The sequence below is a fragment of the Tiliqua scincoides genome, chromosome 5, assembly GCF_035046505.1.
Source record: "Tiliqua scincoides isolate rTilSci1 chromosome 5, rTilSci1.hap2, whole genome shotgun sequence".
Classification (NCBI taxonomy): Eukaryota; Metazoa; Chordata; class Lepidosauria; order Squamata; family Scincidae; genus Tiliqua; species Tiliqua scincoides.
The window spans coordinates 111,640,126-111,784,304 of NC_089825.1; the positions used below are offsets into that span (position 1 = coordinate 111,640,126).

The 144,179-nt window shown below is 44.6% G+C and overlaps 3 protein-coding genes across 4 annotated transcripts in view; 2 read left to right on the forward strand and 1 right to left on the reverse strand.

Annotated features, from left to right (window-relative positions):
* The first annotated feature begins 76,433 nt into the window (after window positions 1-76,433).
* On the forward strand, window positions 76,434-93,297 carry LOC136653181 (scavenger receptor cysteine-rich type 1 protein M130-like). Its single transcript, XM_066630090.1, has 5 exons — window positions 76,434-76,506; window positions 77,398-77,715; window positions 78,490-78,801; window positions 89,436-89,578; window positions 93,292-93,297. The coding sequence occupies exons 1-5, from the start codon at window positions 76,434-76,436 to the stop codon at window positions 93,295-93,297; spliced, it is 852 nt and encodes a 283-aa protein (XP_066486187.1).
* A 230-nt stretch (window positions 93,298-93,527) lies between these two features.
* On the forward strand, window positions 93,528-116,971 carry LOC136653182 (deleted in malignant brain tumors 1 protein-like). The gene is made up of 10 exons (XM_066630091.1): window positions 93,528-93,600; window positions 94,737-94,865; window positions 96,145-96,455; window positions 98,000-98,303; window positions 102,077-102,385; window positions 110,027-110,356; window positions 113,251-113,565; window positions 115,359-115,673; window positions 116,187-116,492; window positions 116,838-116,971. The coding sequence occupies exons 1-10, from the start codon at window positions 93,528-93,530 to the stop codon at window positions 116,969-116,971; spliced, it is 2,526 nt and encodes an 841-aa protein (XP_066486188.1).
* Window positions 116,972-128,377: 11,406 nt separating this feature from the next.
* The window catches only part of LOC136654143 (deleted in malignant brain tumors 1 protein-like), a 21,025-nt gene continuing 5,223 nt past the window's right edge, over window positions 128,378-144,179 (reverse strand). The window contains exons 3-10 of one of the 2 annotated variants that reach the window (XM_066631031.1): window positions 143,779-144,117; window positions 141,573-141,908; window positions 138,263-138,598; window positions 137,560-137,889; window positions 133,384-133,719; window positions 131,563-131,679; window positions 130,147-130,192; window positions 128,378-128,618 (exon numbers count right to left, since the gene is read on the reverse strand). In XM_066631031.1, the coding sequence (XP_066487128.1) occupies window positions 130,167-130,192; window positions 131,563-131,679; window positions 133,384-133,719; window positions 137,560-137,889; window positions 138,263-138,598; window positions 141,573-141,908; window positions 143,779-144,117 (1,820 nt within the window). In that variant the 3' untranslated portion in view covers window positions 128,378-128,618; window positions 130,147-130,166. The remainder of the gene's footprint in view (window positions 128,619-130,146; window positions 130,193-131,562; window positions 131,680-133,383; window positions 133,720-137,559; window positions 137,890-138,262; window positions 138,599-141,572; window positions 141,909-143,778; window positions 144,118-144,179) is intronic. The other variant, XM_066631032.1, reaches the window with a different exon arrangement.

Below are 144,179 nucleotides of genomic sequence, written 5' to 3' on the forward strand. Positions count from 1 at the left end.
TTAACTTGCAAATATCAGAGAATCAGTCCAGATAAGTATTAAAAAGATGCACACTGAACAACTTATATTCAAAGACCGAATGAAAAAGAGTGCCTTGTGGCACAAGGAATGTCAACAAACATCATGGAAGGTTGGATGAAAGAGGAAAGCATGTGGACGAAACTTGAACACAAACAAAATTGAAAATGACTGAAAGAACAAAGTAATGAAGGTCAAGTGGATGAAAGTTCACTTTGTACAAAACTACAGTGAATCTCCACAGCCTTTTGAGATTATTTTAAGAGATAGCAGAGACAGAAATTTTTAAATCATTCAAAGGCAATTATACTTTGCTTGCAAATTGCTGTTCATTACTTTTATAACCACAGCAACTGTTTTCAGTTTAAGAAACATGCAAAGTACATCTGCAGCAAACTCTGTTATTGGAATTTGCTGCATGCCTAATCTGCGAGTTTCTGTCTCACAGGTTTGAGGGCTCAGATAATAAGCAGTGTGAGAGTATTCCTTCCCTTCTTCTGTCTGATTGTGTCTCGTTCTGGTCGCCACACCTCAAAAAGGATATAGTGGAGATGGAAAAAGTGCAAAAGAGAGCAACCAAAATGATTACTGGGCTGGGGAATCTTCCCTATGAGGAAAGGCTACAGCGTTTGGGCCTCTTCAGTCTAGAAAAGAGGCGCCTGAGGGAGGACATGATTGAGACATACAAAATTATGCAGGGGATAGACAGAGTGAATAGAGAGATGCTCTCTCCCCTCTCATATAATACCAGAACCAGGGGACATCCATGAAAGTTGAGTATTGGGAGAGTTAGGACAGACAGAACAAAATATTTCTTTACCCAGCATGTAATTAGTTTGTGGAACAACTTGCCACAGGAAGCAGTGATGGCATCTTGCCTGGATGCCTTTAAGAGGGGATTGGACAAATTTATGGAGGAAAAGTTCATTACGGGTTCAAGTCGTAGTAGGTATGTATAAGCTCTGGGTTTTAGAGGCAAGCTGCCTCTGATTGCCAGACGCAGGGGAGGGCACCGGGATGCAGGTTGTGTCTGTTGTCTTGTGTGCTCCCTCGGGTGTTTGGTGGGCCACTGTGAGAAAGAGGAAGCTGGACTAGATGGGCCCTTGGCCTGATCCAGCGGGGCTCTTCTTATGATTTTCTCCTCCAGTGTAGAAGTGTCAGCATAACTTTTCTTTCTTTTCCTTGCTCTAGACAAGGGATGTCCAAACTATGGCCGGTGGGCCAGTTCCAATGTGCCAAGAAAATAATCTCTAGTGAGGTGCAGTAGTGGTGAAGCCGTATCACTCTACCCTGCCACCTCCCATCTTTACCCCCAATCTGTGCAGAAACTCACACTGGGCAGCTGCTTCCCCCTGGAAATTGGGGTGCAGAATCTTCTGGGGCAATTGTCAGCAGAAGCAGCTGCCCAGTACAAATCTCTGAACAGCTTGGGTGCAAAGGGCAGGGTGGAACAGTGAGACTTTGCAACTGCTGCACAGCACCTGAGTTGATTTTCTTGGCATACCACAGACCATAGTTTGGAGGCCCCTGGTCTAGACTAAATATTCCTTTCAGTATTTCTGCTTACAGTTTATATCCCAGAGCATTATAGTCCAGATTTATAATAGTACATTATCCTTTCAGATCCAAATCCTTCCCGATTTGTCAACATTTGACTGGAGCATTTTCAAATTACCATGAATGTCTCATCTCTTACAATTATGCAATTTGAAATTGTTTGCCAGAACACTGAAGCTGAGTAGTAAGAAAAACCTACAACAGTGAGGATTTGATGAATATTGCCAGCAGGAAAAGATGCTTTCAAATTCTTACAAATGTAGAAAAAACTGTGTATATGTGTGCGCATGTATGTGCATGTGTATATATAAATGAAAGAAGCAAAAAGCAGGGAAACAATGTTCTTACCTATTGCTCTTTCTAGATGATCACAGTCTGAAAACAGTGATAGCGATATATTATCAGAATTACTTATATACCAATCAATCATTTGCATAGTTTGTTACCCTGTCCTATACATATATATTTTCACTCTCTCTCACACACACACTCCCACTCCCACACATGCACGATGAATCAAAAAGCAATTTTCACCAAAGTGACTAAAGGAAAAGCCTGTGCATAGGAAAGAATAAGCTCTTCTTGCTTGTCAGCTAAAAGCATTTTATTCCGTATTAGCATAAAACACACAACATCTGGCAGGCACTGCACTGACCTAGCCAACTGTAGGGCAGATCAAAGATGTTATAAGAGGACTTGTTCTTTGCTCCAGCCCATTCTGTCCAGTTCTGCTGCTCTGCGTAATAGCTTTGAATGGCTCTGGAAAGTTTAGAAACTGACCCAGTTATCAGGTTGGTGTATCAACATCATCAACACATAGGGCTATGGGAGTGTAATATCCTTGGCGGACTCATAACGCCAACAACATTTATTGATTTTTAAAATATCTATCCCACTTTAGAGTCTACAAGATTCTCCAGCAAGGTAGTTTGAGTGCCCCCCCCCAAACCACAACATTTTTTTTTTTTTTCATTCCACAATTCCTGGAACTGCACCATGTACAATACTGTAGAAGACATTTACGTTTTAAAACTGTATTTACCATTTTTAATATCAAGCTTCTTCATCACTGCAATGAAAAAAGTCAACATTATTCATTTATCTATTGAACATATTCTGATGGTATTGCAGGTTGTTAAACAAGTGCTGCCTCCCCCCCCAAAAAAAACAAAAAAAAATGTACATTTATTTTCCCTCCAGATCATTCAGGACAACATACACAATGCTGTGACATCAGAACATGGGAATTTCCCCACCTCTCACCAGTAGCAGCAAACAGTGGGATGGGGCTAAGTGACATAGGCTACAATGCTATACACAGAGAGTCCCATTGAACACAATGGAACTTCCTTCTGAGTAGACATGCATAGGATTGTGCTGATGCTCACAATATGAGAACACAGGTAAGTTGCCTGAGGGGGGCGGGCGAGGGAGAGGGAGATTAAATGCATAATGGCTTGGATAGCTGCTGCTGCTGCACACACTGAATATATAGTGTAATTCCAGCTTGGGTCTAAAGGCCTAGTTTTCCTCCATAAACAGTAAACTGGTGTTTTGACTTCATTCTGCATGGAAGGACTTACATGATGAAATGAGGCCGTAAGGGGGGAAATAACCCAAATTCCTACAAATAAAAAACTAGTTAGAGCCTTTTTTTCACAGATGTTGAACCCTTTATTTTTAGGGACTGTTTTGTATGCAGAAGCATTTTCTCATATAGTCCCTTACTTGCAATTTGAAGTAGTACATGGTAGGGAGGAGCCAGTGCTTAGTAACAGAACACAGGTTTTGCATGCAGATCAGTCTCTGGCATCTCCAAGTAGGGCAGAGAAAACGCCCTGCTAGAGGCCTTGGAAGGGCTGCTGCCAGTCAGTGAGGATGCTATTGAGGTCAATGGACCATTGGTCTTACTCAGCAGAAAGCAACTTCCTATGTATAATCTAATGAAGTTTATCCCCATGCAGTGAGGGACTATTTCAAACACCAAACAGCTAACAATACAGTGAACTGCCTTTTCCTGATATATTATATGTAAGTAGTTCTCAAACATTTTAGCACAGGTCTTTAAAAAGACCCATTTTTAAAAATGACAATATGTTGGAACCCACTGGAAGTGACATCATCAAGCAGGAACAACCCCATACAACAAAATGGATTCAATCAATTAAGTTAAATAGTTAACCCGGTCCGGAAGCTACAACTAGTGCAGAATGCGGCAGCTCGGGTAGTTGCTGGGGGTCGGCGGTTTGACTCTGTCAAGCCGCTACTCCGGCAGCTGCACTGGCTGCCCATTTGTTTCCGGGTTGAATTCAAGGTGCTGGGTATGACCTTTAAAGCCCTAAACGGCTTGGGACCAGCATATTTGAGAGAGCACCTTCTTCTGTATAATCCGGTCCATTCTCTAAGGTCATCAGAAGGAGCCCTGTTGGTTGTGCCGTCATTGAGAGTGGTGAAGGGAATGGCGGCCAGAAACAGGGCCTTTTTGGTGGTGGCACCTGCACTATGGAATTCCCTCCCCTTTGAACTGAGAGCAGCTTCCTCATTATTAACGTTCCGGCGGCGCCTGAAGATTTTTTTATTCAGGAAAGACTGTGAGGCACCATAAGGGCTGTTATAATGTATAAGGGCTGTAAATGTATAAATTATGTCTTTTACTGTGTGCTTTTAATCTGGTGCTATGTATTTTATCTTGTTTTAATTGTTTTTAAGTGTTTTGTATTTTTAATGTTTATCTGTTTCCTTGTTTCCTTGTATTTTAACTTGATTGTTAGCCGCCTTGGGTGCCCTTCTCAGGCGGAATACAAATCTAATAAATTAATAAATAAATAAATTAATAAATACCATAGATACTTGAATATAAGACAAGAAATGTCTGCCCGTAAATCAACTGTAAATCATCACCTTGCCTTATCTGCGGGTCACTCAGGGGTTAGGGCTGCTCAGGCAACCAGGAGAAGCTCAGAGGACAGCAGGAGGAGAATGCAGAGATAATTAGAGAGCTATTAGTCTCCAGGGCAATGAGGCTGCAAAGTTGCAGTCAAAGTTAACCTTCTCCCTTCTCCTGAGAAAAAAGGTAAGCCAGGACTCAACACTTCCATTTTAATCATGCAAGCTTCCTTCTCTTTAGCAGGATCACACCCAACCCTTCTATAACCTCCTTCCATTATGCAAATGTTTGGCAGAGGTCTGGTTTTTTAAACACCAGGATGTCAACCTCATTTCCATCTGAAACAAAGTCTGAGGCTACAATTGTGCACCATTAGACTAACACCAGTGGAAAGCAATGGATCTACTTCTGAGTAAATCGGGCTGCAATTATGTGCAGCTGCACTTACAGACATTCCTTGTTGCTTGTCTCTCTGCTGTGAATTTAATTGCACACTCCCAGTCATGTGTGATAAGTTGTATATTTTATGTTGAGCTTCTGGCTTAATGTACCAGGCACCTTAAAAAAGGATTTGATTGATGGTTCTACTGGTATGTTGTTTACAGTGCACTTACTCTGACAGTGGTTATGAAGGTTGTGAAGACCAGAATTTAAAAAGTTAATGAATAAAAATGTATCTTATGATCTTTTACTATATTTTTAATAAATTAGAGACTGTACAGTTATTAGGTAACAATTACTGGAAGGTTATTTTTCAGGATCTGGCCCTGGGTAAAATCAGACAAAATTATAATCAGACATCCCCCCCCCCCCAGTTTAAAACCCCCTGACATATCATAGAAGTTTACATTATTTTTGGCTCAAAACCTGCTCTTGACTTATCTGTGAGATCAACTTATAGGTGAGTATCTATGGTGAGTGAATTGAAAGTTTACAATAACTATAAGTTTAAAAAATTATTTAAAACAAAGAACACTCCCAAGAAATTGCTGATTTGTTTTTTTAAAAAAAATTATCCAAACATCCCAAAGGCTGCAATCCTATCAACACTTATCCAGGAGTAAACCTCATTGACTATCATTGTTCAAAGCATATACATAGTAGCCTATTCAAAATTCAGTTCTGTAACATTTTCCCAAATGCAGTCACAATCCATGGTAGCATCCAGTCTAATATATCAAAAATAAAATACACATTTAAATGAATGGGGACCTACTTGAAATTGGCTTGCAACCCACCTAGTGGGACCCGACCTACAGGTGAGAAACACTGTAATATGTCACTGTTTCCATGTACAGAATATGTCACTGTCATACTCACTAGACTGAAATACATCCAGATAGCTCTCTGAAACAAAGTACAGCAAAATGACAAAAATTTATATCACATTAGTTTAGAATGATTTTGAGAAAAAAATAACAATGAAATTCATTGATTATTGTTTTCAAGGATTCATAAGGTTTGAACCATAAACTTTTTGGTTTTTCCCTTATTTGGTCACCAAAGGAAAGTGGGGCACATGAAGCACCAGTTGCTGGCAGCCTGAAGGGTATGGATTGGCCAGGTCTCATATAATGTCTGACATTTTGCCCTTGCAAATGACTTGTCAACTATAAGTAAGGGGAAAAAAACTATAATATCCAAGAACAGATCCAAGAACAGATATTTAAGATCAAGATGGCTTTATAGGATCATGGTGTCTAAAGCAATGTGTGATGAACAGGAAGGCTTCTATCTTTGTTGAAGCCTAAAATAGAACCAACTGAGCTCAGGTGTTCATGGTTCAATTCCTCCAGTATAAATTCTTTACTGCTCACATATTTCCACCCGGGCCAGAGGGCTTGGTGACACCTTTAGATGGCCCATCAGGAACATATTTGGGAAAATGTTATCTTGGTTACCACCTATGGCCTTTGCAATAAAAGGTCAAACATGTCCTCCTTGGCACTTCACTGAGTTCTGGGAATTCCTATAATTGGTGGGCAGTCCAATTCTGAGCTTCTTGGCACCCGCTGGAGCAGCAGTGACAAAGTGGCTACCACTGTATCCAGTGGGTGCCAGGAAGCAGTCGGAGGTCTGCTTTCGGTCGCCGCATCTCAAAAAAGACATAGTGGAAATGGAAAAGGTGCAAAAGAGAGTGACTAAGATGATTACGGGGCTGGGACACTTTCCTTATGAGGAAAGGCTATGGCATTTGGGTCTCTTCAGCCTAGAAAAGAGATGCCTGAGGGGGGACATGATTGAGACATACAAAATTATGCAGGGGATGGACAGAGTGGATAGGGAGATGCTCTTTACACTCTCACATAATACCAGAACCAGGGGACATCCACTAAAATTGAGTGTTGGGCGGGTTAGGACAGACAAAAGAAAATATTTCTTTACTCAGCGTGTGGTTGGTCTGTGGAACTCCTTGCCACAGGATATGGTGCTGGCGTCTACCCTAGACGCCTTTAAAAGGGGATTGGACAAGTTTCTGGAGGAAAAATCCATTATGGGTTACCAGCCATGATGTGTATGCGCAACCTCCTGATTTTAGAAATGGGTTATGTCAGAATGCCAGATGCAAGGGAGGGCACCAGGATGAGGTCTCTTGTTATCTGGTGTGCTCCCTGGGGCATTTGGTGGGCCGCTGTGAGATACAGGAAGCTGGACTAGATGGGCCTATGGCCTGATCCAGTGGGGCTGTTCTTATGTTCTTATGTTCCCCTGAGGAGAGCCCCAAGCTCCACAATGGCTATTTTGCCAGCATAGACTTGAGATTCTCTGTGTCGGGCTTTCTGGCTCGACAGGAAGTTCAACTTAGAGTGGAGCAAAAGTGATCCCACCCCCTCCTGCCCCATTCCTCCCCCACCTTGCCCTCCCCACTGGCCAGGTTGGGTTGCCACAGAATGTCTTCCCCTTGCAGGCCCCCAGAGTGAATGAGAAGGTGACACACAAGGAATGTAGTTACACTTTTATAATAGTGTGCATGGAGACCATTAACCAACTGCTGGCCTTAGTAAATATGTATCATTTAACTTTCATACATTTCTTCTGCGCAGCTAGCCAAATGCTGCTTACTTTGAGAAACATACAGCCCAATCCTAACCTGCCCTAGAGCAGGCAGGCTACCTGGCCTGCCCTGCATCCATAGCAGGGTTGGGGCCAATTGTGGCTCAGCCCAGGGCAAGGGGAATGCCTATCCCTTACCCTGGGTAAAGCTGCATCAGTCCCAATGGGGCTACTCAGATCTGTGCCACCTCAAGAGGTGGCACAGATCCAAGCAGCCTGGAGCTGTTCTGGGCTGCCCAGAAATGGGGTTAGGAACCAGCACATGTGCTGGATCCTGGCCCCATTCCCTGCTCTCCTGCAACACACCCAGGGGACCACTCACCGGCCTCCCTCCTTCCTCCCTGGAACACCTCTCTCCCACCCTCCCCATGCTCCCCTCAGACCTGTGCGCCAGCCTGATTTGGCTGGTGTGGGCTTACCTGTCCATCAGCCCCATGGGGCTTGGGCTGGCATTCAGAGGCTGGCGCACATCCATGAGCTGGCCTCCCTGTTCTCCCTATTGCATGAAAGTGCTTTACGGCACTTTCATGACTCTGTTGGGCAGGCGCAAGAGACTTGTGCTGGCCAAAGCCTTCCCTAGGATTGTGCCCACAACATAAATCAAATACAACATAAGACTTCTACAAACCCCATGCCTATGATTTCAGAAGTTTCCCAAAATAATATATTTATAAAACTTACCTTTCAGTTTATAAGTCACAAAAGCAATAAGGCACAGGTCAATCAATAAAATTATGATGAGGGGTGGAAGCCAAGGGTTGGTGGTAGGATAAAAAACATCTGAAAGACACATTGAAGTATCTGTGACGTTTTGCTTGAAAAATCCTCAAGTAGCAAAACAAATTTATCCAGAAATACTTCTGTTCCATGTCACAAGGTCTACTTTTCTCACTCAACCACAACCTTCCTAAGTGTATTAATTCATTTATTACACTTATACCCTATCTTTCTTGCCACAAGCGACTCAAGGCACACCAGAATCAGAAAAAAACAGCTCTTTAGAAGCAGAATGATCAGAATAATAAAACAGCATAAAAAGTCACTAAAATCAAACCACAGTCTACAACTGAAAATCTCACCCATACTACCCAACCACCACTAACCCACAGTCAAGCATCACCTTCTCCAGAAGCAGAATGAAAAATCCAGATTTTTTATACACCACCTGCAACCAATTGCAATCCTGGCCCCAGTGCCACCTGGGGATAGGACCACAGAACACCCCCCCCAGAAACTGTCACTCCCCCACTTACCGGTCACATCCAGAACCTCATGTGGGATCCTCTTGCCCTCTGAAAGCCTTCTCAGGTCTCCAGAGGGCCTTTATAAGTCCAGTTTTGTTGGAAAACCAGAAGTGATGTTTAATGGCCCTCTGGAGGCCTCAGAACACTTTCAGAGGCCTAGCAGTCACCATGTGAGGCCTCCCTGGTTGCCAGAAGGGTTCTGGAGACCAGACGGCGGCAATGGTGGGTGGAGGTGCCGCCCCCATAAGCCTCGCAAGTGTGGTGAACCTGGGCATTTCCTCCCCTGACTCTCCCTCCAAGGAGCACCAGTGCCTGAAAACACTATAGAGGAAGAGATAATAAGGCTTCTACAGGAAAGCATAAATCTAGGGTGAGATTCACAAAAGTGAGAAAAAACTGAGCAAGTGGGCAACCATATTTGCCTGCCTCTTAGCAGAGTGATGGGCGTGCCTACAGAAACACTGCAGAGGCACACCTGCAAACACAAGCAGCATATTGAACACATTCTTCATAGGATGCAACCCTTTGACTTGTTTTACTCACCTGAGATCAGGATTCTGGATTCCCTCTCTGACTGCAACACGCTGTTGATGATTTTGCAGGAGACTCCATTGTCACCTCCTGGCTCTATTGTTATGGAACTGGAGACTCTGAAGGCCCCTCCTGGTTCCTGCTCTGTGTTGGAGGAGTCTGCCTTCTCAGTCCGGTTTTCCCCTTCACTGTTCAACCAGAGAACTGGGGGTCTTGGGTACCAGCCCTGAGAGCGGCAGGTCAGGCCAATTCCCCCGTCCTGATAAAGCTCCAAGGCAATGGTGGGTTCTGCTCCATTGGCTGCTCAAAACCAAGAACACAACAATTTATTTTCTACTACTCCAGAGCAAACAGAGCCTATCTAGACCAGGGATGTCAAACCCATTTCACACAGGGGGCAAATAGCATTCATGATGCCTGCTGAGGGCCAGAAGTGGTGTCATTAAGCAGGAAATGAGGTCATGAAGCAGGCCATGAGCAGAAATCAGCACTTTTTTCCCCCTCACTTAGGATCTTACTAGCTGCAAAGAGGAGAAAATACATAAATCTTGATCAAATTTTCAAGATATGGGAGAGACCAATTTCATATGGGCCACCATTTCAAGCAGTGATAGCATAGCACAGCTCAGCAACTGGTGGGGATGGTGGGAGAGCCCAAGGGCCAGATAAATTGCTTTCAGGGGCCACATCAGGCCTCCCAGGTCTTATGTCAAACATGACACCCCTGATCTAGACTGTCCTCATTTGGACTAAGCACTGTGAACAAAACATAATTTGTCAATCTCTATATGATATATTTTGAGCAGTGGTACAGTTCAAAAGGTTGACTTTTACAGTACATTGTAAAGAGATCCAAGATAGTATAATGGTTATACACTTAGACCAGTATAGACCAGTATACTTAGATAGTATAATGCTTCTGAACTTAGACCGGGAAGATCCAGGTTCATATCCCCACTCAGCCATGAAGCTTCCTGGGTGACGTTGGGTGGATCACTCTCTCTCAGCATCTCCTACCTCACAGCGTTTTTGTGAGGGCAAAAGGAAGGAAAGAACTATGTACACCACCCTGAGCTCCTTGGAGAATGACAGGTCTAAAAATGTGAACAAATAAGATAAGGATGATGGCTATTATGAGTACCATCCATGCAAAGGCATGGATAAGTCTGCTTAGTAAATTAGGCCACTTCCAAACTGGTTGAGAAGGTCAGTGATGTCCACCTGCACTGGATCCGGTTTTTATTATTTCGTTGTTGTTGGTGTTCGTCCACATGCCAAAAGCATTCAAATTTGGCATGTATAACTAACATCAACAAGAAGATTCAATCGACAATTGAAGATCACTGAGGCATGCTAATTAAATATTTCTCTATTGTGAAGAACCCCTGGAGGCTGGGGATAAGAATAGGCTGTACTTGTACAGTTTGGCTGCACTTGTCGTAAGAGGCGACTAAACAGCCACCGGGTAGATGGGACTTGTTAGCCTGGGAAGGCAGCTCATCTGAGAGAAGGAAAACTCTGATCCCAAACCTCCACTGCCTTGTGGCTACATCCAGTTACGGAAAAGGCTTCAGGAGTCAACCTCGAGGCAAAATCCGGAGCCGGAGTCCCTGAGGCAGTTCATGGCTGAACACAGTCACGTTCTGGCAACTCCTGTGACACCGCTGGAACCAACTGTATTGGCTTCTGCCTTTCCATTGGACCATTTCAGCGACGTGGAGAGAGGGGATTTGCTGCATGGGTAACAGTCTATCCTCCATATCTACTTTACTTAGGCTTCGCGCACTGGAGAGGACACTCTGTTCCAGAACCACTATTCAGAGCGCGATACCATAGTCTTCCGAGACTGAAGGATGCCAATACATTTTGTGAAGTCAAAAGATTGAGAAATTAAAATGATTTTAAACCAGTATAACCTAGATGATATGACTTCCATCTAAGAACCCTGATAACTGAAAGGAAGGCTCATCCCTATCATAGAGCAACATCATTATAAAACCCGGGCTGGCAGCTGGTAGTACTACATGAAAAGTGGGGTTCAATGTTCTTCCAGTGCTTTACTACCCAGGTTTGGGGCTTCCTCTACTGTCTTCCTGCCATATATCACACCAGGGAGAATGCACACTGAGACTATGTCCTCTCAGGGCCCCTTGGTGCTGTCATTGTCTGGATGGTTTTAGGATACAAAAAAAAAAAAAATCAACTCACCTGTCAATTTCAGTTCAACAATTACTTCATCATACCACTCTCCAAGGTGGATCATGCAGGTGTATTTTCCTTGGTCAAAAAGCTGGCTGTTCCTCAGCTTCAGGGACATGTTGCCTTTATTAAGCTCATTATAGAAGAGTTCTGTTTGACCTTCATATCTCTTGTCCTGCGACTCTGGCTGCCTTCCCCCATAATAGGACTTTACATCAATTGCTTCTGAGGATTGAACCAATACCCACTGGAGAGTGATGCTGGTGCCTTCAGGTATTTTGGAACTTTTTAACTGGCATGGCAAGATTACATCTTTTCCAAGGAATCCAATGACAGGGTTCTTGGGTGGAATGATTGCAAACTGACCTTCAGGGAGTAACAAAGTCAAAGGTGATCAGAGGCAGATTTGTTATATATGCAAAAAGAGTTAATAGTTTTATAGCAAACCATGTCCTAAATTTGCCAGTGTACAACTTCCATTTTTACACACACATTGTGTTTGTGTACCATATTTTTCAAGTCATAAATTGATGGGAAGTATAAACTGAAAAAGCTAAAATTCTTGTTTTACTTTCCTCTGTAGATAAGTCAGTATGGACTATAACAGGGGTGCTGAAATTTTCAACTTTAGGGATGCTGGACCTTTAACAAGTGTATAGAAGAGAGAATTGCAGCAGGTGCAACTTGTCATCCCACAGATGACAAGCTACACCTGCTGAAATTCTCTCTTCTATACACTTGTTAAAGGTCCAGCATCCCTAAAGTTGAAAGTTTCAGCACCCCTGGACTATAACATGAGGGTACCTAGCTGCTAGACCATGCTAGTAGACCCCAGATACCATGATGACAATTGCAAGATGAAGCTAGAAAACATTGTATAGCATGAATCCTATCACTCTGACCACAGAGAAGTTGATGTTTCAAATAAGATGAGACACTAATCAACGGGCAAAAAGTCTTGTCTTATAACTTGAAAAATGATTATCACAGTAATTATCCTGTGAAAAGTGCACAGTACATTTTTCTGAATACTATTACTATTTCTAAATTGCCTAAATGAATGTGCATTTAACAGCTGACAAGTTAAAGATGAATATTTCTAAGAAAAACCTAGTTTCATAAGAAAAACTAATAAATTACGACTATTGTATTGGCAACCTTCAGTCTCGAAAGACTATGGTATCGCGCTCTGAAAGGTGGTTCTGGCACAGCGTCTAGTGTGGCTGAAAAGGCCAATCCGGGAGTGACAATCCCTTCCACACCGGGAGCAAGTGCAGTCTGTCCCTGGTCTGTCTCCCTGGCTATGGGCCTTCCTTCTTTGCCTCTTAGCCTCAGACTGTTGGCAAAGTGTCTCTTCAAGCTGGGAAAGGCCATGCTGCACAGCCTGCCTCCAAGCGGGCCGCTCAGAGGCCAGGGTTTCCCACTTGTTGAGGTCCATCCCTAAGGCCTTCAGATCCCTCTTGCAGATGTCCTTGTATCGCAGCTGTGGTCTACCTGTAGGGCGCTTTCCTTGCACGAGTTCTCCATAGAGGAGATCCTTTGGGATCCGGCCATCATCCATTCTCACGACATGACCAAGCCAACGCAGGCGTCTCTGTTTCATCAGTGAATACATGCTAGGGATTCCAGCACGTTCCAGAACTGTGTTGTTTGGAACTTTGTCCTGCCAGGTGATGCCGAGGATGCGTCGGAGGCAGCGCATGTGGAAAGCGCTCAGTTTCCTCTCCTGTTGTGAGCGAAGAGTCCATGACTCGCTGCAGTACAGAAGTGTACTCAGGACGCAAGCTCTGTAGACCTGGATCTTGGTATGTTCCGTCAGCTTCTTGTTGGACCAGACTCTCTTTGTGAGTCTGGAAAACGTGGTAGCTGCTTTACCGATGCGCTTGTTTAGCTCGGTATCGAGAGAATGAGTGTTGGAGATCGTTGAGCCAAGGTACACAAAGTCATGGACAACCTCCAGTTCATGCTCAGAGATTGTAATGCAGGGAGGTGAGTCCACATCCTGAACCATGACCTGTGTTTTCTTCAGGCTGATTGTCAGTCCAAAATCTTGGCAGGCCTTGCTAAAACGATGCCTGTGCTGGAGGAGCTTGACAGTGAACCAACCCTAGAAGAACTTCACGTGGCCCTGGACTCCCTTGCCTTTGGCAAGGCACCTGGAAAAGACAGCATCCCTGCTGAAGTCCTAAAATGCTGCAAAGAGATCATCGTCACTGAGCTGCATGAAATCCTCTGTCTCTGCTGGAGAGAAGGTGGAGTACCTCAAGACATGAGGGATGCAAACATCATCACGCTGTACAAGAACAAAGGTGACAGGGGTGACTGCAACAACTACCGCGGCATCTCTCTCCTTAGCGTTGTAGGAAAGCTGTTTGCCCGAGTTGTACTAAAGAGGCTCCAGGTACTTGCAGAGAGCGTCTATCCAGAATCGCAGTGTGGATTCCGAGCCAACAGGTCCACCACTGATATGGTATTCTCCCTTAGACAACTGCAGGAGAAATGCAGGGAACAACGACAGTCACTCTTTATAGCCTTCATAGATCTCATAAAGGCTTTCGACCTGGTCAGCAGAGACGGCCTCTTCAAGATTCTCCCCAAGATTGGATGTCCACCCAGGCTCCTCAGCATCATCAGATCTTTCCACAAGGACATGAAGGGCACTGTTGTCTTCGATGGCTCCACATCAGACCCTTTTGACATCCGAAGCGGAGTGAAGCAGGGCTGTGTTCTTGCACCAACCTTGTTTGGGATTTTCTTCGCTGTCCTGCTGAAGCAGGCCTTTGGAACTGCAACAGAAGGCATCTATCTCCGGACCAGATCAGACGGAAAGCTCTTCAACCTCTCCAGACTGAGAGCAAAATCCAAAGTCCAGCTGAAATGTCTGTGTGACTTCCTCTTTGCCGACGATGCAGCTGTCACTACCCACTCTGCCAAAGATCTCCAGCAGCTCATGGATCGTTTAAACTACGACTACTAACTATATTATATAAACTATACTATATAATCTAAACTATTATATCTACTAAAAACTAATAAAACATAAAATTATCCATCCAGAGTACTCCAGATGTTTTCCAGATGTCAGTAAAAATAAGAGGTAGAGTCAGTTTTTACATCTGTGATATCCAGATTTTGAAATGTAAAAATGGAAGTGCTCAGAACTGAAGCTTTGTTTAGTTTTAATTACACAAATGTCCATTAGAGTCAAGATTCTATCTGCAACTCGCCATTATACCAGTATTAGCCTTTATGCACAAAATCAAATCTCTACTGAGTGCTCCTGAGTGGTAAAATACACCACTCAAGAGCAAGCTGCATATTACAGCAAGCATGTGCTAGTCTCAGCCATGACCTTTCCTTGACCAGAACATATAAATTGGTCTGTAGTCAAAAGCCCTGGCTAGGAGCTTTATGGATCACAGATACCTTTATAAAATATCATCTAGTGAAGAGCAGTCATACATTTGTATACCATGCCTTGGCATCCATGGGGGTTCAGTTCCAGAAACCCCTGTGGATACCAAAACTCACAGATAATCAAATCTGCAGGTCAGGGCATGCTAACCCTCCAGACATGCTAACCCTCCAGCTGTGCTCTGGTCATGTTCAGAGGGACTTCTGAGGGCTGGGGAGAGTGCATGGCCAAAAATTGAGAGTGCATGGCCACTCTCAGAGACCTCAGAAAGCCTCCTGAGGGTCAAGGAGGCCAAGCACAGCTTCCTCGACTCTCAGAAGCCCCTCTCTGAATGGAGGATTACAGGTTGGGCAAATCCATGAGTTCAGGACCTGCTGTGAGGTAAAACCACAGGTCCTGGATTTGCGGATATGCAGGCACAACCATTATATGAAATAGTTTACTATATACAAATGAGGAATGAGTAGGGCTTCTTCCACACCTCCTCCCCCCCCCCCCCCATGGATAATGACATTTGTCTCAGCTGCTCCTTCCAAATTATTCAGGATTTGGGATCCTGGGATCCTGGGATCAGGATTCAGGATTCAAAGATTTGAGTCTTTGCCTGAAGCAGACATAAATATGTGCAATGATTTGCGTTTCCTCACAACAATCACTGGAGAGCAGCTCATGTCCTGAATTCCCTGCACAAAATTAACTTACCTGCCACATAGGAGATCTGCAGAACCATGAAGATGTAAACAGCAGATGAGGAACACATGGATCAAGAGATCAGAACAGGACTACCTCTACAACTATAGGAAAGAAAAAATGTATTTTTACTGCATTTAGCTAAAGGTAGTAGCTTACATCTTGTGAGTAAGACCAGGGAAAATTATAACTTCAATAGTAAATTACAATGCCTTAAACCATGGTTCTCAAACTGGTGGGTTGTGACTCACCAGTTTGTGTAAAGGTCCCCCCCATCCCTTTAAGTGGCAGGGGAAGGGGAGAGGCAGGGAAGCGATCCCCAGGATCGTGTCCCTATGGGGGGGGTGAAGGAGGGTGCTTTCACTTACATTTAAGTAGGTAGGGCCCCCCCTTAGCAACATGATCCTGGGGATCACGTCACTGCCCTAGCCCCTCCCCCACAAAGACTTACTGAGAGAACAAAGCTCCCTCAAAGTTTGAGAATCACTGCATTAAAAGTTATCTAAACAGCTAATGTATACAGGTGGCACCTTGGTATCCACTGATTTGACTCACCACTGATACCCAGGTCTGCCTTTAAATGCCTTGTAACAAGGAAAAAAAGAACACTCAAATCCGATTTCCTATCTTCACACTGTGAAACATAATAATTTCAATGCAATTATAATTTCATTCCATTAGATTCCATTATTCACCCTATCTAGTGACCGAATGTGGTACAGTTTTTATACCAATGCACTTTTGGAAAACAATAGAGAAGCAAGAAGCCTGGAAGTGGATCTTTAAAGCTATTTTTCCACTATTTTGGTATCCACTAATTTTTTTATAATCCACTAGGTGTTCTGGAACAGGAGTATAGCCATTGGCTATGTGGGCTTTGCAACCAGAGCAGTGTATGCTTTAATTCTTAAACTCTGTTTTACTGCCCTACATAACATAAGATTTTGTTACAGCAAAGAATTGGAAGTATATATGGAAACTGAACCAAGCAGAACTGTTTCCCAGCCAGAGCAAATTGTTTTCTGACAATTTTCTGACAGGAAATGGAAACTGCAGGAAACGTTGCAATACCTATAACCAAGTTTATGCTGCGAAGAAGGATCTCTGCCGCCACATTCCACAACCACTGTGGCTTTTATGGAACCAAATCAACACACTGCTTAAGAATGAGAAACAAGCATTCAATCAAATGCATTTCTGATGCTTGGATTCCATTTATTAACTTCCGGAAAACTCATGAACAAACATACAGTGTTTATACAGTTGTGCAACATGTTAACACCTCTCATTAATAGGTAAGTCTAATGCGCCTGTTTTCTTTTAAATACTAGTAACAGGAGTTTAAAACAAGGAAGATTCTCGGCTGAAAGTGTACGTTATTTGGACCACCCCCAAGAATCGTGATCAATTATTTGCATTCCCCTGAGGGTCACTCCTGAAATGGAGTCTTGAAGCACATTTGCTGTGGTGCCTTGAATGTTTCCACCTTGAGACACTAATTATGTGTCCTGAATGGTGTTAAGGAAAGATACCCTTTAATTAAATCACCAGTTTTAACACAACACATCCCCATATGTAGAATAACGAGCTGGATTTTTAAAAAAAACATGGAATCTTACCTGCCTAGCAAACTTCAAGACACCATTTAGCTGTTACAACTTGCTCCACCTTGTGGGTGACCTTTGTCCCTTTACAAGAGTAAGTTACTTAAGGCTTGTGGTTTCATTTTTCATCTCTATACAGAGACAGGCAAGAATAACTCTGTGCTCTGTAGTTCGTTGCGTGCCATGCCACACTTTTTTCTCTGATGTGGCATGGCACACAACTAACAGAGTTGCTTGTGTGTGATACAGGGATTTCTAGTGTAGTACAATTGTTGATGATTCATTTATTCAAACCCCGATTACATAGTTTAAGAGAGGGGGCAGAGGAGTGAGCCTTGAGTTCACAGATCCTCTCCCACTGTGCATATAGCATTCACTGGGACCCTGAGGAGGAAGCTGAAGGAGTGGGGCAGGGGCGTGCAGTCATTTGCAGCCTCATCTGATTTTGACTCCAAACCCTCCTCCCAGCACAGCTGTGTTCCAAGGACTGGAGAGGCCACATCACAGCAGATGTCACAGCATGTGTGTGAACATATGTGTGTGTGTGTGTGTGTGTATGTAAATGTTTATATATGTTCAGAGATGAGTATGACCTAACTCATCTCTGATGAGTGATATAGTAAAGTGATATAGTATAGTAAAGTGATATAGTAAAGATAGTGATATCTGGCATCCTTGGGACTGAAGAATTGTCAGATATTGTAAATTTTGGAATATTAGAACTAACCTCATAAATAACCCTCCCCTATTTGTGAACTACTCCTTTGAAAAGCAATATACAAATGTTATTTATATCTAATAATTTTTTTAAAAAAATGCACTACAATAAAACAAAAGTTACGCGTTACCACCCTCTTCACCATGATGTGGCATCCAGTTAGGAAGGTAGCTCATCTTGAACAGAATTGGAAAAGGGGAATATAGTTGGGCTGGCCCCTCCCTCAGGAAGGCATTTCAGCCCAAGATTATGGCTCTGCCTTTCACAGTGGTTTTTATATTTGCTGTTATTTGTTAAATAAAGTTGTGGCCAATTTTTATTCCATTTACTATACTACATTTTACTTCTTTATGGCCTCTGTAAATGTCTTAGATTATACGCCTGGCAAATGCAACTAGGATATTGTTGCAAGCAACAAACCAATTTTAAAAAAATTTTTTAGCAGGTATAATGAAGATACTAACTCAGCCAGTGGTGTATATCATGTAACAGGACTCAGTATGTGAGGTGAAATTTTTGAAGGAAGCGCACCAAATAGACAACAAAATAAAAGCTAAAGAAACTTTATTAATCAGTGATGTTACAGCGTTATAGCAGTCTGTCTCTTAACACGTAAGCAGTTGAGACAATGGAGTCCTTCTCTGAGCTGAAATTTCTTTTTTTCTTTTGAAATGTTATACCATAGCTATTTCATGTTATATATCTGTTTTATATTTATATAAAATATAACATATAAAATATTTATACAGAATATTATTCATTCCTCACAAGGTCTGACGAGTAACACTCCCACCCCTAGTTTGTAGCCACAACACTTAACAGAATTGTCCAGTTCAGCCTGCATAACTCCCAACTCATAGAATTTGGCTTCAGAAAAAATAATGTCCTTTTTAGGATTGTGAGACGTGTTTTGAAACAGTCTGCAAAAGCCAGGCAATTGTAAATGGTACTTCTTCCTAGGAAGTAAACACAAAGTATATTAAACAAGTTATATATGAGACAATAAAGAAAACCTTAGAGTATGGATGAAGTATTCTCAGTGTAGTATAGACCAGCACTGCATTTATGCTAGTGGACCATTGAACCACATTATTCACTTTTTTCATCATGATCAAATTGTGATGATAAAAGTAAAAAACGGATCCAAGCAGATAGTAAATTCTGGCTTCATGTTTAATTATTTGGCCTCAGTCAGTCAGTCAGTCACAGCCCAATCTGACGGAGTGTTGGGCTGCTAGCAGGAGAATGTTGCGACAGCAGAATGCACTTCTGCTGTCGCAAAATGGCTGCTGAGACTACATGGAGTGCTCCATCAGCAGCCATTTTGGGAGTGCTGCTGCAAGAGGCAGTGTCTGTTGCTGATTCTTGCTATGCCCTCTGGAGCAGGGATGGCAGGGGCAGGAGATGGGCAGGGATGGGCAAAATTTGGGAGAAAGGTGGGGCAGGAAGGCTTTAGAAGGAGGCGGACCCAGTGGCGATGATGCACACCATATGGTATCCCCTCTTTTAGCAGCCTCCTGCCCTTTTCTCCTTCCCATACATGTGCCAGCTATAGGGCTGGCGCAGGTCTGAAGAGACCCTTACCAAGGGGTAAGGGGAAATAATTCCCTGTTCCCCTGCAAAGTTTTCATTCCTCCTCGCACCGTTGGATTGGCTCATTTTCACACATTTTCATTGGTGGGGGGGGAGATAGGGTTAGGCTCTTAGAGTGGCACCTCACCCTATTCCATGGGTTCAGACATACAACATTTTGTTAGTCCTGTCCTCAAGAGGGTCACAGTCCTTGAGAGGAAAAGAAACTAATCTGAAGGAATAAAACTATCCAAATGAACTCAAAAGTAATATTGTAAATACAAAATTAAAGGAAAAAAGAAAAAGGAGCTTTGCGATTATTGAATTTATGGTCGCAATCCTAGACACACTTATGTGGGAACAGCTGTTGGCGCCAGCAGCCGATTACCCCCCTCCCTGCCTTGCAGCACCAGGCTTGCCACGATTGGCAATCGCGGCTGTGGGGAGGCGGGGCCAGAGCGCCAGACGGGAGCGCGCGCTCCTGCTGGGCTCAGTTCGCTCTCAGCCAGCAACCCCACCCGCCCTCCCATTAACCAGTCCGGGATTAGCTGGTTGCTTCATAAGGGCCGGGTAGGAATTTTTTGCAGTCATCCTGATTGGCTATGAGATGTCTGTTTTTTCGCCTACCTCAGACTGGCAAAGGGTGGTGCGGTTCTTTCACCCTGGGGTAGGTCTGGTCACTTTATGGTCAGGCAGGATACATGCGGGGCTGGGTAGGTAGGTTTCTGGCTCGGTGTCCATCCAAGGCAGCAGGGTGAGGGGTGAGCCTGAACCGCTCCCATGATGCCTGACCGGCTCCAGGAGGCAGGCAGGCAAACCCCTTGCCTGGACAGTCAGGCTGGTGAGGCTCTGTCGACTGGTCTGAAGTCCGGCTGCCTTGCCCCCTTTGGGGGGTGGCGTTGAAAGACCTAGGCTGGCAACTGACAGCTGGGGCCTCGAGCCAGGCGGTACACCCAAGAAGTTTGTAGGGGGAGGTAGATGGCTAGGACCGTTTCCCCCATATGGCCCCGCACGCTTGTGGTTATTGTTTATTGCCCTGCTGCAGTTTGAGATTCAATAAAGTGGCCCATTTGCATCCAAGCCGAAGTCTGGTCTCGTTATTTGCAGGTATGGGGGTAATAAATTCCCTTGAATACAAAGGGATTTATTTCTGAGTAGACATGAAGAGGATTGAGGTGTAACTGTGCCAAATTCTGTTTTGTGCTTTTATATCAGTACTAGTATAAATTCAGATTTTCAGAACTGATAAGATCCACATAGAATCCCAACATATTGATGAGCTGTGCATTAATTCACATTTGAGAACATGGTTTATACTAACCTTATGGTTCCCAGTAGCAGGATGAGCATCAAACGGCTTTTTTTAACAGATAACACTGGCATAGATTGGAACATTCATCTCGTTGACTTCTTGCTCCTTGAAACGAATCAAATTCAAAAGGCAAATGAAGTGTTTAATATGAACCTTGAATGCAAATTCAAGAATGTGGTGTGTGTACTGACCTCATGGAGCCCTGCAGCAGGCCCAGTTTCCTGTTTCCTCTTAAGGGAGACAAAGGCATAGACTGAAAATATCATCCCTCTGGCTTCCTGCTCCTTGAAATGAATCAAAAGCCAAATGAAATTTATCAGATGAAACTTTTTGAATACTGTGAAGCCCTTCAAAAGGTGCAAAGATACACAGAAAGGGTGAGCAGAATGTAAAATAGCAAGATATGTCAATGAATATAACTAGGATGCAATTATTCTGCTCATTTATTGTTCCAACATTTTAGTACCCCCTGGGTTTGTAGTAGTTTGACAGCGCCAGAGTTTTGGGTCTGATTATTGCCCCCCCCCCCAATTCAAATGTAAGGAATTAAGAGTGGATGGAAGTAGCGGATCACAAGGAGTGAGACAGGGGAGATGGAAGGGTTGGGTCAGCGTCCCTCACCAGCATGCAATTGGTTATCATTTAAAAATAAGAATACTGCTTCATGCTAGACAATTATGTTAGGCAATGAGTATGACTCATATTTGAGCTTGCCTGACTCACTGGATCATCATGCAACTGGTCCTCTAGGGAAAGAATAACAGAAAAGTCTCAGTTAGTGACAATTGTTATGATGAGAAATTTCATATTTAGGTTGCAATCATCAGGTAAAATCAGGAAGTACAATCCAGCCATGCTTAAGCATTTTAAGAATTAATCCTATCCTCAGCTGTCACCAGCATTGATGCAACCTCCACTAAATGTTCTGGCTGAGGAACATGGCATGACAGAGCAGTAAGTAAACAGAAATTTTTACCTAATCCTGCTGCATCATGGTCTAAAATGGGTCAAACTAGACCTGTGCCAATTCTGTGCCCTGCTAACTGGTTAAGAGGCACTTTTTCAAGTGGGTGCTCCTCTTTTATTTAGCAGGGGGAGAGTAACTGGCCCACCTCACCCCAGCACTGTCTGTTCTAGTGGCTGTCTGCTGGTGTTGCATCTTTTTAGATTGTGAGCCCTTTTGGGACAGGGAGCCATTAGATATTTGATATTCTCTGCAAACCGCTTTGTGAACTTTTTGTTGAAAATCGGTATATAAATACTGTTGTTGTTGTTGTTGTTGTTGTTGTTGTTTGGCTGGTGCAACTCTGAGTTCACCCAAGGAGGTGTGGTGAGGCTAGACAGAAGACTTAGGTTAGGATATTAGTGATGTTATTACCAAAACACCTCCTGCCCGACATATCCCTGCTGATCCTGATCTCTGGCCTGCTCCTCTCCCTTTCCAACCCACTGCCCGCCCGCGCGCCCCCATGCCACCTTATCACCACCAGGGGAGCTAGAGGAGTCACTGCCATACTGTTTGCAGCTGAGGTCCAGCAGCCTGAGATAGCATGTTGCATTTTGTCAGGCTACAAGTCAGGGTGTGCTGCAGAACATGTGTTCTAGCAGCACAATCCAATTATAGGATTGGGTGGTAATAGGATCACAGTGTTGGAGAGGACTTTCAGTGCCATCCAACCCCCTGCTTGAAATAGGAAACTCTTCCCTAGAATATCTCTAAAAGCTATTTCTGAAGCTTGAAGACCTCCCATAGCTTTCAAAAAGAGATCACTGAATGCCTTCTAGACCCTGTCCCAGCTTCGCAGCTCTTCTCTAAACACTTTCTAACTTGTCAGAATCCTTTGGAAATATGATGGCCAGAATATTTCAGAGGCAGTCCTATCACTGCTAAACAGAGTAGTACAATAGAAAGGGGGGAAAATGTCAGAATTAATGCTCCTGTAGTTACATTTTAAAATTGTATGGTTATGCCACAATCCCATTGATGTCTCAAGGCTTTTTTTTTTTTTTTGATGTTCCCGCAAGTACTGAATCTTTTATCCAGGTGCTACTGTTCAGCCTTTTTTCATCATTTTATATCTGTGTGTATTTTACTAGTCATTTTAACCTTTTGCTCTCTATCTGCTCATCTTTCCAGATTAGAAAATAATACGTTTATTTTATTAGATTTAGTTTTCTCACATTGATATCACAAGGTTGTTTGTCTTTTCACAAACCAACAAAAAAGCTTACAGGGTGAATGGGAAGAGTTTCTTTGTACATTATCCAGTACTGTCACGGAAAGTACCTGGATTAGCTCAGATAGGGTTACCTAAATATCCCTGATGAAAAATGTAATGAAGAAGATGACCGTTCATTTGATGAGGAATGTTTGATGATACTGTACCTTGATCCACACTGTGTCTCTGATTACTTCTGTTTAGATGAGTCACATAGGCTGCAGTTATAGGAAAAGTCAGTAAGCCATGACTGTGGTTGGAACTGGATTATTTTAGAGTCAGTTGCATAAACAAGATCAGAAGTAGGTCTGAAACATCTGATGAGGGCTCCACACATCCCACCGGATCCAAAGTCTCCATGTTGGGCTTGCCACCCCATATGGAGGCTTTTACCTCACTGTGGTGAATCAAGTAGCCCCATTGCAGGGCTACTGCGCTTACCTGGAGGAAGAGGACAAAAGTCCCCTTCTCCAGCGGTGCCGCCTGCAGCTGCCTGAGGCACGCAGGATGTGGCGGCAGCCATTTTTGGCGCCATTGCAGCCCCGCGCCCCAGGCAGCTCAGGATTGGGCCCTTAACGAGCAGCTTCAGAACAAATATTCGTTGAATACCCACTCTAGACGAGACGATAGTGGAGGTGGGCAGAGAGAGAGAATGACTATAGACCATCTGCTTACTTGACTGGTCTTCAGTTTCTGTATGTTGGATGGGTTGATGCTGCTCCCTGTGGAAAGTAAACATGATAGACCAATGAAACCTGAATTAAAATGAACATTGAGGGGGAAATCCCTCTCTCAAATTCTTACATTTAAATTTACATGTCAATATCTTCATTTCAACCCATTAGATCAGGAAGTTCTGTTCAGTAAACAGACAGGTGAAGGGAAGGTGAAGATTGCTACAGGATCAATGGAGGATGAACATTACTCATAAAATGGTCTAGAGGGTTGAGCCTCCATTTGCCTGAAGATAACATCCGAAGGTTGCCAGTTCGAGGCCACCGGCACCGTGCGACCTTGAAGCAGCTGACAAGCTGAGCTGAGGTATTCCATCTGCTCTGAGCGTGGGAGGATGGAGGCCAGAATGTGAAGCCACATCGGAATGAAACACCTGAATGTTGTGGTTTCTTGAAAGATAGAAACCTTCTTTCAAATTGTAAAAATCCCTACGGGGATTTAAATATCCTGCCTATGTAAACCGCCTTGAATAAAGCCCAAGGAGAAATCTGAGGACCAAGAAAGGTGGTATAGAAATACCTGTATTATTATTATTATTATTATTATTATTATTATTATAAAACATCTTACAGCCTAATATGGACTGTTTGGAGAAACAAGAGTGAAGCAAGTTACTACTTTTTGCATGAAGAGTGACACTGGAAACATATTTAAGTTGGAGAAACAACTGCTATGTATTGAATATCATTGCTCCTACCTTGTTATTTTCCATTTTATTACATCTGAGAGAGAGAGAGAGAGAGAGAGAGAGAGAGAGAGAGAGAGAGAGAGAATTTAATCATCTTAGATCTGCTTCTTGACCTGTCTTACTTGCTCTGGTGGGTCTTCAGCCATCCACCAAGAACATGAGAGGCTGTTCTAGCCTAGCCTCCCTGCCAGTGGCCCAGCAACAGAAACTACTTTGAGACTGCCATAAAACAACCTCCACCAGCACAATGTGGTATGCCAGTACCCAGCCGACATAGGATTGGACTGCTAGAGGCATTATGTATATAATGGATGGTTTAAAACGGTTGTATTTTTAAAAAAAAAATATTTACTGTTTTTCTTCAGCACGCAACATAGTGCAGCTAAGAGAAGGATAAAAGCTGTTGCACTTCCAAATCCTAATGGCAAAAGAAGAAAACACACATGGATCGACTCACTATAAACAACTGGATGAAAAAGACATGATGTTAAATGGAGAGCAAAATGGCAAGTCATTATTTGAGACAATAATAATGGGCATTTTCATATTAGCATCCTACTGTGTTATTGATATATGTTCCTCACAGTTCTGAGTAAAACTGAGGTTCAGGCCTGTCCTAAGTGCATTCATATTTCACTGAATGGTGAAGAGAGGTGGGTTTACTTTTAAGATCTCAAGGTCCTGAGAGTGTAGGATACAACCACCTTGTTGAAGTTCTTGCATGTGTAGCTCTGGCCAGTACCTGGATCTTCATATAATCTCCATCATGAGTTCCATGATAGAAAAAGACATGTGGCATAAAAATGTTATATTTATACAAAAACCTGTGGTTCTGATTAAGTGCAATACAGTCATACTTCATCCTCCTTTCAGACACAAGGTTGCTGATGAAAACTTACCACCATCATAATGAACTACTTAAGAAACTGACATGCTGATGGTGATATGCACCAAAGGTCTAAATTCAAAATCAAATTTGGTAGCATTTCTGCTACTGTAAAAATGGTCTTTAGCCATCCTAAAGGTCTGTTGATCACTATAGACCAGGCACGTCCATGAAAACCTACATTTGCTGTACTGTAGTAGCTTCTTATAATGAGATAGCATCCTAACAGAACAGACATATCCCTGCTTACTCTGCACAGGGTGTCCTTGTATAATATCAACCATTTTCAGTGAAATCATACAGCTTACAGCTATTGAACTGGAGTGCTGAAGAGCACTTTTCTCCTCCCTGAGCCTCTCACCCCACAATGGTTCTCCTCAGACCTGTGCCAGCTGTTTAGCTGGTTCAAGTCTTAGTAGAGAATCTGAAGAGGGAGACTCCTGCCAGACGGGATTGGATCCAGTGCATGCCATTGCCACCTTATGCCACCCCCTCCCACAGCCTCCCTCCCCTGTCTCTGCCCAGTTTTTCCCCTCCCCATGCCTGTTCCACCCTCTCCCACCCCCTCCTGCCTCCTGTGCTGGCTTACTTGCTCGAGAGGTTCAGAACATCCAGATTTTAGTAGACAATGATCACTTACCTAGAAACGCTATAATCTCTTTGGGACCTATAGATTGAATCCAAATGGTTGATATATTTTCATTTCTTATAATTTTGCTTGATATGTATCTAAGAATAGTCTCTTTTTCAACTCTACCTAAAGTATCTTCATCATTGTACCATCACTGCATAAGGGTGTCCTCATTCTTATGCTGTCTCTCAGGGATGCAGCAAAAATATTAGATTGAAAATTAAAAGATAACAAAGCAAAACACCTCCAGCCAAATATGGACTGTGTATTTTCAATGGGCTTCAGGAGCAAGGGAAGTCCAGATAAGCATCAGTTATCCCTTTACTCTATCATCGATAAAAACCTTGTGTACCTCTGCTCAGTGATATCACACCAACCCCAACCAATAGCTAACCACGCTTTCAAACAATAGGCTGGTGATACCCAAGTGTTAGCTTATATGAAGATTCACTTACCTAGCAATGTTGCACTATCTGTAGGACCTATGGATTGGATGCAAATGGTTGATATGTTTACATTTCTTACAACTTTGTGTTATACATAACTGAGAATTATTATTTTTTAATTCAATCTATTCAAAACTCATCATCAATGTTTTCCCATTGCATGGAGGTTTCTCACCTTCTTTTGATGACTTCATAGGCATGAAGCAAAAAGATTAGATTGTAAACTGAAAGGAAAACAACCCAGCATCTCTTGCCCATTAAGGACTATACATGCTCAGTGGATTCCAGGCGCAATGAATGTTAAGATCAGTTCTGCACCCTTTCCACTCCGTCATCTGTGAGCCTTCTCAGTGACATCACACTAATAGCTAAGAGAAATTTTCAAGCAAGATTCTGGTGATGCCCCAGCTTTAACTTATATGAAAAATCACTTACCCGCAGAAGCTGTATTATTTAGAGGACCTGTGGAATGGATGCAAATAATTGATATGTTTACGCATCTTACTAGTTTTGCTTCATATGCATTGAGAATTAGCTCATTTTATATTCTACCAATCCAAAGTATCATCATCTGTGGTGAATGTGACCCCTTCAATCTAGTGGAATGCCCTAGAATTCAATCTAGAATCCACTAGAATTCAATCTAGTGGTTGTACGTAGTGTGGAGTTGACTTCACTTAGGGCCCAACTGTATCCACCTTTCCAGCACCAATGCAGCCACAATGCAGTCTTGGAATGGGAATATATGTTCCCTTACTTTGAGGAGGCCTCTGCAACTGCCCCACAACCTCAGGATGCAGCACGTGACCCATGTGGCATATGAACCACAGATAACAAAAGCAGTTGTTTTCGAAGCCCATCTTTGCACCAAATGGAACTCATTAAAAAAAAATGCTCTGTCCATATATTGTTAAAAAATGCTTGTCTAATGTTAATTGTTTGATTGTGCCAGTGGAGGGACATAAGAAACCAAAAGTTCTCCATGTTAATAGGTTAAAACCTTATTATGAACATGTTGTTTCTGTCTTAACTTTAAGATTGGAGGAGGAGGAGGACAGGATTGATAGAGATCTTCTTGCAGAGACTAAGGAACCAGATGGGGTGGAAACAATGGAGTTGCCTGAGGATGTGACATGGAATCAACAAGTCCAGTTACGAGAAGTTTTACAGGAACATTCTGTTGTTTTTAATAACAAACCGGGCAGAACCACTCTTGTTGAACATTCTATTCATACTGGTCATAGTGCTCCTATTCAGACTAAGTGTCGTCCTTTTTCTGGGAAATTAAAGCAGATTTTAGAAAAAGAAATACAGGAGATGTTGGAATTAGATGTTATTGAGCCTGCAGCTAGTCCATGGTCTAGTGTCCCAGTAGTGGTTGGCAAGAAGGGGTTGGATGAGAATGGAGATCCACAGTTTAGAATCTGTGTTGATTTCCGTCCAATTAATAAGATAACAACATTTGATGCTCATCCCTTACCAAGAGTGGATGATCTTTTGGACCAAGTTAGTGGAGCTCAGTATATTTCTTGCCTGGACTTATCTAAAGGGTTTTGGCAAGTGCCACTAGCACAAGATAGTAAATGTAAAACTGCTTTCTCTACACCATTTGGACAATTCCAGTTTAAAGTTTTGCCTTTTGGACTTGCAAATTCTCCAGCGACATTTCAAAGGTTGATGAATTTAGTTTTGTGTGAATTTAGTACTTTTGCAATTGCTTATTTGGATGATATTTGTATATTTTCAAATTCATGGGAGGAACATTTGAAACATTTAGATTTGGTCCTCACAAAACTCCAGCAGGTGGGGCTTATGGTTAAGTTATCCAAGTGTCAGTTTGCTAAGTCATATGTAGATTTTTTGGGGTTTCGAGTAGGGAGAGGACAAATTCAACCATTGCAGGCTAAAGTTAAGAGTGTATTAGACTGGGAACATCCAAAAACTAAGAAAAATTTGTTAGCATTTTTTGGGCTTGTCGGGTTATTATAGGCGATTTGTACAGAATTATAGCCAGATTGCTGCTCCACTCACAGATTTAACAAGAAAGAATGCTCCTGAAAAACTTAAGTGGACTTTAGCTTGTCAGATAGCTTTTGATACTCTTAAGCAGTGTTTGGCTAGGGCACCTATTTTAACTGCACCAGATTATTCACAGCCTTTTATTTTACAGACTGATGCAAGTTCTTGTGGGCTGGGTGCAATTTTGGCCCAGTATGATCATCAAGGTCAACTTAAGCCTATTGTTTTTCTTTCTCGTAAATTGCTGAAGCGTGAACAAGCATATTCCACTGTGGAAAAGGAAACATTAGCTGTAGTTTGGGCAGTAATGAAGTTAAGCCATTTTCTTTTAGGCACCCATTTTCAAATCCAGAGTGATCATAGTCCCCTTCAGAGTTTGGAGCGTATGTCTTCTAACCAAAGGATTTTAAGATGGTCACTGATTTTACAAGATTATTCATTTTCTATCTCCCATATTCGGGGAGTTTTAAATTCTGTGGCCGATTCATTGTCACGGAGATGAGGTCCACAAGATGATTGACAGTCCTAGTATAGGCATAGTGCTGGCACTGTATCTTACAGGATAGTGAAATGTTTATGGTTTTAATTTTAATGTGGATCTCATTCCGTGGGTTGGAATAGTTCCAGTTTTGGCTGGAATCTCTTCCAACTTGGGAGGGGCGTGTCACGGGGTGGGGCAAGTCCCTTCCCCTTTAAGATGGGCTGGGTTAGGTGTAGGGTATTAACAACTAAGGAATAAAACCTGGGGTTGGGTGCCTGGAAAGGAGAGTGCAGGGGGAAGGAAGCTTACAGCTTGATAGTGGAAGCAATACTGAGATTTGTAAGTATAGTTTTAGCCTCTTTAAGATCTTTCTTGTTTTTAAAGCTATTGTGTTGCATATGGAAATGTTTTTATGGAGCAATTGAACTCCCTTAAGTTTAATAAAAATCTTTTATGTAAAACATTTGGTGCAGTAATTGACCAGGGCATGTATGATATTGGGACCTGGCTTGGAGTAAGCAAAAAATAAATAAGCATTGCTCTTGAGGGTGGTGGAGGGGGGTTGAGTCCTGGCTGGGTTGGTGTCTCCCCTGGTCCTTCCCTACCCCAAGGGCAATGTTTGTTACAGGGGCTTTCTGAAGTTCCAGTCACATCTGGGATGTCTGCAGGGCAGCAATCTGCACTGTGAGGCAAATCCATGGATGCCAAATCTGCAGATAAAGAGGTCTCACTTGTAGTTTTTAACCTCATAGCTGGTATCCACCTATCTTTGACCCCCTTCTCTGGGATACTGTAATAATTATTGGTTGAGCTGCCAGTACATTCCTCCATTTGTTTTTGGTTTTTTTTGTCCAGCTGATACCCTCAAACTTCCATAGGCCCTGAATGCCATTAAGCACAGATTCTTGTTGGGCCATTTTATGGATTCAGGTTAAGAAGTGAGATACGTCATTGAAGCCATACTCTATTACCATACTCTATTATCCTCTCATTCGTTCTGCTGGAAAAATGTGCACCAGAAAACAAAGCAATTAATTCTTCAAGAGTGTGTAAAGGCATATAGGCCTTGCTTGCCTTGGCCAAATTTGCGTTTATTCATAGCCATGCAAAACTGCTCTTGCATGACAGCAACTGCAGTCGGCCAAGAGGATCAGACACTAGTGCATCTAAGGTATGGTAGCTAGTGTACATGCCCTGGGTACTACTTGAAGGGGAGCACCACTGATCAACAGCTTCCCAGCAGACACTTGGCTTCTTCCAAGTTGCTGCCAAACTCCAAGCACAGTGCTGGCATTGGGGGGCCTGCAGTGGCTCAGCAGAAGCTGAAAGTTGGCCGGGAAGCTTCACCGCCCTCCTCCTAACCTGGGGTGACATCATTGCATCATGTGTTGTCACAGTGTCTTTGCCCCAGATGGCTCTGCTATTGGTCACGCCACTGGGACTGTATCCAATAGTATCAGTAGAGCAATAAGGGTACTCAGATTCTGCTCTAAATTTCAAACTCAATAAAGCCCAAAGGAGAGAGTCATACAATAAACTCATTTTGAGTACTACTAACATATTAGAATAGGAACTTGGTGCTTATTCACCAATAAAATGGTAATTTTCTGGGAAAAATAATGCTATTTTAGTTTCTTACCTGAAATGTGAAGGTTCTTTGTATCACTTGGAGAAGAATTAGTCACCTGATTTTCCACATTCTTATACTGGTACATGCAGGAAAAATTCCTTGCACTTGGTAACATTTTGTAAGGGTATTCATATGCAAATTTATTGTCTTCTTTCCCCCGAGAGGCCATTACTTCCCCATTGCCACAGAAAATAATACGGGTGAAAGTTACGTTTAGTGGTATTTTACATTTAACCAGAATTGTATCGCCTACATTGCTGGATGAGCTGTTCAGAAATATCTTGGGTGCAGTAAGATTCCCTGTGTAAAAGAGAAAACAAATCCCCCAAATTACATGCCATTTTGAATGTTTATGTCACTGTTATCACCTGTCTCCTAACCCAAACATGCAAAGTCAATAGAACTTTAACTGCAGCAATTTTCAATCTTTTTCATCTTAAGGCACACTAAGAAGGTGCTAAAATTATCAAGGCACACCATCAGGTTTTTTTACAATTGACAAGGCAAACTGCACTGCCAGTCAGAGGCTCACATCCCCAATGACCCTACTAATTTATGTCTCTCCCCCAAACCTCTGTGGCACGCCTGCAGACCATTCATGGCATAACAATGTGATGCAGCAAAATAATTGAAAATTACTGTTTTAAATGCTTTGAAAAATTTAGCAGAAGGTAATGGAATAGGAACCACTTAAATTCCATTCATTTCAATTGCACTTGGGTCAAGACTAGGGGTGGCCAGGGTTGAAGACCAAGGTAGAAAGGAGAATTTCAGCAGATGCAGTTTATCATCTCACAGATGACAAGCTGCACCTGCTGAAATTCCCTTCTCAACACAATTGTTGAGACTAGGAGCCCTAATGTTGAAACTTTGGCCAGCCCAGCCCAGCCCAGACCAAGCATGCAACAATCCACATGGAAATAAGCACTTCCCACAGAATAACTGCACATTTGAGTGCAAAACCCACATAGGTTTCCTTCTCTGTGAGACTTCCATGAGTTTTTTTGCTGTGAAATATCCAAAATACCATTTCCCCCACTTTTTCACCTCTTAATCCATGAATTTGGAGTCTTCTATGTGGGATTTTGAATATATGTTAGTTAGGATCAGACCATTAAGCAACTGTGTGATCAATTGCCCCAATAATGCATGAGATAAGGAGCATAAATCACAGGTGCCGAGGAGGAGGAGTCTAACAGCTGTGTACACATTTCCTCTCATTGCCTCCTCCAATCAAAATGTTCCATCTTCCTGCCTTTCTTCATGCATGGGAAGAGGGCAAAGATGTCTCCCTTTCTCTGGATATTTCCTTGAGGGATATTTCCTTTCCAAAACTCACATAGTTTTTTTATATTCATCAGTTTTGAGTCCTTGGAGGAGGCAAGCCATGGCCCTAGACTAGCTCCTAGCAGAGCCTTCTTTTGCCACATCTTACCATCTTCTTGTTTTTGGCTTTAAAGGGCAGCCATCTGCCCCCCTTGCTTGTGGCAAACAGGAGAGACAACAGCAAAAGTAGCTTTTGCTTGATCCTTTGCTGTCTGCTTGGGATCTGGGAGAGGAGAATAAAAAGGAAGCCAACAGCAAGTCTATCCTCTTGTGAGAAGGAGAGGGACCTTCTGTTTATATTGTGCTATGCATGCCTATTTACTTGTGAGTTCAGTTAGTTCAAACTCACTTGTGTTCAATGAGGAAAGTGTGAATACCATGGCAGCCCAGAGAGAGCAAGGAGGAGGTGACAGCACCTTTCATTAGACACCCATTAAAATTGAGTGTCGGGAGACTTAGAATATACATTTTAAAGAAAACCTTTCTTTACCCAGCATGTAATTAATCTGTGGAACTCCTTGCAACAGGATGTGGTGATGGCTTCCGGCCTGGATGCCTTTAAAAGGGGATTGGACAGATTTCTAGAAGAGAAGTCCGTCACAAGCCATGATGGGTATGTACAACCTCCTGGTTTTAGAAGAAGACCTCAGAAGACCAGACACAAGGGAGTGGCAACAGGATGCAGGTCTCTTTTGGTCTTGTGTGTGCCTTGAGGCATCTAATTGGCCACTGTGTGTTACAGGACTAGATGGGCCTTTGGCCTGATCCAGCAGGGTTCAGGTCTTATGTTCCCTTCCTCCCGTCCTCCATGTGCTCTTAGCTGTCTCCCTTCTCCTGCATGGTACGAGTGTGTGCATGTGCGCTCTCTCCCCAGTGCTTCTGTTTAACTTCTCCTTTCAAGAGACCCATCCTGATGTCTTTGATACATGCTCCAACAGAAAATAAAAAGCACATGAATCCTTCTGTCACAGGCAAGGACAAGATCTTTACTGCCCTCAAAATGGCAAACCCTCCAGGGAAGCTCCCACTATTTCAACTGACATGTGCTGTTGGGATACATGCAGACACAGGATGGATGCTGCTAGTGGATGGTTGGCTGTATGGGAGGAGGGACTGGCATGGCCTTTGCCACAAAGCAAGCCCTGAATTTCATTGGAGTCATGCCACTCTACCTTATATCCAGGGCCCTGTCACTCTACCGTAGTTAAGCAATTATATGCCTTTAAGAAACAAACTTCAAGAAATATCCTGGGCTACAAATCACTTTAGAGAACAGACCAGAATTTTGGTGGATTGACTTATCAAAGCAAAAAAACCAAAAAATAGTATAGCCTGCAACCCAAAACTACAACCTCCCAGAAGCTCTTAGGACTAATTGACAATTACAGTATGTCAAACATCATTAAGAAATGAATCAGGGCTTTTAGGGGTTCATGCAATTGATACTAAGGAGATTGAAAACACTGTTTAAACATGCCTGCTTCCTGTAGGCTGAATTACCAAGATGTTTCAGCCCAGTGCTGATTTCTGTAAATCCGTGTCTGAGAGGAGCAAGAGTACCAGAAACAGACCTCGTAGTCAGCCCTCTCCATGGAAGCAACAGCCTGCTCCCTTGTATTTTTAACTATATGTCAAAATGCCTGAGGATGGAATGTCTAGGTAGGCCCTCTTTGCAAATGAATTACTGTGTTGGTCTACTCTATGATTTTTGGGGACCGTGATCACTTTAAATAATAGAGATTTAAAATAGCTCGCAGTGCCGTGACATTGATCTTTGACTGAGTAACCACATGCATGTTCCTTACCACAAATTGAGAAGTGTTGCTTTCTGTCAACAAGAAGTGGACTGCACATTTGAAATACAATGGAAATAAAGCTTCAAGTCTATAGCAAAGCAAACTGTTGTGTGCAATAATCTGAAAGAAGACATAACTCCAGCATTAAAATCATAGCCAGATTGCTGGAAGTGAAATCTCTCCTTTTAAAGCAACACCATGTAACATATTTGGCTTTAAGCCATTTCTGCCCAATGTTGCATATACGAAGCAGGGACCAAATGTGTACACCTGTGGGTTGGGCAAAAATGGGTTAATCGGTGCTGCTTTTCATTCTGGGAAACCTTATAGCTGTAGGCTTCTCTAACGCAGGAAATATTTGGGAACAAACTGAAGAAATGAGGAATTTGATTTAGCTTGGGGGGAGTGTTGGGGTAGCAGAATATACAGGTGGGATCTTGGTATCTGCGAGGGAGCCGTTCTCAGACTCCCACGGATATAGAAAATAATGGATACCAAAATCCATGGTTTTGGCCCCTTTAAAGCCTTCGGAGGTGACCCGAGCTATGCTCTGATTGCCTCCAGAGGCTGTCTGAAGCCTATAGAGGCCACACATGTCTGCCTGTGGCCTCTTCGGGCTTCAGAATGGCCTGAATTCAAAAAATGAGATGTAAAATCCACTGATAAACAGGTTCCACATGTACTGAGTTCTCAAAATTTGAGAGGTGCCTCAAGGGAGTAAAAGGGAATGGAACACAGTTCTTATTTAACCTGGGCATTTGAAAAATCCTGCTTTATTGATGCTAGTTTTAGAATTTGTGTGTGTGTGTGTTTCTTTTACTTGAACTTGTATGCAGTGTTGATCTTTATCTTTTGAATTTTTTTAAATTTATATGTTCTTTTGTAAGTCACCATGAACGTTACTGAAGAAGCAAAATGTAAGTTAAGTAGACAAAATGGAGGAGACACTCACCTGTAGTGTAACAAATCTCTTGCTTTGTAAGATGAACCCCTTTACAAAAGAACACAACAGAGAGAGATTTTAGTAGCAAGGACATTTATTTCCAACCTAATAGAAAATCATTAACAATATGTGCTGTTTTATTCCAACAATTGATTATGCTAAACACTAAGTGCACATAATTTGATGGTAAGTGCTCACCATGTGTGGAAGGAAGGCTGATAGAGGATATGGGTTGATGGGAGGCAATTCTGTATGTGGGAGAAGCTTTGCTAGAGAGGGAGCAGGGGATTCAGTGGGTTACCAGATATTGCCCTCAACTTTTTCATAGAAACAAAGTTCATATGCAATGTGTTCATAATATAATATGAATTTTTTCTTCAATTTGTTCTTTCAGCAAATAAAATGAATCTATTGTGATTCATGCTGGCAAACCGAAGATTCACATTGTTGACAAGACGGTAGTCCAATGTATGGTGTGTGGCTGTGTGTGTTTTTAAAACTGATGGAAATAATAATAACCATGGTTCAACACACATTTAGGTGCACAAAACCACTGAATATGAAGGCCACAATTTAGTTAGCCATAATTAATTCCCATTCAAAGGAATGAAATTTGTCAGTTGTTCTGGAATCTTCAATTGGTACAAAATATGGCAGCCTACCAATTTGTTTCTAGGCTCAATTTAAGGTACGGATTATGACCTTTAAAGCCCAAAATGGTTCAGGACCTGGATATGTTAAAGACCATCTTCAATCATGTGTGCCTTTCTTCATGCTGTAGTCATCATCTGAAGGATTGCTCCAGGTGCCCAGGTATCCATTAGGAGTGATTGTGAGGAGCTCCAGAAGGATCTCTCCAGACTGGCAGAATGGGCAGCAAAATGGCAGACTGGCAGAATGGGCAGCAAAATGGCAGATGCGCTTCAATGTCAGTAAGTGTAAAGTCATGCACATTGGGGCAAAAAATCAAAACTTTAGATATAGGCTGATGGGTTCTGAGCTGTCTGTGACAGATCAGGAGAGAGATCTTGGGGTGGTGGTGGACAGGTCGATGAAAGTGTCGACCCAATGTGCGGCGGCAGTGAAGAAGGCCAATTCTATGCTTGGGATCATTAGGAAGGGTATTGAGAACAAAACGGTTAGTATTATAATGCCGTTGTACAAATCGATGGTAAGGCCACACCTGGAGTATTGTGTCCAGTTCTGGTCGCCGCATCTCAAAAAAGACATAGTGGAAATGGAAAAGGTGCAAAAGAGAGCGACTAAGATGATTACGGGGCTGGGGCACCTTCCTTATGAGGAAAGGCTACGGCGTTTGGGCCTCTTCAGCCTAGAAAAGAGACGCTTGAGGGGGGACATGATTGAGACATACAAAATTATGCAGGGGATGGACAGAGTGGATAGGGAGATGCTCTTTACACTCTCACATAATACCAGAACCAGGGGACATCCACTAAAATTGAGTGTTGGGCGGGTTAGGACAGACAAAAGAAAATATTTCTTTACTCAGCGTGTGGTCGGTCTGTGGAACTCCTTGCCACAGGATGTGGTGCTGGCGTCTAGCCTAGACGCCTTTAAAAGGGGATTGGACGAGTTTCTGGAGGAAAAATCCATTATGGGGTACAAGCCATGATGTGTATGCGCAACCTCCTGATTTTAGGAATGGGTTAAGTCAGAATGCCAGATGTAGGGGAGAGCACCAGGATGAGGTCTCTTGTTATCTGGTGTGCTCCCTGGGGCATTTGGTGGGCCGCTGTGAGATACAGGAAGCTGGACTAGATGGGCCTATGGCCTGATCCAGTGGGGCTGTTCTTATGTTCTTATGTTCTTATGTTCTTATGAGTAGGGCCTTCCTGCTGGTGCTCAGCTAGTGCCAGTGCTCCCTACTTGCCTGGTGCCGTCAACATGCTTTACAGCATGTTTACAACAGCCAGTGCTGACACTAGGTGAATTTAGGATTGGGCCCTAATTGTGACTAGGTTTGCAATGGATTGTGACCGTAGTATATTTATTCAGATTTCTTTATTTAGAGGTGTTTGTTTCTGGTGAGTAAAATAGGATTACAGTCTGAGTCTTACTGAACATAATCGGCTTAATTCTGAATTAGGTAAATCACACCATTTTCAAACACTTCTATATTTCCTAAGGCTAAAAAATAACACACATGCATGATTGTCAGATTCTAACACATTAGTTCCATGCATCCAAGAGGGCTTTTGGCATGGTTCTCAAACAGGTCATCACCTACCCCTTGCTACATACACAGCAGAGCACTTTAAAAAAAATTGTGGGAGTTTCATTAGCAGTTTATGATCCAGTACAGAAGTCTGCTGTCCAAATAATTTTTTTTTTTAAACCCTTAGGATTTGTAAGCACCTAAAATAGCTCTTGGTCCAAGCAGCATTAGTTTGTATATGTTAGGTTCTTCTTTCTGCCCTCTTTGGCTATTGTGACAAAAATGGGAGCAGAGGTATGGATGTGGGAGAAGGGGATGTTGATTGGTAGCAGAAGAATAAAGTTCATTCACAGTGACATTATCAGATTGCCAGGACTGTACCAGTTTAGGAAAGAAATTCAGTTTTTCTTTGAGAGGGGCTTGCTGTGGTAGACCAGCTGCACCTTTTTTCCTTTTCTTTTCTGACCTCTATGTAATTGCATTTTATTGTGCAACTGCATATATGAAGAAGAATTTGTTTATATTATTATTGTATTGGCAACCTTCAGTCTCGAAAGACTATGGTATCGTGCTCTGAAAGGTGGTTCTGGCACAGCGTCTAGTGTGGCTGAAAAGGCCAATCCGGGAGTGACAATCCCTTCCACACCGGGAGCAAGTGCAGTCTGTCCCTGGTCTGTCTCCCTGGCTATGGGCCTTCCTTCTTTGCCTCTTAGCCTCAGACTGTTGGCAAAGTGTCTCTTCAAACTGGGAAAGGCCATGCTGCACAGCCTGCCTCCAAGCGGGCCGCTCAGAGGCCAGGGTTTCCCACTTGTTGAGGTCCATCCCTAAGGCCTTCAGATCCCTCTTGCAGATGTCCTTGTATCGCAGCTGTGGTCTACCTGTAGGGCGCTTTCCTTGCACGAGTTCTCCATAGAGGAGATCCTTTGGGATCCGGCCATCATCCATTCTCACGACATGACCAAGCCAACGCAGGCGTCTCTGTTTCAGCAGTGAATACATGCTAGGGATTCCAGCACGTTCCAGGACTGTGTTGTTTGGAACTTTGTCCTGCCAGGTGATGCCGAGGATGCGTCGGAGGCAGCGCATGTGGAAAGCGCTCAGTTTCCTCTCCTGTTGTGAGCGAAGAGTCCATGACTCGCTGCAGTACAGAAGTGTACTCAGGACGCAAGCTCTGTAGACCTGGATCTTGGTATGTTCCGTCAGCTTCTTGTTGGACCAGACTCTCTTTGTGAGTCTGGAAAACGTGGTAGCTGCTTTACCGATGCGCTTGTTTAGCTCGGTATCGAGAGAATGTGTGTCGGAGATCGTTGAGCCAAGGTACACAAAGTCATGGACAACCTCCAGTTCATGCTCAGAGATTGTAATGCAGGGAGGTGAGTCCACATCCTGAACCATGACCTGTGTTTTCTTCAGGCTGATTGTCAGTCCAAAATCTTGGCAGGCCTTGCTAAAACGATCCATGAGCTGCTGGAGATCTTTGGCAGAGTGGGTAGTGACAGCTGCATCGTCGGCAAAGAGGAAGTCACGCAGACATTTCAGCTGGACTTTGCATTTTGCTCTCAGTCTGGAGAGGCCTTCCCAGCATCAGCCTTCCCAGCCTTCTCAGCCTTCCCAGCATCAAGATCACACGCAGTTATCATGGTGCTGCCTGCGACACTGACCACTCCCTGGTGTGCAGCAGAGTGAAACTGCAAACAAAGCGACTGTATCACACGAAAAAGGAAGGAAGACCTCGCATTGATACCAGCAAGACCCGGGATCAGAGAAAAGTGGAGGAATTTGCACAAGCGCTTGAGGAATCTCTTCCAGGCCCGGCCGACGCAAACGCATCCAACAGATGGGAACATTTCAAGAATACCGTTTACAACACCGCCTTGTCCATATTCGGCAAGAAGACCAACAAGGCGGCAGACTGGTTTGAAGCCCACTCTGAGGAGTTGACACCAGTCATTGAGGAAAAGAGGAGAGCTCAAGCAGCATACAAGGCCTGTCCCAGTGAGCGCAACCTGCAGGTCCTCCGAACTGCTCGCAGCAAAGTCCAACAGACTGCCAGGAGATGTGCTAACGACTACTGGCTCCAGCTCTGTTCCGAGATACAGATAGCAGCTGTCACGGGCAACATCAAGGGGATGTATGATGGTATCAAGCAGGCCCTAGGTCCAACACAGAAGAAAATTGCCCCTCTGAAGTCTGCCACAGGCGAGGTCATCCAGGATCGGGCGCAGCAGATGGAATGCTGGGTGCAGCACTACTCTGAGCTATATTCCAGAGAAAATGTAGTCACCGAAGAAGCACTGAACAACATTGAGTGCCTGCCTGTGCTGGAAGAGCTTGACAGTGAACCAACCCTAGAAGAACTTCACGTGGCCCTGGACTCCCTTGCCTTTGGCAAGGCACCTGGAAAAGACAGCATCCCTGCTGAAGTCCTAAAATGCTGCAAAGAGCTCATCGTCACTGAGCTGCATGAAATCCTCTGTCTCTGCTGGAGAGAAGGTGGAGTACCTCAAGACATGAGGGATGCAAACATCATCACGCTGTACAAGAACAAAGGTGACAGGGGTGACTGCAACAACTACCGCGGCATCTCTCTCCTTAGCGTTGTAGGAAAGCTGTTTGCCCGAGTTGTACTAAAGAGGCTCCAGGTACTTGCAGAGAGCGTCTATCCAGAATCGCAGTGTGGATTCCGAGCCAACAGGTCCACCACTGATATGGTATTCTCCCTTAGACAACTGCAGGAGAAATGCAGGGAACAACGACAGCCACTCTTTATAGCCTTCATAGATCTCACAAAGGCTTTCGACCTGGTCAGCAGAGACGGCCTCTTCAAGATTCTCCCCAAGATTGGATGTCCACCCAGGCTCCTCAGCATCATCAGATCTTTCCACAAGGACATGAAGGGCACTGTTGTCTTCGATGGCTCCACATCAGACCCTTTTGACATCCGAAGCGGAGTGAAGCAGGGCTGTGTTCTTGCACCAACCTTGTTTGGGATTTTCTTCGCTGTCCTGCTGAAGCAGGCCTTTGGAACTGCAACAGAAGGCATCTATCTCCGGACCAGATCAGACGGAAAGCTCTTATATTATTAACCACCATGATATTTATATGATGCCCTGTTAATTGTTAGTATACTTACAGCAGAGTCCCAGCAAATGAATCCTTAGAACAGCAGCCATGGTCCCTCACCCTCCAGACTCCTGAAGTTTCTGCTCCTCCAGAGGACTTGGGTTTAGGTAGAAAGGGAGCTGTTCAGAAGAATTCAGTTTGAAAATTTCAGCAGTTGATTGATGACCTCAATTTAGCTTGAGGGTTCTGTAGTTACAGTGAGACCAGAGCTGAACTGTACAGACTATCTAACAAAGAGAAACAAGTAAAAGAATAAGGATATGAAAGTGTAAGACATGACTCTAACCTGGAAGCAAACGTGAGAAGGCATAGTTACAAATACTTCTCCCCCAACCAGAAATTCTTCTGCCTGCCTGTTTCTCTCTTTAAATCTCCTTAATGACTCCATAGTCCATTGCAGTTTCCCTTATTGTATTATTAGATTGACAGCCCAATCCAACATAGGGCTGTGTGGCCTTTTATGACACCAGTGTTGTAAATGACTATACAGTGATCACTGGCCATTTTGAGTGCCACTACAAATGGCAGTGCTGGAGGTCTGCTGCTGCTGCTGGCTACCTCCGGGAGCAAAGGTTAGCCAGCAGTGGGAAGTGGTGGGGAGGGGGAGCAAAATAGCTGGTGCAGATCCAAGGAGACCCTGAAACGCCCCAGAACACCACCTCCCCTGCTGATGTACCTGGGTTGGTGTGGCCTGTGCTCTGCAGTGGGTTTTTTTTTTCTCTTTTCTTTTACAAACCTATTTCTGCATACTTTGAGAGTCTACTAAGCCCCCCTCCTGTATGTAGAAACCACTTACTTTTCTGTTGCTGACCCCGTTTTTGCTGACAACTGAAAAGTACTCAATGCCATTGGTCAGATAGATGAGCTGAGCTGAGATGTTCTTATGAAGCATGCAAAGTACATTATGGTGGTTAGAAACAGGTCTTAACATCAAAATGCACTCAACAGTTGTCTTAGTTTGTGCAATGTCAGGGAACACTCAAGGCAAAGTAAAGTAAGCCCAGCTGATTTCAACAGGAATGTTAGGCTGCAAGCCTATACACACTTTCCTGGGAGTAAGTTCAGTTGAACTCAGGGGAGTTTCTGGTAGTTCGTCATGCATAGACTTGAACTACCGCATACTGAAGTCACTCCTTTTGAAATCAGACTCACAGAGTTGGACTTGCAATGCTTAACTTTAGCTGAATTGTGCCTTAATTTTAAAAAATCGGTCTTTTAATTTACAGTGGGTCCTTAGTATGCATGGGGAGATCTGTTCCAGGACCCCCCCCCCCCGCAGAAACCACATTCAACGGATAATGACATTCGTGAGGAGGGAGCATACAGTGCTGCAATTACTTACATGGGGAGCAGCACCCAGTCTTCCAGTCGTTGTGTTGTGGCCCCCAGCCTCCTTGGAAGCCTCCCAGACGTGACTGGAAGGCACTTCTGGTTTGCACCAGCAAAATGAAAGTGCCTTCCAGTCGTGTTTGGGAGATCCTTTGAGGCCCTTCAGTCATGGGCCCAGTATCCATGGATATTCAAGTTCATGGATGCCAGGTCCACAGATAAGGAGGACTCCCTGTACTTCAACAGCGTTGGATGCCCAGTGCTTGTTGAAAGATGGAGAAGATACCAGACTTGACAAAAAGGATCCAAATTCTATTATGCTGCAAATGTTTTCTTATATATACCAACAACCACATTGGGTAACTGCTCAGAGCTAAGGAACACACAGTGTTTTCTCCCATCCACAATAGCCACAAAATAGCCGTGGTTAATCATTCTTTCTTGTGGCCTCAGTGCAGCCACAGGTATAGAGATCTGCATTTGGGCAGACCAATATTCAGAACTTTCTATAACTTTGTAGTATACTATACTACCCCTTCCCTCAAGTGGGGGGAATTCAATGCACTATGTGTGTCTTGAGAGCAAAAGAGAAGGTTGATGGTAGCTCTTTGTAGGATGGACTCCAGCCCCAGACTGAACTTGCTTCACACCCAGTTGGTCTGGTATCATAATATTGACTGGGGCTCTTCATAGCTACCTGTTTTCCACTCTCCAATTTGCTTCTGATTCAGATGCTAACTTTAAAAAAGTCATTCTCAAACTTTTAGTGCCGGGACCCACTTTTTAGAATAAGAATCTGTCAGGACCCACCAGAAGTGATGTCATGACCGGAAGTGACATCATCAAGCAGGAAAATTTTTAACAATCCCTGTGGGATTTTTAACAATCCTAGGCTGCAATCCTACCCACACTTATCCAGGAGTAAATCCCATTTACTATCATTGTTAAAAGCATATACAAAGTAGCTTGTTAGAAGTACAGATCTGTGACATTTCCCCAAGTACAGTTGCATACCATGGAGGCATCAAGTCTAATATATTTAAACTAAAATTTTGCAATGAATGGGGGCACACCTGAAATTGGCTCATGACCCACCTAGTGTTCCCGACCCACAGTTTGAGAGACACTGCTTTAAAAGATTAATTGGTAACTAGTTCAGCTGTTTGATCAAGTTTTCGACATGATGCAAGTTCCCTTATACAGACTGATGAGTGACAAAGGTTTACAATTGCGGTGTCATTCCTACAAAATGAATGTATGAGAAATATTCAACTTGAGAGGAAGTATATATTTGTAGATAAGCACATATGAATGCCACATCCTCTAGAATTCTGTCAACCTGACCACTGAGTGCACAGAATGAATTTCAGTTCCTACATATTCTTTCTATGTTGACTAGCAGAGCCAGAACAGAAAACAGATCAAGGGTGTATGTATGTGTGTTCTAGCAGAAAAAACCAGCAAGTCGAATTCTCTCTATATAAACATGTGGTGCAACTACACTTCGAATATTCTGTATATTTCTGGCCATAGCTATCTTATCACAAAAAGGATGTTGTAGATCTCCAAAATAATGCATAAGTATAGAAAGGCAACAGTAGGAGAAGCTGAAAGTTCTGTTGCTGGTTGGTTAGAGCTTTTTGATTGCTTCTCTGTAGAAGGAGGTTTCCTGTATTCCTCTGGCTGTGTCCTTGATACTGTATCCTTGATACTTGACTGTATCCTTGATACTTGACTACACTTCTCCTGACTACCTTTACAGCCTCTGTGTAGCAACTGTTACCCTGCACATGCCTGATCTCATCTGATTTCAGAAGCTAAGCAGCGTCAGGCCTGGTTAGTACTTGGATGGGAGACCGCCTGGCAATACCAGGTGCTGTAGGCTTATACCATAGTCTTTTGAGACTGAAGGTTGCCAACCAACCACTTACAGCCTCTGACCCTTCAGATTCCAAATCTACCAGATTCAGCACATGACTTTGGCCTGCCTTCTTGAGCATTCTATCCTATGGCAAAAATGAGAAATATTGCACTCAGTGAACACGGGTGCAGGTAAAACCTGCCCTTCATCTCAAAAATGGAATTCCTGATCTTTATTGACCTGAATCCCACAGGGATTTACCCCTCACCTTCCAGTGGTTTATTTTATTTTTCACATTTTTTACCACCTTTCCTCCAAGAATGCTCAGGGTGGTGTACATAGTTCCTTCCCTCACAACAACTCTGTGAGGTAGGTGGGGCTGAGAGTGACTGACCCAAAGTCTTCCAGGACGCTTGATGGCTGAGGGGGAATTTGAACCTGGATCTTCCTGGTCTAAATCTAGCTCCTGAACTGCTACATCACCTTTTCCTACACAATCATGGGTACTTCAAATTAGAAAAAGAATTCCGGTGGCACGTGAATTAACTTGCCACCTGCGTTTGCCCTGCTTCCACATGAGGCACAGGAGGGGCCAGCACCACAGCCTATTGGCTGGGGGCTAATTGAATCAGGGCCACCTGCAGGCTGCACGAGGGAGCCCGCTCAGTTGGGACCAGGCAGTGATCCCCCACCCGCCCACCCTTTGGCAGTCTGAGACTAGCTGGTTGCCAACTGGGGTCGGGTAGGAATTTTTTGCCATCAGCCTAATTGGCGTGTTGGTTGGTGGTTGGTGGTTCACCCTCACCAAAGGCTGCTGAAAAAACTCCACAGTCAGGGAATTAGAGAACAGGTCCTTTCATGGACTGAGAACTGGTTGAAGGCCAGGAAACAGGGAGTGGGTGTCAGTGGGCAATGGAGAGAAGTGAAAAGCGGTGTGCCCCAAGGATCTGTCCTGGGACCGGTGCTTTTCAACCTCTTCATAAATGACCTGGAGACAGGGGTGAGCAGTGAGGTGGCAAAGTTTGCAGATGACACCAAACTTTTCTGAGTGGTGAAGACCAGAAGTGATTGTGAGGAGCTCCAGAAGGTTCTCTCCAGACTGGCAGAATGGGCAACAAAATGGCAGATGCGCTTCAATGTCAGTAAGTGTAAAGTCATGCACATTGGGGCAAAAAATCAAAACTTTAGATATAGGCTGATGGGTTCTGAGCTCTCTGTGACAGATCAGGAGAGAGATCTTGGGGTGGTGGTGGACAGGTCAATGAAAGTGTCAACCCAGTGTGCTGCAGCAGTGAAGAAGGCCAATTCTATGCTTGGGATCATTAGGAAAGGTATTGAGAACAAAATGGCTAATATTATAATGCCATTGTATAAATCGATGGTAAGGCCACACCTGGAGTATTGTGTCTGGTTCTGGTCACCGCATCTCAAAAAAGACATAGTGGAAATGGAAAAGGTGCAAAAGAGAGCGACTAAGATGATTACGGGGCTGGGGCACCTTCCTTATGAGGAAAGGCTATGACGTTTGGGCCTCTTCAGCCTAGAAAAGAGGCGCCTGGGGGGGGACATGATTGAGACATACAAAATTATGCAGGGGATGGACAGAGTGGATAGAGAGATGCTCTTTACACTCTCACAGAACACCAGAACCAGGGGACATCCACTAAAGTTGAGTGTTGGGAGAGTTAGAACAGACAAAAGAAAATATTTCTTTATTCAGTGTGTGGTTGGTCTTTGGAACTCCTTGCCACGGGATGTGGTGGTGGTGTCTGGCCTGGATGCCTTTAAAAGGGGATTGGACAAGTTTCTGGAGGAAAAATCCATTACGGGTTACAAGCCATAATGTGAATGCGCAACCTCCTGATTTTAGAAATGGGCTATGTCAGAATGCCAGATGCAAGGGAGGGCACCAGGATGAGGTCTCTTGTTATCTGGTGTGCTCCCTGGGGCATTTGGTGGGCCGCTGTGAGATACAGGAAGCTGGACTAGATGGGCCTATGGCCTGATCCAGTGGGGCTGTTCTTATGTTCTTATAGAAATAGAAAACAGTAGAAACTAATCTAATCCAAATCTCTGTTGCAAGGTTCACATATAATTTCAATACAAGGACTTAACATTAAATGCCTGGATCTTCGATGTGATTTATGCCCATAAACACATAGTGCAATAAAGGACCATCGGGTATAGGTCTAGCCAAATGGGTGACCAGTGGCTTACTAAGGAAAGCAGTTACTTTGTTGGGGGAGTGGGCTCCTGAACTTCCCTTTACAATATGTCCCAGGGAAAGGTAGTACAACTCAGATGAAAGTTTAGTCACATATTGGGAAAGGCCCTTGGCCTGTGTGTTAATGCCAAATCTGATCACCTGTGTTTCACCCCATCCCCATTAGGAACCCCATTTAAAGTTGTGCCTACGAAGGTATTTTATTCACCCTCCTTTCCATGTGAGTGCTTTGATTAAGGGCAGTGTCCCACCACACTTTGTTAGGTTTCCAATGTCCTTTGATGTTGTTAAGGCGCTTGCAGGGTTTGCACAGCTTTGCAACAATTGTAACCGTTTTGGTGACTATTTGCCCTGGTCATTTCATCCTGCTGGGTTTTCCATTGACAGCCAATTATTCTAATTGGGCAGGATGCTCCCCTTTATATACTAGCTTTAGCAGGGTGTGGGCCTGTAGCTGAAATGGGCCCATAGATGTAGGAGGGGTTTGGACACCACAGCTCATTAGCTGGGTGGCTTTATATTATGGGTAGGAGAGGTTTAGATCTTTGTGAAAGGAGAGGATTTCTGTGCTGTGCTGCTTCTCAGGGGTTTATTTTTCTCATGGAACTCTGGGGAACAATATTTTAAAACTGCCCAGCAGTGGACCTTGCACACTGGTCTGTGCTGTCTCTCAGATTTATTCAAATTTATTCAAGTTATAAATTTAAATTTATATATTTCCTGGCCCTCAACACCCTGGCATGTATACAATGTGGCCCTTGTGCCAAAAAGTTTGGAGACCCCTTTTGTAGATCTCCAAAATAATGAATAAATATAGAAAGGCAACAGTAGGGGAGCTGGAAGTCCTGTTGGTTGGTTGGTTGGTTTGAGCTTTTGGGTTGCAGCTCAGTGGAAGTTTTCCATCCTGCATCCCTCTGGCTGTGTTCTTCCCTTGATACTTGACTACCCTTCTCCTGACTAACTTTTCAGCCTCCAACCCTTCAGATTCCCAGTCTACCGAATTCAGCACATGACTTTGACCTGCCTTCTTGAGCAGTCTATCCTATGGCAAAAATTAAAAATACTGCATTCAGTGACAACCTAGGAGTAGGTAAAAACTGCCCTTCATCTCAAAAGTGGAATTCCTGCTCTTTATTGACCTGGATCCCACAGGGATTTGCAGGGCCCAATCCTAACCAACTTTCCAATGCTGATGCAGCCACAATGCAGCCCTGAGGTAAATGTTCCCGTACCTTGAGGAGGCCTCCGTAACTAAAACAGCAGGATGCAACATATGCCCCATGAGCAAGGCTGCACCAGTCTTGGAAAGTTGGATAGGGTTGGGCCCTTACTCCCCACCAGCTGCCCTAGCGCACTTCATCCTTGTACACAACCATTCACAGATACTCCACCCTCAGAATGGGTGTTTTGTTAGTATAGTTCTTTTCTTCATTTGACACTTCCCTGATCAGTTAATATGTAACCTTAGTGCTTGCAATCTTTATTGCTCTCATTCTGCCTGATCAAGCTTCAAAACTTTATTTCATTACTTCTCTAGTATGCCAAGCTACATCTCACTTTAATTCTTTAGAGAACAATACAGACACCACACGTGATTTTCCTTTCAGTAGTTAATTTTATTTTTTACATTTTTTACCATTTTTCCTCCAAGGATGCTCAAGGTGGTGTACATAGTTCCTCTCCTCACAACCACCCTGTGAGGTAGGTGAGCCTGAGAGAATCTGACTGGCTCAAAGTCTCCCAGGAAGCTTCATGGCTGAGCAGGGATTTGAACCTGGATCATCAAGCTCTAAGTCCAACTCCTGAACCACTACACCACCTTTTTTTACACCAGGATGGTTACTTCAAATCACAGAAAAAGAAATGTTTTACTGTAATATTTGTTTGTCTCTTAAGAAGAATAAAAGCCAGGTCGTTGACTGTATGGGAGCTTGTTCATTTGTGAAGGAGAGGATGATGTCACCTGGAGAATGACTCCAGGCTCCTGGATACAGAGCACCACTGGGTCCTCACTTGTTCAGCGCTGTGTCATGTTCCCAGGGCTGGCTGGCTGAGTCACCTGGCACTGCTGCTCTCAGCTATTGTTGAGCCTCAAGCTTGCTTGTCCTCACTGCTTTCTCATGTACAGCCAAAGGAGGAGGAAGTATTGTGCACAGAAAAAGTAAACAGCAAGAATCCAAAGTTCTGCTCTTGGGGGGGGGGGAGGGTGTTTGCAGGTGCTGGAAGTAGAAGAAATCAGACTCAGAGAGATTTCAACTGTGACTAAGAGTGTGAGGCTAACTTAGCTGATGGCATAGTTCCCACGGGTACTGCTTCTAACACCATGATTGAAGTATGTTTGTTGCCAAAAACAAACAAACCTTTTGGACTACAGCTTACTGGATTGCATTACAACTACATGTCACCTGGGAAAAAATAATATTCAAGTCATACAGCATGGTAACTTGCGTTCATCACTTTCATTTTTTCCTGCTCATGTTTTAGGAGTTTCTGTGAACTCTTTCTTCCAACACCTCTTCAAATCTCGACTAAAAGGAGGAAACAAACAGCAAATGGAGATCTCATGTCATGGGCTGATCATTTTCTCCACTTGATTACTTCTCTCAGGAAAAGGTACATGGTTCCTTTAAAAAAAAATCTAAAGAATGTGTGAAACGACCATATTGTAAAAAGGGAAGGGAGGTTTGCATGGGTTTGTGTCATGTTGTCAGGTCACTTCACTGAAGATTTTGGACTTTGGGCTATTTCCTGAAAATGAACTCACACATTTCTTGGGGTTAAACTAAATCACTCCTCAGCTATAACTTTCTAGGCAACACCTGAGAATCACAAAAGTGAGCTATCAACATGAAATTTACAGAGTAGCTTTTCTTCAGGGTGCAAGTATGGTAGAAAATGAGGCTCCTTTTCATTGGTTCAACACTTCTTAGTTCAAAGTTTCTCAAATTGTGGGTTGGGATCCACTAGGTGGGTCATGAGCCAATTTCACTTGCTTAGCACCTAGCTCAGGTGCTACTGAAAATACAAAGCTGAAAATATAGGCTAAAGAGCTGCTGAGCAGGACAGGTTCCTGGTAGGAGAGAGGCATGGGGCTTTGCCCTGAATAGATGGGTAGATGGGATGATAGAAAGGGGGGGAGTGCTGTGTGGTTGGAGAAGAATCCAAGTCTTCATTCTGCTTTGACTTCCAAGCAGAAGTCTATGCAAAATTACTATGCAAAATAGCAGCACAAGCATACTGTGTAATGGGACCTTTGTCTGATTATGGCTTAGGTTTGAATCCTAAATTGATTAAGTCTCTTCCGGCCCAGACAGCACTTCCAGGTTAACGACTTCACTTTGGGTGAGTCTCGACAGATTATCATTCTAAAAAGTGGGCCCTGGTGCTAAAGAGTTTGAGAACCACTATCTTAGTTCAAGTGGAGGGTAATGTACATCTCTCCCATTGAAATCAATTGATCTTAGAAGAACTGGCATTTAACTGCATCATGTGCTAACATTTAAAAATCTGGTTTTGAATGTGCTCAAGTAGTTTTGAGTACCACTTGTTGAAAGTGGGAGAAAAAGTAAAAGGGGTGGTACATTTTGTAACTAACAGATGTGACAACTGAGTGAAGGATTTGTTTACAACCCTGAATGTTATTTTGGGCAGAACCAGGGTCTCTTCTTGTGATACAGATACCAGAGCAGAAAAATGCACATGGTATGTACACAGAGTAGCAACATTAAAATGTTAGATTCAGCTCTGATGCACATTCATCAGTATTTTTCCACTCTCCAGCTGGTTTCTGGTTTAGACAGGAACTTTAAAAAATTGAACAGTAACCAGTTCAACAAAACCAAACCAGCTGAAGTGGTGAAACACATTTATACAGACTGATTCACTGATTCCCATTTCCCATTGCACAGTAATTCCTGTGAATTGCATTAGCGCTAAATATTTCACTTGAGAAAAAAATATATTTGCCAGCATGCACTAATGCCACCTACTCAACAACTCTGTTGATCATTTTGCAGCCTTAAGTAGACAGAATGAATTTCAGTTCCCAAATCCTTTCTTCACTGACTCACTCACTTGCAAAACAGGAACAGAAAACATAGCTTTCTCTAACGGAGAAGACAATAAAAATACATATAAATATTAATCTTTTTTTGTATGTTCATAGGCAAATGTGAACCAAAATACTAAATAACATAATAACTGTGGGCCCAATCCTGTGCAGTGCATGCCAGCTCACCACTGGCGCACGTTGTTGCCAATGTGCCGTAAGACACGTTTGTGGCCATCAGCGCTGCTGATGGAGCGCTGCTGCTAGCTCAGCGCCGGCTGGTGCTGGGCTGGTGCTGGTGGACCACTGGAGCTCTGCCACTTGGTAGTTGTGAGGACTGCTGGGCAGCAGAGAGGTGTGTGGGGGCATGGGGGGAGGCAAGGAGAACTTCCAGGGCGGGAGGAGGTGGAGGGAAGGTGGGGAGAGGGCAGGGAGGAGGCATACTGGGGGGAGGGAGCATGATGGGAGGGAGGCAGGACCAGTGGAGCAAAGCTTCACTGAATCCTGAGCCTCCATGTCTGGAGGCTGTCGACACGCGTCAACACAGAGGCTCTTCATTCTATGCCGACACTTGGGTCATCATAGAATCGAGAAACCCCATTGGAGGGCTACTCGCCTTACTCAAGGGAAGGGGATGAAAGTCCCCTTCTCCTGAGGAGGCAGCAGTGGCTGCTTGGGACGCACAGGGTGCAGCAACAGCTATTTTCGGCACTGCTGCAGCCCCCATGCCGGGCAGCTCAGGACTGGGCTGTTATACAGTCTACTTGCATATTCACATACTTTAAAGTTAAAATACTTCATCACCTTTACAATGTCTTATGTATTTAGAGGTCCTTCGAAATGTGAGACTCTATTCCATGGCTTATTTAGCTTGTATAAATCTAGTCCTGGAATAGAGCCTACCCCACTGCCCCCTCACACTCATTCATTCTGTACTGACTAGAGGGTTGAAAATCCTCTAATCTCTTTTGCCTACCTCTCTAAGGTTGCGGAACAGAAGTGCCCTTTCTTATCCCATTCAAAGGACCCTCTTGAACTTCTGAACTTGAAATTCAGGCATCACATGATTTCAGTTTCATCTCAAGATCCTCTTTAAACCAGGTTCATCTTTCATTCATCTCTCTTTCACTGTCAGGGTTGTAAATGATGCATACACATGTAAACTGCCACTTTTCCCAGTATAATATATGGAAGCATTGCTTGGTAATGAATCTAGTCCTTGCTTCTGTATATTTTTTCCAAGGAAAACTATTATTTTAATGTACACGTGTCCTATCCCAATTTGTCCTATCCTGCCAACTATGCCAATTTGTCCCATCCAAATATCCCAACTCCCTTCTAATGCCCGCTTTTTGGCTAATTAACACCCTCCTTTTCCAAGAAACAGCTGTGGTGTGCAATGGAATGAACACAGAACTCCTTATCTGTTTGAGCAATTAACAAGAATTTATTGCTACAAACACAGACACTCCCTGCAAGTCCTCTTGTCCAGAGGCTTTCCCTCCCCAAAACTCCACTTAACTCAGGGGATAAAGATCTGAAGCCTCCAGTGCAAGTCCAATCCTGTCTCCAAAGCACAGTCCAGTCTTCCCAGTCCAGTCTTCTCAGTAGAGTTCATCCTCTCCAGCAGTGTTCTCTCCAGCAGAGTGTCTCCTCCAGCAGGGTCCTGGCAGTCCTCTCTTCTGTGTCCTCCAGCAGAGTCCTGGAAGTCCCGTTCTCCTGTAGGTCTGGGTCAGGTAGCGTCTCCCTCTGGGTCAGCTTCCAGCTGGGTCAGCATCCCGCTCTCCCTCTTGGCCAGCGTCCTGCTTCTTTGGTCCTTCTGAAGCTGCCTTTTATCCTTTGTGTGCCATTAAGTGCAAATGCAGCTCAGCTGTGAGCTACCTCCTTAGCTCATTCAAAGCCCCATCAAGGTCAAATGAAGCTCAGGTGTCCAACCAGGTCTCCATTGGCCTTGATTGATTACAGCTGTGGAGCCAGCCCTGCCCTTCCCCAAGCTGTCAACCAGCTGTCAAAACATGAAATCACTGTCAACACCACAGCATCCAACTGATGATCTTCTGATCTTCCATTACAACACGCACAAACTGCTATGAATGCCAAGGTTTATATATTTTGAGTACATATACCTAAACACAGACAGTTCCATGTGCAAGGCTGCCCTCTGAATTGGGCTGGCCCACTCTGATAAATGTATGATTGATGTAAGCAATTATAGCTAGGCAGCACCATATGAGTCAGTATCTCAGGCAGTAATAGCAGAGGTGGAACTAGGATCAAAACAGGAACTAGGATCAAACATGTACCATAGGTGCAATATGAACTGATACTGTCCCAATAATGTTATCATTGTTCATAAATTCAGGTGAAAAGTTAAAAGTGAATGTCAGAAATGAAATGATGGTGCCTCTATGTCAGATTTCTTTTTAACCCTCCTAAGATAGCTAAGGAGAGAAATAGATTGTGGGAGTGTTAAATTTAAATGGGAAGTAGGTTAAAAGGTCCGTTCTTTAACCTGAAATCAGTTGTATTGGTTGTGAACATTTACAGCACAAGTCGAACTATTTGCTTATCCTTAATCATGAGTGTCACCTCTTGACACTGTTATTGATATTTCAGATCAGAACTTTCTGAAGACATATGAGACAATATGGATCTCAAAATATGTCTCATTATTGGTTGCTTCTTTGCAATCCAGACACCACTCTCATTATCAGGTAAGCAACCAAGAACAACCTGAGGAAGGTACTCTGAATCACTTTTGGTGGGTCCTGACAGATTATCATTCTTAAAAAGTGGGTCCCAGGGATAAGACGTTTGAGAACCACTGTTTTACTTGATATGGAACTGACTCTGGGCCCATCTGATTGGAAAGCTACCTCTTCTACCACAGAGGTACACCTGGGCTTGGTTACAGGATTAGAGAACAACTATGTTGATTATGACAAATTTGCTTCTAAGAAAAAAGCCCACAGGAAGATTGTGCTCAGAAGAAAAACCCCACTGTCATAAATGTGCACGAGAAAAACACCCACATGGTAAAAATGCCAACATGGAAAATAGGCCGTGTGGAAAAATGTGCACATAGAAAAATTCTCATACTCACAATATTATAAAGTAATAACATAGTTCAAGAACAACAAACACTAACCCTAATCCTGACCACTTCACCTTTACATGAAAATTACTTCATGTATGCATTTTTTTCCATGTGGGCATTTGTGACAGTGGGGTTCTGTGAACAATTTTCCTGTGGGTTTTTTTTTCATGTGCACTTTTTTTCCTGGTTACCAAAGAATTCACAAATATTCCATTCATTTATTTGAAGCCCCAGCTGGCAAAGTGAGAGTCTTACCTTATGAGAATGGACAACTACAGCTCTCTGTGGATCCCACAGCTACAGGTAATTATTAATATTGCATTGCAGGAAAGCCAGAAGCCATATGGATTATTGTGTGTAATATTTAGTAAAAAAATTCTGCTTCCTTTTTTCTCAGATGGCATTTGTCACCACAAGGCTCTCCCAAATGAACTAGTTGTTTGTCAATACAGCAGTACCTTGACTTTCATCCACTTGACTTTGCTCTTTCATCCACTTTCACTTATAACCACATTTCAAATCTGTACACGTTCTTTCCTCTTTTGTCCAATTACCTCCAACCTTCCATGACATTTGTCAACATTCTTATATTTATTTTTCTTTTATTTTGGTTTTGCATGTATTCACATTGTTATATAGTCACAGTCACAGCACAATCCTGTACATTTGCAGGCCGATGTAGTGTGTGATGCACCAGTGCTTGCCATTGCAAAAGTGCCATAAAGCACTTTGCGATGACATAACAGTTGAGTGGGCCAGTGCAAAGGGACGCTCTGGACCACTCACAGCAGCACAGGGAGTAACACACACCATGGAAGGTAAGTTCTGCCCTGAACAGTGTGGAGGTGAAATAGAGCAGGGGGAGGGAAGGAAGGGAGTGTAACATGATGAGAAGATGGCAGGGATGGGGTGAAAGGGCAGTAACTAGGGTGGAGGATGGGCAGATCAGGCCCAAGATGGGGTGGGATCAGCGGTAGCCATGCATGTATATTCTATTCCCCCTTTCTTGGCCCAATCTGCCAGAGAGATCCACTCGGACTTGCACCAGCTATTTAGTTTGTTCAGCTCTGAGTAGATCCATTGTGCAGGCTGGGGCTTACTCCAAGGCAAGGGGACAAATGTCCCTTTATCTAGAGGAAACTCCAGCCTTCCAACCTCCTTTATAGGATACAGCATGGTGGGGGCAGAGGTTGGATAATCATCCAATTTTGACTTTCATCCATGCTCTGGTCCCCAACTAGATGAAAGCGCAAAGTATTGCTGTAATACAGAATAAATTGGATGGAAGGGAGTCATGCCCCATAGATCTGTTGAATGCATCATTGTTTATATGGATCAGCCATTTTCAGCCACTGTGCCATGGCACATTGGTGTGCCACGAGCGGTCCACAGGTGTGCCACAGGAATTTGGGGGAAGGTCATTTATTAGTATGGCCAATGGGGGATGTGAGCCTCCCACTGGCAGCATGGTGTGCCTTGTCAATTGTCAAAAACCTGATGGTGTGCCTTGACCATTTCAGTGCCTTGTCAGTGTGCCATGTGATAAAAAAGGTTGAAAATTGCTGATATAGATAGTCCTCACCAAGGAACAGAAGCTGCACCAAGTGGTGCAATGTGTGAGCCAAGCAAAGCCCAGGAGTTTAGCACACTGCTAGAACTTTGGGGACCAGTAAAACTAAACAAAACCTGGGCAATTCCCACAATAGGCACTCCCTTCCCTGTAGTGAAAAGCAGTGGTGTGGGAACATGACAAATTAGGCCATTCTGATAGGCCAATTTTGATGCAAAAGGAAAGAAAAGTATAACAATATTGCTCAGGCTTTTTTTCATTGTTTATTATTTCTCTTTTCCAGGCACCTGCAAACCAGATAATACTAAATGGATTATTCTTGGCATTTTATGTGCAGTTATCCTTGGCATTGTAATCTATTGCTTTTGGCCAGGTACTGTAAATATATGATTAAGGAGACAATCCTGACCTGAGGTTGGGACAGCGCAGGTCCCTTGCAGTGGCCCAGGGGGGTCCCAAACATGCTGTCAAGCACATTTGTGCCTCCTCGTGAGTTGGCTGGGCCGGTGCATGGAGCATGCAGGTCCATGGAGGCTGAATTCAGCCTCTGCGCCGACTCGGGGATGAAGCCTTGCATTGGCCGAACTCGTCCAATAAAAGGCTCTGGGGTGGGCAGTGAGGAGGTGGGGAGGAGGCAGGAGGGAGACATTCCGGGGAAGGAGGGAGGGTGGGCAGAGGGTGATCCCAGGTACAGGTGGGTGGGGAGAGGGAGGCGGGGCTGGGACCCAGCAGTTATGCCGGATCCCAACCCCGTTCCCCAAGCAGCACAGAGCAACTTCAAGCCGCTCCTCTCTCCTCGGACTTAGGCCACCTCAGGAGGAGGCACAAGTTCAAGGAGACCCATAGGGGCTGCAGTGGCTTACCTGGGGGTAAGGGGAAGAGCTTCCCTTTGCCTCCGGCTAAGTTACTTCGGCACCCTATCTTGCACTGTATCCAGCACAGTCCTCCTGGCCTGCCTGTTCCAGCTCAAGATAGGATTGCGCTGCACCTTATTTGAAGACCAGTTAATATAGTCAATAGAAATTACAAATGCATATTTATGGCATTCATTCTTTGTATTCCTTGGCAATGAAGGTATTGGCCATGATTTCCAAAAGAAATCAATGATTCTAGATATCTGATTATTTTCTTTAGACTATTGTTTAGGCATGACTGTATACAACTTCTGAGTTTTAGGGCCTGTCTGTAAATGCCAGATGAATGTGGCAACAAGATGCAGGTATTCCTAGAGGCATCTGGTGCGCCACACCGTGCCGTATACTATGGGCATGCTGCACTGCCAGATATCATGTTCCAGTGGCACAGCGTGATTTACAGCTGTATGGGGTACAGGAAACTGGACTAGATGGGCCCTTGGCCTGATCCAGCAGGACTCTTTTTAAGTTCTTATAGTCTGCTTTGCAAAACATTGGGAGTTCCTCAATACGAAAACTCAGATCTATTTTACAAAATATATTAGATTGTCAATCCTTGATTTGTTTCACTGCCACAAAGGAAGTGTGGGACTCGGCAAGGCCTCCAAGAGAAATTTCATTAGGTTTCCTTTGGGCCTCTTCCCAAAAGGGGAGAGGAGCGGTGAAAGAGGCTTTCAACTGCCCTCTTCCATGGTTCGTTCCCATGGGTATCTATATGTGAAAAACTTCAACAACAGAGAGAGTAATATTTGCCATCTGCTGGTCAAGTAGTTGTAATGACTGCTTCTAAAGTTCATATCACTCATAAGTGTGCATTGATTGTTCTAATCCTTTGCATCTTCCTCATTCAGGGAGGTACAAAGAGTGCAAGAGCGGACAGCCTGTAGAACAAGAAAGGATACTTCCAAATGGTAGGTGTTTGGTAGGGCAAGAAGGATGAAGGAATAGAACGGCTTTACTTCTTCTGGGGAGGTCTTAATTTTCTGAGTTTTAATTATCTAAGCTACATCCTTCATAAAATATTTTTCCATGCAACAGTAAAACCCAGCCATAATAAGCCTTGCAATAATGCAAATTTGAATAATATGCAATTGTCGATGGGCTCTCATCCTCTGCCAAGCCCCTGTTCTTAACAAAGAGCATAGTATTTAATACCATATTAACGTAACAAATAAAATCATAATGCAGAGTAAAATCTTAATATAGTGTTTAACGATGGATAAATCAACCTGCAAGTAGAAGGCATTTACTGTCCAAGAAAAAATGAAATGCTCTGGGACAGTTAAATAATGTAAGAATCAGCACATTATGATATGTGCAGGCCAATCCTATCTTGCTCTGGAACAGGCAGGCCAGGAGGCCTGCACTGTATTCAGCGCAAGACTGAGGCCTGAATTGGCTCAGCCAGGGAAACTCTTCCCCTTACCTCCAGATAAGCTACCACAGCTCCAGTGGGTCCTCTTGGACCTATGGCACTTCAGCTTACAGCTGCTCTGCACTGTTCAGAAAACGGGGTCGGAATCTGGCATAACTGCTGGGTCCCAGCCCCGCCTCCCTGGAACGCCCTCCCTGGAACTCCCTGGAACGCTCCGCGCCCACCCCCTGGAATGCCCTCCACCCTTCCTGCCTCCACCCCAGGAGGCTCGGCCGATGCAACCTTCCTGGTGCAAGCTGCCTCTGTGCACACCTGTGTGCACTGATGTGGCTTGCTCCCAAGGAGGCGCAAACATGCTTTAACCATGTCCTAGGCTGGTGCAAGGTTAGGATTGCGCCCTTAATTAATCTTGCAACAACATGACCTGTATTTTACACAACTGAATTCTTTGGACCCCACTTATTGCATTATGGCAGGGTTTTACTGTATTTCAAAAACGATGATGGATTTATCTGGGTTTGTTTTTATTTTGCAGAGGAACGTCAAAATCTCTTGGGTGTGTATATATGTTCACAGTGAGATATTCACCTTCAAAATATTCATATGTAACAAAAAGAAAAAAGCCTGAACTCCTGTTTCCTAGTATTGAGAAGGGAAAGTCACATTTCATATACACATGTTCACTCATGCATGACCAAAAGTATAACATATTAATGAAAAAGCTTCTCAAGGTACATAGAGCCTAACAAGGGTCCAGCCTTATTATACATGGATTTTTTATATATGGATTTGATTCAACATGAATGGCCTCTGCAAATGAGAAGGAATGTGCTGATCTCTGGAGAAGGTGAAAAATGCACCCCTTTAAAATCACAGTTTAAAAAACTGCTTTTTAGTGTTGCAGAGAGACAGTCTTGCAAGTGATTACAGGTATAACCTAAGTATCCACACATTTTTCTATCTCAAAGCTGATGAGAAGGGTCCTTTAAATTAAAGGAAAACAGTCATTTAATACTGCCAGAGAGGGCAGCCTGCTGACAATCCATCAGTCATTCTCTCTGCAGGCTTCACTCTTCCCTTCCCCCTGAGCACATGAAATAAGGCCAAATGGCAGTGATTATCACCTTCTCCGGTCTTTCCCCCTCTCTGGGGCTCCTGGTGAAGGGAGGGATTGCTGCCTCCTAGTGAAGCCTAAGCACTTGGAGAAAGACTGATGGCCTGTGTGCATTTCAAAAGGTCAGCAAGGCTGTTTTAAATCACCAGAGCAAAGAAACTTTGTTTTTTTAAATTGATTTGCTATAGGGCATTTTTTGCCCAATAATGAGGCTCAACCTGTAGTTGTTGGTACTTTTTTCAGTCCGACAATGTCCAGGATAAAAGGGACTGGTTATGGAGACAATTACCACACCCCCAATTGGGCATTTAGAAGCAGTTTGGACAGGGTGATGGCAGAATACAGGTTCTACTGATTTACATTTCCCACTTCAGCCCCAGTGTTTTCTGAAAATATAATCCTGAAAGATAGAGACTATCAGGAGCACATGGAGAAGAAACAGGATGGCAGAGGAAATGGGGGTTCCATGAAAATTAACCCCCTTCTTATTTGTTCTAGCACAATGTCTTCTGTTTACAGCACTAGTTGCAATGCAGTTCATTAGATAGGAGAACTGGCAGAAATGACGTTTCCATAATGCTACTAGCCTGCTTGCAGTGCAGTTAATTTAAAAATGACAAAATGGTGTCCCTTCCTTGAAATCTATTGTACGGAGGTTGCCATGTTGTAACCATAATCTGCACACACTGGAGGCCCCCATGTTTCTGGCAGCTTCCTCTATTCGTTCAAATAGAAAATAGGCAGAAGTTATGTCAGCCTGGTGATGGCCATCTTTTCTAGCTCTGAGCTTGCTTGAAGAAGTTCTAGCATGCCAAGCACCCCAGAACCTAAAAAAAGAAAAGAAAAGAATGCAACCTGAGCACACTGGAAGCTAAAAAAAATAAAACAGCTCTCTAGTGCTCTAGTGCTAGAAGCTAAAAAGAACACAGCCTATTATTCATAAGGCACTTAAAGCTGCTGGCTGCTGTGTAGTGATTCAGGAAGATACTACTAATATGCTTCAATTCAGATTTCAAAAGGTGGCATTTGGAAGAAAGAGCAGGAAGGGGGAAAGGATAAAAGGGTCAGTCAGGAAAAGCCAACAGGAGATCTGTCTCTGTCTCTTCCCTGGGAGTGAAGAGGACTCCATCAGTTCTTTTGCCATTCCCTTTTCCAAGAGCAACTTGGAGCACAATCCTAAGATCATGCTGGGCTGCTGTAAGGCACGTCTGTACCTCCTTTTGAGTTGGGGATGCTGGCGCAAGGACGCATGCCAGCCTCAACAGAGTGAGTTTGTGCCAGGAGCAGGCCACTGGTGTGGCAGTTTGGGGAGGATGTTTCGGGGGTATTCCAGGGCTTGGGGAGGACAGGCAGCAGTCAGGCGAATTGGGCCCAAGAGGGGATCGGACTGGCCTCCAGTACTTAGACCATATCCTAACCCCTTCCCAATCAACCGGCCTAACTCTGGGCTACTCGGATCTATGTCAGCTGTGGCTGGGGCAGTGTTTGGGGTAAGGATCAAATATCCCCTTGCCCTGAGTTGCACCACAGTGACCTCCAACCCTGCACTGGATACAGTGCATCCGGCCTGTTGGTATCCTCAGGAACACAGGCAAATTCTAAATATTTTATTCATATGAAATTCATACATTGTTGTGTACTTTTTTTCTTTTTCAGAAAAAAACATATCCCAGGAAGAATATGGTAAGTCACATAAAAACTGTCAATTGTAAAAACTGATTGACAATCTTGGAAAAATTGATCAACTGTCAGTGCATCCACTCAAACTTTTTCTAACCTACTCTGGAACTCTCATTTGTTTGGTAAACCCATTGTAGACTTTGAATTTCTTGCAGTTCATCATTTCATTTTTGCACATTTTTCTCCCTGTGAAACCTACTTGTTTTCCTTTTCAGAACAAATGAAGGAAGAAAGAGGTAAGTCTCAGACAATGTTTTATACTTCTCTAGGGACAATTAATTACAATCAAGCCTTGTAGTAAGTCTGCCCTTGGAGACTGCCCCAAGCTACAATTAGCAAAGAATACAGCAGCTACACTACTATCTGGGGTTGGGCATTGGGGACATCCTTTCCCAGTGCTTAAAATGCTACCCTGAATCCTTGTCCATTTCACAGTTCAAAGTTCTGATGCTTACCTCTACAGCTCTGCATAGCTTTGGACCATGGTACTTAAATGAACTGCTGCTCTCATTCCAATTTTTTCATGCAATGAGCGGCTTCTGCACGAGTAAATAAAATAAGCCTGACAGGCCTGGGACACAGGGGACCCCTTGGGTCACAGGAGGCAGCAGCAAGGGCACCTCAGGGCCTGATCTTAGCAATGTCAGCCTGGCCCAAGTGTCCTCAGTAGAGTTGTGGGGGAAGGGGACTACATTACCCAGGTCTTTCTTCCCACCACCTGCAACTCTCACAGCCCCAGGCTGCTTTAGCTCATGGGCTAGCCAGCATCTGCTCTAGCCAGTAACCTACCCAGCTCTGCCTTCACCCCTGGCTGGGCTGGGCTTTATGCAGGAGACCAGTCCCCTTAGGCTCCACCCCTTCCTTCCTGTGAGGGTTATAATGCTGGCCAACTGAGCCATCCTTCCCTTTTCTCACCTGTGCCTTTCACTCCTGCTCTACCTGCTAGTCAGACTGTAGGGACTTCTGCCCACACCCTTGCCCCTGGAGTAGACTAGGGTTGCGTTGTCCCTGCAGACCAGTAGGCAAGGAGGTAATGGTGAGCCCTGGAGCTTTGGGCAGTCTGCCGGAGGCCTGCCTAGCTGGTCAGGAACTGGCTTGGTCCTCCATGGCCCCAGGGAACAGGCTCAGGGAACAGGGAACATGGCTCAGGAACAGGCCAGGTTTGCCACTGAGTGCCCTGTCGTGGGTCACCGCAGCTTGCTCTCAGGAGTCCACAGGCCAGTCCTCTCTGGCTTCGCTACTGCTGTCCTGGTGGATGTGAGGGTCCGCCTGTGATAGTCCCATGGCTCTATTTCCCCTGTGAGCCTCAGGGGCTAACACAGGCTCCCTTCCCCCACTGCTGCTGCTGCCCAGCCTAGGGGCTGGCTTCTGGGTAGGTCTGCTTCCAGGTAAGTCAGGGGAACCCTGGCAAAGTCCAATTACAGATGGGAAGGGCAAGAAAAAGCAATAACAGGAGTCATTTGGTTCAGCAACTCCTGTACCACTGCTTGCAGCTACTATAGTCTCCCAGGGACCTTCTGTAGGGGCCTGACCTAGTGATCCTTGATGCTGCCCATGGTTACCTCAGCTGGACTTGGCTACCTTTGCAGCCAGGGCTCATTCATGCTGACTGAGCATGTGACTCTTAGGTGTAAAAGCAGCCCATCCCAGCTGAGTAGATTTCCATTGGGATTCTCCCTGCTTTGAGGTTATACTGCTTACCTTCGGAGCCAAAGATTGTACATGGGGATAGCTCTGTCAGTGTGTCAGATCTTCAGTTCAGTTGAAGAGAATCTCTCTTGCTTTCCCCCCACACATATCCTGGAGTGTCTCCTTGGTGTAGCTGCACTGGCTGCCTTTGCAGCCAAGAACTAAATGTCCTAAGATTATGTCAGTGTGCCTGATCCCACTGGCGGTCCTGGCCCCTGCGCTGCTCAAGACCAGGGCTTCAAGGTGCCACCCATACTGCCAAGCGCTGCTCCCCACCGTCTGGGGGTCTTTGGAGAATCGAGGAGGCCACATGCCTCCCTCCATCCTTTCAAATGTCTTCTGAGGCCTCCAGAAGTTCAAAAACCACTACTACTAGTTTTTTGCCTCCACAGCCCCCCAGGCAGGGGTGGGGGTGGCGGCAGGGTGTGAGGAAGGTGGTGACACCCATGGAGGTATTATGCCCTGGGATATTTGCCCCCCATTCAAGGAATGCCACTGCCTGATCCAAGAATAAAGCTACCCTGACAGTTCATGTTTTCAGTTCAGTTCAATCCGATGCCAGATTTGGCTGCCAGGTGGAGTGAGTTCACTTCTGCTGTTGTAAAATGGGTGTTAATGGCACACGCAGTGCTCAGTCAGTGGCCATTTTGCAAGTGCTGCTGCAAGAGGTGGAAATGATGCAACTCCACCGTTGGACCCCACCGTACCCACTGGAGTCATGGTGGAAAGAGAGGGGGAGAGATTGGGAGTACTGGGGGCATAACTGTGTGGGAAGGGAGAATGAACTGGTGTTGGGAGGATGTGGGAGTGGATGGATCTGGCAGCACTGGCACTCGCTTGATCCTATTCCCATCCGGTCCAAAGCTCCCCATCCCTTTTCTCTCCTCAGATATAGACCACCAAAAGTAGTGGTGTATGTCCAAGGAGACCCACAGATGGCCCTAAATGTTTTATACTTATCTCCCATTTGCCCTCAAGTCACCACTACCATCTCTGAATGCAGTGCATGCCTTTTTGGCATAGCTGCATTGGCGCAGCTGGCAGGGGATAGGATTGGGGTTTTAGTTTCTAAATTAATCTGGGGAAACTCAGGCCAGGTTCACTCATTTGTGTCCACATCTACAAGTGTATAAGTGGGAATGTCACATGTGTGTGTTGAATACTTCCAACCTACGTTCCTCAATGCAATGCCTGGGAATTGCATGCCATGGTCAGAATTTGGGCTTGGGATTTTTGTACCAGCATCATGGATGTTTGTGTACCATGAAATATGCTTTGTTCATTGCTATTGAACAGATTTCTTCAAAGTTCGTGGCTACAGAGGTAAGAATTACATTTTTTAAAATATGTTAAGATGAGCACTTGATATGGGAAAACTGCTTCTTCTGTTACCTTGTTTTCATGGGGCTCCTGATTGGGCCGAGTTGAGCTGCACCAGTCTCGCCCCCTCCCACCCCACTCTCTCCCTGCTACACCTCCTCCCTGCCCTCCCCCACCCTGGAATGCCTCCCCCCTGCCCTCCCCCCACCCCAGAACACCACCTCCCAACACCCCCACTCACCTCTCCAGTGCCTGGCAGTCTGGGCAAGTGCCAGTCAGCAGAACGCAGGCCCAGAACTGGGGCTGTTCCAGCACAGGCTTGCACTCCAGCGCTGGGCCCGCAGTAAGGCTTGCAAACAGGTTTGCAACAGTGTGCTGCGGCGGTAAGGCAGTGCACCAGGCTCAGGATCCAGCCCTTATCAATTTGTTTCAAGTTTTATAAATTATCTTCTATTATAGTTATGTAGAAGCTTAGTTTTTTTTTAAATTTTTCCTAATAAAGGATAAATAAACATTATGGGCAATGTATCTTAAAGGTATACAAATGAACATGGGTAGGGAAAGGGGCCTTGTGACTGCCTCTTACTTATGATATGCAGCAATGTGTTGCAATGTGTCACAAACAGCAGATGGGTTAGTAAACCCACGTCTGGTCTGTACCAGCTCACAGAATGGAAAAAATCACTTCATTTAGAAAACTGGCACGATAGCAAAGTTGTCTAAGCTAGAAACTTCTGCCCCGCTCTCGGACTTTCTATGTGAAGGCAAGGTTTTGTAAGGAGGAATATATTCAATTATGGGAATTCTTGCTTGCAAGCAGTCAAAAGTAGTAAAGTCCAGAAGCAGGTTTACCATTTTCTTTGCTGGTTGTGAGACCTAGATCCATGACAATTTGCCAAGAGATGCCCATCGCACATTTACAAATGCACATACATAAATGCACCTATACACTAAGCCACTGTACATTGCTCATGATTGCAATGGAAGCCTCATGGAGCTGGGGGTCCCATTCTCTCAGCACCAGCAAATTCCACTGCAATGGAAAAAAAATGAAAAATTTAACCCCTGCTAATTGGGTAAGAGGCACTTTTTCAAGTGGGTGCTCCTTTTTTAGCAGGGGGAGAGTAACTGGCCCACCTCACCCCAGCACTGTCTGTTCTAGTGGCTGTCTGCTGGCATCTTTTCCTTGGCATCTTTTTAGATTGTGAGCCCTTTTGGGACAGGGAGCCATTTAGTTATTTGATTTTTCTCTGTAAACCGCTCTGTGAACTTTTAGTTGAAAAGCGGTATATAAATACTGTTAATAATAATAATAATAATAAAATGCCTGTAACCACTGTATTGGAGAGAAAATGCCTGGATTAGGGCTAAATCTAAATGCTCCCTTATAAAATCTTATTAATGGCGGGGGGTACTTGCAAAAGAGTACACTTCCAGTAGCACTGAAGTAGCTCACAAAATTCACTCCTAATACTAACTCAAATGAAATACCTAAAAAAAAGTTAAAGACCTTTAAATAAACAAATAAATGTGAATGTTGTTTAGTGACTTTCCAATCAACGATGGACCACATATCTGTCATTGATCCCAACCCAAAGCATCCATAGCTGAGGGGAGCACAGCTTCCCTCACCTCCTGAGGCTTTTCTCAGTCTGGCAGAGCCCACATGCATCCACCCGAGGCCTCTGCAGGGCTCCAAATGGCCATTTTGGCAGGAAAAAAGCAACTTCTGATTTCTGGAGGGAAACTGGAAATGATGTTTTTATGCCTTATAAGGCATTCTGAGGGCATCAAAACAGTTGTTTTGAGCCCATAGAGGCTGCAGGTGGACACATGCAGCCCCTGTGGGGCTCAGAAAAGCCTCCGGAGGCAAGGCTACAGAGGCTAGAAACAGGTGATGTCGTTTAACCATGGCGTCACTTAACAACGGGGATCGGCGAATCCTTCTCCATCGTTAAGTAACATTTACCTGTGTTGCAAAATGGCATGTAACAACAGCAACACATCTGGTCCAGAAGGGATACTGTTATCTTGAAAGAGCAACAAAGGACACCCAATAAAATTGAACAGGTCAAGAGTTTTAAATATCTAGGGGTACACTTCCAACATAATTGATCTGGGTGCATCCATTGTAAATTGGTACAGGTCCAGCCTATTTACACACGGATTTTTTTATACATGGATTTGACTCAACACGAATGGCCCCTGCAAATGAGAAGGAATGTGCCGATCCCTGGAGAAGGGGAAAATGCACCCCTTTAAAATCAGTTTAAAAGACTGAACAGTCCTTTAACAATAATGAGAGAGAGAGAGAGAGAGAGAGAGAGAGAGAGAGAGAGAGAGAGCAGCTGGCTGACAATCCATCAATCCTTCTCTCTCCAGCGGCCCCTCCCTTTCCCCTGAGCACTGCCTCCCCCTCCCCCCCGCTGAGTGAAAGAAAGGTGATTGTTTTGCATTGGTGAAGGGAGAGGCTGAGTGAAGCTTTCTAAGCTCTTGGAGGAGGACTGGTTGATGAATTGTCTTCTTAATGACTCTTATGTTTGCGTCAATGGTCACCAAGGCTATTTTTAAATCAAAGAAACTTTGTTTTTTAAATTGATTTGCTATTGATTTGCTTGGAACGGAACCCAACGTGAATAAGTAGTCTCAACCTGTAGTTAACTTAGCCCATTCTACCTCCCAAGCTATTCTTAGGCTTTTCCACAGGAAAGGTAATTGTTTCATTCCCGTGGCATTCAAGATCTTTAATGCTAAGCCAGTTGCGCAATTATTATATGGTATTCCAATTTGGATCAGGGTAGCAAACCATGACTTGGAGTGACTCCAGGCAAAATTTGTTAGGGCAATTTTGGGGTTAGCTACGTGTGCTCCTTAAGCAGCCACAACTCCTGTTAACTAGAGCCTGGCTTTTATCCATTCTATATTGGTTGCACATACATTACAATTCGTCACCAGGAAGTCAGGTATATCTGATGCTTGGCAAGTTCAACTTTTCTACATGGTCACACTTTATAAGGAAGAAAATTGAGTCAATAGGGATCTCACTAGACCATCTGAACATGTGTTCATACTCCGAGGCCTATTGAAGGATCACAGTCAGACTGCTGGATATTGAATTTCAAAATCTTTATGAACTGTCACCCTGCACATGCCCAATCTTGTCTGATCTCAGAAGCTAAGCAGGGTCAGGCCTGGTTAGTACTTGGATGGGAGACCGCCTGGGAATACCGGGTGCTGTAGGCTTATACCATAGTCTTTCGAGACTGAAGGTTGCCAACCAACCATGAACTGAAAGGTTTGCTTGCCTTTAAATCATTCCATCCCATATCAGTTTGGGAAAATGGCAACCTACTTTCCTCACTGACAGACCCCAGAGAACGATGCCCCATAACTCTGGCAAGGTTCAATGTTATTCCTTCAAGGGTGACAGTTGGAAGATTATTATTATTATTAACAGTATTTATATACCGCTTTTCAACTAAAAGTTCACAAAGCGGTTTACAGAGAAAAATCAAATAACTGAATGGCTCCCTGTCCCAAAAGGGCTCACAATCTAAAAAGTCTGTTTTACAAAGTCTGGTTTTTACAAAATGTTTTACAAAGTCTGGTTTTTTTTCCTCATTATAACAATTCATGAATTTAACAGTCATGTCCATACTAAGCAGGGTTTTATTTAGATAATTAAGGTACTTTTGCATATCATCTCACTTTTTAAACTGTATTTCATTGTGAGTTGACAAACACACTCCACATGTTTGTGGAGTAATAACCTTTGTTAAAGTTATGAAGTGGGGAGTAAAATGAAAGTAGCACCCTCAGTTAACTTTATTCATTAATCAACAACCTTCACACAAGATTCCCTACCAAGATCGTCTTTGCCCTTGTAATGGGGGGGGGCAGTTGAATCTCTTTTACATGTACTCCTCTACTTTCCATGGCATAACAGTGCCCACTCCACCTATTTGATGCCCATCCTGGTTAATAGGGAGGGTCTTCCAGATATGATAAAGATAAAGCTTCTATTAAATGATTGCTCACCTGCGGAATTGAAAAAGGTTTCAAAATTTATGATGGTGGTGATAAAACAATATCTACTGAATGATGTTTCCAGTGTTAAAATCAAGAGGGTGGTAGTTTATCTCCAGCAGATGGTGGCAAGTAAAACCAAGAGATGGTATCAAACTGCCAGTATGTTTTATAAGGGGCAAATAAATTTGATTTATTTGGTTGTCATGTATTCCTTTGTATCATTTATTACAGGCTTGTATTCACTGTTGTTGTGTTTGTTATGTATGCCCATAAAGGTCTTGTGTGTGTGTCTGGGGGGGGGGGGGGACGGACCCATACGGTTCTCCCTCCATGCCTTTCAGTGAAGCTCTCGCTTTTTCTTTGCAGAGGATATTGTCTTAGATCCCAAGACAGCTCACCCAAGACTGGAAGTGTCTGAAGATGGGGACTCTGTGACAGACTCAGGAAATGTGTTAAGAGTTCCTAACAGTGAGGGGAGGTTTGACTCCCATATGTTTGTCCTGGGAAAAAAGGGTTTTTCCACAGGCAGCCATTACTGGGAAGTGGAGGTTGGCCAGAAAAAGAATTGGGACTTGGGTATTGCCTCTGAATCCGTTTCTCGAAAAGGAAAGATTACACTGGCCCCTCAGAATGGCTACTGGGTCATAGGGCTTGATGGAAGGAATGATTACTGGGCTCGGACAGACCCCTGGACCTGCCTCAAAGTGAGTGGAAAACCTACAAAAATAGGGATATTCCTGGATATATTGGATGCAGAGTTGTCTCTTTATGATGTCAACAGGAAGAGTAAATTGTACACTTTTACTATCCCTTGTCTTGGGACATTTTATCCCTTCTTCTCAATGGGCTCTGTGACTGCAGAACTAGATAGGCAGCCACTGAAAATTCTAAAGAAGCCAGAAGAGTGATTGTGGTTGAAGAACAAAAGGTTCCTGGGAAAAACCATAATTAATGAAAAACTTGAATTTAAAAAGAATGGCTTTGTCCTTATGCGGGCCACAGAATCCATTTGTGCCTCCAACATGAAGAGTAAGAACCAGCAATGAATACTGGATGCAAAAGGGACCTCAGCACAGCTTTGCATCACAGGCATTGAATGATATGGGAATAGTAAAACTGATTAATAAAATGTAGATAAAATGGCAACAATGTGAATTTTGCAGCCAAATGTCATCCGTGTTTACACAAAAATAAATCTGTTTGATTCATTAATTAAATTAAAAGAATTTTTACTTTCATGTTGATAAACAATATCAAACTGTGTTTCATTGTTTTATTCATGCTCTATATGGTTTTATTTAGCTGGTTCCAGATTCTCAGTTTATGTCTCACTCCCAGGGTGACCAGATACAATGGTAGACAGAGTACCTGTACCTTTAAACCATTGTATAGAAAAGGCAATGTTAGTAGGTGCAGCTTTTTAAACCCTTTCATGTTGAGCTGCACCTGCCAAAATTCCCTCTTCTATACAATGGTTAAAGGTATAGACACTCTGTCTTCAATTGTATCTAGTCACCTTGCTCACTCTCAGAAATGGTCTCTATGCTGAATATTCAAAAAACCTTAAATTTCAGATTTGATTTTTTCTGAGTATTTTTAAAAATAAATCTGATGAAAATGTCTAGAATGTACTTCTAAGTGATGATATGCTGATAGCTTTTTAAAAAGCCTACTTGTAGAATAATAGTCTTTCAACTGTGATTGCACGAGCAAATTATTATAATCCACACAATGAAGAACCATCAACTGATGATTGATCCATCCCATTTCCTCATAGACTAGGTTTTGAACAACTTCACTTAGTGTGGAGAAGCTTTAGCAGCTCCAGGTGGAGCAAAGTTTGGACAAGGGTCAGGTCCCACCTGGATGGATCATGTGAATTGCACTGGGAAAGAAGGCAGCCTAAGCAAGTGCCCAGCCGCAAAATCTTTGGGAGAAAATAACTGTGATCACAGTGCAGATGCCGGTGTAGAGTGAACTTCAGATGGTAACTGAACTTTAGAATTGAAAAAGGAGTTGAAAAATCATATACTCTGCTAGCTGCCCTAAGAATATTTTATGTTTCTAATTTAAAACGTATATACTGCCTTACTCTCAAATCCATCTGGGGACAACTAGTCCGCTCATAATATCTCTTGGACCTGAGTCTAATCAATGCAGCAGTTACCTTCATTGCTTCTGCTGAGTTGCTCCTCCAGAACAGCAGCATTAACTGGGAAGCCTTTAATATACGTATAAAACTTACACAGCGCATCTCGCTGTGACAGGCAATGTGTATTTACTGAAGTCCAGATTGCCTTTTGAGAAGGAATGGCACTGAGAGTTCCGAAGATGAAAGTCTAATGTGGCAGAATCTAAAGATAAGAGATAGGAATGCTGCATTATTTGTAAGGTAGTGGTAGAAGGAGGAGACTGTTGGAGGAGAAGAGAAGTGGGAGCCCAAGAGGTGAAAAGCTTAGGAGAAGAGAAAGGAATTCTCACTTGCATACTAACAGTCCCATTTTACCCAAGACAACCTTAATGTTCTGTGTCCCACCATGGATAAATCAAAATATCCAGGATGTCCAAAGAACGTGGAGTTTTTATTTACAGTATTTATTTATTTTATTTAAATAATGTTTTTATTTACAGAATGATCTGCCTTGCATTGGATCCTGGCATGTTTTCCATCTGGATTTCATTGGCTTCAGTGTCTAACTTTAACTCATGGGCTCAGCCTCCTATATCATTGGGTAGCACACTGGCCGCTCCTTGGTACATGAGGATAGAAGTGACCTTAATTCTGATTGGTGAACTATGGGAGGATAAGATAATAGATGAAATTGATACTGTGTCTGATTACTTGAGTTGTGGGTTTTTGGTGTTTTTTTCATGAATTTTGGTAAATAAAAAATTGAAAAAAGGCAAAAAGCAGTGTTATGTGTTTTTATTCCAAGTTATTTTAGTTTTTAAAAAAATTCTTGCTGTTAAAGTGTTCAGATAGTGTATGTGCACTAGGAAGGTGATATAGAGAATACATTCCAGAGCTTCTGGTGGTGTGTTGGAGGAAGCAAAGGGGGGCATGGAAAATAATGCAAATGACAGCTGCTTCAATATAAGGAGAGCAAGCAAAATAGCAAAAAAAAAAAAAAGCAGCAGCAAAATAATACAAATGTAAAACGTCCACACAGGGAACATAACAGAGGCATCGTCCAATATTTACAAGAGGGAATCCATAGGCAATTTTACCTGGCCGGCCCAGAATTATTTTAACACAAAGTGGTAGAAGCAACCTTTCATCACACAATCACAGCCTGTGTGCTTACTTGCACACAAGCACCCAGCACCTCACCTTCTTGCGCTTGGATATGAATAAGCCCCTGGGAGAGCAATGTTGCCTTCTGAAAATATGCAAGCTGAAGCCATCTAGTGATGGAAAGTGGTACTGCACCAATATGATGAATGAACTCATGATGCCTTGCTGGATCTTTCCAGCCTTCCGTCGGAAGGTCTACTGGGTCACAGGGCTTAATGGCAGGAATGATTACTGGGCTCAGATAGACCCTGCCTGGACCTCTCAAAGTGAATGGAAAACCTACAAAAAATCAGGAAGCATACAGGTACCATAGCATTTCTGCAGCTCCAGTATGGCTTTTGCTTTCAGTGCTGGATCACCTGCACCACTTTTTACAGGCCAAATTGTTGCAACTTTTTAGGACAGGAGAGTTAGAAATGCAGGTTATAAGCAATTGATTTTAAAGAAAGAAAGCCTGTGTAATGCTATGCCAGTGATTTTCAATCTTTTTCATCTCAGCATGCTGACAAGGTGCTAACATTGTCAAGGCACACCATCAGGCTTTTGGCAATTGACAAGGCCCATCATACTGCTGGTGGGGGCTCACATCCCCCAATGTCCCTACTAATAAATGATCCTTCCCCAAACTTCCATGGCACACCTGTGGACCATTTGCAACACACCAATGGGCCATGGCACACTGGTTGAAAATCACTGCCCTATGCGGTGAGCAGAGCCCTCTACTGGACACACAGGGCAGAAAAATATTTTGGCCCTGTGGCAAAAGGGCATCTGGTGGCTTACTAGGGATGGCAATTATTTAGGGGAGGAGCTATAAGAAACCCAAGGGGAAAGTTAATAACACCCAGGTGAAAGATTAGTCAAGTATTGTGAAATGCTCTTGGCCCTGTTATTACCACTCTGATCTCTTGTGTTCTGCCCGAGGTCCCCATCAGGGATCCCATTAAAGGCGGTGCCTAGGGAGGTATAATTTATTCCTTCTTTCCATGAGTCTGTTGATTAAAGGCGATTTTGTGCCACATTTTGGGCCGAATCCTATTCCTATCCAACTTTGCTGCACCTTGAGGAAACCCCATGACTGCCCCCCATAGGATGCAGTGCACACCCAGTTGTCATGTCTGCATCCTGTGTGTGTGTGTGGGGGGGCAGTCATGAGGTTTCCTCAAGGAAAGGGAATGGTTGTTCCTTAGGGCTGCAATATGACTGCATTGGCGCTGGAAAGTTAGATAAGATTGGGCCCTTTGTTGGGTTTGTCACATGCCCCTTGATGTGGTGGAGACATTTCCAATGTTTGTGTAACATATTGATGGAAGGCTTTGACTCTGAGCTATCTTTTTGGTTCTTGCCTGTTTGCCCTGTTTGGTCATTTCTGGCAGCTGGGTTTTCCACTGAGAACCATTACTAAGTGGGCACCATGAACACCTTTGCCCAAATTTTTTGGGGGGTGGTGGTGGATCCTTAGGTGAAATAGGGCCTTGGGCATAGGAGGACTTGGAACTGGCACATTATCTGGGTGTCTTTATACAATGGATAGGTGAGGTCCAGATTTTTGTGGCTGGCAGTCCTGATGTGGCTTTATTCACAGGTGCAGGGCAGACCATCGGCTATGCTTAAACCAGAGGCTTGGCCCTGTGTCTTACCAGAATGAGGTCAGCTAGAGGATGCTGTATTTTGTAAGTAGACCACATGAAGTGACTCTGGGACTTATCTGAGTGCTTCAACCTTGCTGGGAGGGGTGTTGTGCCAGAATGCAACCATGCTCAGCACATGTTCTTGTGATACTCAGGCCCCTGGTGAAACCATACCTAACTGGGTTATGCTTGTCAGAGAGCAGACTGTTGAAGGACATCAGAAGTTATAATGGATTTTTCTGGGATTCTGATCTGCAGTAAAAGATAGCAGCATGCGGTGAGTTGTCAAAAACAGAATTCCTTCCATGATTCCTGTTTCTGAATTGCATTGCATTGAGGGGTCAAGGTGGGGCAGCTCTTTACCACAGTACTTCTGGTACAAGGATGCCCAAAGGGATTCGAATTGTATTCCTTTCACAAAGGCACAGTCAGATCAGCAGCATGATGGGCAGTGGAAAGGTAAGTAATATGTGCATTCATGGGAAGGTCTCATGCACATAAGCACTATGAACATATCAGCCATTGCTATGATATGGATGGGCCTACAGACTAAGTGGTTTTAAGGGTGCAGTCTGGAGTGTCTATCCCTATAACAAGACAGTGAAGTTTTGTTCAGCATGGTATCCTGTGGTGTTGCAATGAAATCAGGCGAGTGGCCAAAATAAGCATGATTCTTCTCCACCCATTTAGTTTCCACCAGTCCCTTCCCTGGTGTTTGTTTCTCAACACTTTTGTTTATGACTTTGAACTACAAGAGTCATTGACCAGTATCAGGACAAGGTGCAGCCCTAGCACCCAAGCTATGCATGCTCCACAGAAGTGGAGAATCTGCTGCAACCTACCTGAGTCCCTGAAACCAGTGGCCACTGTTACTTTTCCCTCTTCTGTGCCACATCTAGGAAGGGAACCGAGAGAAATGACAGTGAATCTTTTTCTCCTGGCCTGCTTTTGGGGTGAGTGAGCCTCCTCTTCTTCTTTAAGCTGCATATAAGCAAATGTTGACCTTCCCCCCTTCCTACAACTCTTTCCATGGCTGTTGTGCCATAGTCAGTTTATCCAAAACCACACTGTTTGGTATTAGAGACTGCGGACAAAATTCAATCCAACATTCAAGCACTGAGGCAGCCACAATGCAGTCCCTTACCTTGAGGAAGCCTCTGTGACTCCCTCCCTCCCACCCACTGCAGGATGCAGTGCCCATCCTGTTGGTATGACTGTATCAAAGATGGGAAGTTGGATAGGTTTGGGCCCTGGATGAATAGGTGAACTGTGGCTCACTGTCTTAATTTCTGGGCAACCACATGCTGCCTTGTTGTTGCAGTTCTTGAACATAATTCTGGAGTAGGTGGGTTGTGATTTGATTCAGGAAGTCCTGTGCTTTGAAAATGATGAGTATTAACAAGGAAAGCTACTTTCATTTGGAGGAAGGTAAGAACTTTATGTGGCTGTGTGGGCCTTTGGGGGAGGAGGGGAGGCATTCGTTTTGGGGTGGGGGAGGGCAGGGGGGAGGAAGAACTGGCCTGGGAGGGGATGGGACCAGCAGAGCCCTGCTCCGCCAGATCTTATTCTCCATGTTGGGTTGAAAAAACCTGACACAGAGGTTCTCCTATCTGCACCAATGAGATCGCTTGTGCAGACAAGAGAAGCCCCATTGCAGGGCTTGAGGCTTTCCTCCGGGGAAGGATACAAAAGTCCCCTTCCCCTTGGAGACCTCCAGCTGCTTCCTGGTGCCTGAGGGATACTGTGGTTGCCATTTTGGCACTGCTGTTCCTCCAGGCATCTGGAGTCATAGGGTTGGGCTGTATGGTCCTTGCCGCTCTAACAGAGCCTGTTCGTGGGTAAGGGCCACAGGGAACAATTCCACAGACTGCCTCTTTGGGAGGTCCAGACAAAGAAGGCTTCCTGGCCATTGATCAACACTGACGGGAATTAAGTAAAGAAAACATGGACTTTGATCACTTCTACAGCAGTGGCCGCTACAATGTGTACAGGCGTAGAAGCAAAATACATTTCCTAATTTTCCTAAAACTTCACCTACTCCAGCAAGCTTCATAATAATAGCTTCTACTCCAAAATATCTCCCCTTTTAGGAGACCAGATGTGTAGCAGTGCACAACCCACCTGCTTTTAACAGCTGATAGTTGGTTATAAAGGGAAATTTGTAGTTATGCAAGAGTAAGAAAATCTGCAATTGAAGAATACTGTATAGAATTCTCTCTCTCCTATACTTCTGTTAAAGGTACAGGAGTCAGGTCTTCTTTGGTTCACTGTACTTTTCTGTCTCCCCTTATGCCACTTATTGCTGTCTCTTCACCAGTTTTGGGCTCTCTTCACATCCCTTTATCACTTTCTGTCATGTCACCTCGGCCCTCCCCCTCCAAGGCATTTACACTATTTCCTCCTCTGTATTTGTTAGGCATCTGGGCATACCTGCAAAGAAGGATTTCTGTTCCATCCCACCCAAACAAATGTCAGGTATCGGTGGGCACACAATACATGCATCCCTTGAAAATGTAACAGGCAGGCAGGCTGATAGAGCAGGAGGCAGCCCTTTGAGTATCCTGGCCCCAGATAGTTTGTAAACAGCTTTAAAGCTCAAAAGTGGCACTTTAAATTACACCCACATGCATAGTGGGAACCAGAGCAGCTACTGCAATAGCAGGGACCTTGAAGATCCGGTGACCCACACGCAGCAGCAATTGGACCTGGCATTCTGGAATACACATACCCCTGCAAATGAACAGATTATGAAGAATGGCAAAATGGAAAGTGGACTCCGTAGACTTCTAAAAGAAACTCTCCCAGTTTCTGTGTGGATGGATAACACCATTACTGATGAAGAGATCATTTCCGTGTCCACAGCCTGTACTGATACAAACGTAGTTTGAATTGGACCACCAATAGACAAGGTAGAAGTTGCCTAAAAACACACACACAAAAGAAAGTTATCAAATGCCTGCTGTAATAATGATTAGAAAACAGAATTTTGCAGATTTGGAAAAAGACATACAAGTGGATCCTATTTATCCACGTTAGTTCCATTCTGTGACTTGGCACGATTAACAAAAAAAAAGTGTTGTGCTAAATTCCATAGAGTTATGCAAATATACTGCAGCCTGACACTTTTGGATGGAAGGAAACTAAGGCAGCTGTTATCAATCCCCTCCCCTCCATACTCAGACCTCCCCATTGCCAGCTGTCCCGCTTCTTTCACGTAAGCCCCACTGTAGTCAATGGAGCTTACTCCCAGGAAAGTGTGGATCATCTTGCCTGAGTCAGCTGGAGCAGGAGAGGCTGCACCATCTCAGTGTGTGTGTGTGTGTGTGTGTGTGTGTGGGAGGGGGGAATTTGGCAAACACTCCCTGGGTTTTTTAAAGCAATCCCCTCTCCTCCTCCTCCTGCCTCAGCCCTCCTTGTTGCCAGCTGTCCCACTTCTTTCACAGGCGGGATGCTGACCTTTTGGGAGTCCAGTCCTATGTGTTTCTACTCAGAAGTAAGCCCCATTGCAGTCAATGGGGCTTACTCCCAGGAAAGTGTGGAGAGGATTGTAGGCTAAATCACATGCTTTGCTTGCTATGAAGGCTTGCTTGTGTCAGTGATTGCCTGCAGCACCTTGGGGGGGTGGGAATTCGGCAAACACTCCTGGAGTTTTTTAAAGCAATCCCCTCTGTTGCTACAGCACTTGCCCCTGTGTGTGTGTGTGTGTGTGTGTGTGTGTGTGTGTGTAAGAGAGGTCCACCTTGCTGTATGTGTTCTGGCTACAGAGGTTTTTGGTCCCCCCCTTCAGCCTCTGCCAGCTCAGGCGCTCCAGGTGTGTTACTGTTCCTTACTGTGTGTAAGGAACTGTTGTTACTGTGTGTACTGCAAGGGGAACCTCTTCCAGGGCTCCAGGGCTATTTCCCTGCCTGGGCGAGGCAGAGCCTTTTTGCAGTGTTTTGGGCTGCCTGGAAACAGAGCGCAGGGCAAAGGAGGCAAAGGTGTGTGTGACTTTCAGTTCCCCCACCCCATTCAAGTAGAGACAAAAAAAATCCGTGGATAAATAGGCTGCACCTGTACAAAATCATTAAAAAACACATTATATGATGAACCTGCATGTTATTGTAATGTGCAAATATAAATCATAAAATGAAAGTCCCGTAAAACATGCACACAAAGAATGATGAAGAAAAAGAAAACAAAACAAAATCACCATCCAATTGTGTTAGCGTGGTTCTTCACCCACAATTCTATATACAGTTAGCCCAATCCTAGCTTCTCCCCACCCCACTATAGGATGCAGGCACGCCAAAGCAGGCACTGCTGTATGATATAGGGGTGGAACGACCAAGGAAAGGCAATGGAAAATATTGTCCATTACCCCTCTGTAATCCCCTTGATCACCTATGGGTCTCCTCTGATGTGTGACAATGCGCTCCATTGCAACAGTGTCTCCAACCCTGTAATGTATTCTGCGGCTGGAATGCTAGTTCCTGTAGCAGAGCCTTCTTTGGATTGGGATGTTTGTCAAGTTGTTCCAATGCCACACCTTTCACACTGTTCACATACACCTCCAACACTGTATGTAGATGACTGTACGTTTTTTCTGAGTGATCAGATGTAATGAATGAGACATTACTGCATATACGTTTTATATTTAAGCAAGGTCATTGATGGTCCCTGGTTAATATAAAATGCTGAAATAGATGGGCTTGGGTCTGATCCGCCTCATTTTTCTTACTCTCCTTCACCTGTGCAACTTTAATTCTGCCCAGTTGGTATTATCCAGTTGAGAGGTTATCATTAGATTGATTCTCTTTATCCTGCATACTAAGCCACTACCTAACACTTGGTTTACCTCGGTGCAGTTTTTGGCTCGGATGCGTCAGCCGCAGGCCAAGTAGACATCAGGCTGGTGAATGGTCCACATCGCTGCACTGGGAGAGTGGAAGTGTTGCATAATGGGAATTGGGGCACTGTTTGTGATGATAAGTGGGGCATTGAGGAAGCCAGAGTGGTATGCCAACAACTGAGATGTGGAGAAGCAAGATCAGCCCCAGGTGAAGCCCACTTTGGAAAAGGAGATGGCCCCATCTGGTTGGATGAACTCGGATGCAATGGGACAGAATCAGACCTCATTCAATGCGCAACAATAGTTTGGGGGAAAAGTGACTGCAGTCATTCAGAGGATGCCGGCGTTGTGTGCTCAGGTAGGTTCTTGAATGAATGAGTTCATTTACACCTTATTTTTTACGTGGTTAGGATTGCTAGCTATGCTTTATACCAAAGGAAGTATCATGTGTTAGTGTCTGCACAGCAAACTACTGCTGGTCAGCCTAATCCTGAGCTGCCCAGCACGCTGGGCTGCAGCAGTGCTGAAAATGGCTGCAGCCGCATCCTGCGCACTCCAGTCGGCTGGTGGTGGCTCCTCAAGGGAAGGGGACTTTAAAGCGGGTAAAACGAGTAGCCCCAAGAAGCTCCACTAGTCCCGCCTCCCTCCTGCCCCACTCCCTCCCTCCAGAATGCCTCCTCCCCACTCTCCCCCCTGCCTGCCCTCCCCAGAATGTCTCCTTCCTGCCTTCCCCCACGCCTCCACCTACCTTTCCGCTACTTGGCAGTCTGCGCAACCACTGTGCGGCAGAGCTGTGATGCTCGCCCGGCGCACCAGCCTGCAGAGGCTGGAATAAGCCTCTGCGCCAACAGAGGCTCCAAGTCTTGCTTTGGCCGAGCTTGGCTGACACAAGACTCTGGGGTGGGCAGGGAGGAGGCAGCAAGGAGGTGTTCCAGGGTGGAGGGTTGGTGGGGCAGGAGGGAGGCGGGTGGGGAGCCGGATGTGGGGCTGGAATTCAGCAGTTATGCCGGATCCCGACCTCCATTCCCAAGTAGCTTGGAGCAGCTTCAAGCCGCTCCGCTCTCCTTGGACTCATGCCACCTCAGGAGGTGGCACAAGTCTGAGCAGACCCATAGGGGCCAGGGTGCCTTACCCAGAGAAAAGGGGAAAGTTTCCCCTAACCTTTGGCTGAGCCGCTTGTCTTGCCTGTTCCAGCACACGATAGGATTGCGCCCTTAATTATCTAATCTTTCCATCATCCTTTGAGGACCCACCAAAAATCAGGTCGTGACCCACCAGTGGGTACTAACCCATGGTTTCGGATCAACTGGCAAAAAGTATTGATCTCATTCAGCATTTAAAAGCTTCTGAGTGAATGCCCTTACATTATTCCTATGTTTTAAATCTCAGGAGGTTTCCTTTGAAGTGCTGCTACTTTAGCATAGGCTGTACTATGACAGTGATGTCATTCATTCAATAATCTTTCCCTCCCTCCCCCACTCCCCCTCCCTCAGCATCACTGAAGCTGGCAGGTGGTCCAACACCCTGCTCTGGCAGAGTTGAAGTGCTCCATAACCAACAGTGGGGAACAGTGTGTGACAGCGGCTGGGACTTAGCTGATGCCCGTGTTGCATGCAAGGAAGTGGGCTGTGGAGAGGCTTTAGCAGCTCCGCGTGGAGCTAAGTTTGGAGCCGGATCAGGTCCCACCTGGATGAATCAAGTGAACTGCACCGGGGAAGAAGACAGCCTCAGCAAGTGCCCAGCAGCACAATCTTTTGGAGAAAATAGCTGTGACCACAGTAAGGATGCCGGTGTTGAGTGTGCAGGTAATAGTTCTTGAACTGTAGAAATGATAATAGAGCTGTGAGGTCATGGAGTCTGCCCACTGCCCAAAGAATATTTTGTTTTGATTTAAAATTTATATATTGTTTTCTGTCCGTACCAAAAAAGGAAAAATAAACCAGTCAAAATAACCAATTAGAATTCCTTTTTACTCTGAAATTGCCTCCACCCCATTGTGCATATTTTACTAACTAAATCCACCATTCAGTTTACGTACCTTGCTGTTGTCCCCCCCACACAATTGAGACCATGGTGTTCTAGCTGCAGAGGGAAGGAGCATTGTCAATGTTATGTTACTCTCACATAACACCAGAACCAGGGGACATCCACTAAAATTGAGTGTTGGGAGAGTTAGAACAGACAAAAGAAAATATTTCTTTACTCAGCGTGTGGTTGGTCTGTGGAACTCTTTGCCACAAGATGTGGTGATGGCGACTGGCCTGGACACCTTTAAAAGGGGATTGGACAAGTTTCTGGAGGAAAAATCCATTATGGGGTACAAGCCATGATGTGTATGCGCAACCTCCTGATTTTAGAAATGGGCTATGTCAGAATGCCAATGCAAGGGAGGGCACCAGGATGAGGTCTCTTGTTATCTGGTGTGCCCCCTGGGGCATTTGGTGGGCTGCTGTGAGATACAGGAAACTGGACTAGATGGGCCTATGGCCTGATCCAGTGGGGCTGTTCTTATGTTCTTAGGAGGTAGACTGTGAAAATAGCTTCAGAAACATTCACTTTTTTGTTGGTGTTTTCATGCTTCTTAGAACTCCTTGAAATCAGATTATCAGATGGCTTCAATCGGTGCTCTGGGAGAGTTGAAATACTCCATGAGGACCGTTGGGGAACCGTATGTGATGATGGTTGGGACCTTGATGACGCTGAAGTGGTGTGCCGGTATCTTGGCTGTGGAACAGCCAAGGTTGCACGAGGTTCTAAGTTTGGAGGAGGATCTGGTCCCATCTGGCTGGATGAAGTTGATTGCAATGGGACAGAGAGTAGCATCAGCAAATGCAAAGCAAAATCCTGGGGGGACCAAGATTGCAACCACTCAGAAGATGCAGGAGTTATCTGTACAGGTAAGGTGCACTGGTGTAAATTTAGACATGAAAAACATACTGCTAAACCTTATGCATTGAATCATGAATAGCATCTCAGAGGCTGTTCTGCCAAGTTCTGCAAAGTCTGAGCTTTGCCTAGGGATCCTATGCCCACTTTAGAGCTAATTAGTTCCCCCAGCTTAACCACTGATAGATCTAGCTAGCAGAAGAACTACTTGTGCCCGAGCACTAGCAGGAAGGAGACCAGTAGGTGGCTTGCCTATATGTCTGCAGGGTCCCTCCTCCCAGTTCTTAAGGCAGCTGTCCTTCCAGGTACAACAGCAGCAGCTCAGCAGTCTGAGTAGTCTGTTAGTTAGTGAGCAATTATAGTTTGGTGAGTGTGGTGAAAGTTTTCTCTTGGATATTCCTAAAGCTTTCACAGAACCACATTTTCCAAGAGGAGGGAGCGAATCATCAATACAATATTTTGTTCAATCACTTTCAGGAAATGTTGGTCATTGCAGTGTGCCTAGTGTGCAGAGCAAGAGGCAAGTGTGCATAGGCTATTGCCTATGTTGTTGTAGATTTATTTCTTTTGGAATGGTCTCGTCTCTATAGCTACCTTGAATGAGTTGATCTGTATGCTTGCAATGCCCACAGAAATTGCATGATTTTGCCGCAAAGAGGGTGCTTCTCCTCCACCCCCCACATGAGCATGGCTTTCTCAGAGAAACCTTGGCACCCTTCAGAAACAAACCCCAAGAAAACATCTCAATGAATGTTACGTGAGAAGGACATGGAATGATGCTATCAAAATAACCAGGTTAGGCATCAGGACAGTCAACAGAGGATAATGGCCACATGTTGACTAGGCAAAGATGAGTATCCTTATTTCAGCTTCTACAGTACATCCTGCTCCTGCCATTCAAGGGTTATGCCTGTAATTTTTTTGGCAGCAACATGACAGAAGCCCAGGTAGGAAAATAAGGGGTTAATCTTTCCCCCTTCTCTTTATTCCATACTTTGTTATCAGTTCTGATAACTGAGCAAGATGGTCAGGAATCATTCTATGGTTTACTGCAGTGGTTCTCAAACTTTAGCACCAGTACCCACTTTTTAGAATGAGAATCTGTCAGGACCCACCAGAAGTGATGTCATGACCGGAAGTGACATAATCAAGCAGGGACATTTTTAACATCCTAGGCTGCAGTCCTACCCACACTTACCCAGGAGTAAGTCCCATGTACTATCATTGTTCAAAGCATATACATAGTAGCCTGCTAAAAGTACAGGTCTGTAACATTTCCCTAAACCCATGTCACAGACCATGGTAGCATCAAGTTCGACATATTAAAAATAAAATATTGAAATGAAAGGGGACCCACCCGAAATTGGCTTGTGATTCACCTAGTGGGTCCCAACCCACAGTTTGAGAAACACTGGTTTACTGCATGAATAAGCTTTAATGTTTAACTGTTTTTGTCCCTTCAGACATCCGTCTAGTGAATGGTTCAAGTCATTGCTCTGGGAGAATCGAGGTGTTGCACAATAAGGAGTGGGGAACTATCTGTGATGGTGACTGGGACATACATGATGCCCATGTTCTGTGCAGGGAACTGAACTGTGGAGAGGCAATAAGAGCCTCAGGTGGAGCACAATTTGGCCAGGGATCTGGTCCTATCTGGCTAGACAAAGTTAATTGCACAGGACAAGAAGCAACACTGAGTGAATGCCCAAAAGATCCCTGGGGAGTGCACAGCTGTGATCACAGCAGGGATGCCAGTGTGAAGTGCTCAGGTAATGTTTCGACACTATGTTCAAATTGGAGAGCCTTTTGTAGGACCCAGTTTCCAAGGGCACAGAGATCTGAAACACAATTGTCTTTCATTCCAATAACATTTTCTATTACATAAGAACATAACATAAGAACAGCCCCACTGGATCAGGCCATAGGCCCATCCAGTCCAGCTTCCTGTATCTCACATTGGCCCACCAAATGCCCCAGGGAGCACACCAGATAACAAGAGACCTCATCCTGGTGCCCTCCCTTGCATCTGGCCTTCTGACATAGCCCATTTCTAAAATCAGGAGGTTGCGCATACGCATCATGGCTTGTACCCCGTAATGGATTTTTCCTCCAGAAACTTGTCCAATCCCCTTTTAAAGGCGTCCAGGCTAGACGCCAGCACCACATCCTGTGGCAAGGAGTTCCACAGACCGACCACACGCTGAGTAAAGAAATATTTTCTTTTGTCTGTTCTAACTCTCCCAACACTCAATTTTAGTGGATGTCCCCTGGTTCTGGTGTTATGTGAGAGTGTAAAGAGCATCTCCCTATCCACTCTGTCCATCCCCTGCATAATTTTGTATGTCTCAGTCATGTCCCCCCTCAGGCATTTCTTTTCTAGGCTGAAGAGGCCCAAACGCCGTAGCCTTTCCTCATAAGGAAGGTGCCCCAGCCCCGTAATCATCTTAGTCGCTCTCTTTTGCACCTTTTCCATTTCCACTATGTCTTTTTTGAGATGCGGCGACCAGAACTGGACACAATACTCCAGGTGTGGCCTTACCATCGATTTGTACAACAGCATTATATATTATTTCTCTTACCATGTGAACTTCTGTTGAATAACAGAAGTAAAAAAAGACAAACTCCTTGATGAGTGGGAGCAGAACACCTTCTCCTATGCTATTACAGTAGTTGTTGCAGCAGGCCTGCACTTTCACTCCTTTCATTTTTGCAAATTGGGTTTCAGAGAAGTCAGGGGCGTCACTAGGGTTCGTGTCAACCAGTGCGGGATGCTAGCGCGTCACCCCCCCATGCAGTGGGCGGGGTAACACTCCAGGTGGTGGGCGTGCTGATGTACCATCACTCCGCCCCCACTGGTTTTTTGGCAGTACCTTTTGATAGAACAAAGATAGAACACATTCTGCAAGAAATTACACATTGATTGATATATAACATGATGGTATTATTCTTCCAAATTGTAATTTTAGTGATTTTGGTCATTAGTGGTGCAACACACACTCCCAGGTGTCAACTTACTAACACCTTATTGCAGCAGTTATCAAACTTTTAGCACTGGGACCCACTTTTTAGAATGACAATCTGTCAAAGTCCCACAAGAAGTGGGAAGTGGTGGGACCACATGGTGGAAGTGACATCATCAGGCAAATTAAATAAGTATAAATAATTAAAGTATAACAAATAATTAAATAAGCAGAAGCCAGCCCTGGTTCATCAAGTGAATTTCCTCTGTAGCCTGCCTGCAATAATACCCCTCCCTCCAAAAGCAGTAAGGTTTTCAGCCCTACGCAGTGACCAGTTTACTTTACAAACTTCTGTTTAAACCAGATCGCTGTCAGGATCCACCTGGCTTTGCAAGTCTCAAAAAAGTTCACTTTATCAGCTGAAGCCTCTGTTTTGATCCTTTTTACTATGGGGGAGGCTGCCTTCTGGAGCATTTGTTGAGCTCCAGTTCCATCAGATCAGGACCATTCTGGTGGCTTCACATTCCCCTCTGCCTGGCCTGACCACCAGCCAAGGCATGTTTGCTTACTCGTGAGTAAATGCAACCATGAGGCATAGTTTCACTTTCCATAGGGCTCAATACATTCATCTGTTTGGAGGGAGGGACTTACTTCTCAGGTGTTTCTGGGGGCTGCATTCATTGGATCAGGACCATTCTGGTGTTGTTGGATTCCTCTCAGCCTGCCCTTTCTGATGGACTAAGGCAAGTTTGCCTACTTGCGAGTAAACACATAATACGGTTTACTTTCACTTTCCATACAGATCCATACATTTTTTGTTCTCCAGTTTTTTGGCCATAACGTTTTATAGAAAGGAGATATTTCACTCTGGTTTCTTGTATTGCATTCTGCTCGAAATTCCACATCCAATGGTATAATATATGATGGGGTTACGCCTAACCACTGCGATTTTAGCGCGTCACCCCCAGTGCATGTCACCCCCCCCGTGCGTGTCACCCGGTGTGGCCTGCACACCCTGCACCTCCCTAGCAATGCCACTGAGAAAAGTATAAAATGAAAAACCAGTTCAGTGTGCTGGCTTCTTAGAGCTGAGCTGTGGCTTCAATGTATATTCCTTCCTTCCTTCCTTCCTTCCTTCCTTCCTTCCTTCCTTCCTTCCTTCCTTTAATTTCCATTTATTGTGGTATGTTTACAAAATGTTTGTCTAAAATTGGTGTAGATCTTTTCAGAAGTGACTGAGAAAACATACCCCAAATGAACTGAAATTATGTGTAGAGCAATCTTAACTTGCGCTGGAGTAGGCAGGCCAGCGGGCAGGCAGTAGGGCAGGGAGCGGAAGGCGGGACTGGAACCTGGCAGTTATGCCGGATCCTAGCCCCCGTTCCCGAGTGGAGCGGAGTGGCTTGGACTCACCTTGAACTTATGCCACCTCCTACGGTGGCTTACCTGGGGGTAAGGGGAAGAGTTTTCCCTAACCTCCGGCTGAGCCATTTTGGGTCCCTATCTTGCCCTGGATATAGCGCAGTCCACCTGGCCTGCTTGTTCCAGCGCGAGACAGGATTGCGCTATAAGATATGCACTATATAGGCTTTTGATCCATCAGATCATTCTTACTCTCCTTGACTTTAACAATGCGTTTTTTGATTGAATTTTGATTATGCAATTGAGGTATTATCCATTAATTACTTATTTCCCATTCTAACTCTCTATGCAATCTGGTTTTCTTACGTTCAGGCCAAGATGAAATCAGGCTTGTGAATGGCTCGAGTCACTGCAATGGAAGAGTTGAAGTGTTCCACAATGGGCAGTGGGGCACCATTTGTGATGATGATTGGGATTACAAGGATGCTGTAGTTGTATGCCAGCAGGTGGGCTGTGGAACTGCACGATCAGCCCTGACTTCAGCAGTATTTGGAAGTGGAACTGGCCCCATCTGGCTGGATGATGTTAGATGCAAAGGGACAGAATCAGCCCTCTATAAGTGCTCATCAGGTGTCTGGGGAGAAAGTAACTGCCATCATGGAGAAGATGCTGGTGTTGTGTGCTCAGGTAAGTTCACAAATACCTGAAATTAACTCACACTTTAATTTTTCACATGATTGGAGTTGCCAATAGTCCAGAAGGTAATCTGGCTTGGCTATTGCTAGAATCAGGAGGTTCAGGGCACAATCCTATTAATTTTCCAGCGCCGATGCAGCCACAACACAGCTGTGAACAAATGTTCCCTTACCTTGAGGAGGCCTCTGTGACTGCCCCCCCCCCCCCACACACACACTGCAAGAAGCAGAGCACACCCTGTTTTGGCACAGGTGCGTCAGTGCTGGAACGTTGGATAGGATTGGGATCTTAAGTTTCACAAGGCAGTGGGTCCTGCTAAATTCTTCACATCAAGCCGCTGCTAAAACAGGGTACAGAGGGGAAAAAAAACAACTTGTGAATTCTAATCTTCACGTCATCACAAGTTCAATTTCCCAAAAGCATTTCTTGAGATGGACATTTTCTGATGCATGTGCTTCCCTGTGTGGTGACAACTGGTTCTTTACCACATCAGAACAAGTGATGATTAGAGAACAAGATTCTTGGAGCTGTCAACTAAATCCAGATGGGGGCAATTTGTCTTTTAATGCCATCGCTTGGACCCGATTCTAATCAGTGCACTTGCACCCTCAATGCCTCTGCAGAGCTCTTCCTCTGGCATTGTCCAATTTGCGCTCCCCCCAAGCATTGCTTCTCTCTGTCTTTTAGCACAACCCTATGCACGTTTACTCAGAGATAAGTGCCATAGTGTTCAACTGGGCTCACTGCCAGGAAAGCGTGCATAGGATTGCAGCTTATGGCACAATCTTATACTTGCCCTGCGCCGGCATAGTGTGTGCTTTCACAAATGTGCTCTAAAGCATGTTGCAACAGCTCACCATGAGGAAGTGCTAGAAGGAAAGCCAGAGCCTTCCTGCTGGCGTCACTATAAGGATCCCTTCTGTAGGCTGCCAGTTTATAGGCTGATATTGAGCTTAGACCTTAGATCCACTGGTTCAGTTGCTGAGAGTCTCTCTTCTTTCCAGTGTTGTCAGACAATCAGCTTGACAATCAACCATTCACGCAATATCTGAAGTTCATATCCTGCAAGATGTTTTGAGAGGGTGTTGTAATCAAAGTTGTAAATTCATGATGGATATTTCAGCTGTATGGCAGCAACTGTTACCCTGCATGTGCCTAATCTCGTCTGATCTCGGAAGCTAAGCACGGTCAGGCCTGGTTAGTACTTGGATGGGAGACTGCCTGGGAATTCTGGGTGCTGTAGGCTTATACCATAGTCTTTCGAGACTGAAGGTTGCCAACCATTTCAGCTGACTTCTATCAATGACTATGCCAAACATTTGAGAGAAAGATGCCATGTCATCTTTCTTGTAGGAAGCAGAAGGCCTCACTAAGCATGTGGAAATCTTTGGATGCCCATCCTAAAACATATTGTGTATATTCGTGTACCCAGAAATGTTGGCTTGAAAGTCTGGAGCTTTGGCATCGGCTGCATTGGTGATGGCGGTGTCTTCATCCTCTCTTTCTCTCCCTCTGAACAGAGCTGAGGCTGTCAGGTGGTCCAGCACCCTGCTCTGGCAGAGTTGAAGTGCTCCATAACCAACAGTGGGGAACAGTGTGTGACAGCGGCTGGGACTTAGCTGATGCCCGTGTTGCATGCAAGGAAGTGGGCTGTGGAGAGGCTTTAGCAGCTCCGCGTGGAGCTAAGTTTGGAGCCGGATCAGGTCCCACCTGGATGGATCATGTGAACTGCACCGGGGAAGAAGACAGCCTCAGCAAGTGCCCAGCAGCACAATCTTTGAGAGAAAATAGCTGTGAACACAGTGCAGATGCCAGTGTTGAGTGTGCAGGTAATAGTTATTGAACTGTAGAAATGAAAACAGCGGTGAGATCATGTACTCTGCCCACCGCCCTGTTTTATGTTTTTGATTTAAAATGTGTATATTGCCTTTCTGCCTGGGACAGATTTCTCTCTCTGTATAGCAGGTCCTATGTATAAATCTATATAAAATTAAAACACCTGATCTATAAATTTAAAAAAAAATTAAAAAATTAAAAATCTAATGATCTATGCAAAAGAACATCAACCATTTGACATAATTAAAACAGTTACATCCACTGCATGTGCTTCTTTAACTCTGGGACAGTAAAGCCTACTCTGGGACTAGCAGCCCAACCCTATTGGTGCCATAACTTGCCAGAATGAGTGTTTTAGTGGTTTGTATGTCAGCGGCCTCCATATGCCCACTAGCCCTGGTATGTATGTGTCGGGAGTGGGGGAAAGGTGGCAGTAGGTGGAACAGAGTGGGTAGAATGGGGCCACGATGAGAGCAAGGAAGAGGATGGATTGGACCGGGAAGGGGGCACATTGGACAGCTGCTGTGTCTGCAAAATCCAAACCCGCTTCCCAGACTCGATTCACCTTCATCGGTCCATATAGACTTGCGCCAGTGATATCTCTGGCACAGATCCTCATGACCACCAGACCAAAGGGGCTTTTCCATGGCAAGGGAACAAATGTTGCCTTATTCCAAGGAGGCTGAAACCCCTTTCACAGAACACGGCATGCACCACATTGGTAGTGCTGCATAACCACGTCAGGAGGCAATTAGAACTTGGGCTATAAGTAGGGGTCAGCAATTGGCAAATAGCTTCTCTTCGGTCCCTCACTTTATGCTGCAAAGAAACATTCCCCTTGCCCAGTATTCTGAGATAAGAATAATTCTATGTAGATCTGCTACTCCCTCTAATGGGAGGATGAGGCAGATGTTGTGCCATTCAATTTCTGTATGTTTGTATTGACCCCCTCACAACTGAGACTACAAAGTTCTTGTTGCAGTTGGCAGGGGTATTGCGGAGAAGGTGGTAGTCTGTAAAATAGCTCCAGATACAGGTTGAGTCTTGTTATTCATGAGGGTTCCATTCCCAGAACTCATGTGGATAACAAAAATCACATTAATGCAAATCCATTTAAAAAACAATGTTGCTTTGCTAGGTGATTTAAAAACAGCCTTGCTGACGTTTGTGATGTAAGACACAGTCAATAGGCAGGCAAACCATCAATCAGTCTCTCTCCAGGCACTTAGAATTGCTTCACTCCGAGCCAGCGACCCCTCACTTCACCAGTGCAAAGTGATTATCATTCTTTCATGTACTCAGGAGGGAGGGAGGAGTCGCTTGCCTTGGAGTGAAGCTGTTCTAAGTGCCTGGAGAGAGAATGATTGACGGATTGTCAGCTGGTTGCCCTCTCTTGCATTAATGAGGCTATTGTTAAACAACTTTTTTCCTTTCATTAAAAGGGCCCTTCTCATCAAATTGAGATAAAACCGTGGGTGAAAAATCAGTGGATAATTAGGTTATACCTGCATGATGACTTTTTATTTGTGTTTTCCTTGCTTCTTAGAAATGCCTGAGATCAGATTATCGGATGGCCCCAATCACTGCGCTGGGAGAGTTGAGGTATTCCATAATGGCCAATGGGGAACTGTATGTGATGATGGTTGGGACCTTGATGATGCCGAAGTCGTGTGCCGGTATCTTGGCTGTGGAACAGCAGCCTGGGTTGTGCAACGTTCTCGCTTTGGAGCAGGATCTGGTCTTATCTGGCTGGATGATGTTCAGTGCAATGGGACAGAGCATAGTATCAGGAAATGCAATGCAAAAGGCTGGGGGAGCCATGACTGCACTCACTCAGAAGATGTAGGGGTTGTCTGTACAGGTAAGATGCACTGTTGCGTATTCAAAACGGACTTTGCACTGCCAAATGTTTTATGCCATGGAGTCATGAACTGAATAGTGTCTCAAAGGCCATGTTCGTGAATCTGGATTGTTCATTCTCCATCTTGCATCGATCGCCTGGACAAATGCAGTCAATTACTCATGAAATGTAGGCCCAAATTCTAACCAGCTTTCCAGCACTGGCATAGCAGTGCCAATGGGGCATGTGCTACGTCTTGCAGTTGGGTGGCTGACAACATCAGTTGACTAAAAATAAGCATCTATCTAATAGCATGCTAATGGAGAAATGGTGAAAAATCAAATAAATGTGTTCAGCCCTACAACATTTTGTCTGTCAGGGAGCCAATCCTAATGAATAATAGGATGCATTTTTCAAAAGGAACTGACCATGAATAATATAACAAGCTCATAGAAGAAAAGGACTGTCTTCCAGAACATGTTAATTATTATATAGTCCAAAAGGACTATCTTCCAGAACATGTTTATTATGCTGATGAGACAAGGCTCTTTTTTTGGGGGGGGGGGGGGTGTGGAATGCCCAACTGCATTGGAAGGAAGACAAGTCCCTGGCTTCAAAGCAACTAAAAACTGTGTAACTGTGTTGTTCTGTGTCTATGCAATGGGGCATTTAATAAAGCCAGGCTTGCTGTACAGGGCTGCAAATCCCTGTGCTCTGAAAGGCAAGAAGAAAATTCTCCTACCTGTGTTCTGGCAGTCAGCTAAAAAGGCTTGGTGACGGATGTCCTTCAGCATTGCTGATAGCATCACATATATTAAATGGGCAATGGAGGCAGTCAAGTCTGAAACAGCCCATGCTTGTTGGCTAAACCTTATGGAGAGAATGTGTGAATGTTTCTCAGGGTTTTCCTACCATTGAAAAAGAAGTGAAATGCATTGTTCAGTAGGCCAGGCAAGTGGGTGGCATTCCACTTGTCTGGCCTATTGTACTCCAGTCGTTTTGCTGGGTGAGTCCAAGAAGAGAAAAGGAACAGGGCAGCCTGAACAAGAGGGGTTAGGATCGTGGCTCAGTTAGGATATGGCCCTTATTGCTTACACACTGACCTCAGAACGTAACCCTCGCGTAAGATGCTCGTCGACTGTATTTTCAATTTGAGCTTTTTCAGAAGGATCAGCTCATTCTCACTTGGAACATGCACACACTTCAAGGTGAGGACACATGAGCATCCCTCATTCTTTCAGATGCCCTTAATACAGAGGATTTCTTAGTTGACCTTCCTTTCCCATTTTGGGTCAATGATAGTCCAAAACCGTTCTTCACACAATAGTTTGTCACATATCTGTGTATATGAATTCATTTCCCTATAAAGGTGGGAGCTCCATATTGGTGGAACCTGTATCCATGGATCTGGCTCAACACGGGTCCTCTGGCCCCACGTTGAGCCAAATTCGGGCCCCACCTGCACCTCCAAAGTCGACTGGAGCTTTGCTCTGGTTGCCTCCTGAGGGCTTTCTGAAGCTTGCAGAGGCCGTGCCTGTCTACCCCTGGCCTCTGTAGTCTTCAAATTCGCTTAGAGAGGTGAAAAAAATGCCACTTCTGGTTTTGCAAGGGAAACTGGTAGTGACATTTTTATGCCTTTTAAGGCATTATGAGACCCAGGGAAGCCCCCAGAGAGCTTCCTCTGGGAATGAGAAAATGAGCGCAGCTCCGGTCCCCTTCAGAGGGCATGAGGGGCTTGGGAAAAATTTTAAAAAAAAAAATCACAGATTTACTTATCCGCAATTTTCAGTATCTGCGGGGGGTCCAAGAACAGATCACCCTTGGATACCGAGGCCACATCTGTGTATGTCCATAGGATTCTCTACAGCTACCAGCAGTAGGATGATCAGGAAATTTTCTGTAGGTTCACTGCATAGGTGAGTTTTCATGTTTAATCCTTTTTGACCCACAGAGTCCCGGCTAGTGAATGGCTCAAGTCGCTGCTCTGGGAGAGTTGAGGTGTTTCGCAAAGAAGAATGGGGGACTGTCTGTGATGCTGACTGGGACATACATGACGCCCATGTTCTGTGCAGGGAACTGGACTGCGGAAATGCAGTAAGAGCACTGGGTGGAGCACAGTTTGGCCAGGGATCTGGTCCTATCTGGTTAGACAAAGTTAATTGCACAGGACAAGAAGCAATACTGAGCGAATGCCCAAAAGGTCCTTTGGGAGTCCACAGATGTGATCATAGTATGGATGCAAGTGTGGAGTGCTCAGGTAATGTTTTGACATGGGGGAATAAAAAAGGCACTGTAGCAAGCATGGTGGAGTGTGGGGGGGGGCTTCTGTTTACTGTTTACAGGCATCCTCCTGTATCCACGGTTTCTATATATATGGGGGGTGGACGGGGGGACGACGGACGGACAGAATCCCAGAGGAAACAGGAGCCTATGTGTATATTCTCCTTTTATATATTTATTTAAGTAGGGTTGGATCATGATATTACTTATTTTACATTCAAATACACTCTATGAAATTTGATTTTCTTACACTCAGGCCCAGCTGAAATCAGGCTTGCAAATGGCTCAAGTCACTGCAATGGGAGAGTTGAAGTGTTCCATAATGGCCAGTGGGGCACCATTTGTGACGATGGCTGGGATATCACAGATGCCATAGTAGTATGCCAGCAGGTAGGCTGTGGATTTGCTAGATCGGCCCCCAAATCAGCAGCATTTGGAAGAGGAACTGGCCCCGTCTGGTTGGATGGTGTTGGATGCAAAGGGACAGAATCATCCCTCAGTAACTGCTCAGCAAAAGACTGGGGAGAAAGTAACTGTCATCATGAAAAGGATGCTGGTGTTATATGCTCAGGTAGGTTCATGAATGCCTGAAATCAACTCACACACTGTGTTTTTTGACACGATTGGAGTTGCCAACAGTCCAGAAAGTAACGTAGCTTGGCTACTTGGGTGCTTTCAAATGCAGATCTTCATAGCTGAATCAGGAGGTTAAGCCCCTCATGCCATTGAGACCTGCCAGTGTCTCCACAGCAAGTTACTGATAAAGGCAAGATCAGTGGTGGACTTCCCCAGGCCTGCACCTGGGGAAAAGGTTTGCAATGCCACCCCCCATGCGTGAATCCGCCCCTCCCATTCACTGCAACTATATGGAACCCCGCACGACTCCAGGATGCAGTCTGGAAGCACAGTTTCCAACTACATCAGGAGCCTCGGAGAGGTTTCCACGTGGTCCTAGAGGCGCACAGAGCTCTGTGCCTGGGTTATTTACCCCATTCAATGAATGGCAGGTCTACTACTGGACAAGATGCTGAAGATAAAAGCTTGTGAGTTCTAAACCTCAAGGCATCAAGTTTAATTTCCCAAATGGGTGATTACAGTGTGTGATATCCATTCCCCTGGTGGGTGTAGGGGGTGGAGCTTGGAAAGCAGCTTCAGTGGATGACTTACTCCTGAGTGGACAAATATGCAGTGTTTGCAGGATGGGTTTTGCAAGGTGGTTTAATCAAGTCAGGTTCTTTGCATTCATTAAGCACCTTGTTGCTTCACAAGGACCCTTGGAACGGTATTGGCAGTCTTTACGAAGTCTCTGATACAGTCCTTCACAGTGAGCTGCGTCACAGCCAGTAGATGGACTGCTTGAAGGATGGAGGCACTGTTGGTCCTGGCCAAGAAGAATTTGGAGCAGTGGTCAGGAGAGGTATTTCCTGGGCAGTGCTGGAGCCATGTTGCCCCGGTGCCTGCTGGAAACACGATGCTGTGTTGCCCTTGTGAGGTGGCTGGGATGCCTGTGCAGGGTGCTGGAGGAATTTACCTCCAAGTACTTTCACTGCCCACTGGGGAGGGCTGGCCCCTGGCCTTACCCCAAAGGGGTCCTCCCTTTGGGGGCAACCACCTCTAAAATGGTCCCATTCTGCTCCCTGTGGGCCAAGGATGGGCCAGTGGAAGGGTCTCGGGTTGCTGCTGCTTCCCCACACAGCCTCCTCCCAGCCGGAGCCCCAGGAGTTGTGACCTCCTTATCTAGCCATAGGGCTCCTTATGAGCCCCTCGGCCAGTCAGGCTAGCCCTGCCCCTTCCAGCTGTGAGTTTGGCCAGCCCAGTTCTCCTTGGTGCTGGCTATGCTGTGGGGTGGAGTGGCTGGTTGATTGCTGTCTTGGTCAGCGCCCCATCTTGTAGTAGGGCTACTCCTGGCGCCAGAGCTTGGCAATGTGGCTTCAGGGCAGCTGGTACCATTAATCCCTATAGCCTGCTGCTGCGCCAGACTCTCCCTGAGAGGTGGGTGACTGCCGCCCTGCCTGCCAATCTCCCCGGCTTGTGAGGAGGCCCTTAGAGTGGCGGCCAACTCTCCCCCATGCTCAGCCCTTGCTCTCCCTCCTTGGTAGGGAGCGATGCCATGGGCCCCATCCCAGGGTGACACAGTGTCAGACTAGAAATAGGCATAACCCAGTTCGAATCCCCTCTCAGTTGTGCAGCTCAATAGGTGACCTTGGGCTAGGTACCATCTGTCAGCCTCACCTGTCTGAAATGGATGGGGGGCAGAGGTTAATGAAACACTTTTAGGCTATTGAAGAATGTTTTTCCTTCCAATGTTGCAGCACATCTGCTCGACAGTCACCCATGAAGGCACTATCCAAAATTCATAGCCAAAAGAAGGTCTAGAGCAGAGATGGCTAACTTGTTTCATACGGAAGGACTAAGTTAGCATTCATGGTGGCTGCTGAGGGCCGGAAGTGATGTCATTAAGCAGGAAGTGACATCACTAAGCAGATGATGGTCAGAAATAAGCACTTTGTTCTTTGTTTTGGAAGTGACATCACACCAGGGCTTTTAAAAAGGGAAAATTGGGGAAAAGTCACCTCTTCCCCCCAGCAGTTTGCCACCCACTTGCTCTGCCATCTCCCCCCAGTAAGTGGCATAGCTAAGGCATCTATCTGCTACCTGGGCTCAAAGAAGATTTTGTAAACCCCTCCCCCATGACAAAATCACATTTAATTAAGTAAATAAATAAAATTGTGCCCCTTATTGGTTATAAACACTGTGCTGGGGTGAAGAGGGACAGGTATTCTCCCCCTACTAAATATAAGAGGAGCACCATTGAAAAAGTGCCTCTTTACCAGCAGAATTGTATTGTGATATGCAGAAATGATAGCTGACATATATTAACATCTTATTGCTTTTGTGCTGTATCATAATAACATCTCATTGGCTATCAGAACACTCAGTCTCATAGGTCAGTCTGGAGTTAAGCAAATCCACTTTTTGTTCCACAAGGCAGTTGTGTTTTCATTTTCTGGTTAATTGGCCATAACTTTTGATAGAATACAGATATTCCAATGTGGTTTGTTTCATTGCATTCTGCATTAAATTACCTTTCCAATGATATAAAACATGATGGTGTTATTCTACCATACCAAGGTTTTCACTAATTTTGGCCATCTCAGATTATTGCCCTCTTAAAACTTGTTGCCTGGTGCAATTGCTGCCTCCTGTGCCCCTTTAGCTATGCCACTGCTATAAAAGACTGTGCTGAGCATCATTTTTGAGGAACAGTACGCGTCTCATTTCATGAGATCATCTAGAAAGCAGAAAACTGCCAACATCATCATTCCTTCCTTGTGACTTTGCTGGGAAAGCTGGCTTGTCACTACCAGAGGCAGAAGGATGGACATCATTGGCCTTACTAAGCGTGTGGAAATTTGTGGTTGCCTGTGCTAAAACATTTTGAGTGTGTTTGAACTTTTGGTATGAAAGCCTAGAGCTTTGCCATCAGCTGTGATGGTGATCTCTCTCTTTCTCTCTCTCTCTTTCAGAGGTGAGGCTTGAAGGTGGTTCAATGCCCTGCTCTGGCAGAGTTGAGGTGCTCCATAACCACCAATGGGGAACAGTTTGTGACAGCGGTTGGGACTTAGCTGATGCCCGTGTTGCATGCAAGGAAGCGGGCTGCGGAGAGGCTTTAGCAGCGCCAGGTGGAGCAAAGTTTGGAGCTGGATCAGGTCCCACCTGGAAGGATCATGTGGACTGCACTGGGGAAGAAGAAAGCCTCAGCATGTGCCCAGCAACAAAGTCTCTGGGAGAAAATAGCTGTGACCACAGCAAGGACGCCAGTGTAGAGTGTGCAGGTAACAATTATTGAATTGTAGATATAAAAAGATGTGAAATCATTACTCTGCCAACTGCCCTAAATGTAAAAATATTTTAGGGGTTTGATTAATATATATATATTGCCTTTCTCCCTGGAATTGGACCCAAGACACCTTGTAATAAATTTTAAGCAATTAAGGGCAGAATCCTAACCAGGTCTACTCAGAAATAAGTCCTATTTTGTTCAATGGGACTTACTCTCAGGAAAGTGTGGTTAGGATTACAGCCTAATTTAACTAATTAAAATTAAAACAACTAATCCATAAATTAAAGGCATCTAAAACTCTATGCAAAAGAACTGCAACTGTTCCACATAAAAATAGTACCCAGTTTAATTGCTCTGGGACAGGGGTGTCCAAAGTTTTTGGCAGGAGGGCCACATCATCTCTCTGACAATGTGTTGGGGGCCAGGGGAAAAAAAAATTAATTTACATTTAAAATTTGAATAAATTTACATAAATGAATACATTAAAGATGAACTTATATGAATGAATGAGGGTCTTGCAATAGATCAAGGCCTATAAAAGACCTTGTACAAAGCAAGGCTGGTCTTTCCTTCACTGCCACTGCTGCATCACAGATGTAAAACAGCAAGCAGTGGAGGGAGCCTTCATCCCACAGCTCATGCAAGATGTCAAACAGTCGCTCTCATGCTGAGAGCAGTTGTGTCGGGCCAGTGTGGGCTCCAACAAATCTCCGGAGGGCCAGAGGCTCATTGGAGACTGGGGGCTCCCTGAGGGCCACATTGAGAGGCCTCGACGGCCACAAGTGACCCCAGGGCCAGGGTTTGGGCACCCCTGCTCTGGGACAGTAATGCCTACTCCAAGACTCAGTCAGTCACTCATTTCTGTCCCTCACTTTACCCTGAAGATACCCCCACTAGCTTCAGAGATGTTCATTTATGTGTTGGTGTTTTCCTACTCCTTAGAAGTGCCTGAGATCAGATTATCAGATGGCCCCAATCCCTGTGCTGGCAGAGTTGAGATACGCTATTCAAAACACTGGGGAACCGTATGTGATAAAGGTTGGGACCTTGATGACGCCAAGGTTGTGTGTCGGTATCTTGGCTGCGGAACAGCTTTCTCAGTCCCTCAAGGTTCTCGCTTTGGAAAAGGATCTGGTCCCATCTGGTTGGACAACGTTGACTGCAATGGGACAGAGAGTAATATCAGAGAATGCAAAGCAAAAGCCTGGGCGGACTATGACTGTGACCACTCAAAAGAGGCAGGCGTTGTCTGTGCAGGTAAGATGCAGTGGTGCACATTCAAAAACGAAGCAGTTTGTGCTGCCAAACATTTTATGCCATTGAATGAAACTGAATTGAATATGAACTTTCTGTCCAGGGCCTCAATGGCCTGGTAGTCCCAAGTCCTCCCTGTGAGGTTGGATCATTCATCCATCATCCTGCACCCATTCCCTCTACACACACACTGAAAAATAACTCATGAGAACAAGATTGCAATCTGCCACAAGCGGTAGGGAACAGGTGTGATGGAAAGAGGGATCTGCTGACCAAACAGTTTCAGCTCTCTCAAACTATTATTAATAGAAGAACTCAGTTTGGCCAGGGAAATATTTTCTTTTGTCTGTCCTGACTCTCCCAAAACTCAATTTGGGTGGATATCCCCTGGTTCTGGTGTTACATGAGAAGGAAAAGAGCATCTCTCTATCCACTCTATCCATCCCCTGCAAAAAATTTTATGTCTCAATCTTGTCACTCCTCAGGCACCTCTTTTCTAGACCGAAGAGCCTCAAACGCTGTAACCTTTCCTACAGCTGTATTCAGCTGCATATTAAAGAAGAAATGTGGATAATTAAGTAAAATACTACTTACTGCAAGTTCATAGTATTTTGTCCATCACAGTTCCCTCCCTCAAAACAAAATAAATGGCATTATAAATAATTTTATCTATATAATATAAAATATGTAAATAATATTAATAATAAATAAATTATAGTTTGGAGAGAGTGGTTAAACATTTCTGTTGGATATTTCTAAAGCTTAGAACTAGGTTTTCCAGGAATTGAGGAGGGAGCCAATGTTCATTAAGCCATTTTGGTCAAGCTGTGTCAGGAAAGATTTTTGTGTCAGGAAAGATTTCCTGTGTCAGGAAAGCAATCTGCAGCTGCTACCCAGGGGTTTGCTGTCTCAGAGAAAATCTGGCACCCTTCAAAATCAAATCATTGCTGTGAATAAAACAAACTTCAGGAACCTCTCAAAGGATTTTACTTGGACACAGCATATAATAATGCTGGAAGAACTGTGGGATCATTGCACTGGGAGAATCGGCAACTTGATCGCAACTTCCAACTTTCCCAAGAAACACTCTCCAAACAGTAGATGGGTTTGATATCTCTGTATGTGAGGTCTGTATGTGAATCTCTGTATGTGAATTCCATTTTGGGTATATCTCCATAGGATTCTTCACATCTAGTAGCAATAGGGTAGAAACTCAGAAACTTTCTGTAGATTAAAAAGAAAATACGTGCACTTTCATCTGTAACCCTTTTTACCCCTTCAGACTTCCGTCTAGTGAATGGCTCAAGTCGCTGCTCTGGCAGAATCGAAGTGTTGCACAACAAAGAGTGGGGGACTATCTGTGATGATGACTGGGACAGACATGATTCCGAAGTTCTGTGCAGGGAACTGGATTGTGGAGACGTAGTAAAAACCTTAGGTGGAGCTCGGTTTGGCCAGGGATCTGGTCCCATCTGGTTAGAGAAAGTGAACTGCTCAGGAGAAGAAATGACCTTGAGTCAATGCCCAAAAGATCCCTGGGGGGATCATAGCTGTGATCACAGCAAGGATGCAAGTGTGGAGTGTGCAGGTAATGTTTTGTGTTGTAATTGCAGGACGTTTTATAAACCCAGCTTCCTGAGGGCTGTAGCAATCATGAGTTGAAGCAAAATGAAGACCCAGAGACCAGCTTAAGTGCGAAGGGCTAGACCTGCTTTTCTGAGGCAGCCCAAGCTTTTATTACTTTCTCATAAAACAATTTACAACCAGGCTTGAGTTGCTCTCAGCCACTGATCAAACACACTTTTCCCAGGCTTAAAACATTCATAACAATTGAGCGCTGCCCTTATCTACAACTATGACTCATCCTGGTTCTCTCCTGCACTGGGCCTCTTGCCTTTAGTTTCTCATAACAAAGAAAACTTCCAAGGTCTTTCTCGGATGAGAGAAAAGAAGGAGGAAGGGGGGGAAAGAAGAGGGGGAGAGGGGAGAGGGGTATTCCCGCCCAAATGGTTGTCATGTTTTACTGAAAGCTCAGAAACCCAGTGCTTCTGCACAACAGCAGGTGTGCCCGCTGTTGCCACATTCACTAAAACTCAATGTTACTATGCATATTCACTACATCGGGCCCAGAGATCTGAACCAAGTTTATGTTTCATTAAAATCACATTTTCTACCAAGGCAAATTTTCTGGATGAAACTGAAGTTGCTTCTTCTGTTGAATTCTGCAGAAGCATATCTCTTGCCCATCTCAACATCATCCTGAAAGAAGTATTGCTTCATGGAGCCGGCTTTGAAAATCCAAAATAGTATTTGGTACTGTATAAAGTCTGTATTACTTACATGGCATAGAAATTAAGGTGACCATGTGAGTTTGTGTTGACCTGATGAGTTGGAGCAGAAGACTCTCACCTACACTATTAACAGTAGTTATTGCCTCTGGCCTTGAATGCAGTTCCCTTCTTTCAAATTTTGCAAAAACAGGCTCAGACAAACCTAAAAATGGAAGACCAGTTCAGTGGACTGGCTTTTTACAGCTTTGACTGAATTATATTTTCATCTATTTTTTTTTTTTCCAGCTTAGGGCCCAGTCCTATTCAACTTTCTAGCTCCGGTGCAGCCACAATGCAGCCCCAATGTAAGGGAACAAATGTTCCCATACCTTGAGGAGGCCACTGTGACTGCACCCCCAACACAGGATGCAGTGCACACCCCACTGGAAAATAGGATAGGATTGGGCCCTTACTGAGCTATTTTTTCATAAACAGGGTATGTGGATACACAGGGTATATCTCAGTCATTTTTTAACAGCAATGCTGTTTGAGAAATGTGTTTCCCAAACACATTTGGGAAAGTGTTGGAAATGTGTACCCAGTTCCTCAGTTTCAAATTAACAGTGGATTGTATAGATGGCTTGGATTTTAGAACCCTTATAATTGTTCTAGTGATCACAAAATCAGATCCTCTTCCAATCCTCTTGTAATGTGACATGGAGTAAATTGGTTTTTCCTAAATGGATTTTTCTCTGTTCATCAATTTGCACCCAACTACTATTCAACTGAGAAATTATCCTTTAGATTGTTTTTCCTTATCTCACTCTCTAATTCACTCCACACAATTTGATCTTATTTCACTCAGAGGTCAAGTTGGTGAATGGTTCAAGTCACTGCAATGGGAGAGTTGAAGTATATCATAATGGTGACTGGGGTACTGTTTGTGACGATCTCTGGGACATTGAGGATGCCACAGTTGTATGCCGACAGCTGGGCTGTGGAAATGCAAGATCAGCCCCAGGTGAAGCCCACTTTGGAAGCGGAACCGGTCCCATTGGGCTAGAGGATGTTGGATGCAATGGGACAGAATCAACCCTCAGTCAATGCCCAGCAAAAGACTGGAGTGACAATGACTGTTATCATTTCGAGGATGCTGGTGTTGTATGCTCAGGTAGGTCTTTTAATAGGTGAAATTGACCCACATTTTAGTTTTGACTTGATTAGAGTTGCCAGTTATCCAAAGGTAACCTGACTTGGCTGCTCCTGTGATTTTGTAAGCAGATTGTCATGCCTGAATCAGAAGGGAAAGGTTTTCGCTTCACTGAGAGAATCATTATCACCTCCCAATGTCTCCACATCAAGCAGCTGCTGAATCAGGGGACAGAACTCAGTAGAAGAAAACTTGTGGATTAGAAACATTAAAGGACCACAAGTTTAATTTCCCAAATGTAATTCTTGAGGTGAATGTTTTCTGATGAATGTGCTCCCATGTTGGAAAAATGCATTGTAAGAAACAGGCTTCTTGAGGCTGTCAAATCCACTTTGGGACAACTGGTCCCCTCATGCCATCATTTAGACCTGAGTCTGATCAGTGTAGTAATCACCTTCATTGCTTTTGGAGAGCTGTTCATCCAAAACAGTAGCTTAAGTGGGCTTTAAATAACACACTGCTATGAGAGGTGATGTGTATTTATTGAAGGATGGAATGACTTTTGAGAAGGGAAAGGCATTGAGAGTTTCAAAGATGGAAATCTGATGTTTCATGGAGTGGAAGCTAAAGATAACAGGTAAGAGCCCTGCATCACCTGTAAAGTGGTGGAAGGAGTGGAAAATGACTGGGAATACAAGAAAGAAGCTTGAACTCAGAAGGTGGTGCCTTCGCAAAATTGGCTGCAACCTCTAACTTATGAACTCAGTCTCCTGATTCATTGGCTCACACTCTGGCCTCTTCTTGGTACATGAAGGTAGAAGTGCCTTGATTTTCCTTGGTGAAATCTTCCTTGGGAAGATAAACTGATGGATGTCCCTGAAACTGAAGTTTATCTTTTTCAATATCTGAAGCTGTCAACTTCAAAAATAAAGTGTCAGGCGTTGAGAAAGAAGGATACAAAGCACAGCTTTTCCTCTTTCCTGGAAAGTCACCAATGCCCTCATTACTGCCAGAGTCTTCCCTTTAAATTGAGAAAGAATAGAGGCAAGATAAGAAAGAAGAGCCTCCTCCTTCAAACAGCCCAAAGTGTGTGTGTGTGTGTAAGAGAGAGAGAGAGAGAGTGTGTGTTTCTGAAAACACACACGTTTTCTACATGACAGGAGACATTGCTGGTGTTGATTTGCTTATATTTGGTTGGATATATTAAAAAAAACATGTCTTTTTGACCCTAATCCTAACTAACATCCCAACTCTGACATAGATGTGCCATTGGGGCATGTGCTGCATCCTGCAGTTGGGGGGCAGTCACGGAGACCTCCTTGAGGTAAGGGAATGTTTGTTCCCTTACCTCAGAGCTGCATTGCCCTTTTGTTGATGCTGGAGGTTGGTTAGGATTGCACCCTTAGTCACTCTTGGAGATCCTGTTACAGGTTGAAGATTCAGAACATGACCAAATGTATATTCTAATAATTAAATGTCGGAAGCTGGGTGTGATGACAATTGGCATGTCCTTAGAGTCAGCATGGTAGAACTCTTATAGGGACAGACTAGAAATTGGAGGCTGAGGTTCAAATCCCCACTCAGATGTGAAGCCGAATGGGTATCCTCTCAGCCCAACCTGTCTGAAATAGATGGGAGCAGTGAGAGTTTCCCACAGGAAGGGTAGGACAGAAATGTAGCAATACATATTGTCTTTTAAAATAACATTATTTTCCAATTTTATAGTTTTGTCATTCTGATATCAAGAACAATGTCCAATATATACAAAATTCATGACAAGTTGGGAAGTGGGAAAAGAGATATTTTTTTTAACGTGTTTGACGCATCTGATAGTCTAGATCGGGGTGTTAAACTTGTTTCATATAGTCCATCAAAGTTAACATTCATAGTGCCTGCTGAGGGCCAGCAGTGACATCATTATGCAGGAAGTGACATCATTAAGCAGACGATGGCCACAAATAAGTGCTTAGTTCTCACACAGAAACTCACTAGCTGCAAATGACAGTCGAGAAAATGTGCAAATCTTGAGCATAAGTTCAAGGTATGAGAGAGCCCAATTGTAACAGGGAGCAAATAAATTGCTTCCAAGGACCACATCCGGCCTGCGGGCCTTATGTTTGACACCCTTGATTGTCTAGATTGTCAGAGAACTTTGGGTTTACTCCAAGGATGCATCTTTCTTTCTTTCTTTCTTTCTTTCTTTCTTTCTTTCTTTCTTTCTTTCTTTCTTTCTTTATTTATTTATTTATTTATTTATTTATTTATTTATTTATTTATTTATGTTTCAGAGCTCCGTCTAGTCAATGGGCTTAATAACTGCTCCGGGCGGGTTGAGGTGTTGCACAACAAAGAATGGGGGACCATCTGTGACACTGCCTTGGATATACAAAATGCCCATGTTATGTGCAGGGATCTGGGCTGTGGAAATGCAATAAAGGCATTAGCTGGAGCAGAGTTTGGCCAGGGCTCTGGTCCCATCTGGCTAGAAAAAGTTAATTGCACGGGGCAAGAAGCGACACTGCGTGACTGCCCCAAAGGCCCCTGGGGAGAGCACAGCTGTGACCACAGCAAGGATTTAAGTCTGAAGTGCTCAGGTAACTTTTTATATTATGATGCAGTTAGACAAGTTTATAAGGGCCCAGCAATCAAGATCAGGTTTGTGTTTCATTACAATCTGCCAAGCAAATTTCCTGGATTACATCTTGATGGTTTAATTGGTGTGAAGAATATAGGATTTTGCCCAAAAAGGTTGCCAGGAATACTCCTTACTTTTGCCCCAAGAAGGAGGGTTCTGGGCAAAACGGTCTTTGTCAGAGTGGCAGCACGAACATACATAAATTTCCCACACTATTCCTGATGCAGTAGCATCAGCACAACCTATGCTGCATCCTATGGAGGAATTGTGGCTGCTGGAGGTCTTCTTGGGATAACAATAACAATAACAGGTATTTATATACCGCCTTTTTTGGTCTTTATTCAAGACTTTATTCAAGGCGGTTTACATAGGCAGGCTTATTAAATCCCCGTAAGGATTTTTACAATTTGAAAGAAGGTTCAAATTGTGGTTCTTTCAAGAACCACAACATTTCAGGTGTTTCTTTCTGATCTGGTTTCACATTCTGGCCTCCATCCTCCCACGCTCAGAGCAGATGGAATACCTTGGCTCAGCTTGTCAGCTGCTTCAAGGTCGCACGGTGCCGGTGGCCTCGAACTGGCGACCTTGTGGATGTTATCTTCAGGCAGACAGAGGCTCTACCCTCTAGACCAGACCTCCTGCTCCTCCATAAGGGGTCATATGGAAACAAGGGGACAAGGAAAGCCACAACAGTCACTATATGTCAACTTGGACCCATGCCAGCTATATCACTGGTGCAAATCCAAGTTAATGAGTGTAGGTGAATCAGACCCTGAAGGGGGAATTGGGTACTGCATGCACGGGCACTGGCTGTAGCACTTTGCAACAGCAGAACATAATTGTGCCGTCTCAGAATGGCCACAAACAGTATCCAGAGCACTCTGTCAGTGGCCAATTTGGGAGCACTGCTGTAAGAGGTGGCAGAGTTCCCTGGCCATCCCCAGACCTTGCCACACCTGCCTGAGCAGGTAAGGCAGTAGCAAGGGTAGGGGATGGGCAAGGAAGGGGAATGGAGCAAACGCATAACTGTATGTGAATTCATTTTCTTATATATCTCTATTGAATTCTCTATAGCTAACAGCAGTAGGATGGTCAGGAAATTTTCGGCAGATTCCATTGCATGGGTGAGATTTCATGTTTAATTCTTTTTGACCTTCAGAATTCCGTCTAATAAATGGCTCAAGTCGCTGCTCTGGGAGAATCGAGGTGTTTCGCAAAGAGGAATGGGGGACTGTCTGTGATGCTGACTGGGACATACATGACGCCCATGTTCTGTGCAGGGAACTGGACTGCGGAAATGCACTAAGAGCATTCGGTGGAGCACAATTTGGCCAGGGATCTGGTCCTACCTGGCGAGACAAATTTAATTGCACAGGACAAGAAGCAAGATTGATTGAATGCCCTAAAGGTCCCTGGGTACGGGACAGATGTGATCACAGCAGGGATGCAAGTGTGGAGTGCTCAGGTAATCTTTTGACATGATGTTCTAATCGGAGACCTTTTAATAGGATCAGGTTTCAAAGGGCCCAGAGATCAGAAACAAAGATTGGGTATTGTGCATGGAGCAGCAGCAACATAATAATAATAATAATAATAATAATAATAATAATAATAATAATAATAATAATAAAACTTTATTTTTATCCCGCCCTTCTCCCAAAAAGGGACCCAGGGCGGCTCCATATACTGTAGTTGTAAAATGGCTGCCAATTGAAGAGTGCGCAGTGCTCCACCTGCGGCCATTTTGTTTGTGATGCACAAGAGGCACTCGGGCAGCCGAGTCTTATCCCCAGGACACAAGTTCCTTTACCTGGAGGAGACTTCCAGAATGGTCCCCCCTCACAAGTTACAGCATGCACTGCAGTGGTACAACTTCAGTGGAGTGTGGTTTAGATGGAACGAAAACTTACCCCTGCTAACTGGGCAAGAAGCACTTTTTCAAGTGGGTTCTCCTCTTTTGTTTAGCAGAGGAAGGGTAACTGGTCCACCTCACCCCAGCAGTGTCTTTTCTAGTGCCTGTTTGCTGGTGTCCTTTTGTACGTATCTTTTTAGATTGTGAGCCCTGTTGGGACAGGGAGCCACTTTGTGGCTTTGTGAACTTCGTTGAAAAGTGGTATATAAATACTGTTGTTGTTGTTGTTGTTGTTGTTGATGATGATGATGATGATGATAGTACTGTTGGCATTCTAAAATTAAGGTAGGCCACTTGATAACCTAATGTTCTAACTTTTGATTATTTTAAAAGGTAAATAGAAGATCACCAACCATCATACCATCATTTCAGGAATGGCTTTTGCAGTTTGATGAAGAAAAAATGTATGGGCTCAACTGCTTATCAGAAAACTAACTCATCAAAAAAATACTGATGTGAATAAGTGATGGTGACTTGTGTTTGCTAAACACTGGGAAAATGCTTCACCTTGATTACACAGAGATTAGCTATTAAAATGTTGGGAACTGATGAATGACCCAGTCCTATCCAGGCCTTCCCCAAGTGGATATTTCAGACCATCAACATAAACTTGGGACTGCTGATGCTGCAGCTGCTCCATCATTCTGTGTGCCCTGTCGGCCACAGCATGGGAGCCAGCAAGTTCTGCACCGCTAACTGCAGGTTGCTGAACCTCTGCCAGAGCCGGTAAGTTAGCGGCATGGATAGGGCTGGGCCAAGCTGGAGGCAGAAGGAGGATTTATTTCAGTGACACCAGCACATGCTGGATCTTATCCCTCTTTCCCAGCCCCCAGATGTACTCCAGTCTTATGCAGACAAAAGAGCTGGTGGAGGTGGTCTGAGGGCCACTGATGGCCAGGCAGCTTGCAAAAAGGTAAATAAGAATATTTTTTTTTATTTACATCTCCCAGGCTGCCCGGTCCCCAGCCAGCCTATAGCATGCAGCACATACTCTGTTGGTTGGCAATCTTCAGTCTCAAGATACTATGGTATAAGGCTATAACACCCAGTATTCCCAGGCGGTCTCCCATCCAAGTACTAACCAGGCCTGACCCTGCTTAGCTTCCAAGATCAGACAAGATCAGGCATGTGCAGGGTAACAGTAGCTGATGGTACTACATGCTCTGGCCCAGCCCTGGAAAGGATTGAGCCGTGAATGAGCCAAGATGAATGCATACTGAAGATTGGAAGAGAAACCTGTGCATGGGGTGAAGCTGGAGGAGATGGCTCATTTAGACATATTTTAATTTAATATAACATTAAATAATGTTAATATAGATATTGTATGACTGATTATAATATCGTTATTAGAGGAAATATTTTTGGAACATGGATCTTTTTTTAGGGATATATTTGTATAGATATGATATGTTGCATGACAGTGATAAATGATTGGGAAGAGGAACAGTTATTATATCAGACCAATTTGGTGAAGGAGAGAATATCAAAACAAAATAGTTTAGCTTATCTCTAAAATAAACAATTCTTATACATATTGTTTATAAATAATAGGAATATCCAATACATGGAAGAAATATTTTTGATAAGCTTCTGGTTTTTTATATATGCAAAACTATGCACAGTGTGTATTCATTATCGCATGAATCATTTCAAATGAATAAAGATATTTATTTTTAAAAAGATGTTTTTAAATTGGCATTGAAATATATTTTGATGAAAGTTTGTTTAGATTTTTGTTTTCAGTATGGTATTATCACAAATATGTGTATCATAAATTTAGTCATGGGCTCTGTTACTGCTGTGTAAAAGTCAACGACATTATGTTTTCTATTCATATATCTGGGCTCTCTGTGATTCCATTCCTCTAACACAGCGGTTCCCAAGCTTTTTAGCACCAAGTTCCACTTGCTAAAATGACACTCTTATCAGAACTCACCTAGGTTTAGGAGACTTTTTTAAAAAGGAGATCTAGAAAAAAAAATTATTTCCAAGAAATAATATTTTTGTTTATTTACAAAAAAACTTGAACCATTTCTTATAATGAAGCAGCCCTAATGAACTTTAATGAATGATCCTTTCCCACTTTTCTCCCCAGAAATTTTTTTAAACTATTTATTAGGGGGCATCACATTTTATCTCCCTATATTTACATATGATTGCAAACCCCAGGAGCTGAGCTCTTTACAGGGGAAGAAGCAGGTATCTGATTATTGAATAGCCTAGGGCTTGAGGCATTTAGTTATCTGATCTTGTCATTACCTGTGTTTACACTGGAGGCTCTGCCCAGCTCTTCATGACCCACCAAAAATTAGGTCAGTGGATCCTATCAGTGGGTCCCAACCCAAAGTTTGGGAACCACTGCCCTAATAGGTTGATATACACATTTCAAAGTCTGCCACATGGAAGTTTCTGCCACCACTTGTTAATGCAGACACCACGTCAAATAAATGCCAAATAGAATAGCACACATATGCTGCAAAGCACTGTGTGCTGTTATGTGCCACGCATATGGTGCAACACACATCACAAGAGCACATCACACTAGAGATGGGCATGGCGACATGCCACAGACCTGATTCCAATGGCAGACCAGGCAAAAAGCACACACCTCCAACTGTGTGCAGGAGATTATTTCACCTAGAGTGGAAGGTATTGTGAGTTTCCCCTCACTGAATGAGGGGAAACCACCTGGCCAATCCCTGCCACCCCTTTCCCTAGACAGATGGGGTTGGATGCCCAACTGATGGACACATGCCAGTCTCAGCAGGAGGGCTATCTAGGAGCTCTATTCTCTTCACTTTGACCCAGACAGGAAGACACAGCAATCCATATTCTGCACATGTGGCTTTTTGGGAATGATGTTTCAAAGAAAGAAAGTCAGAAGAGCATCACAGGCTCATGGCTCCTGCATCTAGGATAGCAGGAGCTACATCATAACAAAGTCCTGAGGGGGATGGAAGGCTAGAAATGTCCAAAAATAGTGAAAAGCACAAAACTGGGGGGGGGGGGGGAACCGCATTCATCACACCTTTTAAGAGAAAGTGGGAGCTGCTAACTTAGGCGAGGAAGAGGTAGGTTGAGAACAACCATCTATTTCTCTTGAGCTAGATCTCGAGAGTAATGCTGCAATTGCACTCCTGTGCAGACATGCTCTGCTGGAGTCAGCCAATAAAACTGTGCACGGCACTGAACGAATCATTATCACTGGCAACTTCATATGCCTGCAAATCAAGCTGCTAAATGCATGAGTCTGGAGACATTTTCAAGCTGGAAACCCCAGACATGATTAATTTCAGAAGATTCATTTACCATTTGAGTGGTGAATATTTGTTAAGAATGTGGTTGCTCTTGAAGTGATGGCTGGAATTTACCACATCAGGGGAAAAGCTTAAGAAGGATCAGGATTCCTCCGGCGGTGAGCATCGCAAGAGAACAGCTCATTTCCACCTGCTGTCATTTGGACGTGAACTCAGCCAGTGCAACAACCACCACCAGCATTTTTGTGTCAGAGCCATTGCTCTGGACAGGCCTTCTCAGAGTTCCAGAGTGGCCCAGGCTACTTCCAGCTTTTGCAGCCCCTGGCCATAATAAAAATTTTTTTTTTTTTTCAAAACATGATGATACTTGAACACAAAATAGGATGCATCAAATGCTAAAAAGATTAAGGCAACAACCCTATGCACACTTTCCTGGGAGTAAGCCCCATTAATTACAATGGAATTTACTTCTGAGTAGACATGGATAGGCTTGGGCTCTAAGAAGTGTTTAAATTTGAGGATGTTTGAGCTTGAGGGCCTGGCTAAATGGCCCTCCTGCCCTTCCTTCCCCTCCCCAAGGATCTTCCTTTTGGAACATTGATATTTATGGGGAAATATATCTAGATTTATACAAGCGAGGAAAACTCTCATTGCAGCAGGTGGAATGATAGCCCAATCCTATCCATGTCTACTCAGAAGTAAGAGATGGGCGACTTATTGCAAGGATTCCTGTGGGATGATATGGTTCTCTGTGTTTTTGACACAGTGATCTGAAAAGGTCTTTCAGGATGCCTTTCTGTGGTGACCATGCCACCCAGGGTCAATGGTAGACTGACTACATCCTCAAATGTGGAACCGTAATTTTTCACAAGAGATGAGTGAACACCATGCACGTAACAGAAAGTACATTCTTTGGAATGCTCTTGGGGTACAGACTCAACTTGTTTCCCACCCCAGTGATCCCAGCTTTTGAAAAACAACTGGCATCCTATCAGGACAGCCCTACATCTTACTCTGCATAGCCCCACAGCAAATTCCGATTCCTGGTCAAAGTTAGCCAACATTCTCTCTCCATTTGTTACACTGTCCCAACATTCTGTTCCATTTCCCCAACAATCTCTCACACTCTAGAAGTGGGGCCATGCATACAAGAAAGTCTCAGTGTCCAATGGGTTCTGTTGTTGTGGTTTTTATACATGGGACCATTCAAACATAACACAAAAGGAATTCAGCAAGACGTATACTATTTGTGTCTGCTGTTCATGTAAGCTTGGAGCTTTAAGTGAATATTCGCTCTCTAAGGAAAAGTGAAAACTTTACAATAACGACATGGGAGCCAGTTGGATGTGTTTAATTTATGATTCCATTATTTGTTTTCTTTATCTGTTTCTCACCTTTCCTGACAGCATCTCTGCAGAGCAGCTTACAAAAGGTAAACCCATAAAAAAATTTGTGCTATAATAAAAATTTGTTAAATTTACTAAAAAAATGTATGTAGTTCTATAGGTATCTGGTATTACTTGGGCACCATTCCACCTAAGAAAGAGGTCTTTGTGAAAAGTGGTTCCCTCTTCATATATAGTGATGTTAGACATGGTAGTTTAATCCCTATTTTTCATATGAATGTGTGGGCACAGTTCAAATTGTTTTTATTTCTTGCTTTATGATCGCTATAATAGTATGTATATTTGAAAGAAACTATACAATGGCCCCAAATTGACAGTTTCCATTTGTCCACTTTTCAGGGACTTCTGTGCCTGGAGCCCCTGTCATATTTTTCTTTCTCGAAAAGCAGCCACAGGGGCAAGGTAGGGATGATTTGAATTAGGGCTGCAGCTCATGGGATGGGGCAGCATAATCATTTGGCTCTGCATTGTGAATTGGATCCAAATGCACACTTCACCTCCTCCCAAAAGTCCACCACAGTGGAGCAAGCTTAAGAGCTGGGCAGCCAGTCCTAACTTGTGCTGGAGCAGGTAGGCTAGTGGGTCTGCGCTGTATCTAGTGCAAGTTTTGGGCTGTCTGGGGCTCAACCCACATCAAGAGGAAACTTTTCCACTTAACCTGGGGAGAGCTGCAGCAGCCTCAATGGGTCTACTGGAATCTGCACTGCCTAAATTGGTGGCGCAAATCCGAGCAGCCCAGGACTTCCCCAGGCCACCCAGGAAAGGGGCTAGGATCCGGCATAAGTGCCGGATCCTGGCCCTGCCTCTGGCTCCCCGCCTACCCCCAGGAATGTCCGCTGCTCATCCTCCCCCTACCCCAAAATGCCTCCTCCCCACCTTCCCCGCACTCCCCAGACTCCGGGGCCCGCTGAGCTTAGCCAACACCATCTCTCCCTTCTCTGGGGCCCACAGCAGCACGGGGAGGCTGGAGCATGTCGGCATGCTGGCCTATCTCCCCCAAGAGTGGGCATGGAAGTGTTTTACGGCACATTCGGAACACTCTTTGGCCAGCACAAGGGACTGAACCGACTGAACAGGCACTTTGGATTGTGCCTTTCGCCCACAAATCTTACCTTGCGGTTTAATAGCACTTTTGGAAGGAGGTTGATTGAAGTCAGAAACTCATCATGGTAGCCAAGAGCTAAACTCTTGTTTCTCTTGTGTCATGACTCAGATCTAAATTTGGCTACTGGAGACATTTTCAAGAAGAAAAAATACTTTGGTAGTTCCCAGTATTGAGGTCTGTTATTGCTGCTGGTTTGACCCTAATGTCAAGGAATGGGCAGAAGTGACCAAATTCTAGCTAAGAGGAAAGGAAAGCTTCTTGAGTCCAGGTGCCGGAAAGCTAAGGAAAAACAATTATATTATGCCTATCCTCCTAGGCTGATTTTTAAGAAATAAAAGTACTTTAGGCCCAATCCTATATACTACTTACAATAGTGGAACTTATGGTCTGTTGTTGTAAATGCAGCAGAGCTGCTGTAAATAGTGTACCATTGTCAAGGAGGGAGCCGGCAAAACAAATGGCTGGCAGCTTTACTCTCCCAGTTCTCACCCAGTTCTGACAAGCCTGGCCCCTGACAAACCAGGTAAGTATGTGGAAGGGGTGGGTTGTGGGTGGGAGGGGGGAGAGCAAGGGCAGTTTTGGACTGGGGGGTTATGAGTCCCAGCTGCAGAGACTTGTGCCAGGATCCTATCCCCAATTCTCCTAATGTAGGCTTTCCCTCTCTTTGGACTTATACCAGCTACATAGCTGGCGTAGGACTAAGGAGACCCCTAGGCCAACCAAGAGGTAAGTAAAAAAAAGTACTTCTCATTGGCCTTCTGGTTGCCTCCCCCCACAGCATGCTGTGTGGGCGCAATTGGGCTCCTAGAAAATCAACGCTATGAAATTTTATGCCATATCTAGTTCGACCCTAAGGATGATCAGTAAGAAACCTACTGGCCTTCATCACCTCATCTTTAAAAGGGAAAAAGGTTTTATTTATTACGCTCCTTGCTAAGCTTATCCCCACGTTCTGGACTAGATGGACCTCAAATCACGGTGACCAGATACAGTGGAGACACAGTGCCTGCACCTTTAACCATTGTATAGCATTTGGCAGATGCAGCTCAACATGGAAGGGTTTAAGAAGCTGCACTTGCCAATATTCCCTCTTCTATACAATGGTTAAAGGCATACCACTGTGTCCTCCATTGTATCTGGCCACCCTGCCTCCAAGCAAGGACTGAGGAGGGACAAAGAAGATAAGCATGCAAAACAGAAACTTCCAGTCATCACTGCTTGTGCATGCATAGCTGTTTGTGCCAAAAATGTCTTATGGGTGACCATGCATGGGTAATCCACATGACAGTGCTAAAGACCGTCAATCTCACATGGCCTGTGAATGTTTATGCTTGTGGGCCCTAAAAGTGTTTGTTGTAAATTCTGAAAAGTTTGGTATGAAGGTCTGCTGCATCATAATCAACTGCATTTGTGACGTCTTTCATTCCGTTCTCTCTCCCCACAGAACTCAGGCTGGCAGGGGGAAAAAATGCTTGTTCTGGTAGAGTTGAGATCCTCCATAACCATGAGTGGGGAACAGTGTGTGAGGACAACTGGGATTTAGCTGATGCCCGTGTTGTGTGCCGGGAAGTGGGCTGTGCAGAGGCTTTAACAGCCCTAGGAGGAGCTATGTTTGGGGAAGGATCTGGTCCCATCTGGTTGGATCAAGTGAACTGCACTGGGGAGGAAGACAGCCTGAAATCATGCCCAACAGAAAAACCTCTGGGAGAAAATAACTGTGACCACAACAAGGATGCTGGTGTACAGTGCAAAGGTATGGGTTATAGAACTACACCGCAAAAAAGGTCCTGTGAAATCATAAAAGTATTTCCTTGCCCTAAGAAAACTTTATTTATTTATGTATTTTAAAATGTATATGTTGCCTTTCTGCCCCAAAAGGGACCCAGGGCACTTCAGGAAAAAACAAAACAAAAAAGTCAAACAGTCAACATAAGCGATTAACATTAATTTGGTGTGAATGCAAAATTTGTTGTGAATGTCATTTCCAATAAAAGATGGCTGAGAATTTTCAGTTGAAGTCTAAAAGACAAGTAACATTTTTCAGAGAGGGTCTGCTTATCTCTTATTGGAACTATCAATCTGAAAATTGAGCACATCCAAAAAATTGACAAATTACTAGGGAACACACCCCTAGTAATTAAACAAATGCGCGCGCGCGCGCGCGCGCGCACACACACACACACACACACACACACACACACACACACACACACACACACACACAGAGAGAGAGAGAGAGAGAGAGAGAGAGAGAGAGAGAGAGAGAGTCTATACCAGTGAGTTTCAATCTTTTTAATCTCATGGCACACTGACGTGGCACCAAAATTGTCAAGGCACACCGTCCATTTTTTGAAAATTAACAAGGCACACTGCACTGCCAGCAGGGGCTCCATACCCCAGCGGTCCTCCTCCAAACTCCTGAGACACACCTACAGACCATCTGCGGCACACCATTGTGTCACGGCACAGTAGTTGAAAATGGCTAGTCTATACAGATGCTTGCTTAGTCCTGGACAGCTAGTACAGAACTAAAAGCCCAGGCCTATCCTGGATTGGGCTGCTGGCTGGACCATATTGCGACATTCCACTGTTACAAAATGGCTGCTGACTGTGTGCAGAGCAATCCATTGGTTGCCATTTTGGGACCGTTGTCCTCCAGTCCGATGAAGTTAAAATTCATCAACAGAGAAAGCTTTATTTCTCTAATTGGAAGATAAGATGGCTGTTCTGTTTATATTTTCCCTATTTTTCTTAACTTCTCTGAGTTCTGGGGCTCTTTTTTAATTCCTGATTTCTGTAAAAAAACCAGAAAACATTAGTCCCTCCTGAAATGAAAAATCTGGGAAATGTCTCGGAGCTAATTGGTTGAGGGCTCTCAGATCAGCCCCACAACTTGACCTGCATTTTGGGGGATTTTGTTCATTTTTTATTTGATGTTGTGATGGCACCTGGCATAGATGTCTTTAAAGGGGATTGGACAGATTTATGGAAGAAAAGTTCAGCCTCCTGTATCTTACAGTGGGCCACCTGATGCCTTGGGGAGCACATAAGACAACAGGAAATCTGCATCCTAGTGCCCCCCCCCTCGCATCTGGCTTTCTGGGGTAGCCTACCTCTAAAATCAAGAGGTTGCACATACCCATCACGGATTGTAAACTGTGCTGGACTTTTCCTCCAGAAATTTGTCCAGTCCCCCTTTAAAGGCATCCAGGCCAGATGCCATCACCACATCCTGTGGCAAGGAGTTCCACAGACTAAATTACATGCTAGGTAAAGAAATATTCTTTTGTCTGCCCTAACTTTCTCAACATTCATTTTTAGTGGATGTCCCCTGGTTCTGGTGTTGTGTGTGAGAGAAAAGAACATCCCCTTATCCACTTTATCCATCCCCTGCATAATATTTTTTTGCACTTATGCTATCTTTCTTAGGCCTGTATAAACTTTGAAGGGAGCCATAAGTAGGCTTATGTCAATAGTCTGCTTTCATGAAAAACTGCCTTCCCAGGTTATCTACAGATATACCATAACAGCAGGAGTTGCAGTATACATTTCCCTTGCAGGAGAGGTCAGTTTCCTATTGGGCTTGCACATTTCAGGAATTCAAACTATCTGCATCAGTGCTTCTCACACATTTAGCACTGGGAGCCACTTTTTAGAATGAGAATCTATCAGGACCCACTGGAAGTGATGTCATGACATCATCAAGCAAGAAAATTTTTAACAATCCACACTTACCCAGGAGTAAGTCCCATTTACTATCATTGTTTATATATATATATATATATATATATATATATATATATATATATATATATATATATATATATATATATATAATAGCTTGTTAAAAGTACAGGTCTGTAACATTTCCCCAAATGCAGTCACAGGCTATGCATCAAGTCTAATATATTAAAAATAAAATATTGAAATGAATGGGGACCCACCTGAAATTGGCTTGCAACCCATTTAGTGGGTCCCAACCCACAGTTTGAGAAATACTGCTCTGCATGATTTAAAACAAAATAAAATAAAACATTAAAAAATTAAGCAAAGCATTTATATTTAGGCCGAAATTCTAACCAACTTTCTGGCACTGATACAGCCGTGCCAATAGGGCATGTGCTGCATCCTGGAGTTGGAAGATAGTCATGGAGGCCTCCTCAAGGTAAGGGTTTGTTCCCTTACTTTGGAATTGCATTGCTTGGTGCTGGAAAATGGATTGCACCCTTATTTGATTAAAAGTACACATGTACATTCTTCTCATGTTTGTGTGTATGTTTTAAATTTAAACCATCCGAGTTTAATTCATTGCAGAATTGTTCCAGGAAAGTTGGGAGCACTGACGTCACAGATCCTGACCAAATGGAGCTGTGCGTAACCAGCTTCTTCTGCAAACAAACAGAACCAGTTTCTCTTGAGCTTGAACCCAGAGAGAAGATTAGCATGTCTGAATAAATTGCAATGAATGCACTTTCACAGGAAAACCATGACTCAAATTCTGTACATTTGTATACTCCCCCCACAACTGAAACTATAATGTTCGAAGAGGGTGCAGACACTGTGGGGGATTCAACAGCGTTTTTGTTCATGCAACACACTCGCTCTAAAAAATTTCATTCAACTGTTCTCTGTTGGTGTTTTCGTTCTTCTTAGAACTGCCTGAGATCAGGTTATCAAACGGTCTTAGTCGCTGCGATGGAAGAATTGAGATATTCCATGAGAGTCGTTGGGGAACTATATGTGATGATGGCTGGGACCTCACTGAAGCCAAGGTTGTGTGTCGGTACCTTAACTGCGGACCTGCTCTTTTGGCCCCGCGAGGTTCTCATTTTAAAGCAGGAACTGGTCCCATTTGGCTGGCTGGCATTAAATGCACAGGAACAGAGACTGCCATCAGCAAATGTGTTGCAAAAGTGTGGGGGGACCATGAGTGCACCCATTCACAAGATGCAGGCGTTGTGTGTGCAGGTAAGATGCACTTGTGCAAATTCATAAATGAAGCCAAGCAATGCTTTAGATTTAATTTTTTATACTGCCAATGTTTTAATGGCATAGAATCAGAAACAGGCAGCCCAACCTTAACTGTGACTTGAGCCAGCGCAGGCCCCCTGCACAGACTCCCTAGTGCTGCAAACGTGCCTTAAGGCACTGCATGCACTGACTCGGGAGTCAGCTGGGCCAGTGCAGAGGCCCAGAGTGGCTCACCTGGGCTAGATCCAACCCATGTGCCAGACATGTTTATGCTGGGAGGCACAGGGTGGGAGAGGGTGGCTGAAGGGTGTTTCAGGGGTAGGGAGGGAATGTTTTGGGCTGGGCAGGGAGAATAGAATGTGGAAAAGCTCGGGCCCAGAAGCAGGAAGGATCAACAGCAGCAATGCATACCATATTCTAACCCCCACTCCTGGGTTAGCACGAAACTGGTAGCCTTACACGGGCTGCTTGGATTTCGCCATCCAAAGCTGGGGCAGATCTGAGAAGCCCCCTAGGGCATGCTGGGGCTTGACATGGGGTAAGGGGAAAAATATCCCCTTAACCCAAAGTGACCTCCAGCCTGCTCCTAACTTTCACTGGATACAAATCAGGCCACTGTGGCCTGGCTGTAGTGGTGCAGGTTAGGATTGTACCTTAAATAGGGTCCAAAAGATCAACTAATCCAACAGCAGAATCCTATCCCTTTCCCCACCATACCATACAGCCATGGAAAAACAGGCAATGTTGTAGGGTGGAAGGTGATCAGGAGACTTGAGAGGGGAAAGGGAAAACATTTCCCTCCATAAGCCCCTTGACCACTAATGGGTCTCCTTGGACCTGTGCTGGTTCTTTAGCTGGAGCAAGTCAGAGGAAACAAAGGGGGTGTGTCAGCTCACTGTGGAGGGTATAGCCTCCGGAGCAAGTCACACATGCCAGATGCGATTCGCTGCTGCCTCCAACACAACACATAAGAAGCTGAGAGTTATGGCTTGCTTAAGGCTATTTATTAGCTACTACAGCATCCCTCCTCTTAATGAATGTGGTTCTGATTTAAATAATCAATCATTCCCCCTAGAATGATGCTCAGTGCTGAGCATTGGAATCTCAGGGAACTGGACAGTAGTTCAGTTATAGACTTTTGCATGCAGAAGATCTCAGATATAATTGCGAGACTCTCCAGATAGGACTGAGAAAGACGCATCTCCAAAATCTTGGAGAGCCACTGCCAGACAGTGTAGACCAGGGGTTCTCAAACTCCCCCCCCCCCACCTTGCCTCAACCCACCTATTCTCCAATGCCAGGTCTCATCAGGCCTCTGGAAGTCACTTTCACAAAACTGGAAGTAAAGTGTGACTTTCCAGCTGCTTCTGGAGGCTTGCAGAGGCCTTCTGAGGCCTGCAGAAGTGCAGTGCTGCCTCCAGTTGCACCTGGAGGGCTCCAATTTGGAACCAACTAGATGCCAGGTTGGGTAGGAGTACCCACCCCAGAATCCACCGGACATTGGGTTGTGACCCACCAAGTATGTCACGATCCACCATTTGAGAAACCCTGGTGTAGACAATACTGAGCTAGATGAAACAGTGAAGAGACTCAGGATAAAGCAATTATTAAAATATGAGCCCATAGTTCACAAAGTCAGAGTTAAGCCCCTGTGCCTTGCTTTCACCCTCTTACTTGAATGACCTCAGTTGAATGAATTGGTCATGAATTGGTCTGATTGGTCATGAAAAAGCAAAGGATGACGGCGAGCCTGGGAGGGGAAGAAGTAACAGTACTTTTAACAATTCCAGGCCCCAAAGAGATCAAGCTGGTGAACGGAACAAACCCGTGCTCTGGGAGAGTTGAGGTGCTTCACAAGGAGGAGTGGGGGACAGTATGTGATGATGTTTGGGATCTCAGCAGCGCCCAAGTTGTGTGCAGAGAGCTTGGCTGTGGAGTAGCCCTGTCGGCCCCCAAAGAAGCTCACTTCGGAAAAGGACACGGCCCCATCTGGCTGAAAGGTGCCGAATGTAAGGGGACAGAAGTTGCCCTCAAAGACTGCCAGCTAGAACCTTGGGGATCGAACAGCTGTGACCATGGAAAAGATGCTGGTGTTGTGTGCTCAGGTAAAGGGATGGGTGCCAAACTGTGCCTTGGAAACTGGTCACCAGGTGAATGTGCATGACTGTACTGTCAGCAATAAGTTCTTTTATGAGATTTGCTGCTGAAAGTCATGGAAGGAAGACTGCCATGCACCTCGCCTTTTTGCAGCCACATTTCTAAATATCTAGTATAAAACTATGAACCAGGTGGGTTCAAGGAGCCTTGGGACTGGTATAAACTGGTATTGTTTCCCTTCCAGGCCATAGTTCTTCTCTGTTACTTCTCCTATTGAGAGCATCCTGTAAACTCTAAACTGCTGAACTGCTGTTCATGCAGCTTGTTGGGTGAGGCTGAAAAAACCCTTCTCATGTCTTCTGATTCAAGCAAATAAAATGCATAAGTGAATGGGACTGGGACTGGCAAATGGATAAAATCAATCTCTCTGCCCCATTGCATCTAAGTTTACCCCGAGATATACTTTGTCAATAATTTCTTGCTTTGCTGTTTTGCTTTCTCCAACCTTTGCTTCCCATCAGAACTTAGGCTCATGAATGGATCAAATTTCTGCTCAGGGAGAGTCGAGGTGCTCCATGAAGAGAAATGGGGGACCATATGCGATAATGGCTGGGGCCTTGAAGAGGCTAAAGTCATCTGCAGGGAGTTGAACTGTGGCAGTGCTTTAAAAGCTCATACAAATGCATGGTTTGGACGGGGAGCAGGACCTATTTGGCTGGATGAGGTGAACTGTAAAGGAACAGAAATGTCCCTCAGCCAATGCTCAGCAACACCTTGGGGTACCAACAAGTGCAATCATGGAAACGATGTTGGTGTTGAATGTGCAGGTAATCCATACTTCGTGCTTAATTTCTAAGAAAAGTGATACTGCAACACATTGGCAGCCTGTGGTATTGAAGCCCTTCCTCTAACCTGGCATGGTCCAACCCATGACCGGTGGGCCACATGCAACCTGTGAGGCCTGTTTTGCCAGCCCTCAAGAAGCCTCAAGTTTATCTGGTGTGCTCCCTGGGGCATTTGGTGGGCCGCTGTGAGATACAGGAAGCTGGACTAGATGGGCCTATGGCCTGATCCATTGGGGCTGTTCTTATGTTCTTATGTTCTTAAGCCCTGAAACCCACAGCCTCCTCCTGCTTTTGCAGCTTTTCTATCTCCCTGCCACACTCTTTCAGCTTTTCCTTTGGAGAAGTCGGAATGGTGCAGCAAGGTGATAGAAAAGCCCCACCACACCTATCGCCTCCTCTGCCTCCTTCTCTTGCCACCTGAGTCTGCCAAATTACATCAGCAGTTCAGAACCCAAAACTAATCCAGGGCAGGGGAAGGGGGATGGAAGGTTGTCCTGGGTCAGGTGGGCGCCGATCAGGAGGTGGGGCTGGGATCCAGCAGATATGCAGGATCCTAGTCCCTGTTCCCAAGCAGAGCAGAGTGTCTTCAAGCTGTTCTGCTTTCCTCAGATTTATACCACTTTCCTCAGATTTATGCCACATCTGGAGGTGGTGCAAGTCTGAGGAGACTCATTGGGGCTGAGGTGGCTTACCCTGTGGTAAGGGGAAAAGTTTCCCCTTACCTCCGGCTGAGCCACTTTGAGGCCCTGTCTTACGCTGGATACAGCGCAGGCCTCCCGGCCTGCCTGTTCCAGCACAAGATAGGATTGTGCAGTAAAGAAATATTAGAAAATGCTGAACTCTGCTTGAACTGTTTGTTGCTGTCTGATGTGATTTATGATCTATGGTATTTCCTTTACTGTTTCAGACCCAATGAAGCTGAAGTTGGTCAATGGCTTAAATCGGTGTTCAGGAAGGGTGGAGGTGTTTCATCTTCAGCAATATGGAACCCTGTGTGATGATGGCTGGGACCTAAGGGAAGCCTCCGTTGTCTGCAGGCACCTTGGTTGTGGAACTGCAATTTCTGCCCCACGTGGAGCACATTTTGGACAAGGATCTGACCCTATCTGGCTGGATGAAGTAACATGCACAGGACAAGAAGCATCTCTCTCTGGTTGCCTGGCCAGGCCATGGGGTAACCATGACTGTAACCATGCCAAAGATGCTGGTGTTGTTTGTTCAGGTATTCACGTTTGGCTGGATATCCTGCATGAGAAAGAAAATTACAGAAAACCACAAATGGGTTACTGCTGGTTCTACCATTTCTCTCAAGGGTCATTATCTCCTGGGATATCTCTCAGTTGAGCCTTTTTATAACCACTGTTAAGCCCTGTCCTACCCAACTTCCCAACGCCAATGCAACCTCAATGCAGCCTTGAGGTAAGGGAAAGAGCTTTGAGGAGGGCTGCATCAGCACTGGAAAGTTGGGTAGGATTGGGGCCTGATCTTCTGTCCTCTTTGCAAAATCTTCTTATGTCAATGATGAATTGCTGACTGTTCAAGGTGATGAATGATTTGACTTATCTACCCCGAGCAGAACCTGAGCCATTTATTCATGACAATACGTAGCTGGATACTTTTGGGAAAGGGGGGAAAATCGCCTTGGGTATTCCACATGGTGGGGCAGCAGCAGGCCTCCCCAGCCCCATGCCCAGGGCAAAGGTCCATGATCGTACCCCCCCAGGGGCTGTCACCACTCCCCTGCACTAAAATTCACCCCTCCTATTCACCTGAGGCTCAAGGAGCCTCGCACGACCTGAGCTATAAACTGTGCTTCTGGAAAACTGGAAGCACTGTTTCCGACCCCATCAGGAGCCTTAGAGAGGCTTCCATGGGGTCTTAGGAGCTTGCGCTAGGGGCATTTGCCTCATCAAACCTAATGGTAGGTCTGCAACTGTGGTGGGGTCCATGTCAGCTTTGACAAACAGTACACTCTAAGTGAGAGAAGAAAGAAGAGGGACTTCCACTGAGCCTTTGGATCTCAGGTCCAGCACTCCAACCATAATAAGGTGGTGTGCAACACAACACTGCCAACTCTGTTCATCATGGAGAATCATTTGTGTAAGACTCACCAGTCCCTCTTGGTCTCTGCCAGCTCTAAGGACCACCTCGGGCTGAAGTATTCTGCCTGACTGTAGGAAAACAGGTCTCCAAAGATCTTATATCTTCAGAGTTATGTTTACTTGTTCTCTGATGGATTCATCATTTTAACTTTTTGTACCTTCTGCTGATTTGTTCTCAGATAATCTCAGGCTAGTAAATGGATCAAATCGCTGCAGTGGGACCGTTGAGGTTCGGCTACCCAACCGAGGGAAATGGGGAACCATATGTGACCGTACTTGGGATATTAAAGATGCTGAAGTCGTGTGCAAGGAATTGCGCTGTGGAAAAGCGATATCAGCCCCAGGTGGAGCTCATTTTGGGCGCGGAACAGGCTCCGTCTGGTTGGATAACATTCATTGTAAAGGCACAGAAAATGCCATGATAGAATGCAGAGCAAGTGTACAAGGGAACAAATGCCATCATGGACAAGTTGCAGGTGCTATTTGTACAGGTAATCCTCAAATGGCAACTCTGTTGCCTGTAACATTGGCTTTAAGAACATAAGAACATAAGAACAGCCCCACTGGATCAGGCCATAGGCCCATCTAGTCCAGCTTCCAGTATCTCACAGCGGCCCACCAAATGCCCCAGGGAGCACACCAGATAACAAGAGACCTCATCCTGGTGCTCTCCCCTACATCTGGCATTCTGACTTAACCCATTCCTAAAATCAGGAGGTTGCGCATACACATCATGGCTTGTACCCCATAATGGATTTTTCCTCCAGAAACTCGTCCAATCCCCTTTTAAAGGCGTCTAGGCTAGACGCCAGCACCACATCCTGTGGCAAGGAGTTCCGCAGACCGACCATGCGCTGAGTAAAGAAATATTTTCTTTTGTCTGTCCTAACCCGCCCAACACTCAATTTTAGTGGATGTCCCCTGGTTCTGGTATTATGTGAGAGTGTAAAGAGCATCTCCCTATCCACTCTGTCCATCCCCTGCATAATTTTGTATGTCTCAATCATGTCCCCCCTCAGGCGTCTCTTTTCTAGGCTGAAGAGGCCCAAACGCCGTAGCCTTTCCTCATAAGGAAGGTGCCCCAGCCCCGTAATCATCTTAGTCGCTCTCTTTTGCACCTTTTCCATTTCCACTATGTCTTTTTTGAGATGCGGCGACCAGAACTGGACACAATACTCCAGGTGTGGCCTTACCATAGATTTGTACAACGGCATTATAATACTAACCGTTTTGTTCTCAATACCCTTCCTAATGATCCCAAGCATAGAATTGGCCTTCTTCACTGCCACCGCACATTGGGTCGACACTTTCATCGACCTGTCCACCACCACCCCAAGATCTCTCTCCTGATCTGTCACAGACAGCTCAGAACCCATCAGCCTATATCTAAAGTTTTGATTTTTTGCCCCAATGTGCATGACTTTACACTTACTGACATTGAAGTGCATCTGCCATTTTGCTGCCCATTCTGCCAGTCTGGAGAGATCCTTCTGGAGCTCCTCACAATCACTTCTGGTCTTTACCACTCGGAAAAGTTTGGTGTCATCTGCAAACTTAGCCACTTCACTGCTCAACCCTGTCTCCAGGTCATTTATGAAGAGGTTGAAAAGCACCGGTCCCAGGACAGATCCTTGGGGCACACCGCTTTTCACCTCTCTCCATTGTGAAAATTGCCCATTGACACCCACTCTCTGCTTCCTGGCCTCCAACCAGTTCTCAATCCAGGAGAGGACCTGTCCTCTAATTCCCTGACTGTGGAGTTTTTTCAGTAGAGAATGTTGTGCCAACAGATGGGATTTCAGGGAGTAGAACTCCAGGAATTATCCTATAGCAGGGACAACAACCGCAGGAGCACTCAGGGTTCTGCCCTTGAAAATTTTTCAAGAGGAGCTCAGCCAAGAAAAAGCATCCGGCTCATCAGCAAACAGAGTGAGGAATATGCCTAGGGGCATAAGACAATGGTCTTCCCAAAGGCTACCGTAGAGGCGGTATATAGTTCTTGTTATATTAACAACATAAATCCTATACATGTTTACACAGAAGTAAGTTGCATTGTGTTCAGTGGGGCTTTCTCTCAGGCAAACATGTATAGGGAATAAGCCCCACTGTACACAAGTGGGACCTGACTAGACATGCTCAGGGCTATGCTCTAACCCTGTGCTCAGGGTTGGTGTACTATTTCAGGGAAACTATTTCAGACATCAGTCCTATGAAACACAATGGAAATTGCTTCTGAGTAAATCTACATAGGTTGGTCCTCTAATATGCCTTTTATCTGGGATATTTTTCCATCTATTTTTAATGTTGATACAGTTTTTTCTTTCTTTTTTTTCTTTTTATAAAGAAAGTCACTGCAAGAGTTTGGGATGAAATAACCTTAGTCTTTAAATGAAGCATAATACATTTCAAAGTAAAAATAAGTGACAGGCAAAGAAGTCACTCGGATGAAGAAATCAGAAGTTGAATGTACACATTGAGAGTATTGTATGTAGTCCTGGCTCAGAAAGAATATTGTAGGGTTGGGGAAAGCATCTTAAATGATTGAGGGTTTAGAGCAGCTGCCATGTCAGGAAAGACACAAATATTTATGGCTTTGGGGTCTATCAAAAGGATAACACAGGCCTACAAAATTGAAGCTCAGAAAAGTTTTTCTCAAAATTTATGGTGGTTTGTTATGAATTTGGGGTGCCAATTCCAAAAATGGCATCTGTTTTACCCTATCACGTCTAGTTTGGGAGATACAGCATAGTTTCATTAGTGGATGGTTCAAGCAGCTTCCTCATGAGTGAGTGAGACAGGAATGTGTATCAGTGGTACAGAATATACTTGGCAAGTAGAAGACCCCCACCTAAGGCTGGAAAAGGCCATTGTCTCAAACCCTTGTCCAACATATTTCAGAAATATGTCAATAATGGTTTTCCTTGATGTGATATGATGTATCCTTCAACATTTTACTCCTTCAGGCCTGTGAGTGGATCTAGTCTTTGCTTGGAAGAGTTGAGGTCCTCAGTGACCAGCAATGGCAAACAACGCAATCATGGTTGGGGCCCTAAAGTGGCTGAAGTCCTCAGTGAGGAACTGGGCTGTGCAATCACTTTAAAACTCACATGATGTCATGGTTTAGATGGGGACAAGACCTATCTGGTTGGGTGATGGGAACTGTGAATAAAATGAAACTTTCCTCACTGAGTCCCAACTCCTCCTTGGGGAACCAATACTTGACATCATAGAGAAGCTGGTGGTATAACCTTATTCACCCCCTCCCAATTTTTGTGCTATACCTCATATAACCCAAGGAAATTTTTCTCCTTGATGACATTTCTCTGAAATGTGGTTCATCTAGGTATACTTTTGGGTTCTTGTAATGCAGATACAGACCAAGTTGATATTTTGGGCTCCGATACTTCACACTCAGACACTAGGATCAAGCTGGTGGATGGTCCAAGCCGTTGCAGTGGGAGAGTCGAATTGTTCCATGATGGCCAGTGGGGCACCGTTTGCGATGATGGCTGGAACAACGAAGAAGCCTGTGTTGTATGCCGACAGATGGATTGTGGAACTGCAAAATCAGCCCCAGGTCGAGCAAAATTTGGAAGAGGAGATGGCCCTATCTGGTTGGATGATGTCAAATGCACAGGGACGGAAGTGAACCTCAGTCAATGTCCAGCAAGGCCATGGGGAGAAAATGACTGCAGTCACGCAGAGGATGCTGGTGTTGTGTGCTCAGGTAGGTTCATAAACTGTGAATTGATTCACATTTTAGTCTCAGCATAACCAAGGCTGTAAATTGACCAGGAAAAAAAAGCGGTTTTGTCTAGTTCAAGGTCTTTACCAGCAGCATGTGAAATTTTTCATGGCACAGAGAGAAGCATCATCACTTGCTAATCTCTAGTTCAAGTTGCTGATAAAGCATGCAACCCTGGACATGATAAAGTCATCAACATATCAGTTTACCACTTCCGTCTCATGTTGTGTATATGTCTTTGGATGCATTTTCTCCATGTAGTGACAATCGACATTTGACAGCAGAACAGAGAAATTTTATCAGGGAACATCATCATATTTAGGCTCACACTAGAATGGAAAGTGTCCTGTGTGGACCAAAACATACTTCTGTAGCTGTAGTCCCACAGCTGTGTCCCTTAGCTCCATGGTTAGCAGATCCACAAGCCAAAAAGCTATTGTAGCAGGCCAGTTTCCTCCCAGATTTTACACTGTATTAAGGAGTGTTATGCATTCCTGGGGGCTTATGGTTTGGGGCAGGCAGCCCCCATCATCCCATGTGGGAAGCAAGTCTGGGTGAGATAGGAAAATGTAAGATCCCAGGAAATTTCTGGGCCCCCTCCTTTGGCTGATGGGCCCTCTTTTTTGACCCTGGGCCTGGGTATAAATTACCTCCTTTACCCCCTTCTCATGGGCCCTGTAGGACAGTACAGGTGAAGCAGGATGATACAAAGGAAAGATGAAACATTTCGGTTGCAATCCTATGCACACTTTCCTGGGAGTAAGCCCCATTGAATTCAGTGGGGCTTACTTCTGAGTAGACATGAATAGGATCGAGCTCTAAGTTATGAAAAGTGAACTAAATATTAAGACTTCAGTCCATTAATTGTACCTTAAATGCCCTGGGACTGTAAAGGAATCTGCTCTCAGGATGGGAGAGGGAATGTGTCCACTATCCCACCTTTACTCTGTAACTTGCATTCATGAGGTAACTTACTCTTCTAGGTCAAGCCACCAAGGTCCAACAATTGCCATCAGCCCTCTCTTTACTGACTTACTACATTAACATACTTCCTTTCTGTATTGGCATTCAAGGCAGTTTTCAATTTAAAATATTAAGTTAACAGCAAATGTTACATGAGACAACAGAGTTGTCTCAGGTTAGTTCTGGTACCTTCAGGATCTGATGTCACTGAGCAGGGCACACATATACAAATGACTTTGTGTGACTGAGGCTGCAATCCTAACCACACTTTCCTGAAAGTAAGCCCCATGGAACAAAATACGACTTACTTCTGAGTAGACCTGGGGAGTAGACCTGAGTAGACCTGGTTAGGATTGTGCCCTGAATTGTTAGAATGTAAGTTGGATTTATGCATGTTTCACAGTATCAAAAACAGATTGATTAAGATTGGTAATCTTGATCAAAGACTGTTAATGTCACAGGGACATGCATCCCATGCGGTGGTGTAGACAAAGGCCCCAGAATCCAGGGTGGTGACATCGTGAGCTCATGTGATGTTGTGACTCGTGTAACGTCATTTCTTGTTCTTCCAAAAGAAATGTCAATGGCAGCAGGGCCTATTTGTGATCTGCCACTGTCCCGTTCCTTTTTCTTTGGAGCCTCACTCTCCAAAGAGAAAGGAATGAAGCAGTGGCAAGATCACAAATCAGCTGAAACAGGACATGGCAATGATGGTGGGGTGCATTTGTGATCTGCTACTGTCCTGTCCTGTCCTGTCATATGCCTTCTCTTTGGAGGTGGTAGCAAGATCACAAAACTGTTGAAACACAAGGAGGCTACTACTGCTGCTTCTCCCGCTGCCAGCATCTTGGCTGGGCCTCACACAGCACCCCTTTCCAGCCTGGCACCTGGGGCGGCCCACTCCTGCCCCCGCTTGCTACACCACTGGAGCACCATATCATAGAGCAGGGGTGCCCAAACCCCAGCCCTGGGGCCACTTGTGGCCCTCGAGGACTCTCAATGCGGCCCTCATGGAGCTCCCAGTCTCCAATGACCCCTGGCCCTCTGGAGATTTGTTGGAGCCCACACTGGCCCGACACAACTGCTCTCAGCTTGAGGGCAACTCTTTGACCTCTTGTGTGAGCTGTGGGATCAGGGCTCCCTCCACTGCTTGCTGTTTCACATCTGTGATGCAGTAGCGGCAGCAAAGGAAAGGCCAGCCTTGCTTTGTGCAAGGCCTTTTGTAGGTCTTGAGCTATTGCAAGACCTTAATTCATTCATATAAGTTCATCTTTAATATATCCATTTATGTAAACTTATGTAAATTTATTCAAATTTTAAATGTAAATTAATTATTTTTCCCCCCGGCCCCTGACACAGTGTCAGAGAGATGATGTGGCCCTCCTGCCAAAAACTTTGGACACCCCTGTCATAGAGCTTGGGAAAGCAGGGGCTACTGCAATGGCTGGAGACTTTGGGAAACTATATGATCTTGGCACTGGCCAAGAATTGTGCCAAGTGCCAAATAGGGAGGGGAAGACCATTCTCCTTTCTTTCTTCCTAGAAGTTGCATGTATACTTTTGGATGCATTTTGGGACAATAAGCTATTTTTCCATAGGTCTAAAGACAAAAGATAGGTGTAGTAAATGTTGCAGAGTTCCTTCTTTTGACAAATTATTCCTCTACATCCTTAACAGAAAAGGAAGTCTTAACTGAAATAACAACTACTACAGTACCATTTATGGAGAAACTGAAGGTCCAACTTGATCTAATCAGTGAGAATGTTCAGCATATAAAGAACAAGCAGGAACACCTGGAGACCTCCTTGCATAATATTCAAAAACAGCTGCCTCCAAGTTCAACAGTACCGGCCCAGTGAAATACAATTTTTTATTCAGTTTTCCCCTCCTAGTTCTGTTTTCACTATTCCCTTCCCACTTTTTTGCATTTATTTATTGGGTTTATTGCTCTTATATTCCGGTTGAATTTTGAATACTAGGTTATCATATTTAAATTCTGATTGGTAAAATGATTTATCAATGCTGCATGTAGTCAAGTAATTTCTATGTCTCCCACATGTGCACAAAGGGTTGGCATTCTTGAGAGTGGACTGCCCTTGAAGGGGACAGGGGAAGACTATGAGAGGTGATGCTATTTGAGATCATTCATTCAGTGTCACTCAGAGCTGTGCTTGACACATGCCATGTATCTGATGGGAGAAAATAGTAGTGTGCAAGCTGGCCAGGTCCCTAGATGCCCCCATGTTCAGTGCATCCCTCTGCCGAATGTGGAGACACTCAAGGATGTGCTTAGGAAGCATGCTGACATGGTGGCCTAGCTATCTGGTGCACTCCCACTTCTCCCAACCATGTACACCATACGCAGCAGCCATGTAACACATATAACACTTGCACAGGTCTAGTGGCTATACATTGCTAGTCTGACAGACCACCCTTCTAGGCTGCAGGCACAAGTTGTGGGGAGACTTAGGGTGCGATCCTATTCACACTTACTTGGGAGTAAGCCCTTACTTACTTCTGAGCAGACATGCATAGGATTGCGCTGTAAAGGATTTTGCTCAGCTAAACCAGACCTTATTTGAGGAAGTTTGAGGAAACCTAAATCCACACAGCTTGGCAGGTTTAGCAAGTTTTCAGCGAAGCCTCATAAGTAGCCCTCGCCCCTTTTATTATTTCTACTCCTTCAGTTCAGGATGAGATTGTTTGAGCTTCCTCCCAGCTGCCTTTCAAAGTCTGAGCTTGCAAAGGGTGCTAAGAGGGAGATGCAAATATCTCACCGGGACCTAGACAGGTGTGCCGGAACCTGAACAGTAGTTTGGGATTTGGAAACGTTTTAGTAGAGATTGGTTACACAAGTTTGAAATTTAGCAACATCCCATTATCACAAGACTTCAGAAACATTTCTGGGTTTTTTGTACTAAAAACTAAAAAGTTGTATGGATTTTTTTTTTTTGGGGGGGGAGTGTTTCTGAAAAATCAAGACTACAATTCTACCATCAGGCAGCAAAGTCTGCCTCTCCCCAGTTCAATCTCAGGTTAGCCAGCAAGGAGGTTGAAGCAGTGAGGGAAGAGCTGAGTGTCAGTTGCTAGCCATTAGACGTTCTGCCCATTTTTCCCCTCCGTCTTCTTTTACGGGCCAGTCAAAAATTGGATTTATCTCACTGATCATCGCTAGCTGAGAAAATAGAAACAGACTTACAACACTGAAAATAATTTTGTTGTATGGGGGGGAGTGTTAAAAAAATTATTTGCCCCAGATGTCAAATGCCCAAGCTGTGCTTTGGATGATACTTTAACATATAACTGGTCCCATGTGATAAAAGAGGCACACACTTATCAAGCACACACGTCTCATCCCATGCCACTTCCGTGAGAGAGTATGAGACATTGTTCTCTAGCTGAGTGTGAAGGGAGCGATTTAGTCCAAAATGCCCCTCTGAAGGCTGATAAGCCTGAAGTAAGTTTCCCACTGTAAGGAAAGTGGAGGAATTAAAATACCCTGAAGAGGAGAAGAGGAGCTAGGATTGGTTAGCTCTGTGAATGCACTTATGGCTAACCATGAGGGACTGGTTCAAGTATGGTCCAAACTGATCCACAGTGGGCCTCATTCTCTCCGATTTACCGAAGTGGGAAAGAGAGCTGACCTTTCCCAGAGACTCATTTCTAGATAGCACCTGTTGCTGCATTTTGGCTGTGCTTGCCCAGAAACATATGTTGGGGACATGCCTTAGAGCAGTGGTTCTCACACATTTAGCACTGGGACTCACTTTTTAGAATGAGAATCTGTTAGGACTCACCAGAAGTGATGCCATGACCGGAAGTGACATCATCAAGCAGGGAATTTTTAACAATCCTAGGCTGCAATCCTACCCACACTTAGCCAAGAATAAGTCCCATTTACTAGTATTGTTAAAAGAATATACATAGTAGCTTGTCAAAAGTACAGACCTGTAACATTTCCCCAAACAGCCACATACCATGGTAGCATCAAGTCCAAAATATTAAAAATAAAATATTGAAATGAATGGGGACCCACCTGAAATTGGCTCATGACCCACCTAGTGGGTCCCGACCCACAGTTTGAGAAACACTGCCTTGGAGACAGAGAAAACAGGCTTATGTGGTAACAAGGATGGAGAGATTATGTGAAATGGCTGCAGGAGAGGAAAAAAAGAATTTCATGAGGTAAATGTTTCCTTAGCAAGCCTCTGTTAACCATTTAAGGGCACAATCCTAACCCACTTTCCAGCACCAAGGTAAGGTAAGGGAACAAACATTCCCTTACTTTGAGGAGGTCTCTGTGAGTGCCACCCAACTGCAGGATGCAACACGTGCCCCATTGGCACAGCTATGTCAGAGCTGGAAAGTTGGTTAGGATTGCGCCCTAAGAGATACTTCTGCATTGTGTGCCAAGGTTGCTTGCAGCCTGTCAAAGGGTAAAAGAGGAACAGTTATTGTTGTTGACTGGAAATGCTGACAGGATTACTGGTTAGTCCATTCTGAGTAGAGTTGCCCTCTGGACGGAGCAGCCAAAAGGTTAGAAAGGGATTGCCCCACATATATTTGCAACTCTAGTGAATAGGAATTTCCCAGACACACATTTGGAGGCAGACACTACTAAAGTGGCTTTTGTGACAGAGAATCGGCAGGTGAGAGAGGTTCTAAAACCTTTTTGCATCCCTCAGCTATCCATTGGAATTACATTTCTGGTCATTTTGCCCTCTTCCTACCCTGCCTCCTTTAAGAGCTGTCCCTCAGTGTAGTGTCCCCATGGCGTCTCAAATCACATGGAAGGCCATTTTGATGCACACATGTGTGGGAGTTTCAGGTACTGAGAGTTAGAAATGATCTGGGACTGGACTCGGACCCACTGCAGCCTTACAAATGGCAAGGGCGTGGCTATACTACAAATCCTCATGAACTCGCCAAGAGGCAACTAAAGTTATTCTTTGTAAGAATAAATAATGGGAATATGAGCACACTCAATTCTGTTCTGGTTTTACATGCTGCAACTAAACCCAGCCCTCAAGAGCAACACATCCATGCGATTCCAACAAATTTATTTTTTTAAGATGGGTGATGGCATGACATGAGATGTCTTGAACCTGCATCACTCTGTTACAACCTTTAGGATATATCCTTCATAGAACTGCACACTGAGCGAGCCCGGTTTGTCATCATATTAACTGCTTTCTTCAAGCTGAACACCCATCAGTTCATCATCCAGAAGGCATCTGAGAGAGTTCATGGCTATGGTTCACAAGACTTCAGTCAGGAAACTGCAAATCACATGTCACCCTAGGAAGAAAGCACAAAACTATGTTAGACGATTGCATAGGAAATAATGAAGGAAGCAGAATATTGATAAAAATTCCCATGTGACATCCAGCCCCTCGCCTGTCCTTTGGATATCTATCAATCTAAAGCACAATTAAAAATGTTGCTCCAGCCTTCAAGTCACAGATTAAAAACACATAGTAGGATCTAGTTCCAATGTTTCACTTTTAACAGTGGAAAACATCTTAGGGGGTTAGAAAGAATTTATAGTTACTAGGAAGCAGGGGCAGATCCAGTGTTTGTATTTGGGGTGGGGGGGGCAGCAGCACTAGCAACTCCAGAGCCCAAGTCAACCAGGTGGGTAGACTTGAGCTCCGGTTTGAACTTTATGAGCTCTGTGGCCAAGGTTTGCTGGATGGATAGACCTGGGCTCCCACCTAGCCTTGGAGCCCTGGTACCAAGCTGGGTAGACCTGGGCTCCTGCCTGGCCTCCATTCCAGCCAATCTCACCAGCGCCCACCCAGTGGGCGTTCCCCTGGGGCCTGATTTTGATCCCCAGCCCAGCAAGTATCCTTGCCTGGTGGCAGACAGTTGGGGGGGCATATACCCATGCCACCCCTGGATCCGCCCCTGCTAGGAAGCAGGGAATCCTAGGAAGCAGAATTTTGATAAAATATTCCCATGTGACACCCACACCTTTCATGTCTTTGGGATTTCTATACATCTTTAGGAAAGGACATTGGACACACTACAGTTCTGGATCTCATTTTCACCTTTCATTGTACACCTATTATGATGGTAGAATAGAGCAATAACAGAAAGAAAACTGCCAGAGTTTTGACTCTTTAGCTGTGGGCAGGTGTCACATGGGATGTGCACCCATAAGAACACTTGTGTGCTCATAAGAATGAATGTGTATGTTGTGATTCCCAAAGGAAAAATGAAACATAGAAAAAGTTTCCCAGATGCCCAAGTGACTTATGATTTCACTTCTGCAATTTCTTTTATGTTCAACAAGAATTCCTCTGCCTAACAGCAAAGACAAGATGCACATTAGAATAACACTGCTATGATTCTGGAAGGTGTCTTTCTCTCCTAGAGGAGAAAAGGCAGTTAGCCCCACCCAATGCTTTCCAACAGGGAGATCCTAGCCTCTGGGTCCCTAGGGTTATTCTCTGCATGCCTTGTGGATAATTTAATTATTTCAGTCCCCTTGTGGGATGTTTATTTTTCTAAGTTGTCTATTTCTCTTAGTTCCCTGTTCAAGCTTCTCTGAACACATGCACAGCTTTTTAAGAGCTAGATCTATTCTACAGGCTTCAAGAAGTAGAATGTATATCTGAATCTGTAGGATAGGAGCCCTATTCATCTCCTGATAGCAAAAAGATTTTATGACATACAGTCTAAAAGAGGAACATGGAACTCAACCCACTCCTGGCCAACATTCTGCTACTAGTGCAGAGGGAAAGACCTAGTGATTTCTGTTTTCCAGTCAGCTCTCTAGAGGGCACAGGGAAATAAAGGAGAATGATATATAAAATGTCCTTACATCAATTATGTTCATTTTGTTCAATACATGACATTTCCCCTGCTACCTATAGGAAAAGAGCACATTACAGCAATAAACCAAAATAGAATTATTAAATTCATCACTAACAACATCATCATCACTGCCCCCTGGCTCTTCCCCTAAACCTCCCATGGCCTGCCTTACCTGCTCCAGTGTGGCCTGGTTGATGATTGATGATGATTTGTATACCACATTTCACCAAAAAGTTTCACAAAGCAGTTTACAGGAAAAAAATCAAACAATGGCTCCCTCTCCCAAAAGGGCTCACAATCTAAAAAGATGCAGGAGAACACCACAAAACAGTCACTGGAAAAGACACTGTGCTGTAATGAAATGTGGCTGTCTCCCCCTGCTAAATACACAAGCCTACAAAATTGAGGGTCAGAAAAGTTTTTTCCAAACTTTATGGTGGTTTGATATGAATTTGGGGTGTCGATTCAAAAAATGGCATCCGTTTTGCCCTATCACATCTAGTTTTGGAGATAAAGTATAGCCTCATTAGTGAATGGTTCAAGCAGCTTCCTCATGAGGAAGCCATGGTGTAGGTTTCCTCATGAGGAAGCTGCTTGAACCATTCACTAAAGAGGCTATACTATATCTCCAAAACTAGACATGACAGGGCAAAATGGATGCCATTTTTGGAATTGGCACCCCAAATATACCCAGGAATTGTTATAATATTTAATAATAATAATAATAATAATAATAATAATAATAATAATAATAGGTATTTATATACCGCCTTTCTTGGTCTTTATTCAAGACTTTATTCAAGGCGGTTTACATAGGCAGGCTTTATTTAAATCCCTTATTAAATAGGGATTTTTACAATTTGAAAGAAGATTCTTTCTTTCAAGAACCACTACATTCAGGTGTTTCATTCTGATCTGGCTTCACATTCTGGCGTCCATCCTCCCACGCTCAGAGCAGATGGAATAGCTCGGCTTCAGCTTGTCAGCTGCTTCAAGGTCGCACGGTGCCGGTGGCCTCGAACTGGCGACCTTGTGGATGTTATCTTCAGGCAGACGGAGGCTCTACCCTCTAGACCTCCTTCCACATTTAAGGAAGCAAAATGTGTGTTGGCCTGTGATATTAGAGGAGCTCCACTTGATAATGTGCCCTGCTTTGCCCAATTAGCAGGGATTAGAATGCTGGTGTCTTGAACACTAAAAATTTTCAAAATCATGGCCGATATCACATGATGTGGAATAGTACTGTCCTTTGTGAATAACCTCCAAACACCAAACCAAGTGTGGTCTGGATGGGTGGGTGAGCTGTAAGATGGTGCAGTACCATTTGTCATCAGGGTCGGTAGGCAACAGAACCATGTATGCTATGATTCCGACCCAATGTATTGCAATGAAAACATTTTCAGCAGGCCAATCATTATAGTACCTTTCCATTTAGATCTGAGATACCAAATAACGCCTCCAATAGCTAGAACAGCCGTTGCCAAAAACACAGAGAGGGCAGGAGCCCAGAGAGACAAACGAGAAGAGTTCAGCTGATTTCCTGGAAAAGAAAGAGATGATAGACAATGAGGAAGGCTAGGGCTAAATATTTATATGGGAGACTAGGGAGTTGACACTGAAACTCTCCAACATTGAGTCTAAATTCTTATAAGAGAATTTCCCACACCAAAGCTGCTGGTTAGATTTGAAGATGCACTGGTGAGACAGGAGTAAAGATGGCAGCAGCAGTTAATAAGAATGCCAGCATTACAGCATTCCTAAGCCCTCCCTCCCCCAATTCCCCCCCTTTTCCTCTCTTATTGGTGCACCAAACACCAGAACATGCATGTTCACACCAAGGTTGATTGATTTCTTACTGCATTTGAATAATTGATGATGTACATTCTTTTTGATGATTGTTCATTTACAGTAAATCTTTAGCCTCTTTGATTAGAAGATTTCCTTCTCTCTCAGTCTGTTCTTTAAAGAGTCTCTCTCTCTCTCTCTCTCTCTCTCTCTCTCTCTCTCTCTCTCTCTGCATCAGTGCTAACTAGAACTAGATTCACTATCAGGGAGCTGTTTCATTGTGCTTTAATCAGTCCACATTGGAAGGGTAGGACTGGCCAACCTGTATCGTACTCCAGGGAAACATTTATTAAATAAATCTCCTCCGCCCCCCCTCCCCAGCTTCCTGGTAACAGCTTCAGCATGTTAGACTGACAAGACCATTTTTCTTTCAGGTGGACCTGCCAAGGTTAATCATGCTGAACAGAGCAATTCTATGCATGTCTACTCAGAAGTAAGTCCCATTATGTTTAAAGGTACTTACAACCCAATCCTATTTTTCAATACCCTCCGATGTAGTTGCACCACCAGAACTCATGCTGCATCCTGTGAGAGGCAGTCCCAGGAATCTCCTCTAGGTAAGGAAATAAATTTTCCCTTACCTGGGATAAGCTTCCACCACTTAAATTGGTCTACTTAGATCTGCACCAGTGATTCTAAGTGAACCCTAGAAGGAAATTGAGGCCAGGAAGGGGGATAGGGTATCTGCAAGTGCCACTACTACAGATACTGTTTCTCTCATCCTCCATACTGACCACCAGGAACATCCCTATAAGATCCTTGAGAATGCTGTGGCAGTTGGGAATACATGCTTATATGTACCTGGGATGACAAGCACAGAGGTACAGCAACTGTTCCAGTTGAATTGCACCACCTCTATCACTAGTAGTGGAGCAGTCAAGTGCACCATCCAAGTGCACCATGTGAGGGAACTTGGTATGTTTAATTTGAAGAAGAGAAGGCTGAGAGGGGATATGACAGCACTCTTCAAAACCTGAAGGGTTATCATATGGAGGAAGGCACAAATTTGTTCTCAACTAGCTCAGAGTGTAGAACTAAATCCAATGGGTGCAAACTGCAAGACAGGAGATTCCGGCTGGACCTCAGGAAGAAATTCTTGATGGTCAGGGCAGTTCAGCCATGGAACAGATTGCCAATGGAGACATGGGTTGTCCCTCAACATATGTACCTGGGATGCCAGGCACAGAGGTACAGCAGCCCTTCCAGCTGAATTGCTCCACCTCTAGCAGGGTTACCTCAGGGGATTCCTGGAGATTTTGCAGTCGAAACTGGCTCGGGGGGGAGGGGCCTCTTTACACCAGTGGCCAGACGCCTGAAGAAACTTTATACTCACCCTCTAGGAACACCAGTGTTTGGCAAAGTGACAATTCATCTCCTTACCTACCATTCACAAACCTACCTGAGCAAATGACACCAGCATCTTCTCCATGGTTGCAATTATGACTTTCCCAGCGCTTTGCTGGGCACTGACTGAGGGCTGATTCTGTTCCAGTGCAGTGGACATCATCCAGCCAGATGGGACCAGTTCCATGTCCAAAGGCACCTCTGGATTGGGCTGATCTTGCATCTCCGCAGCCCATCTCCTGGCACACAATTCTGGCATCTGTGATATCCCAGCTGTCATCACAAACAGTGCCCCATTGGCCATCATGGAACACTTCTACTCTCCCACTGCAGTTACTTCGACCGTTCACAAGCCGGATCCCAGTACTTGTGTTTAACTCCAAAGTCCCACCTAGATAAATCATATTGCAGAGAGCAGGAGAGCAGGGTCAGCAAGAGTACTAGATGTGAATGAACAAGTTGAAATGAAATTCTGATGTGACAGAGATTTTCCTGTCCAAGGAGCCCTATTGACCCCAATGTGCACTTAATCTGTGGGATAGCACATCTGTCACTTTCAATGCATACGGAATTGGCAACCACTGTTCAATCTGTGATTTTATCTCTGGAAAAAATTGTGGTAGTTCCTCCTTCAACACTTCAGGTAGTTCCTCCTTCAGTCATCCTTCCTGTGTCTGTATGTATCCCAGCAGTACTTGTCTCCCAAAAGGGGAGAGAATTTCCCCCAAGGATTTGCCCATGTTCAATAGGGATTTCAACACGTAATAAATAAATATGGGACAGCAGAAGAGTTATGGAACTTTTCCATTTCATTGCCTGTTTACCTGTATAAAGACCAGCTTGAACCAGCACTCACTTTGCATATGCAGTCATAAGCAACCCACATGGGTTTTGCATCAATTTGTGCTAGTTAACAATGATGGGATTTGCTAATTTCCCTCCACACTTGAATGCCTCCACCACCACTATGGAGTTCCAAGCTGGTGATTTCAAGAAGGCAGATTGAGGCCAGGAAGGGGGACAGGATATTAGCCAGTTCCATGACTGCTGATATCCTTCCTGCCCCCTTCCAGGCCTTCACACACGGCTGTTCCAATATGAGGCCCTCATAGGATTGGGCTGTCATTCTCAAGCGTGTATATGATTGCAGCCGTACAGCCCAGTCTTATCCTGAACCTATGGAAACAGATCTAGTGATCCACTCCCATATGTCCAGTTATGACAATGCAAAAGGTGCACCACTGTTAAGCACTCCGGTCCAACACTAACAGCGGAAGGCTCTGCCCGGCTGCCAATAGCATACCCAGTCCGCAATCTGAGAGGGGTGAATCCTGGCTCATTGGAGACCAGGCAGTTTGCAGAGAAGTAAGTCTAACATGCTTTTATCTAATGCCAAATCGTATCCCCATTCCCAGGAAGCCCAGAACAGCTCCGGGCTGCTCATATCTGTGTCAGCACTTTAAGTGAAGCAGATCTGAGTAGCCCCATTGGGACTGCTGAAGCTTTACCTGGGGTAAGGGAAAGTGATTCACCTTGCCCCGGGCTGAGCTGCTTATAGTTCAACTCTGCCTTGGATGCGGGGTAGACCTGCTGGCCTCCCTGCTCCAGGACAAGTTAGGTTGCCCATCACCTTGCAGTTGGACTACTATCATGTACATTTTATCTATGGCTGCTTTTGAAGATATTTCAGAAACAGCAAGTAGTACATGATGTAGTTTGTATAGTGACTCATAGACACTAGTCTTCATTATCATGTCCCATCCTCACTGGCGTAGCTAGGTCATTTGACACCTGGGGCCCATAAATTTTTGACACCCCCCCCCCATACAACAAAATTAATCTGGGCTTCAAGTTTGTGCAGGAGCCCAGGTCTACCCACCCAACAAATCTCAGCCACAGAGGGTAAATTTCAACCAGGAGCCCAGGTCTACCCACCTGGAAGAAATGGCTCCAGAGGGCAGTCAGAATGGGAGCCCAGCAGGTAGATCTGGGCTCCAAGTCCAGATGGGAGCCCAGGTCTACCCAACTGGTTCACCTGGGCTCTGGAGTTAAGAGTGCTCATACTGGATCCGTCACAATACTGGATCCATCCCTGACTCAGTGACATACTTCCTCTGCATCTGGAGGTTCATTGTAGCCACCATGATTAACAACCACTGATAGACCATGAATGTTTGGAAAACAGTTTAAAAGTCATTTAAGCCAATGACCAACAATACCCACTAGTGGTGTTACTACAGTTGGTGTCACAACCCTTTATTTATTTATTTATTTATAGAACAGTACGGGTTGCTAAACCAATCAGTAACCAATAAAAAAAAAGTGGCTCAACAACAAAACCAACAAACCAACAAAAAAACCACTCAGACTCATTGTTCAGTTTTGAGTTAAGGAAAACCTTTTTTGTAACATAAAGTAATTGTGGTTCCTTTTCTGGTTATTTGACTATAGCTTTTGATAGAACACAGATATTTCAATGCAGTTTGTTTCATTGCATTCCGCTGTAAATTACGCATTGAGTGGTATATAACATGATGCTATTATTCCTAGAAACCGTGATTTTAGCAATTCTGGTCACTAGACGTGTCATATCCCTGCAGCTTGGCACCTGGGGCCTGCGACCCCTCAACCCCCCTTTTGATGCCATTGCCCATCCTTGTTTTACAAGATTCAGTCTTTGCCTGTTAGTTGATGGAAATGATTCCGCTTGCTGATTATTACAGATAAAACCCTAACCATGTTAGTTCCAAAATATATTTCAAGGACTGCCTCCCCTATCTGCATCTGAAGACCTTTAACACCAGATAGGAAGCCCACTTGAAAGTTCTTCCACCTTCTGAGTTTCAGTTGATGTACAGCACAGCCAGTTTAGTACAGAGCTAGGGTAGTGTGTACTCAGAGCAGTGCTGCCATCAGGTTGCTGAAGAACCTGTAGATAAGTCCAACACGGGGCTTTGTGTGTTGCACTGAGCATTCACACACACACACACACACACACACACACACACACACACACACAAAGACAACAAATGTGGGAGACTAAGGGCAAGATCCTAACTTCCACTGAAACAGGCAGGACAGTGGGCCTGTGCTGTATCCAGCGCACGTTCGCAGATGTCTGAGGTTCAGCTCAAGGCAAGGGGAAACTTTCCCCCTTACTCACTGTTGAGCTGCAACAGCCCCAAAGGGTCAACTCGGATCTGTGTCACCTGATGAGGTGACACAAATCTGAGCAGCCCAGGACTGCCCAGGAAGAGGGCTAGGATCCAGCATAACTGCCGGATCCCGGCCCCACCTCCCGTGCCCTGCCTGCCTCTGGGAATGTCCACCGCACACCCTCCCTCTGCCCCAAAATGCCTTCCTCCTGCCTCCTTCCCACGCTCTTCACATCCTCCAGACCCCTGCACTGGCTGAGCTTGGCTGACACAAACTCTTCCCATCCTGGGACCCATGTTGGCGCGGGGAAGCCGGCGCATGTCAGTGTGCCAGCCAATCTTATGTTGGCGAGAAAGTGCTTTATGGTACTTTCATGATGATATTCAGCCAATGCAATCAGGATTGTGCCCTGAATGTGACAGGCTCCTAGCAGTCATGCCTCTTCTCACCTTCCCCATTGAGCAATGGAAGCACCCCCAAGACTCCCATAATGATGCCTATAAAGGGGGTTCCTTTATGCAGAGGGGATACTGGGGTCCAAAGTGGCATGATTCTCTTGATGTACCTCTGCCCACATGGCCACCATAGTGGAAAGATCAAATGCAGGTCCAGGCTGCTTGACCTGAGATCCATGACCCTTGTGATGAGTGGCAGGAAATGGTGGTTTCTCTCATCCTCCATACTGATCCCCTTGAACGTCCCTAGAGGCCCCGTGATAATGCAGTGGCAGTCTGGAATATGCTCTTATACATACAAGGGATGCCAAGCACAGAGGCAGAGCAACTCTCATGGCTAAATTGCACCAGCTCTATTACTAGTCCTGGAGCAGTCAAGTACACCATCCTCCCAGTCAGTCAAATTCTGTGTCAGTTCTACTGTGAAACACAGTCTTACGTATTAGTTACTCCCATTTCCAAAAGGAATTCTCCATCTTTACTTACAACTACTTGCATCTACTAGGCAACACATGGGGAAAATAAACACTTGGGAAAAATACTAGGCTCAGGAGGAAAATAAACAATAGATAATGTATCTGGTAAAGTGACCATCTACCACTTTGGAGCCAGAAACCTACCTGAGCAAATGACACCAGCATCTTCTCCGTGACTGCAATTATGATCTCCCCATTTAACTGCTGGGCACTGACTGAGGGCTGGTTCTGTTCCACTGCAGCGGACTCCATCCAGCCAGATGGGACCAATTCCAAAGTGGGCTCTACCTGGAGCTGCTCTTGCTTCTCCGCAGCCCATCTGCTGGCATACAATTCTGGCATCCCTGGTATCCCAGTCATCATCACAAACAGTGCCCCATTCGCCGTTATGGAACACTTCAACTCTCCCACTGCAGTTATTTGAACCATTCACAAGCCGGATCCCAATGGCAGCGTCTGACTCCAAAGTTGCACCTAGGAAAATCACATGACAGAGAGTGAGTCAGTAAGTGAAGTGCTGGGTGTAGATGAACAAACTGAAATAAAATTCAGGCATCATCGACTCTCTTGACTTAACTGCACAAGCTCTATCTCTGAATGTGAAAAATAAATAAATAAATACTGGAGCAGTCAAGAGCACCCCCACCACATGAATAATGCACTGAGACAGTTCTAATGTGAAACACAGTCTTACGTATTAGTTATTTCCATTTCTGAAAGGAATGTTCTATCCTTAATTACATCCTCTTGCATCTACTAGGGACCACATGGGGAGAAAGTAAAATGTAAACTACAGACAATTTATCTTGCAAAGTGACAATCCACCTCTTTGGTGTCAGAAACCTACCTGAGCAAATGACACTAGCATCTTCTCCATGATCGCAATTGTGAACTCCCCAGTAATTTGCTGGGCACTGACTGAGGACTGATTCTGTTCCATTGCAGTGAACATCATCCAGCCAGATGGGACCAGTTCCACTTCCAAAGTGGGCTCCAGATGGAGCTGCTCTTGCTTCTCCACAACCGATCTGCTGACATACAATTCTGGCGTCCGTGATGCCCCAGTGATCACTGCAAACAGTGCCCCACTGGCCATCATGGAACACTTCAACTCTTCCACTGCAGTTACTTGGACCATTCACAAGCTGGATCTGAAAGGCAGCGTCTGATTCCAAATTTGGACCTAGATAAATCACATTACAGAAAGTGAGTCAGTCAGGCGTGACAGAGGTTTTCCTATTCAGAAGCCCTACTGACCCAAATATCATCTTCAACCATGTATTCACACCAATCCTAGAGTTTATCTAGAAAAAGCCATGATAGTCCCTCCTTCATGTTTCACAACAGCATGTTTCCCAGTCAAGAGAGGGGGGCTGTCAGCAAACACATGATGCTCTGGGACAGGAGTGCCCTAGTGGTTAGCACTCTTGCTCTCTTCCTGCTCCCTTCTTTCTCTGCTTGGGCGCACAGTTGAATGGGAAAATGCCTTGGTAGAGGAGCAGCCCAATCCTATCCCCAGGGGCGCTGCTGGGGGCAGCAGAGCAAAAATGGCTACCACTGCATCTAGCAGCACGACTGGGGCTGTCGGAGGTCGCCTCAGAGAAAAGGGACTTCTTCCCCCTTCCCCTGTGGAAAGCCCAAGCCTTGTAATGGGGTTCCTCAAGTTTTGAGACATGAAAGCCTCTGTGTCGGGCTTTGCAGACCAATACGGATGGTAGGATACCGCAGAGCAGGGCTCCACCAGTCCCACCCCCTCCAGTGCCGGTTTCTTTGCTGTCCCAGTCTCTCCCCACTCTAAGCCCGCCCTAGAATGCTGTTCTTCACCCCCAACATCCTCACCACAACTCAGAGCTCTTACCATGCTCTGGGTGGCATCCATCTGGTGTTTACCACAGTGCCGATTGGCGCTGGGCCAGTACCAGCGCTGACTCCTCTTTGGGTGTTGCAGACTTGCCTTATAGCATGTTTGTGACACCCAATGCCAGAGCGAGAGCTCCATGCCGGTGCTAAGGTGAGATAGGACTTAAATTCTGCTGTTACTGACCCAGGAAATCATTCTAGCCAGAACACCCTTCCTAGAGCAATATTGAATCTCAGGGGTCTCTATCAGATTCACAGTAGCACCTGCAGCGCAAGGACACATGATAATCCACTGTACTTCCTGCACCTGGGACCAGGCAGACTTAAAGTCAAATGTAAAAGGTTTATTAGAAGTTGAATAAAAGAAAAAGGGGCAGTGGCATCACTAGGTTTGCATAATTCTGTGCAAGGGTTCATTGTGGCATGCCCATGTTGGATCTCCTCCCATACAGAATAAATGAAATATCATATGCCCAACATAATGCAGTGGTAGTTTCTTTACGTTCTGTGTGACATTACCTTTCCAATGATATATGACGGGGTCTTCAAACCCTGGCCTGTGGGCCACATTCAGCCCTCAACACCTTGTTAAGATATATGATGCTGACCTGGGCCCAAAAAGTTTGGGGATCCCTGATCTACAACATGAGGGCATTATTCATAAATAGTCATTTTCCACAAGGTTTCCAAAATGTTGGCCACTAGTAGTGTCACCCCCAATGGTGTCACCTGGTCTGGCCTGCCCCCACACCTTCTAGCCACGCCACTGAAAAGGGGATAGCAAAATCAATGAGCATGCCAAAAGAGTAAGGGGACTTGAATTTGACAGGAAAAAAGTTTTCCCTATAATAATACTGTCCCAGTGGATGGCAGAGGGGTACAACTCAGAGAGGCTGCTGCAGGTTTTGAAAATGCTTGTAGCGCCCGGCCTGCAGAAGACAAACTCTAAAATCAACATAAAATCCCTAAGTTTTGTTGGATAATAAACTGTTCCTTATCTGATTTTACCTTGGTGGAAACCACCAACCATTTCTCCTCGCAGTCTCAGCCTGTGGTTGGTGGGCTTTACCCGGGTGGCTGGAGGAGGAAGGGAGAGATGTTCTGGCTGAGAAGCTGTTTTCTTCCTTGGCTGGAATGACACCATCCAGTTATTTGATCTCCACCTTTTCCCTGCCTGGGGAACAGCCCAGCAGGAACTTAGCAAATCCGCTGGCTAACCCCTAACTCAGTCATTCCTGGATTTTAGCCAAGGAAGTGAGATGTAAATGAAAGTTTGCAGCCCAAAGCAGAATCTGTGAAACATATTTTGGTTGCAAGAGGCAGGGGAGCTAAAACAGTCACACCATTAGGAAACACAGAATTGCCTTGAGAAACAGGGGGAATGCAAAGAAAGGAACGTACCTAAAATCTAGGCATTTTACAACTCTTTGTTTCCCAAAGGGGGCGGGAATTTTCCCAAAGGCACTGTCCATGTCCCAGAAGTAATTCGACACATCATAAATAACAATTGAATAGTGCAAGGGTTATGAAATACTTCCATTCCACTGTTTCTATTTCATTATAACCCCATGTAAAGAGCCTTATGAACAAGCACTTGTTTTGTAGCTTCAGTCATAAAGGAAGGTGCTGAAGAAGACAGTCGAGGGCACCATCTCTCACCTGAAGAACTCAAAACACACAGATATGGGGCAACCATCTGAGATTCCAACCATACATTCAAACCCTGTGTGGAAAATTCTGAATGCATGGATCTCAGTTCCATCAAGAACAGTCAAAGGTGCGTGGATTCTTTCTGATAGATAAACTAATAAGGAAACCCACCTGGGTTCTGCATCAGAATGCACTGGCTGCAGCCAGAGGGAAAGCTAATTTTCCCATGGGATTTTGCTTGGTCCAAAGTGTTGGTCTACTCTGTGTGGAGCTATTCTCTCCTTCACTTTGGGGACAGTCTTGCATCCAGCTTTGTTCCTGGATATCTAGGTGGTGACTATGATTGACAGTCCTCTTCAGCAGTTTGGGCTGATATGGGAATTGCACCATTCTCTGTCAGATAGCCCTTAACCATACCTTAGTAACCTTTCAACTTCCTGTAGAGCACTCTGTTTGGAGCTGGCCTTGAAGACTGATCAGAAATGATACCTGGTACATAATGCAACTCCTCCTGTTCTAACTGACTGAACTTGTATTCTCTTGTATCCACAAAGCACCACATAAGGGAGAAGGTTCAGGAGAAAGACCATTCATAGGAAATTCATTTGGTTAAATATCAATACACCTCTTTAGAGTCAAAAACATACCTGAGCACACAATAGCAGCATCTTCACCATGACCGCAGGTATGTTCTCCCCATGGCCTTGCTGGACAAAGATGGAGGCTTGATTCATTCCCTGTACAGTGAAGATTATCCAGCCAGATAGGACCAGCTCCTCCTCCAAAGTGGGCTCCAGTTAGGGCGGCTCTTGCTTCTCCACAACCCATCTGCTGGCATACAACTATGGCTTCTTTGATATCCCAGCTATCATCACAAACGGTGCCCCATATTCCATTATGGAACACTTCAACTCTCCCACTGCAGTTACTGGGACCATTCACAAGCCGGATCTCAAATGCAGGGTCAGACTCCAAAGTCCCACCTAAGTTAACCATATTTCAGAGTTTGGGTCAGCAACTGGAGGGCTCACTGTGTAAGAAATGCAGAACATAAATCTGGCCAAGACCAATGTTCTCCTAGTCAGCAGGTGTACTGGCTTGGGCTTGGCTCTAAGACTGACCAAAGTGCTTGTTTCAAATGTGGGCTAGGACTGGCAGCAAGCTGGCAGGACCAAGCAAGAGAAAAGGGATGGGAAGGTGCTCATCTTCTGCTTCAGCATGACTGCCAAGAATCATGACTTCAGAGAGAGTAGAAAAGGTGGAAATAACATGATTCTGTTCTCAATGGCTCTTTTCAATCAAGAAGATTGAACCTCCTTTTCTGCTTCCAACCTCCTTTTCTGCTGCTACTTGATCCAAATAGACCAGAGCGGGCTGGAGATTGGCCAAGATCCCCTGTTTTGCTGCCCAGATTGGAAGATACACTGGTGATAGAGGACATAAGGCCGCAAGACTGGTAGTGAAGGAGCCCATTAGCCTGCTATAAATGAGGACTGTATTCTTTAAGACAGGGGTGTCCAAAGTTTTTGGCAGGAGGGCCACATCATTTCTCTGACACTGTGTCGGGGGCTGGGGGAAAAAAGAATTGATTTACATTTAAAATTTGAATAAATTTACATAAATGAATATATTAGAGATGGAACTTATATGAATGAATGAAGGTCTTGCAATAACTCAAAGGCTATAAAAGGCCTTGCACAAAGCAAGACTGACCTTTCCTTCACTGCCGCTACTGCATCACGAACGTGAAACAGAAACAGTGGAGGGAGTCCTTATCCCACAGATCATGCAAGAGGTCAAACAGTTGCCCTCACGCTGAGAGCAGTTGCGTCGGGGCAGTGTGGGCTCCAACAAATCTCCGGAGGGCCAGAGGCTCATTGGATACTGGGGACTCCTTGAGGGCCGCATTGGAAGTCCTCAAGGGCCGCAAGTGGCCCCAGGGCCAGGGTTTGGGCACCCCTGCTTTAAGAGATGAGGGTCACATGGCCCAATTCTAATCAACTTTCCAGTGCTGATACAATCTTGCCAACAGGGTGTGTACTGCATCCAGCTGTGTGTGCATATGGTGGGGTTGCTGTTAGAGAGGCCTCCCCAAGGTAAGGGAATATTGGTTCTTTTAGCTTGGGGCTGCATTACGGCTGCATTTGCACTGGAATTTGGATAGGATTGGGCTGACAGTCTAGGAATATTCATGGATGGAACTTTGCTCCTGGATGCATAGGTGGCAAGTATACTCTTTATCACTGTTACTACAAAGAGCAATGGCACACTTGTTCCCATATAATAAACCCTATGAAAACCATGCAGTACTAAAGTTTAGTATATAGTGTGAAATGTTGGGTAATTACTAGCAGTAGTGGACCTCCCCAGCCCCATATCTCAGGGCAAAGGTCCACAATGGCACTGCCCAAGGGATGCCACCACCCTGGTACACAAGCCCACCCAACCACCCATTTACCTGGAGTGTATGGTGCTTTATGCAACTCCAGGACGCTTCGGGAAAGCCTCCTGAAGGTTCACCAACACTTTAAACTGTGCTTCTGGTGAAACGGAAGCACAGTTTCCGACCCTGTTGGGAGCTTCAGGGAGGCTTCCTCAGAGTCCTAAAGGTGCATGGGGCTCTGCACCCGGGGCATTTACCCCATCAAGTAAATGGGAGGTCCACTACTGATCACTAGTGTGCAATAAGGTACTAAAGTTAATTATTGTGTATTCAGAAAAAAATGCTACCTCTTATCTTCCAGCCCCTGCACCTATGAGACTCCAACTTGGGAAGTAGGTTTAGAAAGAACCGTGCCCGTGGTAATTATTCTGCTAAAATGTCACTTAAGATCAACAGGTCCTTGGAAGTACCTGAGCACAGAACACCAGCACCTTCTTTGTTGAGGCAGTTGCTTGCTCCCCAATGGAAGCTCCATTCGCACTGATGCAGAGTTGATTCATTCCCTATGCAGTAGACATAATCCACCCAGATGGGACCAGATCCTCTTCCAAAGTAGGCTCCGCCCATGGCTGCTTTTGCTTCTCCACAACCCATCTGCAGGCACACAACTCTGGCGTCTTTGATATCCCAGTAATCATCACAAGCGGCACCCCATTGGCCATTGTAGGACACTTCAACTCTCCCACTGCAGTTACTTGAACCGTTCACAAGCCGGATCTCAGATGCACTGTCAGACTCTGAAGTCCCACCTAAGTTAATCATATTTCAGAGATTTTGGTCAGCAACTGTAGGACTCACTGAGTGTGAAAAG

What these genes read in the sequence shown, in the direction of transcription:
- LOC136653182 (XM_066630091.1), top strand. Translation starts at nt 93,528, where the DNA reads ATGTGCCCAGCAACAAAGTCTCTGGGAGAAAATAGCTGTGACCACAGC. An exon ending in TGCTGGTGTTGTATGCTCAG is followed by an intron (nt 98,304 to 102,076) that starts GTAGGTCTTTTA and finishes TTTGACCTTCAG; the next exon opens with AATTCCGTCTAATAAATGGC. An exon ending in TGCTGGTGTTGTGTGCTCAG is followed by an intron (nt 115,674 to 116,186) that starts GTAAAGGGATGG and finishes GCTTCCCATCAG; the next exon opens with AACTTAGGCTCATGAATGGA.
- LOC136653181 (XM_066630090.1), top strand. Translation starts at nt 76,434, where the DNA reads ATGGCTGCAGCCGCATCCTGCGCACTCCAGTCGGCTGGTGGTGGCTCC. An exon ending in GGAAGGGGACTTTAAAGCGG is followed by an intron (nt 76,507 to 77,397) that starts GTAAAACGAGTA and finishes CCCCTCCCTCAG; the next exon opens with CATCACTGAAGCTGGCAGGT. An exon ending in TGTTGAGTGTGCAGGTAATA is followed by an intron (nt 77,716 to 78,489) that starts GTTCTTGAACTG and finishes CATGCTTCTTAG; the next exon opens with AACTCCTTGAAATCAGATTA.